The sequence below is a fragment of the Parambassis ranga genome, chromosome 24 (genome assembly GCF_900634625.1).
Source record: "Parambassis ranga chromosome 24, fParRan2.1, whole genome shotgun sequence".
Classification (NCBI taxonomy): Eukaryota; Metazoa; Chordata; class Actinopteri; family Ambassidae; genus Parambassis; species Parambassis ranga.
This window is the reverse complement of record NC_041043.1, coordinates 13,606,710-13,708,333: the sequence shown is the minus strand read 5'-3', so window position 1 is coordinate 13,708,333 and position 101,624 is coordinate 13,606,710. Positions and strand designations below refer to the sequence as shown.

Here is a 101,624-nt window from a genome sequence, read left to right as displayed (position 1 = left end):
CTACAGCTCTGATCATTCTGCCTTCTTCTTTTCCTTTGTTCCTCATACATAAAGTGGCCTGTCCTTACATCCCTATGGGGGGGCATTCTGCACCCCCGTCCTCTATGCATTCTCTCCGAGGTCAAAAGGGCATGGACTTTGTGTGTTGCCCCCCCCCCCCCCCCCCTTCCCCTCCCACTGTTGTTTAAAAAAAGCCTAAAGGAAAAAAAAATGCTATTCATACTGTGTACCTTTCTCAACTCTAAAAAACAACGTATGGATGATGTTAGCGTGAATTAAAATTCACAACACGCCGTCAGTGCATCATCATCATCAGGTGATGTTCAAAAGTTCTGTGCGTAAAATCAAAGCAACTGTCTTCATCTCTTTTTACTCCAATGTCTCTTGTCTTGCAAAGCATCCTCCTATTGTTCTCCTCAATGCTGTGCTCATTGCTGCCTGATGGGCAGAGGTTGGAAAGTTGCTTTAAAGTCCATTCTATTTTTACTGTGGCCAAAGGGGAGAAAAACAAAAACAAGTCATAAAACCCTTATAGCCTGCAATTAGCACATCAGAAATCACATTAAGGGCAGGAACACCAGGGTGACACGAGAAGGACCAGAGCTGGATGACATCAGAGGGAGACAGCGACGAACAAAAACAGAGTGAGGATCTCTTCATCACTGACACACCGTCATCACACACAGTAATCCCCCTTTTTTTTTTTGCAATGAGGAATTTGAGTTTTGAGCCACCAAATCCAGATTACAGTGTAAAAAAACCTCTTCTTAAAATATTCTTCCACAATACTGCCAATCTTAAGGATGAATAATTTATCATATTTTTATTTAAATGGCACAAAAATGGCCTCATAACTCAGCAGCATGTGTAACTTTGATTCACAGGGAATCTCAGACTGAAGCACTTCAGACTGACAGATTTTAAACTCCTTTATATCACATGATGTGGATGACTGAGAGTCTTCACAGACAACAACACTCACAGTTTGTTTTTTCCTTTTTGACTTTTCTACCATGCTGATTCCTGCTCTGAAGATCACAAACACAGATTCTAACTATCTCAGAAACTCCACTGCACAGTACAGAAATGTGGTGTTTTCAGGTCCCTGTACCTGCATTGGATTCACTCATTAAACCATTCAGTGACCCCAGTGGTGCTTCCGAATGTGATGACTAGCGTACCCCAAAAAAAACCTGCTGACAAAATGTCAATGACAGCCCAAGAAAGGGCCACCGGATCCCACCAGTTTAGAGGTAAAGTATAGGAAGTGACCCATCAGCAATCAAGCCTCTCTCAATGCTATTTATCTTTCATCTTCTTGATAGGAAACATATAATGGATGCGTCATTGGAAGGACTGTGGCCTGTCTTTAAAGGATCCCCCACGTCTCCGAGCAGCAGGGCTCGTGCCTCCGAAAAAGGTCACGGAGAAGTTAAAGCTTTGATATGGAAGAGGATGAAGGAGGGCGCTCTTACCGAGTTCACTGGTGTTGTCTCCGCTCTGAGATACGTGTCCCCCGCTGGATGGTCCCGGGGTGCCCACGGAGGGTGTGGAATGGGCGTCATCCATGTCTCTCCAGGAGGCTGGGTTCTGAGAGGTCAGGGAGAGGTCCGCACACCAGGGGACAGGAGATAAGGAAACAGGGCAGAAGAGGAGAGAAGAGGGGGAAAAAGATCCAGTCAGGTCCATTATTCTGTTTCCTAAAAAGACAGCTGCGTGGCAAGAGAAGCACCAACACTCTGTCTGAGGCTGAAAAAGTACCTGCAGAATGACTGAGAGTTTAGAGAGTGAGGCTGCAGGATGTGGACCCTTCTGTGTCCTGGATGTTTCTGTGACCAGTGCTGGGGAGGAACCCTGTATTTATGGAGCCGCCTGCCCCGGCCACTCAGACAGACATAAGCCCAAACCAAAACAGCAGATCTGCCTCTTCAGCCTCTCTGCGTCAGCTGTTTGCCGGATGGCGATCAGATGAAGAGCTCAGCAGATGACAACAAGAAGCGCGGGGACAATGGCGCAGTGTGAATGAGGCCTTTCAACGATGGATCCTTCTTTTCACAATCATTACAACTCCTCAGTACGCACAGCTACTCAAAGAGGCGCCATGTGTTTTCCTGTTTATCAAGCTAATGAAGGACTTATTTCCAACAGCCCATCTGTTAAAACCCAATTAACAAGAACAGGGCCGAGCGTACAGGCAGGGCCAGCTTCACATACAATGTATGAAGAGGCTGAACCAAACACATGTATCTCATACAGAAGCGCTCTGCTTTATAACATTACCCATGACATTACATTCCTACACAAAAGAAAAGCAGCTCGACCGTCTGATGCAAACTTTGATTAAAACCCTCTGAGAGCTGGGGGCTGATTCTGAAATATATAAAGCTCTAACCCACACTGAAACATCACGACTATGGTGACAAGCAGGGAGAACTCAATCAAGTCTCTGTGACTAAGATAATAATGAGGAAAAATTTAGTTTTTTTACTACATTCCCATAAAAACATGCTATAGAAATGTAGATATTGGCATTTCCAGTGTTTCACTTTTATATGCACTTCAACAGCTTGCAGGTCTTCAGAAAAAAAAAACTCACAGATTTGTTGTCATGTGACTGCTGGTCCCAACTCAATAAGAGATGGCTTTCTAAATGCAATGAGGAGTGCAGAATTTTTTGTTTTTTACAGAATCTTGTCTGTGTACATGGTTTATTTTTGACAAGTTTTTAAAATAAAATCTATCATTCTTAACTTAAAAAAAATGCTGTTTTTTCAGGTACCACTGGCTGCAAACACCAATCTGTTTTAATTACCTTAAAAAAAAGATCTATGAACTTTTTTTTTCTGGCTGTCACAACCTCTGAGGCCCACAGAGATCAGTGCCGACACAGCAACACACAGACACCATGTGCAGATTGCACTACAGTCAGTGATTAATATGCAGATTATCAGCCAAAGGACAGCAGCACATTATGCATCAACTGGTGGCCTCACACACACACACACACACACTGATGCACAAGGTATTAATACTTGAAAGGTCCACAGTGTGATCATTAAAGGAAGGAAAAACTCCAGCATCCATGCAGCACAGAGACATGTGAATCAATGACTGACTGGAGAATTGTTTTATAATATTTCAATCAGCTGTTTTCTGCAACATGTCAATAAACCCCTCTAACCCTGCACTGCTGTGTCCACACTGCATCACTTCAACATGTGAATTTGCTTCTCTGTAAATGAACGCAGGTGCCAAAAATAGGAAGAGGCTGTGTAAAGCGCACAGCAGGGGGGCGCGCACTGACAAAGACTCCCGCCAGTCCAGCTATAATAATCCCATTGCCTGAGTAGCACCGGGCTGAAAGGCTCTGAAGCCCAACGGCAAACACAACACAGACGACTGCAACATCATTGTATCTGACTGCTCTCCCTGTTTAAATACATACACAAATAACGGAAATAGCAAATACCTCATGTCCTCTTTGGAGCAGCAGCTGCGTGCCTTTCTCCAAAAATGCACCAGATTTTTAAAACACTAAAGGAATTCAACTGAATCAAGCCTGTTTATAGAGGAACGGGAGGCACCGAGGATAACATGTCTGCATTATATTTTATATTTTCAACAAACTGCTGTTTCCCCTCTGTTCTTCCTTCTGAGGGAACCCTAACCAGGTAAAAGCGCGAATCAACAAGAAAATCAACTAATATTATTTCTATTAGCAGCTTTTTATGTCACGGTTCTAATAAATGAATTAATACAGGGAGTTCCCTCGCGTCACATAAAGAAGAAGAAGAAGAAGAAGAAGAAGAGAAATCTGGGACTCTTTGACTCACATGATCTGCGAGGTTGGTGGAAGATCCTGAGAGGTCGTCAAAGTCCGACTTGCAGACGTCTCGCTCCTCTATCACCAGGTCGATGGGCATTTTGCCTTTCAGGCAGCTGATGTACCGGTGACAGAAGTTATCACAGAGCTCATGCACCTGCGGAGACGAAATCACTGTTAGATTTTCTGAGTGAAATATATATATAAAAAAACATCCTTTTATTGCGCGAGTGTTTGTACCTTCTCTAATTCCAGGAGATGGAAGCGTAGGACCTGGATGGCTTGAATCATCTAAAAAAACAGGAAAAAAAATACACCTAAATCAGAATGACAGAGGCATAATAATAATAATAATAATAATAATAATAATAATAATGGAATTCCCTGTAACGCATGAGGCTTTTACGCACGTTTACGCACAGAAAAGCAGCTGAGGATCAAAGAGTGAGTGCTCACCAGGTTATCCAGCTCCGGGTTGGAAGAAAATAAAGGTTTTTCTGCTCGAATCTGAGGGGAGAAAAGAAATAATATGCACGTATTTTTATAATTTTATAAAGAAAAAAACGTATAGATCATCATTGTGTCCAGCCTGGTGCTCTATAGATGAAGTTCATTTTCCTCTCTCGCCATCTAAAATGGCTCCGCGCTTACCTGTTTTGCAAACACTGCAATATCCTCATTGAAGGAGTCGGAGGAGCAGACGTCACCTCCCGCCACCCCGGGCTCTCTGGGCGTGCAGGTCGCCAGCTCGCACTTCTCGAACACCAGAGCCAGCAGAGGGAATAAAGGGTGGCTGCAACACAGGCGAGAACAGACCCGGTTCATTCTGCATTCACTGTCAGGCCCTGGACATGAACTGCTGCCATCAAAGCATTTCACACCGAGCGTGGTGTGTTTCACTGAGGAGTGGGCCTTTGTAATCTCTGACAAGTGCTTAATAATCCGTCCTTAATTTATCTAAACAAACGCTCTGCGTGGGATTATTTATGGCGAATCTAAAACAACCTGTTCGCAGATTTGAGTCAATTTTTGCAGCTGAGGTTTAATGTGCTTCTTTATTTTTGTTTGAAGCACAGAAAAAATCAGATTAGATATTAAAAATGGACATAAATTCAAATAATGTGGTTAACCAGATTATAGTGTCATAAGAAGTTAGTTGAAAGGGTGGAAATTTAACTGAAATTGTATTAATTATGGGGGAAAAAAACAAATTTTTATTTATTACTTTTTTATATATAGGCCCAATTTGGACACGATTATTATTGTTATTATCATCATTATTATTATCATGTTGGATCCGCACCCGTAGATCTGGTCCTTGTCTCTCTTCAGGGCGTCGTTGACGGCGCTGCCCATGCTGCTGGGCATGATGTTGTGCGGGGCGTGGGCTCCGTAGTGCTGCGCCGGGTGAGGCGGAGGCCCGTGGTTCAGGTGGTGGACCTGAGGAAGTGGCCGGGGGGCGTGCGGGTCTCCGTACATGGAGGTGGGGACTCCGACTCCGTCCATCGCGCCTCCGTAATGAGCCAGCTCATCGTACTGAAGGTGAGAGTGACAGTGGAGCATGAAGACAACAACTTGGAGCAAGATTAGTTTAGCTGGTGAAGAATGACACGAAAGTCAGAATCACAGTAAAATTATTCAGACTGAAGCGACTCATTTCTAAATTAAAGGTATTTAACTGTTGTAAAATAATCTTCATCCCATCAATTTTGCTTTATTTTAATTTTTCGGATTAACTTTCTTAATAATCTAGATTATAACGTACCCTTTGCGCCATCTCCGTGCGCAGTTTCCAGGCGTGTATGAGGAAAAGTCTTCTGATAAAATTGTCAAATTAAAAAAAAAAAAGTTTAAATCCAAGTGGGAATTATAATCCGGTCCCGTTCAGTGGCATGGGGCCAGTCAATAATAATCGAAAGAGTTTTGATCAGATCAAAAGCAGCTTCTATCCGCTCGTTACCAAGAGCTGCAAAAATGCGCACTGACGACAGGTCCCCCCTCCCTGTGATTCTTCAGGGATTATTGGCTAATCTGTCAGATCTGAGTGTTTGATGTAGGTCCGAACAAGTGTGGTGGTCCCTTTTCGCGTGGATGTGCCTGCGGTCCGTGGATCCCTCTTTTCCATTTAGTGTGTCCTCATGTCCACGTCTGTGCGCGCCGACACGCTCACTGTCCGCATGTTGGCTGAGGAGCCGCTTATAGGTCCGCGGTGTGATCTGCGTGACACGCTGATGACGGAGCGCGGCTGCAATAGCCGCGGCTTTCTAACAAGTGTACGTGCCGACTTCCGGTCAGTGCTTTCAAAATAAAAGTCTAAACTGGCAGCAGGGGGCGTAAAGTGGACAGAAACAACCTTACAGCGCTCAGTGCAGCGGAAACACATGAAAACAAACAAAACACGAGTGAATGAGAAAGGCTACATCAGTCTGCTACGGTGGCCCTGAAGGTAAAATACACAACATCTCACAAAACACAACCGCATTTCAGATTACAGAAACAACTCCTGTCAGATGTTTTAACTGCATGTGTCTTCTTCTTCTTCTTGTAATGTGTGGTGCTCTCTCCTCTCTGACCTATAATATATTGATCCATATTGATTAACATGCATCTTGTAACCTCTCAAACACGCACAGCAATGTTTGCCATGAACTAAAAAACTTTACAGTGTTCTATTCTTTTATTTTTCAGAACAGCGCCTCCCTGCTTCCGGTGCTTCAGTGAGTGTGCGGAGCTTGATTGTGCTGGATCCACCTTGTGAATAATAAGGAGGGAAGCAGCCTGTGACGCGCCACCGGCTCTCAGCTGCCTGCGCATTGGATGGAGATGCTGGTGACTTGTGAAAAAATATATAAAGGTAAAAAAGTGACAAATATCACCATAAACAGAACTATAAGCAACACTTGTGTCTATACAGCTATGATACTTCATCAGTCATCATTTGAACTGATAAGATTATGAAGCAGCATTAATGTCAGAGGCCGGAGGTGAAGAGTCACAGGGTCACTTTAGTGAGAAGAGAAACACAACTTAGTCCAAAGAATTAAATGATTCAAATCTCTGTTTATGTAAATTAAAGACAGATTACTTCACATAATTCATATTATAGCGTTGAACCGTTTAAATTCAATATTCTGAACTGGAATTTCTTCAACATTTTATCTTATTAGGTGACCATTATTACACTGCAATTTAAAATATTTAAGTTATGTTATAAAGATCTGTTTAAAAAAAGTTGTCTTATTTTGCAATCTGCACTAATTTCCCTCCTTAGTTAAAGTAACAAATGCTGTGAGATTATTTAATCCAGAATCCAATGCTACTGATAAATCCTGAAAGAAAGAAAGAAAGAAAGAAAGAAAGAAAGAAAGAAAGAAGAAAGAAAGAAAGAAAGAAAGAAAGAAAGAAAGAAAGAAAGAAAAATGTAATTACTGGGATTACATAATCCCATGAGCAGAATAATAATCTACATTTTTAGCTTTCACCATCTGATAAATGAAACAAAAACTGCAGTTCCTCTTGTGGCCACTTGAGGCTGACTCCAAAAGTGAGTCTGTTGTCCATCTTTGTTTAGCTACAGTCCATTCAAACATGAGCCAGACTTAAAGTTTAGTTCAGCTTAAAGTGGGATTAATGAAGAATTTGTCCCTTTAGGACAACAACAACAGACAAAGAGCAGAAGACTGTTATGATAGTGTCATTAAAACTGGACCTGCCTCAGGTTGAGTGTTCTCTAAAAGTTTATTTTTGTCACACTTGTTGGACTAAAGTACAGAAAAATACCAAAGTTTATTAAATATGACTTTAAATTCATTCAAATGTTTTTTAATTGAATTTTTTGTCGTTATTCATAGAATTTGTTTAAAAGTGGAACATTTCAACACGTTAGCCTATTTTTTTTAAATCAGAAATATCTCACACACTTTCCTTTGATATGCTCTATCTGTGAATTATTAAAGGCATATATTTGAATTATAAATACACTAACTATAAGGAAACATGCAAAACATGCACCATGCCCCGGGCTACATCTCTCCTCATCGCATATCATTTCCATGTAGTGTCTCTCACTTTTCTCCTCTCTCTCTCTGCTTTCTCCTCCTTTGTGTTTACCTCACCCCTCCCTCTCTCTCCCCTCCTCTCGCTCCACACACCCTCCCTCCCTCCCTCCCACCACCCCGGCCAGCCAATGTGATCTGAATGGAGGCTGATTCAGGGTGTCAGGCCCTGTCTTAAATGTAATAAATTACCATGGAGCCGGGGAGCGGTGCATCCCTCCCGACACATCACCAGAGAAGGAGCTTGTGCACCACCATCCTTGACCTCCTCTTCTAGCCCCCACCACCACCACCACCACCACATCCACCACCACCACCACCACATCCCTAACACACACACACACACTCCTTGCCCTCCAATTCCCCATCCACACCGCCTTCCTCTCCATCCTCAGCCAGCCCTGGTCTGGCTGGCTCTGTCACCCGTCATCCAGTGCCCCAGTGAGAATCATTAGCATTGTCAGAACTGGCTGGGAAAGGAGGCCAACAGAGACCTTGGCAGAGGTGGGGGTGTGTGTGTGTCCAGGAAAGAAAAAGAGTGTGTGGCAGCATGAAAGTATGCAGAGATGTGTATTTGCATGCAGGTACTGCTCTGAGTCTTTGTGAGTGTGTGTGTGTTAGGTTATGTATGCAGGTGGAGGAAGGCTCTGTGAGGGTGGCTGATCAATGGTAAAGAGTCTGCATGTGGCAGGATTCAGTGTTCGGCTGAGCAGAGCTGCTGTGTGAGCTGGGCTGTGCTGATGAAATGTGCAGAAATGATGAATGGGTAAAATCTCCAAAGCACATGTACGGTCAGTGAAGTCAACATTACACAGACAGCCATCACACCGCTGTAAGCTGCAGCTGACCGTGAGTGTGTGTGTGTGTTTTATAATAATTCTATCAATTACACAGTCATTGTATTCACCAAATAATGTGGAAACACGGAAAACAACATTACTGTACGACATTAGAGTGGATGTCACACAAATTATATTCAGTCTACAGCTCAGCAGTTCCCATGTTGCTACTTGGAGTCTGTGTATATGTGATTTATGGCCAGTGTCAGTGTTCAAATAGTGTGTGTGTGAGGATGGCAGCGAGTCGCACATCCAGACTCGGTGCTCTCTAACATGTTGTGTACTAAATGTGGAAGAAACTACTGTGTGTGTAGTTCATATAAGGCCAAGCAGTTTTTAAGGTTTCATAGGCCTCTATGAAGTTGAATGAATGTTAATTAGTATTGTCTAAGTGTTGTATGGACGGTGATGTGATTTAAACGATGAGACATTGTGCCTCAGTGATGTCAGCTTTCCTTTAGGGAGCCAAACGGCTCCTTAGGCCCCGTTCACACTGGGGAAAAAAATGTGGCTTAAGCAGGATTTGGCCGCATCCAGATCAATCCAGATGTGTTTTTTTCCGAGTGTGAACACCTCCAATCCGGCTGAATCCAGTTTGATTTCAAGCCGGCTAGATCCACCCTCGAGAGGTGGATCTAGCAGGATTGGCTCAAATGTGGCTCAGGTGTGAATGCAATAATAATAACGCTAATAATGTGGCTAGCGAATCCGGCTAGCCACATTATTAGCCATATTACGAGGCGCCACCTAGTGGTTTGGAGAACAGCAAACACGCTGGATGAAGCCGGATTGAGTGCGGACACAACTGTGTGCTAGCCAGATTTGAAAATAGGTCTGAACGCATCCAGCTTAAAGGCTGTCTGGGCTCAATCCTACTCTAGCTGGAATGACTTTCTCCAGTGTGAACGGGGCCTTATTTACTGTAGGAGCATCCAAACTCACAGTTTGTTACAGTGCAACAAACAACAGTCAGGCTAAGCTGGCTCATTCATCACTAGCAACACCTTACCAGCTGATGTTGGACCTATGATGCACTCTTCTGTAGTACGTCCAACCATATGGATGTTAGCCAGCAGTCAACGATGCATACATAAATACCACCAGCAGAGGTTATCCAGCTTACAAAGCTCATTTTATGTCCTTAGCTGCAAAATGACACTTAAGAAACTTTAGCAGCTCAGCACTGGCTGAACCTTCGGTAGTCTTCATCATTTACACAAAGCATAAGTCAACGCTTGCTGATTATAAATCCCACAGCTAATGCAGGCCGTCCACCATCATTAATCTGTCTGGTAATCATCTGCATGTTGTTAGTCATTAGTCCACATACTCTGCATGTATGCATGCTACTGCTAAATCATGTGAACGTCATAATACATCAAATGTCACGGTCACCTGGCTGTGAGGCTGTAAAGGTGTGTGTGTGTGACAGAACAGAGCCTCATGTCAGAACTGCAGCCAAGTTCAATGACATGAGACAACAACAGAAACTAGCAGCATCTAATGGGAGGTGCTAACAAATGAATGTTGCAGGTCAGAGGTGGATGGATGCTTCAAAGGCCCAAAGAAAGACACAAAAATACACACACATAAAGTTATTTGTGCCATTGTTCGCCCTGCATTAAGAGTTTCATTACTGTTTTTCACAAAAACGATAAAAAACTAAAACATTTGTTGATGCATGAACCCTTTTTTTGTAACTTATTTTGTATAATTGTCGGCTTGTGCCCACTTAAAGCTTGTGTTACTATCATATCCGTCATGAATCTCTGCTAAATGTCAAAACAAGTTAAAACCGTGAAGCCCGACATGTGAACGTGCTTGTAATAAAGTGTGATTCTTAACAGCCATCGTCCCGCACACTAACATTAAACACAGAGACAGGGAACAGAAAGAACAAACTGCCTGCACATTATAAGCCATAAATCCATCAGTGAGGATCTGTGATCATTTAGCCCGTGAAGGAAGTCAGAGGAGGTGCAGAGGTTGTTATTATTATTTGGAGCTGTGATTATTTGCTCTTGCACCTATGGGTCAGCGCTCACTGTGTGGCTGCTGAGACAACAGACAGGACTCACAATGAGCCTGCGTCTGTGTCCTCCTCTAATGATTAGCCTGTCATAGCTGAGCAGTGCACCAAACTGGCAGACCGGACCAGAGCGCCCCCCCCCCCTCCTCAAGTCCTCATTCAGTGTGTATCTGTACGTGTGTATTCAAGCCTGAGAATGTGTGTCCAGACTTGTGTGTGTGTGTGTGTGTGTGTTCTTCCCCCGGTCTGGGCGTCAGTATTAATGAGCCCAGATTTCATTTCCGATGAGCGATTATTTGACTGTTCATTTGGCTAAGATTTATTATGAGGCCCTATATCTGTAGCCTGCAGCACTGCTCTAGTCTTTAATAATGGGAAATGAACACATTAATCACCCTGTAGCAGTCAGCCACAGAAAGCAGCGAGGCACCATCCAATCTGCATCACTGGACGAGAGAGAATATCACCTCATATTCATTCAAAAGCCATATCTGCTACATGGTGGTAGGAAAAATTACCTGTCTAATTGAATATGATTTAACATCCTAAAAATTGAGAGCCCCCCTCTCTCTCACACACACCTCATTTGACTCTGATCTGCAGTGTATCAGCAAACACCGTCACCAACACAGACCCGCAGGGTTTATAACTCACAGTGCGCCACCAAACAGCGGCTATAACCTCACATGACTCTGGGCCACGGCTCAGAGATGCTGGAGCTGCACGTCCTCTGTGAGTAAACTGATGGATAACAGGACAAGTGCGGCAGGACGGTCTCACCCCGGCTGCGTCGCACACAGACGAGTGGTCAACGTCACATAGGGCCACACACACACACACACACAAACACACACATGGCGTCAGATTTTAATTTGAATACAAGCCCACTACAGTCCCTGCAGGATTATATCGTAGGAAGAAAAAGAGCTGTTGCCATGGTAACCGAGACCCAAACAAATGGGTTTTTCCTAAAACCCTAACCAGGTATTTTTATGCTGATGCCAAACCAAATGGATTTAAAGTGATTTAAAACTGCAGGAAAAAGTTAAGCACATGTGAGTAGCTGTGTGCTAGGAAATAATGCACAGTGGCGTCCTTTAATAATTCCTGTTACCTCAGGTCTCTTAATAAATACAGACTGGAGTCCTATTGATGTAAATCATAATTACACACTATGTATCCAACAGTGAGCGCAGGTTTTACTGGCTGTATGTGACGTATAGATGATTTATTTTTCATCTTTATCCATAAATCATGTTCAGATTATGCAGCTGTGCAAGTGTAATTTAATATGTAAAATATTATAATACCTTAATATGAGTGACACTAGTTTACAGTATCACAGAGTTAATGGGAGCCGCCTTTAAGCAGTGTGTGTGTAATTATCATTAAGTAACACTGAGATATGTTTGTATGAGGCACCCTGCAGGATAAAGCACCACAGTATGTTTTTAAAAATGCTTCCATTGCATCTGTTCCCCTGAACGTAGAAATCTCATGAAGTAAAGACTTTATGTATAATTCAGGCTCGTTCCTTCACTGAACGGTTTCACGTTTGTGTTTAAAACATCGGAAAAAAAAACCCAATGAAGAAAAATCAGCTGTTATTGCTGCATGCCTGCGAGAGCTGCGATCCACATGGAGAGGCATTCATCTTCTCTGTGCCCTCATATTAGTCCCTGATATTACTCAGATTTTTCTTCCGGTCCAGTTCTTATGATATAAATTACAAATAAATAAATAAAAAAAACAACAGGGAAACACTGAATCCATGTCTTTCTCTGTAGTTTTTGGGCCTCTGTACTGTCACTAAAGATCTGGCTGGCCATTAACCATTCAAAGCACTGGAGGGAGTGAGTGAGTGTGTGTGTGTGTTTTCATTCCCTTGGGCATTGTGGATACAAGCCAGCTAGCTCATTATGTCTCCTTCAGAGGATTTTAATTGTTAATTCTGAACAAAGGCTCAGTAACCACAGTGTGTGTGTGTGTGTGTGTACACATATATACACTGTATACATACTGAATATATATGCACAGTGGTCACTGAGGCAAAGTGAAGTTAAAAAAAATATAAAATAAAAGGAAAAACACTGCTGAGAGATTAAATTATGACAAAAACTCCAAACAACAAAACTACAAAATAACTGAAACCAACAAAGATTTCCCAATTAATTATAAAAAAAAGAGTCCCGGCACACAGACAAATATTGTCTGTGTGTATTATCTGATCATTAATATTCATAAAAGGGGGAAGATTCTGTGGAATCTGTGATCAGTGCTGAATTACACAGAAAAAAAATATTTTTTTAAAAAAAAGGAAAAAATAGGATTATTGGGGTTAAGTTATATGATTATTTTTTTACACTTTATATATTATAAACAGTATATAAATACTGAGAGATTATTGATTATTGTTATACTAAAAAGGAGAAATGATTTAACAGCCATGTATTTTGCAAACTTAATGGAAGTAATGTAAAAAGTATGTAAAGAATTCTTCTCTACATTATGTTCTGTAAAAAAAAATATAAAAACCAATACTGATTTATTTCCCAGAATGCCACACCATCAACCATATATGTGCCCTTCACACACACAGTGATGTGTTTTAAGATGTTTTAACTGAAGCTCTCCAACACCTTGTCCACACAGTGTTATTACACGTAGTTACAGAATTCTTACCGACACAGCACTTCATTTACACACACTCTGATGACATCACAGTGAAACGTATAAATGCCACAGACAGATCAGTCACTGTGGGAGAATAATTGATTTGAAACTGGTCAATCAAGCCGTTAAAGAAGAAGCAGTAAATGTCACCGGCTCAAAGAAACATACTTAAAAGCTCATAATCGTTTTGCAGCCTCTGGCCAGGAGCCGGGCATAAATTCAGTGCTATCACACTCTGATATGCATCTTTAATGGGGTTATATCAGACACCTCCTGCTGGTTCGGCTGGTCACCAACACTTCCTGATAACACAGCTAAACATCGCCATCTAGTGGCTGTGTAACAGTAATGCTGATTATCAATGGGAGTGTGGGTTTGTCCCGTCTGTTCCACCACTTGGCTTTCTATTGCAAAGCTAGATTGAGCTGTCAATAAACTGATAACATTGTAATTCTTAAACAAAACAATTAAAGCCTTCTTGTGTAAAAAAAATTGTTGTAAAATTAACATTCAGCAGTGTTATTATGAAAAAACATTGTTGTTTACATGAGCTCAGTGTCTCCAGTCAATGCTGATCCCAGTGGGAACAGTCCTGATGTGTGTGTGTGTGCAGCAGACCCACAAGCTCCTGCTCCTGCCTCACTGCTTGTGGTAGTGACACATGGCCTAATTAGGTAAATAGGAAGCGCAGTGTCACTGTCCTGTCGCATTTCACTGTCTGACCAAGCATTAATGATCTGCATGTCCACACACAGTTAAAGGGCACGCCCTCAGCTGTGTGTTTTATACAGTGTACATACTGTCGATGCTGCACACACTCTGTTGGACGAGCGCCAGGTTCTTGGATGTTGACGTGGCAGCATCAGTTCACTGGAACACTGGCTGACAGCCTGCATGGATTCACACCTGCAACACACAGGATCATGAACTTCATTAATGATATATAATAAAATCATGTAATAAGTACTTGTTAGTTCAGAATTTGTTTAACATCAATATGTGCCAGTTTCTCCTGATGGATGGCGTCATTACATGTTTGCTGTGTGGATGATCAGAAGAGTGAATGAGGACGGCCTACATGCAAATTTTAGGTGCACATCTACACTAGGTGTTACAGTATGGGTGCTCAGAGGAGCCAAAAAGTGCCAAGATATCAGTACTTATTGCTCAGCTTTGACATATTGTAAATTTGACTTACTATATTTATCATATATTACTATATTATGTGATATTTTTAATATTACAAATCTCATTTTTTCATAATTGATATTTCATCATAGCAAGTTCACTTTTTGGACCTCAGTATTTCTAAAATCCTGCCTACAGACATGCATGCAGGACCTCAACTCTATGACCACATCGACCAACATTACACATCAAACCAAGGAGACCACAGTGCAGACCGCAAGCTAGTGCTCAGAGGTGAAGAATCTTATAACTGTAATCAGTGTAAAAAGCAACACAGCACATAAGACTAGAGATCATGTGATTTTTACCATTCAAAGCACCATGCAGGCAAATTTTAACCTTAATTTATAAAATTATCTTTTTTAAATAACTGATTGAACTTGCAGTTTATTTCAATATATGTTTGTGCAGGTATTTTATTTTTTAACAAAGGTGCATGACCACACATGCAGATAAGACACACCGTGTGTTTTCAGGACACTCCACATAAAAGTTATATTATAAGTGATAACTTTCTGTAGGTCCTGACGATGCTATATTCATTACAAACAAAAAGTAAACTCACCAACATCTTCATTGATGACGGAGAATCGAGCCTACAGATGTTCACAGAGAGCAGGAAAAGGAAATACTGTAAATCTTTATTTATCATGCTGCAACATTTGTACAGATAAGCTTTCTCCAGCTGCTGTCAGCCTCCATCTGCTGGACCTGTTAACGTCCTCATTCACTGTTGTCATATTCATAAGTACATCCAACTTACTGCTTTCCATTAAGAGGCTGCAAAACCAAACAAAGAAGGTTAACCACCATAATGTTAAAGGACAACGGTGCCATCACCACAAAGTGTCTCGGGGTATCCAACATGATGGTGCCATGCCAAGTATCAACTTTTCCCCCCCCCCCCAGGTAGAGTTTAGCTGGGATCTAAATTTGCTGTCATACATGTTTAAGCATTGTCCAGAAACATGGCGGCTCTAGGTGTAAACATAACTACAGTGGTCAAAATTAGGTCATTAACTTAAGAAATAAAAAGCAACATTAAATAGCTACTGAGAAACATTACTAATATATCTACTTTTACTCAAAGTAACAGGATAAAAAAATATTTACATATTCTTCAGTCAGCACAGCATGAAAAAAAAAGCTACCTAGTTTACGTATTGTATTGCTACGTGTGTGTGTGTGTGATGATCTATAGCTGCACAAGCGTAAAAAATACTTTTTGGAGTTGCACAGGTTACGAATGCTAACACGGTCGGCTAACAGCTCTGCAGTTTGTCACAGTATAAACTTCATTCAAATATTCACCTGACCTTGCAAATTAAAGCTTAGAAGGAAAAAAAAAGTGGGAAAAACCAGATTTGTAATAGTAAATAACATATGCTTCCCATGAGAACGACTCATATGTGGGTGGTTGTCTCTAGTTATTCATGGATACTAACATTACTGTTGAAAAGTCATGTAGAGCAGTGACATTGCACTCATAAATTACACTCCTCCCACAGGGCACCAAGGAGGGAGAGCCGGACAGTGAGTGAACCTGAGGTAGCAAAGCCAAATTAAATTAAATACACTTTGGAATTAATATCGCATGAGTGCATTTTTCTTAAAAACCTCTAAAAAAAATCAATTTACACTCTCAATTCAAAACTAGATATCTATATAAAATTATACACAACAGAATTATTAAGACAAAGCTTTTCTAATTCATCTTCCTAAAGAAAAGTTCCGGGTCCTGAGAAATAACGTGTGTCCTTGTTCCACTGTACAGCTCATCAAAAAAAAAAAAAAAAAAAAAAAAAAGTAGCATTATTTCATCCCATCCTTCACAATATACACAAGCAGTAGCATTAGCATAGGAAGGCATACTTACAAAAGTATTCATAATGATCAAGCTGATATTGTAACATTTTGAATATGGGCGCAAAGAGTAAAATGTACCGTGTGTGTGTTTGTGTGGTGCTTGTGTGTATGGTTTCTTCTTTACGTATAAAAACAAATGTGTATGTACAAAAATATACATCCTAACAAGACATTCCTAGCAGAGGCATCGTTTAGCCCCCCCTCTTCTTTTTTTTTTGTAAACCTTCAAAATATTTTCTTTTCAAAAAGGCAATTCTCCAAACTGTCCATAACATCAATGTCTTTTTTTTTTTTCATTAGAAAATTTATGTCCTGCTGCTCATTCAGTCCAGATTTTCTTTTCTTTTTTTTTTTTTTAAATCTTGTGTTAAAAGTCAGATCAGTCAATCCATTCATATTTTGTTGGAGGCCTTCAAACAAAAAAACCACAAAGGCCTCAGCTCCGGAGTGTCCAGTGGCCGGTTTCCTCAGTAGACGCGTGGAATGATCCGGTAGGGGACAGTTCGGCAATACTTGTCCCACGCCGAGCCGTACTTCCTCCTGCAGTCGCTCATGTCGCGCGAGTCTCGGTGCACGAGCAGGATGATGAAGTAGATCATGTAGTACCATGGCAGGAGGTGGTTGAAGCCTGAAGAGAAGAAGGGTAAAGGGTAGAAGAGCAACATTTAAAGCTTCATTTGGTCAAAGCACCGTCATGTTGTTCTCTGTTCAAACAACATGTCACCTCTGCTTGCGTGTCATTTCCACCACTTATATAATTTGACCACCATGCACACAAACACTTGTCAGGAAGACGGAGTACATTAATCTGACGTGTGCTGAGGTTGTTAGGTCATTAACGGTCACCTGAAGGCAGCAGCTTAGTTGTGCCGTCTCTGTCTTTTGAGTTGTACGATAAACATGCTCACATCACATCCATCAAATGTGCGAACACTCATCTCTGCATGACTCCACAGGAAGTATTTTAGGAAAGCAACACGATTCCTGCACATCATTAGCTAATAGTGGGAGCATGCACCCAGAGCGATCATGTTATAGTATTGGTGACATTTAGATTTGAAAGCATTTATTGTATTGTCTTTAACGCATGCAGGATGTCACACTTGATTGCGCTCTTCTTCTGTCTCTACTTATAGAACTCCAACTCACCGCATGGTAGGGACCAGGCCAGAGCCATGATGAGGTCTCCCAGGTAGTTAGGGTGGCGGACCACACCCCACCAGCCAGAGACCAGCAGACTTTTTCCTGTAGCTGTGGGGATAGTTTTCAAATCTAGAGAGGACAGGAGAACAGAGTAGCAGAGCTGAGAAGGAGATGACAATTGCTCTGATACACAAACCTCTTAAAGTCTGTTATTTAATAACAAAGCAAAACGTACAGATTATAAATTCAGTAACTGTAATGGTACATCTCTATGACAACAATAATGGTGAAACTGATATAATCAACCCTAAGTTTGGAAGAGAACTTACGGGACAGTTTAGGGTCTGATGGGTTTCTCCTGAACGCATTCTTCTCAGAGTTGGATTTCCTGAAGATGTAGAAGCCAGCGACTGAAATACACACAGACCAAAAAGGAGACGGTCAGCACACCAGCTTTAGAAATGACAGGAAATACAGTGTCCACCTCGCTCCACCAAGCACCCAGTCTGAATTCAGACTGACGCTGTTCTCCTACTCACGTTTGAGTATGACGATGGCTGCGACTGCTGGGAGACTCAGGGGGTTGGGGTGACCGACTAGGTAGTACGCCTGCAGGGTGTACGTAAATGGAACCCACACCAGATCCCCAAAGGCCAACATGAAGCCAAAACCATCATGCATCAAATCCATGGTCGTCAGGATAGCCTCCTTGGAGAAACACAGTCAGACATCAGTGATTTTGGTCTGAACAACACACAAACACAACATCCATCTTGTAAGTCAATGTTATCTAGCTCTGCTGAAGGTACCTCGTTCCAGAGGCCGTCCACCACATAGAGTAGCTGGAATAAATTGACAAGGATCATGGCATATGATGGAGCATCCAGACCCTGGTTCTTCATCTCAGCCAGGGCCATGGCAAAGTTGATCAAACACTGGAAAGACACATAAGATCCATCTGTCATTATCAGTTTTGAATAAAAATAAATACCCAACCAAACTAGCATGTTGCTATGAAATTAACCATTAAAGGTCTGCACTAACATAAGCCACAATCAAAGGGCATTGATTCAATTCATAAGACATCACTGAGACAACCTCCAAATGTGACCACCAGAGGGTGCAATGTGAGCAGAGAAGTTACAGGCCCTCAAAATACATAATCCACATCTCAATGTAAACCTGGTTTTCTTGTAACAACAAGAATAATGATAACAATAATGACAAATATGTCAAAATATTTTTCCCATGACTACTCACCCAGCCGATCAGTCCAGGTCTCATCTCACAGAAGAATTTCAGATCAAAGCTTTTGATGCGGGGATTAAGCTCACGTCCTTTAAAAAAGTCATAGACCAGATTTCCTGGAGAATCAGACACAGAGTGAAGAAGTCAGGGGCTGCTGTGCCAATAAACAACTGTGAACAAAGTGCTACTACATTCTTCACACCATTAACTCCCGATTGATCCCCTTACCAGAGTTTCCTCCCAGTGCTAGCTGATCCGAGGGAGCATAGCGAGAGCGGGTGTAAAGGTAGATGCTGAGCAGGACGGAAATGAGGAGGGTGGCTGTGGCCAGCTGCAGGAAGCGGCTGTGGATGTAGGTGAGGTCAACACCCTGGTAAACCGCTGCTGCCACCGCTGCAGCACTCGCCACGATGGCAAAGAGACCTGGAGGGACATAAAAAGGAGTCGGATGAAATAGAATTGGCACCGTACGTCTGATTACGAGTGATTGCTTCATGCCTCACCATTGGTTCTGTACTTCAGCCTCTCCCCAGACCTCAGTGGCATGCCTTCACTAAGCTAGAGAGAAAAACAGAAGAAGGGATGAAGAGCAGACCACAAAAAGCCTTTTTGGACTGACAAACATTTTGCAAGAACGGTATTATTTTTGCATGATTTCTCTTTTCAGTGAGCAGACGGTGATCTCAGTGTAACACACCAAGAGGCACAGAAGGCCCAGGAGGGAAAGAACAAGAGCCTCCTTCTTCCTGTGAAGCACCTCATTAAATGTTACTCCTGACCATTAATCCAATTTCTCTTTTGCAAGAGGCAAATACAGAGAAAGAGTCATGTGCCAGCTCACGTGGACTTTTATCAGCCAGTGCATACAAGGAGCTAAATCCAGTATTTGTCTACTATGTTGACCAATACTGGTGGTAAACATCATCAAAATAAGAGCACTGACTTCTTCTGTTATACATTTTCCTCTGTGTGTCTCCTCGCTCACCTTTCCAACAGGTAAGACGTGTAGCAAAGCCTGGAATAAGATCCAAAGAATGACAAAGCCAAGAGCCTGAGCATCCCAGAAGGCTTCAAGAGGGGGCAGTTGAGGAGGGAAGTTGGCCAGGCTGGGGTCCTCCAGGTTGACTTGCAGTATCACAAAGAGAACCCAGGCTGGCAGGAAGAGCAGCCAGAAGTATGCTCCTGTGGGCAGGAAAAGATTGCAGTCAGTTTGATCAGGTTTAGTTTACTGCAGCCTTTCTGCACATCTATCTCAACACAAATATGGACAAAGTGACACAGAATTACAGGATTTATGGCCCTAAGCATTCAAGAGTATCATAGCTGAGCCACAGAAGAAACAGTGCATTTGATGTGAGGCTGAGTAATTATGAACATGTTAATTTTTGTTTCATTGTCAACGAGGAAAAACATAAAGCACAGCCTCAAATCAAAGAAAAGGAAAATACAATTCCGTGCAATTTAATTTTAGTTTAGTTTTTTTGTTCAAAACTGGATTCCCATGGACTCGACTTAAATGACAACTTATGACTATGCAACAAGCTACACAAAGACCTACCGATCTTGCCTCCAAAGTCCAGAGAGGTGGAAGCAGGAGCTGCAGCCACCGTTGCCTCCTTGTCTTCCGGCTGTTCGGGTTGGCTCTCAGCAGGTTTGGCATCTCCATCATCCTTCCTGCGGCGTAGATTGTAACGGTTCTTCACTGGCTCTGCTTCTACCTTAGCCTCGGACTTCTGAAAAACATTCAGGTTCATGTATAATTACAAATTATAACAACATATAACAATATTTGGAGCGCGGCACTTTCTAAATGTACAGAGCTTGGCGACTTGTCTTCATGTCTTCAACCTGGCTTTATTTCCTGTGTTCACTCAAAACACATTCCACAAAGCTATTACTGAGCTCTTTGTTTTCCTTTATAAAGCTTCTTGCGGAGGGTATCACAACCATATAGGCTAACAATATTTACAAGTTGCTTAACTCAGCTCCTTTAAGCAGCACAGATGTGTACCAATCCACACAGATTTGCTGGGTCTTGTGCTGTCAGAAACATTTTAACTCAGGGAGTGCAGACAGGCAGCACATGCTGGTACACCATGTGACTGGCTAACGTAAGTACAATCTTGTGAGGGGAGCCTCTCTCAGTTGGAAAACACACATGGCCCCCCAACGTGCATACATCATGACATTCCATAAGCTTTGACTTACCTCAAAGCACATTCACCTTAGAAAGTAAATCACCTAGAATAGAGGCTTTGTTCCCATTTTTTTTTAACTTTAAAATAAGGATTTGCTGACACATTTTGGTTTAAATGTTTTTACACAATGTTTCTTGTGTGTATAAATTTGATTTATGTTCAAATGTCCTCCAACAGAAGCTGGAAAATGAGCTGTCAACTATCCATTTGTCATTGGCCATTTCTAAACTGGGAAAATTAAGCTCACTCAGGGATGAACATTTTTTTTTTTTTTTTTTTAAATTACAAGACAAAACTCACCTCATTTACTTTGCTAGCTGTGTTATTCTCCTCTTTCTTTTCATGCTTATTGTTGCTATTGTTCTCGGCTGCCTTTGTGTCCTGCAGCCCATCAAACAATGGAGGGAGATTGATGGAGATGAGAAAGAGACAAAAAGGGGGAAAAAAGCAACGTGAGGAATACACAGAGGGAACGTGACGATGTTATGGTTGAAAATCCAGAATGACAGAGGAACAAAAACTCACATGTCCTCACAATCACAAGGTATGATGCACGAAATTAACTAACTGGATCTTGTAATGTAAAATGTAAAAAACAACATTTTTAGGAACCTGAATAATGAATCTAAATACAAGATTCTACAAGATTGAATATTTATATAATAAAAATCACCATCAGTAGCCTGCATGGACACTCTTTAACGATACCCTTTCTCTCTCTGGGGAGGGAAATTAAAATCCAGCTGTAGCACCTACCTCTTGGGTAAGCCGGACTTCCAGTGTATCCTTCAGTTTTATGTCCCGGCGAGTGGATGGTGCGCTTTCTGTGATTGCCGCAGCTGCTACCGCTGCTGCTGTACGAGAGGATGAGCGACGTGTGGTCCTTGCAGGGGAGCGTGACCGGCTTCGGCGGCGGCCTGGTGAGCGGGAACGAGAGCGGGACCGGGAGCGTGTCTGGAAACCAGAAGCAGTCTACAGAGAAATAGTGATCCGACATTAGAAGAGATCTGAAATATTCATAACTTTACAAAGTGAATTTATATCAGTGTATAAAACAGTCAGATGAGCTTGAGCTCTAGAGAGATCTCTGCACGTCTCTTTCAGAGCTGCACAATCAGAAGGTAAAATGATAACACAACCCACTCAAAGTATGCCAAAAGCTAGGCAAGAACGATTTCATTTGAATTTTGTATCCGACTACTGTGTACATGAAGGTATATCTCTGATCTTTTGGGGTTTTGTGAGTTACAGCCACACAGTAAACCAGAATTAATGACAAGATGAACAACAGAAAACAATGGAGGACAATCTGTTCATCAGCCTAAACTATGTGCATAACATATTCACAACACAAGTCACCATTTAATAGTTACAGCATAAAGGAGAAAGGGTCTGGACGGAGAATCATTCTCCTAACATTAGAAGTAACGTGCACTTCATACACGCACTTGATTAAAACAATTTATAGACCTAAAAGAATGAGCAACCCCAAGGGCCTCATATTCAACTCCACAACAGACTGCAGTGAAATTTAGCAAGCCAATCATCTACAGTCTTCATTAAACACCACTTTTCTTTTAGAAAAATACATTGGTGACTTTATATTAATGACTTATTCTACATATTTACCCTAACACTAAAAAATGATGTTTGATACTGTCCATGAAACAGTTAATAGAAACAGTGGGTGACAGATGTAAGAATTTGTGTCTACCTTGATGTCTTGCTCCCTGAGCTCCAGCTCTGTACCATCCTTGTAGATGACGGTGTAGAGGTGGCTTCTGGTATCAAAACGCAGCACCTTAACCTCATAGTACAGGCTGCTGCCAGGCCACCGGCCCATCACCGTATCCCCTGTCTGGTACTTCGTCGCAGGCATCGTCACTGACCTAAAAGTGGAACATAAGAGATTAAGACTGAGAGCATAAGAATGTAGAGGAGCAAGAAAAAAGGTTGAAAGAGAAAATGAAAGATTAAAGAGAACATACAGAGGACAAAGACATATGTGTAGAAGCTGAAAGGAAACATAATACAGAGGAAACACTATATGCTGAGACTACAAAGTTTAGATTTTGTGATAATAAAAGAGTAAAATGTAATTTTAATAAATTATGAAGTAACACTGACAACCAACAATTGTTTACAATAAAACTGCCAAATGAGTGCAGCCACAAATTGTCATTTCAGTAAAGACTTGTAATCTGAAACAATGACAGGCATTGTCATTCTGCCCTTTCTATCTCCAAACAGTTCTCTAATGCACAGCATGAGCTCAAACTTTTACCAGCCAGTCTGCCTGAATGACAACTACAGTGGCATCTTAAAATGTCAATGGTTTTGTTGTGACTCAGACTGCTTTGGCAGTTACATGGTCACATGTTTTGTCACTACATACACTGTTGCTAAGATCATTAAGTAAAGTGAGACCACTTTAAATATTGAACTTACTTACTGTTATCTTAACAAAAGCCTTTTCAAATAAAACTGCATCACACTGTGCAAACAAGCCATTTGCAAAACACACAATAATAACAATACAACTGATCACGTGATTATGTTTAGTAGAAGTGATTTAAAAAGGCAACGAGTTGAAGATTAGAGCAACCGTGTACAGAAGATCTCCCATTAAACTGTAAGATGCTGAAGCTGAAAAAGGTATGATAGAAAACCTCAAATACTACCACAACACGCCTGTAGATAAATAGGTTTTTTCTGGTCACTCCCCCAGGCATGTACTCTTCAAAATAATGAACCCAAGGATAACATAACACACTAAATCCACAGTCCAGTCCAAAATCCCCCAGGGGAATCCCTAAGCTACACAGGGGAAAAAATAACAGTCAACTAAAGCTGAAGTTAAGATTTATTTATTTTATGCTGATGTGTGAAACTCCCCCTAACGAGCTGTGGTCACCTATTAAAAAGTGAAATGTTACATTCTTTAGCTGTACCTGGACCAAATCTCAGATAACGCAACATTGTCCTATGAAGACATAACCAGAAAGCAATGGATTACTTGCACATATAAATTGCGAAAATCGATAACATTTATGTGTACAATGAATATACATACAACATGTTACAATTTGTATTGTGAAATGTTTAGAGAGGACAGACCACCACACGTTAGAACGGCAAAACCCTACAGTAGCGTGCACTGCTGCACACAATGAGGTGGGCCAGGCCAGGTCAGCATTATGGAACATTAGTAACCAGTGAGGCTCAGTGTCTAGAAAACCACCACACTACTGCAGAACTGCTGACAGGTCTGTCCCTGCTAGGTTTACCCAAAGCTGTCTGCCTGAAAGAGTTGCTCCATTCAAGTCACAGCCGACCAGGCAAGGCATTTTACACCAACCACTGTACACTGATAGGAAACCAAAACGCTGTGTTTGTTTGTGTGCTTGTTTCTAGGAAGTTCGTCAACTATAGCAACCACTGTGATGATTTAATGTTTAGGTGTGTTTTAAACAGAGGTGACCGGTTTTTACTACCGGACAACCACTAAGTTTAATTAAATAAACAAAACCAGAACTTGAAATGTTTTAAGTATTTAGGACCTGCCATGCACACACAGATCATCCAAAAACATAATACACACACTAACCCACATTTTCTACATCTTTGATCAGCTCTTTTAAACATTAGGCTACTACTAAGAAGTAGTAAAGTAGACACATTCAAGACGACAAACTTTGCTTTCATCCAAATAAGTTTCAGTCTGTGCTGATGACAGTTTTAGCTACATACCATAATGACAGCTTCCTGTCAGCAGACGTGCTAATTAAAATTCCAGTGGTTAACACGGAGCCATGCTTCAGGTTGTTCAGGTTGTATCCGCATCGTATAATATAATCAAAGTACCACTTATTATTTAACTTGACTGTAACAGCAGATTAATGATTGCACTCAGGCTCCATCAATCTCCTGTAAGTACTAATAATCACAAAACCCACTCCTCTGATTACCAACAAAGGCCTCACCCACCAGAAGAACAATACAGACAGAGAGCTGGCAGAGAGTAATCAACTGGTAACTGATCAAACATAAAAAAAAAAAAATCCACGACAGTTCAATGAAAAACCTTTCAATAGGACACACTCAGTGTACCTCTCCTGGCTTGCTTGCTGAGTTCCATATGGAATGTGGATGTCAGTGCTAAATCGTGACTGATGCGAGTTTCCCATCAGATCTCAGGCTGAGCTAATGAAAGGATACAGCTGTAACGTGGGTGGAGTTTTCAAATAAAAAAGTCAGGCAGAGAGAGAAGCCCCCCAACTCCACCAACTCCACCCCCTTTGTACTAAAACCTGCTGCTGAGCCCCACCTGGTATGCAGCAGCCCCCCTTTGAAGTGTAACATGTGAAACAACTTTCAAACTCCCACCAAGGAGTTACTGACTTAACATAGCAATGCTGTATTACTTTCTTACAATTCTCAGAAATCTGTCCGATCTCATTTGGCCTACCCACAGAAACAACTACCCTCACAACTCACTGTATATCCCGCCACCAAATGTCACTAACTTACTACAGCGTAGAGTCTTATTTACACGTTTATATCGTTTTTTAACTCATACATATAAAGCAAATACACACTACGTCACAATTTAGCAATTTAGTAAACACAGCTCCCAATCTCTTGTTTCAATGTGTTAATATATAGGATTTAACACAACTACTAGCTAACAATTGCAAAGATTACAACTTTTAAGATTTCTTAAAACGTTAAATTACCTTATCGGGTTAATAAGTTATATTTTTTTTGTGAAACTATGTTTTTTTTCTACCGGACATGTGATTTATAAATAAGCTGTAAATAAATAATGTAACGTGCAGGAACTGTGTCTTTAACAAAATTACGGCTTATGCTAACTTTGTTAGCTTCAACACAGACTCAACGCATCTACAAGCGACAAAAAAGGGAAAGGAGGGAAAACGTCATGCATTCAAATGCTTGTTGACGAAGAAACACAGAAGCACATCCGCCAAAAAAAAACACACAATTCACACACACACAACACTTACGAATACGTTCACAAAACGTAAACAAAGTGCCTCTACAGACGCACAATGCTTCAAACAATCTGGTACGTACGTAACCGGGAATTGCCTTATGTTAATATAAGTCTCTGAAGGACTTGTCTGTCGCTAAGCAGACACCGTCTAATTTCTGTACACACTACGGTTGCGTATCGTTAATCTGGATGTCGGCGAACAGCCCGTCCCGCACGAGTTTACAAATCGTTAAAATACTTCCGACTAAAACTATTGAAACATTCAAATGGAATGTTGTGATAATAACAGAGGGCGCTGCAAGCACGTAAACAACTTTTAACTTGTGATTGTATTTTCACTTCGACCAGTAAAAGCAAGTTACCCTTCCAGGAATTAGTCGGAGCCTGCGTCACACGTTATACAGCCAGCTTGAGTTAGCTTCGGCTAAAGCCCAGTTTCCCCAACAAAGAGAACCGCACTGCCGTTTGATATTTTTACCGCAAACTACACACCTGCAGACTTTAGAGGCACTTACCTCAATGTTGCGAAAATAATCCTAGTGGTCGATAAAGATAAAATACATCCACAACTACGCGGAATTATTAAATGAAGCTTTTATATTTTTAAAAAACGAACTTCGCTAACGTTTGACGTAGAGCTCGTTCTCCCTCCCTCTCCGGGCAAAACCCACCAGTGACTAGGAAGGCGCGAAGGCTTCTGATTGGTTAGAGCAGCGTTCATTTCAAACGGTTCTCTCATCTAATTGGCTGTCGGTGGATTTTAACTGAGCTGGGATTGGCTCTGAGGGGGTGGTCACGACTACTTTGTTTACTGGTGTCAAATTACCGTCAGACAAAATGGTAGAAAAATGTATCCTGCATTAATTTTACAATAACAACAACAACAATAAAACTAATAATAATAATAATCACAATGATTATAATAATAATAATAATGATGATAATAACAATAATAATAATAATAACAATAATAATAATAATACATTTAAAATCCAGCCAAGTTATTGAAAGATTAACTTTCTTTACAACATAATAAATCATATGGTTTGGATGTTTATGATGCATATTTTTTTTCTGTGCTTTAACAACAACAACCGTATATTAAAAAAGAAAGTCTGTATCAGTAGCACATGGGAGATCTGACACATGCTTCACACCTGCAACTCACACTCATGAACACAATATGAGGAAGAGGACTGATTTGAAAATTCAAACTTCCCAATCAAATGACAGCATTGGTGTTTCCTCCGCTTCTTTGTCTGCTTCTCTTTGCAGCTCAGGGTGTTTTCCTGTCTCAGTGCAGCTTTTCTGTGGCTGCAAGTCAAAAAAATAACCCTCACATGAACTGCAGATGCACTGCCAGAGCTGTCAACGCTCCGCCCACAGCAGGCCTCACTCCGTGTGCTGTAAGGTGATGCTGCATAGAAACATTTTACAGCCAATAACACGAAGCAAGCTTCTTCCTTTCCTGTAAACCAGAAGTCAGGGTCCCCACAGGCTTTTACAGACTTTTTAAGGACATGCACCAATACACGGACTGAACAAGTAAAAAAAAATTCCCATTTGCACAATAAAATGTGGCAGAACTGCCAAAATATGCAGTTAGCATGGCTTTAATTGAACTGTTTAGAAACAAGGTGGCAATGCATGCACAAATCCAAAAATGGTGGCATCACATGCAGTCATAAAATAATGTCTAATTCATTTTAGTCCATTATTTTTGTACTTTTGTTTGAGGATTTGTTAAATATGGTGATTTTTTTTTATGCATACAAAAACCCAAAAATCACAACTTGGTTACTGTAGAAAACTATCTCACAATCTCATTGTGATAAACACAATGAGGAACTATATTTTTTGCCAACTGACACCCAGCCACCATAGTTGCTCAACAATCCAAGTGCATAATTAGCACCGCAGGCTAAAGAAAAATCATGATTTTTTTTTTAATTTAAAATACACATTATTTAATTACATACTAATCCTGTGATAAGACTGGAGACCAGTCCAGGCTCCAGCCCACCCGTGACCCTGTAGTACAAGCCAAAGCAGGTCAAAAAAAAAAAGGATGGATAAATACACACTCGCTGCTTGTCTTTACAAGTAAAACACACAAAGTGATTTTCCACCTTTCCTTCCTCCTTTCTCCACAGCCCGCCCTTTTATTCTCTTATCAGATATCACCAGCAACAGCACATTTTCTTGGCATACACAAATTAAAAGCATCCATATGGTGGACAGCTGTGCTGGAAACTTCTGCAAAGAAAACAAAAAAGATGTGCGGCTTCCAAATACAAAGAGGAGGGATCAGACAATATTCCTGAAACAACTAGCTGTCATTAGTTCTTGATCTTGCTCCCCGACTGGAGCAGCACAACATGATGTGTTGTAAAAGGAGAACAAAAAGTTTAATAGTCTTCCTCTTCCTGTTCTTGTCTGCTCAGCGTGAACGAAAGGCGCCACACGGAGTTTTCACTGTGGCTGACGACAGACGTGGGGAGGGACAAACACTCCTGACGAGGAAACCAAACACTGATAATTCAAGAAAACATTTGAATTTCCAAACATGCTACCAGTAAATCTCTAATGATGGCTCAAAAAAAAGCTTCATCATGAAATATAAAGAAACAACTTCTAGTCTTGTATTGCAACTTTTATTTAATTTGCTCAAACAAAACAATATGTTAGCATGTAAGAAAAGACTAATTAACATGAGAACAGTATGGTACAATGCAGATGATAAAAGAAGTCTGGAAACCCCATCCATGAAACTTACTTCAGCCAAACTCATCTCATTTCCAATGACTTCCTGCCAATTCACAACTTCCCGTTCCCTCAGCAGAAAAGCCGGATTTTACAGACATAGAGATACATGTAGCAGAACAGATTTCCATCCAAGCATGTAAGAGAAAGCTAAAGCTGCTGAACAACAAACAGTCTCTGTGATGTTTTTAAAATGGCGTGAGGGAACACAGAACACTGCAGCCAGACCTCCAAAACAAAGGCGTCATCTCACACTGAAGATCATCTTTTAAACCCTTTTTTTCTAGGCCTCACGTGTCAAAAGTTTGATTGTACGTCCGAACCGTAAGAGAAGCATAAATCACATTAATAATAATAAAAAAAAAAAACATAGATGTTGGTGCAAAGGTCTTGTCTTTTATGGGGAAACAGTACCAGGGTCAATAAACTCTCCCTTTCATAAATCAACGTGATGGGGAAAAAGAAAAAGAAGACAAATGAACACCTGCGTGTGATCATATATCGACAGTCTCTAGATATTATTACTAGTCAACTTGAAATCTTTTGACATATTAAAATGCAACTTCGGAAACAAGGCACAAACCACATAGCTTTCCCTAAAGATATAAACTTTTCTCCATCGTAACATTTCTGCCATCACATCTGCTCGTAGGTCTTTTTGACAACATGATACAAAAATAAGAAAAGGCGACTTTGTTGAGAGTGATGATGTTTTTTTAGCAGGAGACTGCCGGGTTGAATCCTTTGGTGAGAGAGCAACTGCTGACAGAATATGCTGGATAGCTCTGTGAGTTTTTTCTTCTTTTGTTTTTGTTTAAAGTGCAATCGATGCGGTGTAAACACGGCTGGGTGTTTTTCTGTTTGAGTGAAGGTGAATGTGGGTGAGATGATGGATGGACAGAGTGTTAAGAGTGTAGGGGTGACCCCATCTGAAGTGAATGAAAGCAGGATGAATTTATTATCTCGTCTTCGGCTGCAAAGCTAATAGCATCAGAAGCCCTTGAACACAGTTGTGCCGAATGAGATCCGACAGAGGCGTCAACAGCCCCACGCACAGCCACCGATTATTACAGAGAGTTCTCTTGTTGGCTGATGTTAGTGACGCACGGCATTCTCTGAAGCCCGATGACGTCATAGTGAGGTCACTTAAGCCGTAGGAGTGAGGATGACATCAGTGATGAACAGCTTTTAATTTGAAAGGTGATGATAAGACACACAGATGTTCTTATTGTAATAATTTAACATGACTTTCCAACATGTCCCTCGCTAGAAAAAAATGACAGCCGTGGTTGATGTGTGTGTGTGTGTGTAAGTGCTTGTAAAAAATCTCTCATTTGGGGCAGAATGAGGGACAGTGTTGGGTCTTTGCTGCCGGTGAACTCCGCTGTGGGCGGCTGTTAAACAGTCACGAGTTTAGATTGCATTAGTTTTAACTGTTCGGCTCTTCAGGATCTCATTCAGACAACAGGAGTGCAGAACCGTCACGTGGACTTTTGATCGGGTTAAACTGACCTGTAGGAACCACAGCTATAGTATTTGGACATCAGTCTCTCAGCTCCACAACATATCCCCATCCCCACCCCCACCCCCTCTCAAGTTGATTGTACTTTGAGCTTGAAACAAAGTGAACAGAATGACAACAATGCTTTTTTTTTTTTTAGAAAAAAGTTCCCTTTTCTGTGGAAACAGCACAGGGAAAATACAGTTTAAGGATTTAACAGCGGCAAGAGAAAAAAGGCAAAGAAAAAACAGATGAAACAAACAAACAGTAAGCACTGGTGAAAGAGTAAATGGCACATTCATGTCCTGGTACGGACACAATCTTTTGCACATTTGGGGTGTCCAGTGCACCTTTTTCTTTTTTTTGAAAGTTTCACTTTATAAATGCTGTAAAATAAAATAAAATACAAATAAACCCAGCTCCAATGTGGCTAAAGATACAGTATCCTTGGATTTTATAGAAAACAAATAAAAAAACAGGGTGGTTTAGAAATCAATTCCATGAAATCAGGGTCTTACAGTGTTGCTCTGTTCATTCTTTCACATCAGAAAATCCGCCACACAGAAAAAAAGGGACGAGATAAGATACACGACGCTGTGGTACAGGAGGGCCGGAGAGGTGTGGGTGGGGTATAAAGGACCAGGGGGGGAAGGTGGGCTTTTTTAAAATAGATGCTACACTTATTGCTTGTAATAAAAAGTCGTGATGATTTCGTGGCAGACTTGTGACCCTCGCTGTGTAAAAAGACAAAAAAAAAAGAAGAAAAGAAAAAACATGCACCAAAAAAATAAAGGAGAGGGAGAAAGAGGGACGAGAGAGAGAGAGAGAGAGTACTCAAATCAGAACAGACAGGAAGTTCTATCTACACATCTGGCCGTGGTCAACTAGCATGACAGGTATTAGTGAACAGTTGACAGATAAAAGTTTGGTAGAGAGCTACGGCCTCCTCCACCTGCCACTCCAACTGTATGAAGACAGAAACCAGTCACCTCTGGAGGGGGAAATGACACTTGTGATTATGAATCCACAGACAAAGAGACAGACAGACGTCCTCTTTATAAAGACTGGATTATTGAGCTACTTGATATGGCCATAGATCTACACTGAAACAGACAGGAGTGATAAGATATTTTTTTGTTTTTCTAAATAACTTTTTCTCTCTTTTGTACATATTCAGGTTAAAATAGTATTTGAGGAAGACGAGCTTTACAGTGTCCTGCAGTGGTGGACTTCACCAGAGACTGTCAGTCCCTCATACACACTCACACGCACTCACTCACACACACACACACACGCTACCCCTATGGCATTATGGGAAAAAAAAGTTGTTGTCTTTTGTTTTTGTTTTTTAAATTTTCCATCTCCTTTGTCTTCCTGTCTCCGCACTCTCCTCATAAAACGTGCCTTTTGTTTTACAAGAGTTCGGGTTCTTAGCGCCGCTCTGTTCTCTGGTGGTTAATACAGTATCACTGAAGAGTTCAGTGTTGTTCTGTGTGTGTTATTGTAGGACGCAGAGAGAGAAATCTTTGCAAAAAGACATTCGCTTCTCTGTTAGACTGTCCTCCAGGACGCAATGCCCTCGGCAGGAGGGAGTGGGGGTGGCAGGGAGGAGGAAGAGGAAGAGGAGGAGGAGGAGGAGGAGGAAGAGGAAGGATGCACGATGGATTCTGTGAGTCCGAGCATTAAAGAGTTACAAGCCACCCACCACCACCACCACCACCACCACTGTATCCACTGTTGTTCTTGTTGCCGACACTGCTCCGCCCCTAATGTAGTCCTCTCTGCGTATTATTATATGATTGTTGTCACCGTCGCCATCATTGCCGTTAAATTGTCATGTCTTAAATGGACCGTGGTTGTCTGTCGGGTCACATGGGTGTAAGATGTGTTGGAGCAGGGAGTCTGGATCCTCTACGCTGTGCTGGATTTGCCCAGCTCCTCCCTGATTGCTGAAGACATGGACACACAAGTTACCACCACATGAGTCTCATTCTTCCATTAAGGCCCCGTTCACACTGGAGAAAGTCATTCCAGCTAGAGTAGGATTGAGCCCAGACAGCCTTTAAGCTGGATGCGTTCACACCTATTTTCAAATCTGGCTAGCACACACTTGTGTCCACACTCAATCCGGCTTCATCCAGCGTGTTTGCTGTCCTCCAAACCACTAGGTGGCGCCTCGTAATATACGGTAGGACCGCGTGTGCGCATGCGTCATGCGGGTTTTTTGTCCCATGTCGCGCCCCGTAAACCGGTAGTAGCACATCGCTAACAGGAAGTAGCATGTCGCTAACCGGAAGTAGCATGTCGCTAGCCGGATTCGCTCGCCACATTTGCGTTCACACCTGAGTCACATTTGAGCCAATCCGGCTAGATCCACTTCTCGTGGGTGGATCTAGCCAGATTGAAATCAAACTGGATACAGCTGGATTTGAGGTGTTCACACTCAGAAAAAAACACATCTGGATTGATCTGGATGCGGCCGAAGCCTGCTTAAGCCACATTTTTTCCCCCAGTGTGAACGGGGCCTAAGATGTATGAGTCACAGTAATACTTGATGTTTGAGGTCAGAAAATGATGATAGTTACCATCAATGAGTTCTTCTTTTAGTTTTGAAAGCTCCTTCCTCATCTCATCCAGAATGTCCTAAAAGATAAATAAAAACATATTTCATGAATATAAACATAAATGACGTCATCAGACCTCTCAGAAGAGACACCCCAGCCGTCGTCCCACCTACCAGCTTCCATTTCTTTCTACCCTCTGGACTGTCACATGACGCCCAGGTGAGATGTTAATTGACTGTTTCCTCTGCTTATTGGATTTAGTTAGAGGCACAGCCAACTGGTAAAAGGAGACTCTCTGTCTACTTTACAAAGTGTCTAATCCCTGCAGAGGGAATCCCTGTGGGATTATGCCAAAAGACGCTTAATGACACCAAGGAGTAAACAAACTGGCAGAGAGAGTATGAAGACAAATCCCCATCCTGAGCTCCCTTTTGTCTCCAGAACACACTGAATGAGAGAAGTGAGTGTGGTGAAAGAGTGTGAGGAGGTGTCATCTGCATCTCAGTTGTAGACACAGATAGGCAGCGGTCTGAGAGGCTGTCGACTTATCTAACAGGCTCATTCACAGAGGTCAGAGGGAGGAGCTGCCTTCCAACAGGACGGGTCACTGCACACGCCCACACCACACTGTTCAGCTACCAACATGCCTGCAAATTATTACCACTGACTGAACACACACACACACAGACCAATGAAAAAGCAGCTATAACTTAATTTACCTGTTTCAATCTGTCATAGTCAACAGCTTCTGATGGCACACCATTGGCACTTAAGGATCCAGTAGGTGTAGGAGTGGATTTAGGTCTATGAAAAGAGGATAGGAGCATAAAAAAACAGAGTCAAACGCGATCATCAGAATTCAGCTGGACCTTTAACATGATGGGAAAAAAAGTATAGCGTAGAGTCAAACTGCCATATTGACTAGCATCAGGCGGTTGAATATTGATATACATGTTCTACTATCAACCTAAAACACTTTTCTAAATGTATTACAAAGTTGTTGTAGCATCTGATTGCATAAACTTGTCATGTTTTTTTATTCTGTTAATCCCTCATAAGATGCTGCCAAAATTGTAGCTCAGAGCCAAATCCTAGTTGATGCATGCACACACTTTAGAGGGAGTGCACTCAGCTGGACGTGCACCAAAAAACACACACACACAAAAGCAAAGACACGCAGTCCTCAGCAGCTTCTTTGGTTACTCCACACACCCACTCCCATAGGAAGGAACCGTTACTGCAAAATGAGATTTTAAATAAGTGAAAAAAACTTCCTAGAAGAGGAAATCTACACCTAAAAAGCAAAGTTTTGTTGAGGGTGAACCAAAACATTCATTAAAATCCATCTTTTGGGGGATTTTAAGCTACTACAAAAAAGAAAATAAGGATGCTGCTGAATCATTTAGAGGGTCTTTAAACAACTTTAAGGTCGATCTAAACTCCACTTAAATCACACACAGGTCTCATCAGCTTGATGCAGTTTTTTTTATAAAATTAAACTTCCAGCACAGCTTCCAGGAACCGTTCTTTTTTTGTTTTGTTTTGCAGAGCAGCCAATCACTTTAGAGAGAGGAAGTGCAGCAGGAAGGAGAAGTGAAAGAAAAGGAAGTGAGCTCAGCAGCTGGTCATTAAGAAGCTATGAGCTGGAAACATGCAGAATTGATGGGCAGGTTTATTTTTCATGCAGCTTCTGGTAGACAGATAACGTAGTGTGTCGGTTTAAGACATTTTTTAATGTTGTTTGAAATGTACTTAAACTGTGCTTGCTCAGATGCAGCGTAATATTCTCGGCTCAGCTCTCTGTGGGTCATATATTAAGGTCACTTTTAATAAGCTGAAATCAAAAACACCCATCTGCTCCCCTCTCTGGTATGAGACACACACACACACACACACACAGTCTTATCAGTGAGAGCCTGTTCTGGCTTTACAATGATAATACTGTGCCAAGTCTACTCTGAACTGGGCGGACACTCGTTTTTCTGCTTGTGTGTATGATAGGGTGTATGTGACGCACACGTATGGATTTCCCTGCTTTGAGAGAAAAGTGCGGCAGGCTCAGAGGGCATGCAGACACACTGTAAGACAGACGGACACACGACAATCTGGATCAAAATGGCACAAAGCAACACAACAGATGAACAGAGCTGACCCACCCGCAGGCTGGACTGATTTAGAGAAAAAAAAACAGGACATACTCCAAATGTTTCATCCAAGCAATTCAAAATCCTCTCCAACAGAAACCACCACAGCAAACTCGATTCAAAAAAGGGAGTTTGGTTTAAAGAGTTCTCAAACTCTCCCCAGCCTTTTCTCTCTACCTGTTGGAGGAATCTGCTCCCATGGGATTTCTCCACGGAGACTCTCGTCTGTGTGAGCAGCAGAGACACTGACTTTACACATTACAGCTTAGTGTACTCTATGTACACAGCCTGTGGCTCATGGCTGCTTCTGTTTGTGGAACCCACTCAACAGAGAATGGAAGTGTGAGTCATAATCTAACTGATCCAAAGGATGCCAGAAAATGCTAAAATAAATGAATAAATGTGTTATCCAGAAGTTAATCCGGGTTATTGTAGTACTGTCTGAGGGGTAACACATTTATCTAAATAATCCCACCACGCTAACATAGTGATAGTGTGCCTACTGATAACCTATCATAATACTGGAAAAGGAACCAAGAACATTTGTGTGCTTGTGAAGCAGTCATTCAACCAGAGTGGTGGACAACAGCTGAATCTGATATTCCCCTGTCCTCACACACTGCTTTCCCCAATGTGTCATGGCGTCTGACAAACCAATCCGATGTGCACATGAAGGCGATGTAAGCTTTAGTGATGTTAGCCAGCACTCAACGGCCCCAGCAGTGCATCATGCTAAAGCTAGCTGATGCTAAAGCTTGTCTCTCTGTCTCTCTGACAGGGAATGATGTCTTGTTGCCATTAAGCTAATGCTAATACATTATCTATATATATGATATATAACTGCACTTGTTTTAATTCAACAATACAAGTTTAGGGAAACCACTTTTTTTTTTTTTTTTTTTTAAACGTACCTTCCAATAACTGGAGATTTGCTACCGTTCATGGTGTTTGTTCTTTCCCATGGCTTCCTGGGCATGTCTGGAAAACATAAGACAGACGGAATATAGAAACCAAGCTTGCCATATGACACACAAAACAAGCAACTTTAAAAATATATTCATGAAAGAAGACAGAAATAAGTAGATGAGTGCTAACATATACCCTCATCCCCTGATACAGACAGATGCATTTTCTCTGCTAATGTACTTCTTTCTGATGTTTTGTCCCCTTGTCTTGAGGCTAAGCTCACTCTGACACTCACCTGGTGTGCTACAAGCCGACACTTTAGGGGTTGTGTTTATCTCACCCTCCTCCTGTTGGGCAGACAGAGACAGTGTTCCAAGGGTCAAAGATGAGCCACATACAGGGTCACAAATGTGACCTGCGGTGATAATCAACACGGAATCGGGTGAAAGATTTTAAAACAGAAGAGGCTTCTCAATGTATTGATGTGTTTTTTTTTAATCATTAAGCTATGATTACTGAAATCTTCTGCAGATGTTTCAAAATAAAAGCCTGCCAGGAATTGCCTCTGCTCTTTAAACTGCTGCAAGACATTTACTATAAAAAAAAAACCTAAAAAAGGAAGTGATCTTAAAAATAAATAAATAAATAAATCTGTTTTCAGACAGAGACGGAGCATCCCAAAGGGAAAATCGCTACAGAGATGCACAGCAGCGCTCTCCTCGGCTCATATAGGCTGCATGAAGATGGTGCTGTAGGGCTGGGTTGTAGTACATCTCTCCCAGAATCACCCAGATAAAGTGACTAAGAAGTCTTTTCAGACAGGAATGTAATGAATGCACCTCATGGAGGAAACCATAAAAAACACAGAGGAGCTACTGCACAAGGACGTTTTTGGACCGTAACCAAACAAGATGCAGAAAGACGGCAGTTCATATGTTACTCACTGATCTCTGGTCAGGTTCAGGTGACGAGCCCTTCTCTGCAATTCTTCTCCTGCAAAATATGAAAAAAATATAAATTGTTTTGTTCAGTATACGACACAAGATTTATAATCAATTCCAGTGATCTGACTACCTCCTGGCCAACAGGGCGCTCATCTCCTCCATAAGTCCTCCACCTCCAGGCAGGGGCCCATTTCCTCTGGCTTCAGTTTTGGCCCCCGCAGCCGCTGCTGCCCCCGACATGGCTGCCGCCAGAGCTGCCCCAGCATCATCACTCTGAAGAGAGAAAAAAAAAACACAAATAAATGTTCCAAGTGCTGTATTTTGGGCTTTCAACTTTGTGGCTGGTTTATTTGTATTTTGTTGTGTTATACACACCGATGGGCATGTAGTTGTGTTTGGCAGACACTGTGAGCATTACATGAAAACCTCCTCTGAGGCTGAGATGAGATGTGACAGATGGTAACCGTGTGTGTTTGTGTGTGAAAGCGATCATGCGTGAACATGGCGTGCACGCATGACTGTTTCAGTGACAGTGACTCTGGAAGATTATGTATGATGACTGTGTGTGTGTGTGTGTAGAGCAACAGTTTGTCACGAGGTGCTTCACCAAACAAATTAAAATAAATAATAGTAGAAAAAAATGGACATATTGGACTTTTATATCTCATTTGGTCAAATCAGGCACTCACCCTTGGCACTTTGCGCAGCTTGGCTCCAGCGAGTGCGGCGGCCAGGCCTGAAAGGGGACGGTCCTCGGCGGGAGAGAACAGTCCAGCGGGAAGGGGAGGTGCTGGGGGTGGTGGTGGAGCTCCTGGAGGAGGAGGTGGACCTGGTGGAGGAGGAGGAGGCGGGGTCCCGCCTGGAGTCAGCGTAGGAGGGAGCGGAGGGGGCGGGGGTGGAGGAGGGTGCCCGGCCGGGGTGGTGGGGGTGGCGGCCGGGGTGGCGGCCGCAGAGGTCACAGTGGAGCCGGGTGGCAGGGGTGGAGGTGGAGGAGGGGTGGGGGCGGTCAATCCCGGGGTCTGCACCACATCTGTTGTTGGACAATAGGGTGGGGGATGGGTGAAGACACGGAGGGGGAAAGAAAATGAAGTTCAAACTGTCATTTTTCACACAAAAAAAAAACACCGGGTTAGTCTGGACTCCAACAAGTTGAGTGTGTTTTTCAGGGCTGCAGATTTTCCCCCGCTAACCCCGACAATTAAGTATGTGTGCAGAAAATAGTTTCAGAATACATCTTTGTTTGGTAACATCAACAGGTCACATAGTCCCACTGAATCTGTTGTGCAATAATGGTGGATGTCATTTTCACATGAAACATGGAACAGCGAGTATGATGGCATGCCACATCATACCGCGGCAAAGTGTCATTTATTAGCGTGCGGTGTTAGTGAGTGGTAGTGATCACAATTGTTTTTCATTGTTTGCTGTAAACAATAAAAAATCAATTCACATGTCGCCCGTTTACATACAAAATACACAGAGCAAAGACGAGCATCACGCTAAAAGAGGCACAATGACACACAGACACAAAATAATGCACAATGAATAAAACACTAAAACTTCAGGGCAGCATCTTCCGCTGGTGTCTGACCTCATTTATAGTCAAAACAAGCTACAAACAAACAAAGGAATGTTGGTTATCAATTTAGTTCCAGATATATGACCAATAATCTATGATGGAATGTGAACATGAGGAACTGTGATCAATAGAAACCCAGCAGTTCAATCTCCAGCCAATCAGTAATGAGTTCTGAGGCCACAGGTCATCAGAACATCTCCTGTGGCTTTTAAAAGAATTGCCACAGGATATAGGTCAGTAGAGCACGGGTGTGTTTGCATACGCAAAGCTTGTGTTTATAGTAAACATGATTTTATCAAGAGTTTGTATCAAGAAAAATATTTAGAAATTGAGCAAAATGTATTCAATTAAATACCAATTTAAGTGGAAAACGTCTTTAAAAAATAATTAAAACCAATATCGGAGAAATCTTTTATGTGAGTTTGATAAATAAGGACAGCCAGTGATCCCGCTGTGACTGGATAAAACGGAGGATACGCCTAACTGACTGCACGCTGCCTAGAGGACACACAGTGAACAGATGAGGGTCAGTGAAGAGACATAAGCATAATAGAACCATATGACGATGGAAATAAAAACACTGAATTCTGGCAATGAAATGGACAAGATTGAAGAAAAGTAAATAAAGAGATGAGAGAAGCGTTCTTTCCATACAGTGAGTGATCTGTAGTAACACATTCCTGTCAAAGAAGACATTGAAAAGCCATGCCGAACAACCACAGACTTTATATCCAACAAGCCAGCCAGACCATTTAAGCAGCAAGCACACGGACTTTCAGAGTTTATGAGGTTGACGACAATGTTAGACTGTGACTCCCCTCAATGCTTACCGTCACCTGAAAGGTTTTAATCTGACACATTTCTATAGAGACAGGTGAAACTGGTCTGAGATCAACCTGTATTCAAGGACTCACGTTGTGCTGTGGCCAGTTCAGTAGGAAGGTAACAGATCCAACAGTAGCCCCCCTGTTAGTGTGTGAGTTGGAAGCAGTGATAGACAGAGGGGAGAGAGGCACTAAGAGAGAGAGAGAGAGAGACAGAGAGCAGAATCCGAACTGGAGGCCTTACCCTGGGGCTGACAGGAGGAGCCCCCCTGAGCCGGGTGGGGCTCTGGGCCTGCGGCTGTGTCCGGCTCCCCCGGCCCCGACAGGCCCAGGCCCACGGGGAGGGAGAGGTGCTCAGCAGAGGCAGAGGTGGCAGCGGCTGCAGCAGCAGGGGGTGCTGTGGAGGGAGAGGGCACACCAGGAGCCTGGGATGAGGAGGGGGGAGACGAGACGGAAGGGTAGGACGGAGGGGGAGCTATGGGGGAAGGAAGGGGGGGGAGGGGTAGGTGGGGGAGGTGGTGTTGGGCAGGTGATGCCGAGAGGGGTGTGGCTATGAGGGATGGTCACAGGAGAAGGTGCGGGAAACATGGGCGGCCCGTTGGGGGACGGCGAGGGGGGCTTTTGGGTGAGAGGGGAAGGCGCGGCGATGGGAATGAGCGGCCGCGGACCCGTGGCCTTCCCTGGGGGGCTGCTAATCATGACAGGGGGTGAAGGGGGCAAGGGGGTGAAATTGCACGCTGACCACACCACAGACTTGGGTGGAGGAGCGGGGACGGGGGCGGGAGCAGGAGCAGGAGCAGAGGGCGGGGTTTGGGGAAAGGCCGGCTGTCGCCTTGGAACCGTGGCGTAGTGAGGCAGAACGGGGTGGAAGGCGGAGCCGAGCGAGGTGGCAAATCGGGAAGCTGAGTGCCTGAGTGGTGGCGTTGGGGGGGTGGTGGTGGAAGGTGATGCAGTCCCAGGAGCAGGGTAATTGGGCGTGGATGGAGACACGGGTGTGGAGGATGTCCTGCCGTACTCCTGAGGCGTGGGAGTGTACAATGTGCTTTCGAAGGCTGAACGCGTGGCCACGGCCGATTGGACAAAACCAAGGAGAAGGACAAGACAGGACAGAAGGGACAGAAGGAAAGGAAAGAAGGCAGGAAGGAAGCAGCCGTCGTGCACACAGGAGGGAAAGACAGCAAGGACAGGAGAGAAAGAAGGAAGGAAGGAGGGAGGGAGGAAAAAAGAGAAGGGGGCAGATGAAGCAGGAGAACCAGCACAGAGCTAAACCAAAGTTCTATTCCATGTTGTGTGTTCTTTAGGGTGGTGCTACCAGGTTAGTGGACAGGTGTTAGCACAGAGACACAAAGCTGTCAGAGTCCTGCTGCTGAAAGAAGAGGGGAAAGAATGAAGGGACTGAGGAGGACAGCAGGAGTTTACCACGTATCACACACACACCTACACAACAGAATCCAAGTCTTCATCCAAGGCCTACCAAGACCTGCACCTGAGTACTTGGCAACCAATAATACAGTTTAGGAAACACTTCTGTTTCCTGTTTCCAGGCCACACTGAGACACAGAGGACCAGATATGCAGGATTCTTTTTTGGGGTTCTGTCACTGTTACACTTAAAACGACAAAAAAAAGCCTTTAGAGAAAATGTCTAAGAGAGAAAAACGACAAAATAATATATTAAATCCTGTTTGTTTTGTTTTGTTTCATATTAAAATCAATGGAAAAAGAGTTGGTTTCCAAATCAGGTATTAAACCAGAAACTCTGTTGCCCACTAAGTGTAGTTATTGATTTCTAACTCAGCAGCCAATGTGCAAAGATGCTTAAACAAGTGCTGCATGTATTCCATCATGTCAGGTGATCTCATGAGCCAAAGAACACAAACATTATTCTTCCTTAGAGCCTTACTGACCTCAGGAATGTGACTGATTCTTAAAAAATTGAACACATGCTTCACTCTTGTTGAAGTCGTCTGGTTTCTAAGGGTTAAAAGGGTAAATGTTGTGTGTTAGTGTTCAGTTCCAGGTTCTCACCTTTCTTACAGATAAATTATTAAAGCTCTATTTTGCTAGTAGGTTGTTAGCCTTGCTGCTAGTTTTGATACTTCTGAACCTTGCTGTACTACACTTAACTACCAGTCAGATATATTGTGTATGTGGTGAATGTGTCTGGGTCATTATGAGCCCTGGCATGGTTTAGCTCTCTCAGACTAATTACCTTGATTACGTTTATGTGCTCCTCTAATGCTTACTACAGCCTGGACGGTGTAATAAGGGGCTGCCATATGTTTTCTGTGTGTGGGGATGGTGTGAAGTTGTTAATCCTCGCTTCACCTTCTGCTCCACTTCCCCTTACTTCTGCTGTAATTCCAAACTAAAGGTCTCGTGACTGGATTTCAGGGTTCAGGCTGATGTGATGTACCGTTTGCTGCTTAGAAAGTAACACATTATGTTGACACACATTTAACTGGTCTTTACTACAGCTAATTATGCAGCTACATATCCTGTCTAATGATGTCTCCATCCAGTGGCAGCACTTTACATCCTGGTAATTGGAAGATACGCACCCAGAATTAGACCACAGATGGATGCATAAACAGACATTACACATCCAACCTTCACTCTCATCTGCACTCCACAATCTTGACCTGACTCTTCTGGGTCAATCTCACACACAGACTGAAACTCACGTGAACTTCTAACCAACCATCACAAGAAACCGATGGATTTGTGAGAGCGCCTGGCTCGATTCCAGCTTCTCCTCATCTCCGTGACTTCTCTGAACATTCTGGCTGCTCATGCTGCATTTACCATTCATCCTCTAGCCGGAGCTAATGCACCCTTCTAGTCCACTGACCGCATACATTTCTCCTTCTGCCAACTTTCATCAATCCTCTTTCACAAAAAAAAATCTCTGCTGCACATCGGTCTGTACAATCATCTTTCTTCTCTCACACAACTTCAATCTTTTTTTTCCACATTTCTTCCTCATCATTCCACCTCCCCCTCCTCTTCTTCTTCTTCTACTTCTACTTCTTCGCCTTCTCCCTCTCTGTCGCTCTGGGCAGGTCATGTGATGAGAGAGGCCTCAGCTTTTGCTTTGCCATCCCGCAATAATCAACACGCAACTAGAACACACTGATTATACAGAGAGCTGGATACATGCACACAAGAATATTTAAGCGCTCATGCACACAAACGACAAAGCCATACTGAAGCCGCGCTCGTCTGTGCCAAATCTACTGGACTTTCAAAGACATAAATACGCCAAAAAAAGGAAAATCTTCGAAACCTACCTTAATATTAAATTATATTACATATATTTCAAATACATACACCTGCGTGTGGCTGATTAATATCCATTTAATCTAATTATATACTAATAAACATAAGAATCATGAGCGTTAAATGACTTTAATCTGACATTTATCCAGGTAAAAATGCCAGGAGAAGCTGCATGCTTATAATAATATGCTGATTCTGGGTTAAATCTGATTGCAAAGTATCATTTGATGGGCTCAATCAAATCCAATGCAGACATACAGTCATATCCTTCATGTATGTTATATTATTCCTCACAAGTGCCAGCATTTATAATGAGAACGTTTTTTTTTTTTTGAATAATCAAATCAGGGGAAGCATGAATTTGAGAATGCAGAATAAACAGTTAGTATGTTTAGCTAGTATCTAGGTAGCTGTAAGTGTACATTCACATTAGTTTTCCAAGTGCTAACATTGCTAATTAAAAGCAACAAAAACAATCCTTACGAATTCACTCATCAAGAAAATCATCTGTGATACAACTAGAGCAGACAGCATACAGGAATCTCTCTCTCTCTCTCTCTCTCTCTCTCTCACACACACACTGAATCAGTTCTGATTAAGAAAACAGAGACAGCACAGCTTTCATCGCTCCTGAAACTGTGTTAGTTGCAAACACATTAAATGTTCAGTTTATTCTCTGGCTGCAGTTTTACTTCAGAACTTGTGAATACTGTAACTGCGTTAAAAGACACACACACACACACAGCATTACATGTCAGTTCACATTAACCTAGCAGATTCATATGTTCCAGCAGAACATGTGTGTGTGTGTGTGCACAGCATGTGTGCTCCTGCATTCCTGTGGGATCCAGTGTGTTGTTATGTTATTGTGTATGACATGTGAGGTAACTCCTCCCTCTCATCCTGAGGCCTTGACGTGCATGTACACACACATCAACACAAGCATCCACCCCTGGGGGGGTCTCACCAGCATTTCTGCCTGATGGTGTATTTTTAGGCTCTGAGTAATGTCACTGAACTGTGTCTGCCTGCCCGTGTGTGTGTGTGTGTGTGTGCATATTCTAATAGGCTGAGTGTGGCACTGAAGCGTACCATAAGATGCAGTCTTCCCCACTGACCCAGTCAGGAAACAACTCTTAAAATGACACTCCTCTAGAATGTGTACATTATACCTCACCTCATGTGACTGCACATTGTCCCCACTGCTGGATTTAAATGGTAATTACACTGGAGTAAACGTATTTTGACAGATTTACATGAGCTATGCATTTAGAAGACATTATATATTAAAATTAGCTTTTATGCTATAAGCTTTAGCTCAAGTTTTAAAGTACAAATATTAAAGAAGTTTTCACAGCCTTCCAGAGGATCGTGTTCTGTATATGTGTGCACATTGATTGATTCGTGCTGTTGATAGTGTGGATGTGGCCATGATGGGTAAAAATGCACTGATCCTTAAACTCACATGCAAGAGCTAACACTCCAGCATGCTAACAAAAAAAAAAGCTCCACCTCTCATTTCAAGACCTGCAACCAGTGGAAGCTCCTTAACCTCAACGTCACACTACACTGAAGTATTTTGTCCTTTCTGCAGAATATTATTAGCATAAGGCTAAAAAAACACAGTTTTCAGTTCGCACTGAGGTTAGGGCAACTGAACAGGTGTCTCCCAAACACAGGCTGCTTTGAGCATGATGTTCACACACTACACACACTACAAAGATCCTGCAAGCATTGCATCGAGGAGCTGCTCACTTTTGGATTGTTGATTAGCAATTCCAATTTATGGTTTGATAATATGACTGCGACAGTGCGACAATTTGTGCATAATGTAAAAAACCGAACATAGTAGCTGTTCATAGAGCATCATGCTAATTTAACACAAGTAAAAATGTTGATATATATAATGTGAAAATATTCAGAACATCATCATTGGACTTCTAAAATCAAACTCTTGTGTATAGAAGTGTGTGTAAAAACAGAAAACCCAGTGTATCACTTACCGGCGTTAGAGATGCGTCTCCCTCTCTCCCAGTCCTGCTGCTCTCTGTCCAACTGCTCCTGCTGTTCCCTCTCCAGCCGCTCTCTCTCCACCTTCTCCCTCTCCATCAGCTCGCGCTCGGCGCGCTCCTGCTGCTCCTGGCGCTCCCGCTCCAGTCGCTCCCTTTCCGCCTGCGACTCCCTCTCCTGACGCTCCCGTTCCTGACGTTCGCGCTCCTGACGCTCCAGCATCTCTCGCTCCAGGCGCTCCCGTTCCTGACGCTCCCTCTCCAGCTCCTTCTGTTTCTGCAGCTCCTGGAGTTGCCTGGAGGAGGAGAGGGATATGTATTAGCTGGTAATATTCTTAACAGAAAGGACACGCTTAAATAGTTTCTTTTAAAATAAACAACCAGCCTAACAGGAGGAACCACTGGAGAGGAAATCTAAGAAATATGATGAAGACATTCAGAGTACACTGCATGAAAAAAAGAGTAAATTAGTGAGGTGCCTTTACTGACCTCAATGACCCACAGGCAATTACTGCTGTCATTATATAAGACACATCATTATATAATCATTCCTCTTTCAGGCATAATAGCCATGCTGTTATGCAATTACACACAACTCTGCTAAAATTTGGGTACATTTGAAATACAATCTTGGCTGCACACTGCTGCAAAGTGCCAGCTGTGGGTGTCTTCTGCAGATAATGCACGATGCATGAGTAATTCTTCTCTTTTCCCCCCACAGTTTTAAGCAAAAAAAACCCTATAACATGTGATGTTAACAATGTTGAAGGATGCTGTGTTTTCCTGTAGGGTTTAAACATAAATTGCACCTGCAGATTCCCAGTTTGGTCACTAGGTGTCAGCAGAGGGCAGCAGTAGATGGACTGCAGTGGAGGCAAACTAAAGAAGTGAAGCATGTAAAGTAGTGTGTGTGTGAATGTGTGTGAATGTGAATGTGTTTGCATTCATATGTGTGCACATGGAAAATGATTTCAAGTATATCACAGAAAAAATAGACATAACGTTTCCTGTGGGGGAAACTTTGCTGTTATTGAAGCAGTTTGCACAAAAATATAGATAATATATAGATGATAGAAGCAGCACATACATATGAATAATATCCTTGCAATGGACTATGCCATGCATTCCACGTAAGAGAGTGAAATGGACTGCAAGAAAAGAGAATTTTAAGATGAAATATGTACATTTATTGCACAATAGAGACTAGGGTTGTTTAATATATAGAGATTAATTGTGAGGCAGAGGGCAGGTGCAAACCCTGGGAGGTTTTAATATGTCAGGTTCACACACACCAATACACACACGATTCCGAAGAAGTCTTTCATTTAAATTGGAAAGCCTCGGCTGTGTTGGCAGATTCTATGATTTACTCTGTCATAAATTACATCGGTTGTAAATGAATGAGCGTTACATTCATAAATTATCACAAGCAAGGAGAGAGATGGTGGGAAATGGAGCTAAATGCCAACACACACACACACACACACACACACACACACTCAGAAGATGTCAGGTTGTCTGCCCTCACTCATCCTGTTCCTCTGAAAGCTGACTCACAGCTAAACGTCAATCATCAGCATAAATGTTGCTTAATGCAAACACTCACTCCACATCTCCCTGCATGGACAAGGACACACACACGCACACACCCTTGTTGCAAGTCTTGTTTGGACCTGTAGGTTTACACACAGTAGTGATGTCATGTCACTGTGTCACTGTATTCCCAACAAAGCTGTGAGAAACATGCTATTACCTAATGCTACACTATTTAAAAAGCAGCACGCACAGGAAGTTGTGCTGCGTTGCCTTGGCAACTGCTGTTTTAGCACAATAAAGAGCAATAGATTTCTGGTAATGTAGCATTAATAAGCCCACAATTTAGCAAAATGTGTTGGTGCAGAGACGTGCACTGGCAGTTAAGCAGCATTAGAGGCATTTTTGTGACGCTGATATGAACAATGAGTAAAAATAAACATGAATAACTTAAAAGTCACAATTGTTTTATTTTGTAGGTACTGAACTATGAAATCTGCAGGGTTAGTTACTGCATTGATATTTCTCATTAGCTCCACCTACTTCTCAAATTGAGATTTTCTGCCAGGAGATTATTGCTAATTGATGACAACAAATGATGACAACATAAAAATGCAATAAAATGTGGATTTAAAAAGAAAAAGAGCAAGCTTCTTTTCACAATTTAGCATCATCAAATTATATTTTTTTTTCTACCAGCAAACAATGAATGACAAAGAGGAAAAAAAAAACACAGGGATCGTGACACCACTCTCTGACCCAATATATAAGGAGTCCCACTGGATGGCTGCTCTCTCCTTAACTCTCACACTGTCCCAGTTCTCACGGTGCCTCAGTAGTTCATTGAAGTAATTACAGAAACACGGGGCTAACCTGGATTCATACCCGGAGAGTGGCAGTGCCTCGTCTCTGAGGATTTTTATAGTTTCCTCTGGGGGCCTCTCTCATCTGCTATAATATATGCCTTCTGATAGAAAATGAGTCCTTGTGGGATTCTCCGCACCGTAGCAGCAGCAGAACATCTTCCTGATTAAGAACAGCTGATGTAATGGTTGTAAAAATCAGTCTAATCAAGCATGATCAGAAGGGCTTCCTACATTTTTTTTTTTTCCATTTCAGCAATTTTCTGTGTGGAGGACGGATAAACTGCCAGCAGCCACATGCTGGCAGGGGTGTAGCTGATACAGCTGGTGCAATTTGTCTACCAGCAATGTTGGCGTGTCTGTTCTGTTCAAATCCATATGAGCTTTGTTAGAGAGTGACACTGGTTTGTTAAAGAGAAGATGATTGTGTTGATTAACAGCTCTAAAGCTGCAGGTCTAAAACCCATTGATCAAATAAAACCTTAATTAAATCCCTTATATTCAGAGAAAAAGCACTTAGGCAGGCGAGAACACATACACACACTAACTAGTACATGGCTTAAAGGTCACAGGGGGATCGGGTAACGCAATCCACCGCAACACACAGTCATCACTTAAAGGTAGGGTATGAGATTTTGAAAACTCAGTGAGAGTCAGCCAGATTTGGAAAGTAAACACACGCCCCTTTCTCTCAGAGCTCACCAAGAAGCCACGCCTCCCAATCACATGGACGCGCATTACCTGAAGACGAGCTGCGGTCTGTGACTTCGGCCATCATGCACGTACCTCTCTGGTGCGCAGAGCAGGAAGAGAGTGACAACCAGCCAATACTCTGTGCAGGGTCCACCCGGAGGATTGGCTGATGTTTTTAGTGTTTTATAGCTTCCACAGATGATTCATATTCTTCGTTTTAATGTGAAACTGACAAACTAATTGGTTGCTATCGGATTGTAAAGAGAAGTTACACTAATATAGAATAGAATATCTATACTAGAATATAGAATAGAATAGCATATACTTTATTAATCCCTTTGGGAAGGTCCCTCGAGGGAAATTTGGGACATTTTTTACTGTTAATTCTTCTAATATTACACCTTTTTCAACCCAATTTCACCCAAAACATACAAAACGAATACAAAAAATCCTTGAAAAATGAACCAAACAAGAAAAATCTTGTTAAGCTATTCGATTCCCAAACATCCAGGAGATCACGATTCATCACCTGTGAGAAAATACTCAGTTATGAGTGGGTGACATCACTGGTTAAGAGGGGATGTGTTAAAAAAAAAGATATTACCAGGTTTTATTCTGAAAGTGTGTAACAACTCATTAGGTCTGTTTTAAGTTAGAAGTTAAAACTTTTAACCCAAACATGGCGATAAAGGAACTTCAGCGGCCAAGCTCATCCCTTCTGGGATATTGTTACATGACTCACAGACAGCTTATTAGCTTTCAGCCTTAACATCAAAGCCTCTGTTTTCTGAGACACTTCTGCTGTTGGGGGGCAAATTCCGACATAAAAAAAAAAGTGAACATGCAATTTGTCTTGTGAGTCGTTTTCCTCATTACATCCAGTGGTAAAGATGTGTGTTCTTGCTGAATCAGTCCTAATGAGAGTAGAAAGGCAGCCTCAGCGGCACTGATGTCTGGGTGCTGTTGTTTCCTTTGTTGTAGTTAAATGATTCTGTTGGTGATGATGAATGTCTCGACTGTTTTGCCCTGAAAGGACAATAGAGTTGTGAAGTAGCTGCTTCAGGGTTTTTTTCTGCCGGAACGAGCAGTGTTCAGCACGGGCTGAGGTGCGATACAAAGTAGGGCACCGGCAGCTGCACGCACCCGTGGTAATTTATGAACAGAGCATTCCCCTAAGCAGGAGATCATGACATTCCTTAACAATGTGCACACACACACCTAAAATAACCTGTCTGGAGAGATGATGTTGCTGTGTGTGTGTGTGTGTGTGTGTGTAAACTGTATGCTTGTTTGTGTGTGTGGATTGGAAGTGTGTGTGCAAAGTTAAAGGGGACAGAGGGTCTGCAGTTTGTCAGAGGGACACTTATGAGTTTGCTACACCGGCCAGCTTACAGCTGATGTCATGCTTTAATAATGCTCACCTTCTCTACATTCCTGAGCAGTGAGAGCAGCTTCCCTCGCTGCTAGAACTTTACAAGAACACTCACACTTTCATCAAAAATGAAAATAACTTCACGCCATCTTTATCTAAACGTCTCCCTGCTGTCCTACAGAGCTATTTTATTTAACAATATCTTACCGAGAATGGGGGTAAACATGGAGGAAGAAGCAGAGGATGCTTTAGCACCGGAATCTCCAGAAGACCTGGAACTAATCTCTGAGGGAAACTATGCTGATAAACAAAAATTAATCTTGAGTATCACTGGAAACACAAAGCTGAATTGGTAATAACACCTTGGAACTTGAAGTTTTTTACTCCACTGCACGCCATTTTGGATGTCTTTTGTTGGTTTTCACGCTACAGCCATGTGCTTTGTTTCCCTGATTGGTTTGTATGTCTATCTAAGTTCATCCAGAGGCACTTTCTACTGCATTCATTAGTAGCTTTACATGGAAACCCAACTCAAATCCAGACACACCAAAACGAAACGTAACAAATTTTACAGTAAAAGCGTCTCACAAGATGTTAGGCCCTCTATTTCTGTGCAGGAAACAAAAGGGGCACATTCCTACAAAAGGTTCCTGCCCTCTAAAGAACAGCTTTCATGGTTTGAGAAAACTTTTTAAAACTACTTTCTGCAGCGGAGTATATCGTCACTACCAAGAAGCTGATGCTCTGACTCCCACATGAAACCCCCCACCCCTCCCCTCCAGCCTGCAGTGTCTTCATACTTCCTGCCTCTAATGGGTAAACCCAAAACAGGTTCCTCTTCCCTCCGAGTCCCTCTCTGCCTTGCAGGGAAACGTCACAGGATTCAAAGCTGTGAAAAGCTTCCTGCACCGTTTAACTGGCGTCTCACTCGCCTCCTGACAAGAGTTGCCGGGGAAACCGTTGCTAAGGGAGCGTGGGCGGTGGCACAGCCTGAATCCCTGCATGCACATACACACATACATGCTTTTCTGCTCATATTCCTCTTCTCTTTACAACAACTTACTATGACTGACTTCAAGACACTCTGAGAGGATTTGGGGTGATATTGAAAACATCAAATGGCTTATTGTCAAACTTAAGAGCCATGAAACATGGAGGAGGAAAGCTGCATAGGCAGAATGCAAATAGCAAAGCAAAAGGATCTGCAGTCGCTGGGTGTAAAGATCAAAGGGTTGCAAAGGTGCTCAATGACAATTAATTCCTTTTAGTTGAACAAAAAGAGACTAAAACTGCAGAGAAACCTGAGGGAGTTATCGTGCCAACCATCTGACCCAAAACTGTTATAAGAAACTACATGAAGGACGTTTTGAGTGTCAGCATCTGCTAGCAACTGCTCGGAAAATATACATATATAAATTAATATTAGCAATGAGTTAAAAGGAGCTGAACAATACCTGCTTATTAATCATATATAATGTACTCCTAATTAAGTGTAAAAACTCATATAACACAAATAAAAGTGTTGCAAAGTATGAGCGTTTACACTGAAATATTGCCATGGTTGTAAGATATCTCATTTCCCCTTAGCTAAAAATGATGTCACATGCTGCTTTTGCCATTTTGCCACAAGTGACAACTGTGCCGAATCCCCAGAGACACTGTTTTCTGGCAAAATCTGCTAGCCAGCTGGACTTAGCGACTTGCCCGACTTGCTCACAGAACCAGGAAATGTCGTCTGAATGGCTACGAGCCCAGATGCACCATATGGACCTACTCTAGTAAGAATGGAGTCCAAGTGTGTGATATATTGTATATACACACACATTCCACACATGTCCAACAAAAGGCCCCAACCTCGTTATCTAAGCCTGAAAAACATTGATTTTAGTGCTGTGTGTGTGTGTGATGTGCAGTTATATATGCAGATGTCAACACGTGTTTGTGACCATGTTCACAACTAGAGCACATTTCCATCAGCAGCTGCTGGTGGCTTCATCCTCTGGGTGTTAAATGCCAGCTAACAAACACACACACATTTTTTTTCCCACTGCTATTTCTCCATCTTTGCTTTCATTCAAGGCGATGCAACACATTCTCTCTCTCTCTCTCTGCCGACACACACTCCCTCGCTCCCACGCACCACACAGCTATTTATACCGCAGCCTATTATTTCCAGCTCATGTCGTTTTAATCTGAGGGTAGCACCCTGCATTTCTAAACAGGTGATTTTTCTGCACTTTTCCTATCTTAGCCCTTCATGGATCTACTCATACGTGCAATGAATATTTCCATCAGTGTCCTCCTTGACCTGCCTGCTCCGCTTCCTCTTCCTTACCCATGTATGTCTCTGTGAAACGGAGGATTAAAGGAGAAATGGAGGGGGGGACGGGGACGGATGAATATGGAGGTGTATGAGAGAGTGAGACAGAAGCGGAGATATGCACCATATTCCCTTTCTGTCATGTTGGCCTGTGGAAAATCCCATTACGGAGACGTTTGGATTTTCCGGCCTTTCCAAAGTAGAATGATCTCAGTGTTTACTTCTGTGTGAGGAGGAGACCCGCAATTGAACAAGAGGAGGCCACTGTGACGAGTGTGGAATGTGTTTGACTGAAGCAGTGTGGTCGCTGGGGAATGAGATGGTTCATTCATTGGTTAGCTGATCTTACTAATGAGCCATAGAAGAAGGAGAAGAGACACACTTCTTTCCCAGTATTAACACTCATCCATCCATATCTCCAAACCTTCCTTTGGTCTTTCTTTCCCTCAATTCATGGCTCATCACTTTCCTGATATATACAAGACTGCAAGTACAAAAGTATGTGGACACCCAGCTAGCTACCATATGTGTTTGCTGGCCGCCGTTTTTCAGGTTTTCTGTTTTTGTAAAGTCTGATAAAAGGTGATGAAGTCAGGCGTTTCTTTCAGCTGACAAACAAAGTTAGGAGCTGAAGTTGAGAGGGGCCAGTTGAGGTGGTTTCAGGCACCTGGTTTGGCCCTTCCGGCATCTCCCTGATGATTTGTCTGTGCATGGCAGACCGGGACACGCTCAAGGGATTATATCTCTCAGTTGGTCTGGGAACACCTCGGTATCCTCCTGGATGAGCAGGTGGAGGTAGCTGAGGAGAGAGAGGTCTGGATTTCCCTGTTAAGGCTTCTGCCCCTGCCCCGGCTTCTGCAGGATGCCAAAGGTGTCACTTGGTGTCCACTTACTTTTGGTCACACAGTTTAAGTCAGGCATAACCCAAAGGTTTTCGAAGAGTTATTAACCACATTACAACCGATCAGGTGCTTAATAGAATAACTTTCACTGTAGCCAAAGCTACAAAGTCGTTCATGTTTCAAATTAAAATCCTTTGAATGATTTAAAGAAGGTTTATGACTAAAAGCTTGGATTAAATGATCATTTTTCACAGATGTTGTTCCAATAAACAATCAACAGAACTGGCTGGATTACTGACAGCCATGTACTGATTGGATGTGTAACAGCCATCTGTTGTTCCAGAATAATATTTGCAGACCCAACAGTCCTTCATCATTGTCCAATGCTTACAGTATGTTAGCTTTCCTTTTAAAACAGAATGCTTCATACTGAAGTGTGCTGCCAATTCAGTTCTACACTACTCTCCTTACTCCTCCTCCTCCTCCTCTCCTTCTAGCACCATCTTTCATGCTATTCTCACTCTGATCCACACATGCTTCCTCATTCTCCCCCCTGGGTTGTATCAGCAGATGACCTCAGTCACTGAATCCACTCTGCTGACTGTCTGTCAGCCGCTAAATATGGAGCATGGCCGGAGCCCGAAAAAAAGAAAAACAAATGAAGCTGGAAGGAAACAAAAGGCTGTGAGTGAGAAAGAAAAAAAATGACGACATGGAGGAGATCCTCAGACCTCCAGATTCTGTGGAATCCAAGTTTGACTCACACCTCAAAAATGCTTTACTGCTTGTGTATGTGGGGAAAGATAGAAATGTTGAAAGAGAAGAAATATATGTCATCCAAAATATTTGAATAAGCCATATTCTAGCACAGATGAGATACTCAGACCTCTAACCCTGGTAGTCAAGACTCCCTAGGGCCACAAGTGGAAGGGTACTGATAGTGTTCACACATTCAGGACACAGCATACCAACAAATGCTCATGTGAGACACCTGAAGCCTGGACTCTGAAAGACCTTACTGCACCAATATACACAGAAAACTCCAATTACCACACAGAGACCTAGATTAGATAGACTTAGATTTTTTTTGTTTTGGTTAGTCAGCTGTGAACTGGAGGACTGTTTGGTTTTGAACCTCAGAGTGATGGCTCCAGTTGTTGGCATCCTGACTGCAAGTTTAAGGTGGACTCAGGACCTTAATTGTAATCTTTTGATATACAGGCAAAGTGGGTCAAGAGGGAAGCTGAGATTGCGTATGTATTGTACCCATCTGTCACTCTTAATTATGCAAAACTGACCAAGTGCAGATGAAATGTGAAAGTAAACAGTCTTCTCCACTGGTGCAGAGCGGCCATCAGAAGCATATGGTCAAGGACACACGTGGAGGTGGTAGGAATCAAACATGATGATTAGTAAAAACAAACATCAGGTCTACTACCTGAGCTTAAAAAAACAGAAAACATGTGACCCAATCCTGTAGAGCTGATGGACCACAGAAGATTATAAACATTCCCAAAGTGATCACCTCATTTGGTGTTTTGATGGCGGTGTTAGCGTCTGATTCCAAAGTAGGTGTTCAGCAGGTTTATATCTGGACACCATTACAATTACTTTCTTACTCAGAACATCTGGATTCATCATGTTTCGAGCCATTTGTTTCCCTTTTTTCCTGTGACGGCTTGTGTTTGCTGAGGTTTTTGTCTTATTAACTTGTCTGTCAGTTGCCTCTCATGATAATCACGCCAGCTGCTGTTTATGTGAACTGTTGCAAATCAGTTGTCAGAGTTTGGCTCATGTGCTAAAGTTAGATGTTTGTTTCTCTGTGTGTGGTCATGTGTTTAGATAAGGGGAGGTGTAATTATAATATTAACCAATTCAAGGCTGTGTATTTGTATGTACATACAAGTGTTTGCCCATATTCCTGTGTTTGCATGTGAGTGTGTTGAACTGGTTTTTAAATCCTGTTCGACAGCTGGCCTCCATTAACACAGTCCTGGGTGTATAACTTTGTGTGTAGCTGTTCCAGAGCCTTGTTATTACCTGAAGGTAAAAAGTGGCCTTGTATGGAGAAGAAAAACAAGAGGTTTGGTGGATGCATGCATGTGTCTGTATGTTCTCAGCTTGTTCCGGCTGAGTTCTGGCTCACTCGCAGCTTTGTACAGCTGCAATTGTTTCAATCGTACCACACTTTGGAGATGTTTTGTGGTTTGCAGCGCGGTGTGTACACCACGCCGCTTGTTTGTGATGCTCTGTCATCAGTCATTTTAAAGGTCAACTCAATGCAACAGCACAGCTGACAGGGATGGAAACATCTACAAATGTATGGTTTGGTTCAAACCTCAGCTATTGTGTTTTTATCTGTATGTGTGCAGTACAGGTGATCACACAGAGACGGTATTTCCATTAAAAATTAAGGACTTGGTCAAACTGTTACACCACATTGGCAGTGAATGCAACACGATCACTTATAAAATCATCCAAAGTCTGGAAACGTTTCACACATTATGAGGGAAAGAAAAGGATTTTGTGCAACATGTGTAAGGTGGACTTTGCCTGGCATGCGAGGACGGACATTTGTTGCTTGAAGTAGACGCAGAAACTCTAACTATCTATAGAAAGATCTCTGAACTAAGAGATTTATTTATGTATCTATTTAAATCTCTTGTTATTAGCACATGGCTAAAACAAGCTAAAGTACCACTGAATAACTGCTCAGTTTATAATCTGATCAGTCAGTTATATTGATCATTTCAATAATCAACAGCTTTGCCTTTGCTCCTTACCTTCTCTGCAGGTCCATCTCTTCTTGTGTGGGCCCATTCTGAACCTGGGGACCCTGCCTGGGCAATGTGGGGCCTGTAGAGGGCGACACACACAGAAAGTTCCCGTTAGACTTTCAACTGACGGCCTCATCATTCAGACTGACACACACCTGTTTTGACTAGTGTCAATATGTTGTGAAAAAAAACACACAAAAAAAACACAGCTGCAGTCGAAGCATCTGTGAAATGTGACACAGTGTGTTATCAGCAATCTTAAAAAAACCTGTGTGCAGAGCTGTGGAGAAACCTTTGAGCAAAAGGCAGGGAGATACTGCTGGTTGTCATGGCAACACAGTATTTGGGCAAAAAAAGATCTGCAGCTTATCGAGCTTCTGTTGATCTCAGGTGTGTCTTCGTGTCCCCTGAAGTCACCGGGTCGTTCATGTGTTCCGTTTGTTGTAATGTGAAGGAGCACGTATTTTTAAGAGACACACAGTCTCAGTATGAGTAAGCTTCATCTGAATGTGGAACATTTTTTAGGCAGATTTTGCACACAGACCGAGTTACATAAACAAAAAGGAAGCACACTGAAGTGAGGGATCAGCACAAATACACTTTTCCTACTGTGCAGGTGAAACATCCCACACCGGAGTTTATATAAACCTAAAGAAGAAATGACAAAGATTTGTCACTAAACACATTTGTATAGAAAAATACATATTCATTAAAGTCTGAAACAGTGGCAACACACACACACACACCTTCAATAGCCTCTGGCATGAAAACAAGAGACGCCCAGACATCACTGTCTACTTTACACTTGCTAATGAGCTAACTTTTCTGCAAAACCTGAGCAGGGCCAGCTGGACCTACAAGGTGGTGTGTGTATTAAACACACACACACTTACAAACACATAGAAAATCTGACCACAATTAGTATGCAGCTGAGTGTTGACCGGCTGTAATGACAGAGAGACAGACAGGTAGATAAAACAGGCAGAATCTGGGCTGCAGCCAGGCCGACAACTGCTTCTGAATACCAATGCGCTCACACACATTGCCCCCACTTAACACTGTCATTGGTATTGGCACTAGCTACTTTTCCACAAGAGGAGGAAACAAGGGTTGCCACGTCTGAGTCAAAGCAATTAGAGCAGTGTGTGTTTTCATTATTTTACAGGAATTATCTCAGCTTCTGTGTTCATGTAAACACTTTTAGATCATCTGTAGGTAAACAAACAGCTGTTTACACAAGGATATGATTCAAAGCCTTCTAACAAAGAGTGCGACTGTGAAACCACAATCCACGAAGTGCTGGATACGTGGACAGATATGCAAAAAGATACAAAACTGAAGTCAAAATGTATCTTTGATGGAGACACTAAACAGGCCTGCCTGCTCCTCAAGTGTGACCTTGGCAAATAATGACTAAGCCCTGGCTGTGAGACTTACTGGAAGTGTACTGGCCACCAGTAGAGTCAGCAGAGAAAATCCTGCCTGATGAGTCAGCACAGAGCCCACCACTTCCATGAGGCGTTTGATGAATCAGTCTGCTCGGTGCTACCAAAAAGCATGTGGATGATGCCAACAATGCCACACTCTATAAACATCAATGGGCCCTGAACAAGACAGCGTGGGTTCAGAAAATGGATGGACTGGATCTTCATAAAGAATTCCACAGAACAAACAGGTATTGGGAGTCTATACAGTGTGTGTTGTTTGACACAGTAGAAGGTTAGCAAAGAGTGTGTGTGTCAGGGGTTGTGCTAAACTAAACGGGTTTGTAGCTTTTAAAAACAAAACATCCCTAACAGGAAGCTGGGGATCAATGGAGCATTCCAAAGGTGCAGTGTATGTGCTTTGACTGGAAACCCTGATGGAATAAGAGGATGACTCACTTAAAACATTTCTCGAGCACTACACATGCACACAGCCGAGCAAAAATCAACAAATACCTGGACGCTTCTCATTAACGCATCATTTGTAAGAACAGGTTTTCTCTGTTCTGTCTCGAGTTCTTCCACACTATGCAGGGGGTTAAGTGCATGGACCACACTTGAACTCGGCTGCATCTTTCCTCAGCTCAAGCCTCTCTATCAGTTGAGTGGCCACTGTTCCAGCTGGAAGATTTCACATGCACTTATTCAGCATCAAGAGGGCGCACTGATGGTCAAACACTAGTCACTGACTCATTTATTGTCCTGAGTACAGGACAAGCTGCATTCTAACATCACATGGCTGATGTCTGATATGAGATGATATGACAATTTAATTCAATTCAGTTTTATTTATATAGCGCATTTTACAATCAAAAATGGTCTCAAAGCACTTCACAGAAACCCAGAGCGTGAGACCCAGAGCCTGAACCCCCCTTAAGAGCACTGTGGCAAGGAAAAAAAAACTCCCTTTAAGAGTAAGAAACGAGTAAGAAAAGAGCAGAACCCGTCTCTTAAGGAAGAGAGGATGAAGAAAAAGAGGGAGACAGGACAGAGAGGATGAAGAAGAAGAGAGAGACAGGACAGAGAGGATGAAGAAGAAGAGGGAGACAGGAAAGAGAGAGAAAGGATGAAGGAGAGAGAGAGAGAGAGAGGAACAAACATGCAGCAAACATGATACATTACAGAGCACAAACTTCATCTTGTCCAGTTTAGACTGCGGTTCAACTGTCACAGTTCTCTGTCATCAATCCTCTTAGTCAAACAATATCTAATATACATGCTAAAAACATTTTCAGTTCAAGTCTTATTGTGTAGCCGCCACACTCATCCACATTGACTACAAGATTACATTACAGACAGCTGATATTAATGTGAACATCCTGTCCAGATTACTACCAATTAATCAGATTGAAGGATGGTAGGACAACACTTAGGGCCTCTCCTTAAAGGGCCTCTCAATAAGAAGAATTTTTGGCAGATAAATCCAAAGCAGATGAGAAATTCTGACCTCTATAAGACCACTTTCTGGAAATTTAGACACAACAGATTATCATGATAATCTCCCTTTATAACCATCTTGATGGTTTCCTTCTTGCACAGGCTGAATGGTAATGCTATCAAATTAGTCTGCAGGCAGTCAATATCTCGGACTGTAATCGCTGACATGGTCTCTTGTCTCCCATCTTCCGCTGCCTGTGGGTGTAATTGTGTTACTGTCTGCTCTAATAGAGCTTATGTGCTAATGACAGGAGTCAGACAGCAGCCTTGGAGGGCAACGGCCCCCCTTAAAGCTGCTCAGGAGGGAGGACTTTGAATGAAATCACCAGGATACACATTGAACCACATGAACCACATTTGCTGTCATTGTTGTTTTCATCAACTGTAATTAATGCTACACTAATCATACATGATAGCATATGGCTATAAACTGTGGCGTCAATCCACTGGCTTTTAAAAATGGGAGATGGAAGATCTTCAGAGATCTAAAGTAATTCAATAACCTGAGACAGGAGCACTTAGGTTTGACCCGCTTCCAAAAACACCATCCGACAGAAAACTGAAGGAAAGCAAGAGGAAACAGAGCCAAGAGAAGTCTAAAGAGAGGTATCCAAGTTTTAAGACACCCCATAAGAAGGGGTCCTTAAAAGAAGGAGGTTGAAAACAAACATCTTATAAAACAACTATATTCCCAAGTAACTTTAACCTTTAACTGTGACGTCCCACAGCACAGCCACAGCCGGCATCCATCACTCCCATATACTTACATGAAGGCAGCGTCAGCGTGGGCCTCCTCTGGCAGCAAACGTAGTGCCACAGTCTGTGCGTCGCCCCCTCCGACCCGTTACCGGGCCTGAGAGCGACCGCCACCCTGTCGCCCGCTCCTCCCGTACAATCCTGGGAGGTCACATATAAAACCATTGCTCTGTCCGGAGGTTCTTTTTTTCCCAATTTCCTGTGCTTTAGTTCTGCATTGTCCACACCGCTGGAGGTTTGTAATGCTCAGTGTGATGGTTATGAGCTAAAGCTCCATCCCAAATAAATAAATAAATAAAAAAAGATTAAAAAACTATTCTTAATAAAACAAAATTCTCCCTCTGTTGCAGCAGCCGCTGAAGTTCTTTATCCTGTGTAATCTGATGCCTTCATATCCTGACGGTACACCTTTAAAGATGACGCCGGAAAAAGCCGGGTGTGGTTTCTCTTTGTGCCACTTCTCCAATAGATTATAATTGATGGAAACAAAGGAAAGAGCAGGAGGGGAGAGGCAGAAAGTGGGAGGGATGGATGAACATAAGAGGAGGCAGTCAGTGAGTGAGTAAGAGAGAGAGAAAGAGAGAGAGAGAGCTGAGGAGGCAGACAAAGAATGAGGAGAAAACAAACTGATGGAACATAAAAGGAGGAGACTAAAATAGTGAAGGAGCGAGAGAGAGAGAGAGAGAGAGAGTGAGAGCTGTGCGCAGGATGTGGTAGCATTCTCTACCTGATGGGTTGGCCGGCCAGTTTGTACTTCCTGGATCCAATCTATTATTCATACGTTGGATACAGAGAAGGACGCAACGCTGCTGCCTTCAATATCATTACCAGTGTGGAAAACAGCAGCATGCATGGTGTGATGTTTTTTTTATATAAAATTTATGATACGATAAGCAGATAGCAGAGCCCAAGTTTGAGTAATCAATGTCTGAGTTTTCAACTCATATACAGGGCCTGTTGACAAATATTAACTACACATACTATCTTAGTAGGGCTAGGGATGTTGAATCAACACCCCGTGTGTTAATAAAGTGTCAGCTTTAGTGAGAAAAACCACATTCCTGCTTCCACCCATACACAAAGAAACCTTCTATTTAACTAAGGAAAATACAGGAAGTAGTTCACAGCAAGATCTGTGGGTCACAATAACCCTTGTTTGGAAAGACTCAATCTGCAATTTCTGTGTGTAAAAAAAAGGCACCTTCAAATTAAACAATCAGCAAAGGGCTAACAGTGAACATCCCATCTTCTTCTCTTTAGGATCTCATATAAGGCTCATAAGAGACTGCTAAAAAGAACAAACAAAAAAACGATGCAGAAAAACAACACAACCTCTTCTCAGGTCTGCAAGTCCAGATGTTCCCATCTGTACTATCACTGCTGGACTTTTGGTCCAATCAAGCTGCAGTAATAGCAAATAAAAGTGTCATGTCTTTGCAATTAGGGTTAAAGGTAGGGTAGGAGATTTTGAAAACTCAGTGAGAGTCAGCCAGATTTTGAAAGTAAACACACGCCCCTTTCTCTCGGAGCTCACCCCGAAGCCACGCCTCCCAATCACATGGACGCGCATTACCTGAAGACGAGCTGCGGTCTGTGACTTCGGCCATCATGCACGTACCTCTCTGGTGCATGCAGAGCAGGAAGAGAGTGACAACCAGTCAGTACTCCGTGCAGGGTCCACCCGGAGGATTGGCTGATGTTTTATAGCTTCCACAGATGATTCATATTCTTCGTTTTAATGCGAAGCTGCCGAACTAATTGGATTGTAAAGAGAAGTTACACTAACTTAACAAAAAGTGCATCAGAATGAAATCTCCTACCCTACCTTTAATAACTGTATGCTGCCCTGTCCAAATACTGAATGCTGCCATTAAACAGTAATGATATATGATTGACTTTTAGATTGATAAAAATGTGTTTCTAGTCAATGGCAGCAAGTTGGTGATGGATGTTGATGATTTGCACAAAGTAGCTGAGATCTTGCACAGCCGCTTTTAATAGAAAACAAATGGGGATGTGGATGATTCAAATATTGAAAAACATTGAAACAGACTGTACAAATCTATAAGTTTGGAGTGATTGTTTTGTTCCACAGAAAGGGTGAGGATGAAAAGACAAACGGCTGTGTGGAAATGATCGGACAGGGTCATCCCCCTTTTGTTTCACCCACCAGGCCATTTATTTTACCAGCAGAGATACAACCTGTCATCAAACCTGCCATTCGTCAATGTTTCCATAAGTAAGTAGCTGACACTGCTAAGAGGTCAAGGTGTTCCTGTTTATGTGTTTCTGCAGTGGATGAGCTTTTATTCACGCTGCTCACATCCATCAATCTGTCTGACACGCTCAGGCTAAAACAGGTTATAAATAATTTATGAAGCTCACACTCTTGTTTTGGTGCACACTTTGATCCATAGGGGCCTTGCAGTATCATGACTGCGTACATTTTTAGCATGCGTGGCTCCAGCGGGAAACTGAAGCCAGTAACTCAACACACTGAGACCTAAAAGATGCGATCACAGACAGACTCCACTGGAAAAATGTAAAGGAGAAATTCCAACTGTCTTCACTCAACTGTCAACCTGACTGCGAAGACAAACGTCCAAAACAGGTTTATTTAGAGCGCCTCACGCAGCAGGATTTGAAGGACACGCTTTTTAAAGACACTGTCATGTACAACATGATGTCATCCTCCAAGATCTGCTGTCAAAGGGGATGACAGCATCTAAAGCAAGAACTCGTGATGCAACTCTCCATGCAGGAAAAAGAAAGTTACGTGATCATGATATGTATAGAAGCATGAAGGATGCCACGGGACGGATTCAACGTTCTGAATACAATCCAAAGTACAGGTTTAGATTATAGGCAAAAAACAATATGGTTTAATTAGACTGGGATTAAAATAAAGGAAATATAGATTCATGTTGTAATAACAACACTTTTATGGTTATAGGGCTGTCATAGTTAGGTCCATCCATACTAGGGATGTCCCGATCCGATCACATGATCGGAAATTGGGCCCGATTACGTGATTTCAGACTCGATCGGAATCGGACGTTACCTCCCGATCAGGACTCGGATATATATTTATTAGGGCTGTCAAAGTCAACACCTTCTGTGCAGGGTGGCTCTATGTCTTGTAGTGTCGGGGTATGACAGTTGCCTTTGGTGCGAGAGGTCCTAGGTTCGAGACCTTGATGAGCCGCTGCATGTGTTAAATGTTCTAGCTTGGGAAGGCTGACGCATTTAAAGTTGGTGGCAATGTGTTGTGGGCAGTTTGGCAACGCACATGTGGAAATCCACAGTTAATGAGACAGCAATGAACAGTCAGGGCGAAGCGCTCTAGACACACACACACACAAGTTTTGCTGCAACGAGCGACTTGCTATTTGCCTTTATAGAGAACCCTAAAAGTATCGGATCGGGACTCGGTATCGGCAGATACTCAAAATCAAATGATTTGGACTCGGACTCAAGGGCAAAAATACCTGATCGGGACATCCCTAATCCATCCTGGCTTTGTCCCTATGAAGACTTTGAGGCTCCATACAGTTTTCCTCTGGCAATAAAGGACATTGTGTGGGTTGCAGTAAATTGCTCACAGAAATGACCTTTGGGTTTGTTTCTTACATGTAGACAAAATGATAAAAAGGCTAATATGTAGGTCGCACATATGGCCTCACATTAAGCCAACATATCCACTGTTGTTTTTTGTTGAATCAAGTCTCGCCCTTTTTGTACTAATCTGTCATGATTATGTCATGTATCTTGTCAATGGTTGCACACAGTCAGTCATAAAATGATTCACTTCTTATCAAAATGGTATCTTTTCATAAGGCCACCGACCGTTCCTAAAGACTCTTTGGTGTAGGTTCCTCTCTGCCTGCCTTGGTATGCCTGCCTAAAGGTCGCCTCCCAGCCTTCTCCCTATGTGCTTCCTGCTAAACGGCTCTTTGACAGCCTGACCAGAACATGCCATCAATAACCTTTATATTAGATGGCTGGGGAAAATGGGCTACCTGGCACACACAGACTTATTTTAAATCCTGCACCAGGCTTCCAGCGCTTCTCATCAATTGATCTCTCTGTCCTCTTGTGTCCACACCCCTCAAAACTATGAACCTCATCTTTGACTTCATTACATTAAAGCGGCCTTGTTCTGCCAACCTTACTGATGTTTCAGTTATGCAGGAACTTGAAAGCTCCTTCACTTCCCCATTAGATTCAAGAAGTTTCAAGGACTTGATGAAGTGAATAAAAGTTTTACTCCTTCATTTATTATTGGATTGGATTGAAGACTTTTTTTTAGTTTAAGTACTTTTAAAGGACATTGATTCATTTTTTCAGTTTTATAAAAGACTTCATTATACTTTTCCTTAAATCCACAACTTCTAAAGAATCAGGGCCTGTGGACACCTGTTAAATAATTCATGAGATGAGAAACAAACTGATGTATTCCTTGTAACAAGTGAGGATGAAATTCTCCTGGTTCATTCTTTTACCTATTAACCGTTTAAGGTCAAGGTTTTAAAAAGATCATAAAAAAACAGCCACACAGGATTAGTATCATCTCAGGACTTCTGACTTGATCATTAATGTTTAGAATTTATTAGGTTTTTATCTTATATTTTTTATTTTTTACGCTCACTACTTTACCTTATTTGTATTTCTGTCTTTTTTGAGTATATATGGAGCACCTGGAACGAAAACAATTTCCCCCCGGGGATCAATAAAGTATTTCTGATTCTGATTCTGAAAGCACATTAATTAATATGTTAATTAACTCTGAATCCTATTACCGACAGATCAGCAAGAGATTAAAGTCGCTGCAGGTCCAGTGAGAACTGCCTCCATCTGTGCCTGTCTCTGACTCCTTCAGTGCGTCCTACATGTTGGGAGATTATTTTGGGGGATCATGGGAGTCAGCATGTCTAGAACGACATCTACACCTCTGCCCAGCCACGCATCTCCATCACCACCCTATGGATGACTGCTGGTCATCTGACTCCAACCCACTGACCTGTCAGAATATCTGAGTGACACGGCAGGGATGATCCCGGAACCAGCGGGAGGAGGCTCGTATGTCAGGAGTGACACAACCGGCAGACATGCACTTATTATAGTTTCAGATTTGCCCGGCAACAAGTGGAGCAGCATGGTGCATGGCATTAAAGGGTTCAGGCAAACATGCAGGTATTTTATTAGAGGGTTAGAGTCAACAACAAGAGAAACCCTCTTATTAATAGTGACACCTGTGGTTGTTAAGTAAACTGCAGTTTGCGAGTTCGGTTGTTTACTCTTACTCTGCACTGTTGTGTTGTTACTAATTGTGATGATCAAAATAACAATAAAATGAAGACATGACATGAATTTAAGCTATAGCTGGTCGTTGCTAGCAAACGTTCTGACCATATCAGCACTAGACCTTTGGCTGAATCTAGCCTACAGCGATCCATTGTCCTGTTTGCTGGCAGGTCAGCTGCGCTTAGTGAGCTAACAATACAAAGGCCAAACAGCTTTGCTCCTGAGTTTGTTGACCCTATAACACAAGTAATTTGTAAAGTATCTGATTGGGGCAGAGAGGCTCAGTTTAAATGAATTAGATGTTGGTATTCTTTTCCGATAGCCGGGATAGGCTCCAGCCCCCTGTGACCCTGTACTAGCGGGTTCAAAAGATGGACGGATGGTAATGAGAGGTTTCTTTTTCTGTTAGCAGGACAGATGAAATAAAGTCAGAAGTCTGAAAAAGGTCTTGTTTAAAATATTGCCAAAGTTAGACGCACACATTGACAATAACAATCATTTAATACCATTATTCAAATTCTATTTCTGGAAACTTTAAGGCATGTGGACACACAGAAAATGGCTCCCTGAAATGTTTCTGTTTAGCCGCAGCCTCCTCCACGAGCATCTTCTCGACACACAAAACCAATACTGCCATGAATTATATATTACTGCATGACTCATCGTCAACTCACTGGGCTAATGGCAACAACAACAACAACAACAAATACACCAAAAACTTTGAACCACAGTGTGTGAGATACACAACCAGACAGCAACAAACGATGAGGAGCTGTGCATCAGGTGTAGCTTTCCATAAACTCTGCCCTGTGAAAGCCAGAATAAATGAAAAAAAGAGAGAGAGAGAAAAGAACATGATGAACTGGGGAGAAGACAAAACGAGGAAATGAGGAAAGCAGCACAGGAGGAGGTGACGAAATGAGTCCCGGATCATTCAAAACTGGAAGTGAAAGCTCAATTGTGAAAAAAAGCTTATTTTGTCAGCTCTAAATTCCCAGAGACAGCCACAGATTATTTCAGATGGAGAGGAGTGAGTGTGCCACCGGTAAATAATTCATCATCACAGCTAGAAGTATATTTTATTGAGATATTTTATCCGTCTGAGCTTTACTGGTGCCTGTCTGCAGCTTCTAGAGATCTCCACAAAGACGCAATTATGGTCAGCGGCATGTCACGCATGGAGGAATGTTGGGTTTGGTGTGACTGCAGAAAAGAGCTATTGAAAGGGAGGGAGACTAAACTAAAGATATGAAATAAGGCATCATTTAAGAGAGTAAAACAACAAACTTATTGATTTCTAAACATACGCGCAGGCTCCTACAGATCCTCACCAACACTCATCAGTGGGATCTGCTCGTACATTCAACCGATTCAGTCGAAAGCATGATGGAAGCACAGCTGATTTGTTTTATGGGAAAGCCATTATAATTTGTATATATCTGGCTTTGTTACTGGTCATTGGCCAAAGACTGAAGGATGGAAACATTTAGTGTGACTCGAAGTCTTGTGGTGTGTGTGGATGTTTGTAGCAGTGATGACAGTTAAGATGGCTGGTCGGTCATGGCTGTTTAACTGAATGTGTTGTTTACTTCCTCATGAGATTTTGGAAAAGTTGAGGATGTTTGGTGTTTTCTGTAGCAACCACTCCGGCTCAGAAAACACAGTCAGAGAGACACACTCTAGACAAGTAAGGTATGTTCAATTAAAGGTGAACCACTGTCCGTTAGAGGGACAAAGACACACTGTAAATGCATCTTGGTTATTTACAGTATGTAAACAAACGCGCTGTGATATTGTGAACTTGTTTCCATATTATCAGAATATGACCGAGTGTGGCATTTCAATTGGCACTAATGTGTTGACATCTTAAAGTAGAGGTTTTTCTATGGTTCTGACGTCATCACTGTTGCTTTTTGTGTAGGCGTGGGGCTCGACAACAGCATTAGTGCTGACCCTTAGAGGCCAATTGCCTCTTTGGTGAGAAGCGACATGTGTCACACCAAATATATTAAAGGTAGGGTAGGAGATTTCATCTGATGCACTTTTTGTTATTTTAGTGTAACTTCTTTTTACAATCCGATAGCAACCAATTAGTTCTGCAGTTTTGCATTAAAACGAAGAATATGAATCATCTGTGGAAGCTATAAAACACTAAAAACATCAGCCAATCCTCCGGGTGGACCCTGCGCAGAGTATTGGCTGGTTGTCACTCTCTTCCTGCTCTGCGTGCACCAGAGAGGTACGTGCATGATGGCCGAAGTCACAGACCGCAGCTCGTCTTCAGGTAATGCGCGTCCATGTGATTGGGAGGCGTGGCTTCGGGGTGAGCTCCGAGAGAAATGGGCGTGTGTTTACTTTCCAAATCTGGCTGACTCTGAGTTTTCAGAATTTCCTACCCTACCTTTAAGCATTTTATGATTAAGAATTTTAGTTATTCTGTGTTATCTACAACACTCTGTGTGTAGTGCCCAGCTGTAAAAAAGTGCAGCCCCACACATATTTGCATCCCTGAACTAGAGTTGCAGGGAGCTATTCTGAGGTCTGGAATTAGGCTAGACATGACATGCACTACACTTCATTATATATTCCATTAGTGACATATGTTTGTCAGTATTTGTACACCCTACACAGACACGTTGGCAAACGTACAATTAAACTTGTTTCTATTTCAAAGATGAGGACACCATGGCAACTGTGGTCAGTCCTCCCTCCAGCCTTTCTACACTGTTGCTACATGACAACCACCGTGCAGCTCCACCAATGGAATTACAAGGCGACTTTGTGGCCAATCAGGGGAAGGCTCGTCGGAGCTTCCAGCTGAGGCTCTTGGGAGAGGATGGTTAAAATGTTAAAAATGCACATCAACACTTTGTTTACAGACATAAAGAACTCTAAAACTTTGGCACTCTAATCCATTTCTTTGTCATGGAATAAATAGCAGCTTCCAATAGCCCAAGGTGACATCTTTAAGCGTCTTTTATATCGTCTACTATTTTTTTTTCACATATTCCACAAACAATGTGGACAAAAAAAAGCTGATCAAACTAAACAAAATGAAAGATGCACACAAAGCAGTGCTGCACACACACACACACACACATAGATCCCAAATCACCCCTCCTGTCAGGTTGACTACTCACTCCTTAGAATGATTTGAGCACGGCTGATCTTCTGTCGATCCTGGGGGAATCGCTGAACTCTTGCTGCAGCTGGCATATCTGTGGATACCTCTGTGATGTGGCCTAAAGGAAGTCCTTGTTCTATCCAAATAAACAAGCAACCTTCTGGCTGTCTAGCTCCTTAAAGTTATTCTGTCTTTCTTCCCTTTTAAACCTTTCTCTGACACAACTTTCTCTTTCCCTTTTGCACACGACCTGTCCTTTTCCTTCTCACCTCTTCTCTTAACTACTTACTGCTCTTCCTCTTCTAGTGAGGAAGTCTCTCTCTCTGCTGTTGTCCAGCTGTGCACTCTGCCACTTAGCCAAACAGCATTTTGATGCCAGACACCATGAGCTCATCAAGAAATAGAAAAGTGGGGCAGATGGACAGAGTTAGGGAGGGAGGGTCACGCGCTGTCACGGTACAACAAACAAAACCACATGCCAGACTGGTGTGGTGCGCGGCTGGTGTGTGTGTGTGTGGGGGGGAGTTGAACCCCTAAATGTTTACACCACACTTTCACCCCCATGACCTTCAAAAACAAACTCCCTCCGGCTGGCTGTCTCTATGGGACTCCGTGTGCTTGTGCCTTTTTTCTACCTCTGTGCACCTCCTGCTCTCTCAGGTTTCAGCCCCTCCTCCTCCTCCTCCCCCCCCACAAAGCTTTCAAAAGATCCGAGAGCCACATGGTGCGGCGTTGGCAGAGACGGTAAAAGACTGAAAATAAATGATGATCCCCAGTTAGCAACTTTTCACATGTCTCTGTGGAGACAAGCTTCTGCCAAGTCTCAGTGCTGCCGTCCAGACAAACAGACGAGAGAATTAGGCCGGCAGGCTGCCAGAAGACGCTCATTGTGTGATTAATTGTCAGTGCTATTCACCTCAGTAATGAAGTGAAGTCAGAGGTATTACACTGACTACAATCTTATGTGAAAGTTTTTAATACTTCCAACAGACTGTGGCAGATGAAGTGGTGATGAGGAGGTCATATCATACACAGCTGGGTCCCTTTTACTAGTTCCCCATCCAGTCAATTAAGCAGCTGTAAAGTCTGATGAAGAGTGACAAGCTCAGAACAGGCAGACAAACACACAGCATAACCATCAAAGTACACATTATATAATCTAAAGCTGCAACAATTAGCTAATGAATGGATGTTTGGAACATTTATAGGACATGTTCCACTGCCAATGAAGATTTCCCGCCTTCACAGGTAAAAGCAGACCAGCAGTATAATAAATTTACACACAGTGTCCATTTACTTTTGGTCACATGAACACCCAGATAAAAATAAATTATCTGCTGCACTGCATAGATTCCCAACGACAGATGAGGCAATCACGCTGTTGGTCACATTCCTCCACACAAAAGTGCTTTTATAAGCAGTGAGGCTGCTGGCTCTCACACAAGTCTAATACAGCACAGGTCAGGCCAGGACAGCGTTGTTTTTCTGACCCTTTATTCATCAAGGCTATGTTTAAAAAAAAATAAAATAAAATAAATAAAAGTCAGAGGGGGTTGAGCCGGCAGGATGAAGGATGAAATGCTTGAGGATGCCAGTGTCATTATCCTGTCTGCATCATGAAAATGGATGCATCGTTCCAAGCTTAGTGTTTTAATACACAAAATGTATCCATCCACCCCGTCTGCATTCTACAGGTCACTTCACCTTTCTATTAGTAACTTCTTCTCCCTGCTCTGCCCCTCTCTATCCTCTGTCTCCCTGCACTGACAGCAGCGGATTACTGGCCAGACAACAACAGAGACAGATGCCCGGCGGCCTGTGACCCGTTCTCCCCCCCCCCCCCCCCTCCTGATCCTGACCATCCCTCTCAACTGTGGCCTTTTTAGGAGAAAGAGAGGAAAACAGACAAATAAAAGTGTGGTTTTTTTTATTCTATGTGTCCATAGAATAACTCCCCTTGTCCCCTTGTCCATGCACAGGCTCAAAACTATGTTATATCACCATGACTGAGTCGAGCCAGTGATGAGATGCAGCAGCTTTCAGTGACAGATGATGACAGAGCTATGTGTTTACACAGGAAGTGCGCCGACATGCTGTATACAACCCATCAACAAAGTGATGAGACATTATTTTAAGCTGTAATAGATGTACACACACTTTCCATGTGTCAGCAGTGGGCTATAATCCACTGGCTTCTCTCAGATGGAAACTATTCTGTGCTTTGTTCAATGGCTTACTCACACATTCCTCCACGCTTCAGACGAACACACACACACACACATGCTCAGATCCAAAATTCATTCACCTGCCACTGTGGGAAGCTCACAAAACGATTCAAAAGGTGTTGTGATGCTCAGCTGGTTTTCTGTGTCAGCCAAACACCAGCAACACTGGAAACGGTATGGTTCCTCAGCTCCATCTGAATCCTTTTTACCGTTGACATAATCAAGAAATGCCTCTGTGAATATCCAGGTCAGACGGAACTTCAAAGAGAGACATCAAAGCAGCTGCAATTCCTGATCCCACCTGATCGCCACGTGCTCCCTTTTTTGTGAAGCATCTCCCTCTAAAATTATGGAGAGCGCACAAAAGGGAAGCAAATAGGTCCTTAAAAGCTGAAGACACACTGACATGGCTCCTGCAAGTTGCTACAGTGTAACCCAGTGTCTGGTATATTTAAGTTTTAATGATTAAAGCTCAGCTGTGACCCCTGCAACATGTTTACTGCATGCAAACAACATAATGGTTTCCTTTACACACACCAATACAGCAGCTAACAGCAAATTAGGGGTAGGTGTCCTGCCCAACGATACATCAGCATACAACCAGGTTGGGGGATTCAACTGCCAACCTTATGGTTACTGCACATTCACCTCTATTTACATCTCAATCCATGATTCCTGACTTTCACTGCAGTGTTTCTCATTCTGATTTTGACAAACCTAAAGAACCAGTGAAGCAAAGCCACAGACAGCAGCCCACTGTGGCACTGAGAAGAGTGCAAGATGGAGATTCTCCTCTCAAGAATGATGATGTACTTGGACCACAAACTGGACTGGAGTAAGAACGTGGACACTGTTTACAGGAAGGGCCAGAGTCGCCTCTACTTTCTGAGGCAGCTGAGGTCCTTCAACATCTGCAGGACGATGATGTGGATGTTTTATGAGTCTGTGGTGGCCAGTGCCATCATGTATGCTGTTGTCTGCTGGGGCAGCAGTCTGAGGGTGAGGGACATAAACAGACTCAACAGAATCATCAGGAAGGCGGCCATGTTGTGGGAGAGGAACTGGACTCTCTGACAGAGGTGTGTCAGAGGAGGACGTGGTCCAAAATAAAGACTATACTGGACTGTCCCTCTCACCCGCTCCACACTGTGCTGACCAGCTACAGGAGCTCGTTCAGCAACAGACTCCGACTCCCATGATGCACCACTGAGAGACACAGGAAGTCATTCCTGCCTGTCTCAATCAAACTACTGAACTCTGAACTGTGACAGTCACTCAGACACTGTACATTCATACTGGTACATTCATGTCATGTAAAGGTTTTACTATGTAAAGGTTTTTATACAGTAGTATGTTCTTTAGATACAACTCAGGGATTTAAATTCTGTCTAGGTATTTAGATATTTATTATACTGTATATTTCTATTTCATATTTCAATTATCTTTTCTTCTATGTGTCTGTAACAAACAAGAATTTCCCCTCGGGAGTTGTAAGTTGCATACATATGATCAATATTAACACCAAAATCCTCCCGACGCCATCCTTGGATGTTTTCTATCAAGGACCTGGATTTTACAAAGATCAAATTCCATACTTTATTTATACCCATTTACATTGTACCAAGACTTAATAATATGCATAATTATGGTGTATTAACCTTCACCAGCAGCCTCTCACCTATAGGTGAACATCTTTATTTGCATGTATAATGTCTTTGATTAAGGTTTTTAATTAATCTATAATATGATCAACGTAAATATTCCTTCACATTTGTCTTGTCTCTCATAGGGGCAGTGCATTTCCCTTTAATTACCTTTAATTTATGGAAGGCAACACCATATAAATCAGGCCTAAAAAGTGAAAGCTACTTCCATGAATGGCTGCCATTACTGTGCTCATCCTGCAGTTTGTCTTATTCTAATTAACTGTCCTCACCAGTCTGCACTGCAATTTATGTGTCCATCGATTACTGAACAGGACTTTTAAAGGGAAAATGCTGCACAGATTAGGATGCTGAATTTTATTTTACGGTGAAGCACTTTAGATAAAAGGCTAGATAGCCAGTTTAAAGTACTATCGCACTGTTAATCACGACAAAAATCACAGAGTCCACTTTCCTCATTTCATCCCTCATATTCTTTATGTGAACATTCAGTATAGTGATCATGGCGAGCAGCCACATGCGCCACATCACGGCCAAGATGATCATTAAAACCTTGCGCCGAATCACTCTTGCACAAACACGTCAAATGTCAGTGATGTCACCGTGGCCGAGTGAGTGACGGAGGGTGAACCCCGCGTGTCACGAGGGATTTCACATCCAGGGACGACCGCGGCTGGAATAGGCGCCACCGAGAGCAGCTGTCAGGACAGAAATACAGCAGCAAAACAGTGGGGTGAAAGGGGAAACCCTGTCGCCTTCCCCTGGCTTCTGTATGCAGCTCACTGCACCGCTGAGGCAGGGAGCGGGGAGCGTGGAGGAAGAGGAGGAGGAGGAGGAGGAAGGCAGCGTGAGAGGAATGATAAAGTGACACAGAGAGGAAGCTGAGGGGAAATCAAGTCATTCAAGTGAGGTAAAAAAAAATGGAGAGGAGAAAGCGAGAAGAAGCAAGGAAGGAGAAAATTAAGAGAAGTGAAGCGCCTGAGGCTGAAGCGTTCGGCTGTGGCTCTTTGTTAGCGAGACTCTTCTACTAGGATAACAAAAGACAGCGTCAAGATAAAGTGAAGTTAAAACTAATATGCTAGCCTCAGTTAGCTGACCTTACGAGTTGTGTGGTGACAATAGTACAAAATATGAGAAACGTTCACTGAGTGGATCTGAGCTCTTTTATTAGAGGTTTTAGATTACAGCTTATACCAGGAGGAGTTGAGGAATGAAGTCATATTCTAATGGGATCCTGTTTTGGAAAGAATGTGGAGGTCAAACATTTTATTAATCTATTGGAAGTGAAATTAAACACTGTGTTCTCTGTTGTTTTTGCCTCTCTTTTTTTCATATGGCACATATATAACGATTAATGGTGATAGTTAAGATGTGCTATAGGAATAATCTGCTGCCAGTCAGTCTTTATAGATTATTTAACAAAGTTAAAGATAAGTTCTTACTTAAGATATCAATAATTCAAAACCTACTTTACAGGAATATGTTAGCAAATTGGGTATAAACACAAATTTTAGAGGTGTGTGTGTGTGTCATCACTACAATGAAACACACAAACACCTGTGTGTGACTGTCCCTCTGTGTGTCTCTTAAGCCCTGCAGCCTTTCAGCAATGTTTTTCAGGCAGCACATTGATGTGTGACTAGGGGACATAGCTGATGCTGAGGAGCATGAAAGACACACACACTCACACACACACACACACACACACACAGGGAGCGAGGGAAGGGACCAGACAAAAACAAAAGTACAAAAAGTATGGAATAGTTTGGTAAGTTTGTGGATTCTGTGGATATGTCTGAATCCTGTATTAGTTCCTCAACAACAAAATGTTCAATGTAATGTAATGTAATGTAATCTAAATGTGAAAAAAAACAAACACAGTTGCATATTAGACTATTGGTTTGTGATGTTGGTTCACTCTCTTGACATTAACAGTGATCTGGGGGAAGTAGACCAGGGGAATATTTGATCAAATAATTAAATGCATTTTTATTTTAGTCTGACAATAAAACTATCCATCTTTACCTCGGAGACAATCCACTCAGGATTTATTCTAGCTGGTAAAATTAGTTCATACTGTACAGAAGCCTCAGTAGAGCTCAGTGTGTCTTAATATGTCTGACATTTTCCAAATAAAACCAGATTTTACTCTTTAATATTAACACGAATTCGGCATTCTGCAACCCAGCTGTATAATTATTATTATTATGATGTAGCTTTTAACAAGCTTGATAATAAGATGGTGAGTTTGTTCCCCGGGTAAGTGCACAACTATTAATGTCAAGCCCTGATGTTTCTGCAATTGACTAATTGCATTGTTTCACATTGCAATTTGAATAAAAAAAAAAAAAAAAAAATCAGCTCTACTGGGTATTGATTCATTTATTGACTGAACAGACGTTTTTAGCATCAGAAAAGTGTGTTTTTATAAACGGATTACTTGGATTACTTTTGCCTTTATGTGCTCATGTCTTGTCATGTCATGTGTCTCCTTCAGCTCTGTTTGAATACCACTCCTCTCTGTTTCCCTGTTTCTCTTCCTCGCATTCAAGCCCCATTAGCATAATGAAGCGCATCACTATCAGGTTAATTAGAGGATGGGATTAGAGCGCGATGAGAGGCATGGCTTAGGGAGAGAGGCGGGGACGAACACAAACAATGGCGAGGATGTGGGGTTATGGCGGATCATGTGCAGCATCATGTGGATGCTGGGATGGCAAACACAGGCAGGGTGAAATTAAAACCTCTGCTTGGTCTTTGGTGCATTAAAAAACAGGAGCTGACGGGAGGATTCCACGTGACCTTTGCCTTGCTTGCTGAAGATTAGTCTCTTCTTTGCGAGCGTAAATTTGAACACACACACACACTCGAGCTCTGTACTCATCTGGGCAACAAATGCTCCACCCCCTCACCTCCCTCTCTTAACCCCCCTTCCAGCGGGCGGGCAAATGCAGATATACGCAGGCAGAGGATGGTGTAATTTGTGTGTTTGCGAAACCCTACAGAGTCCTGAGAACCAGCAGCTTCTGGCCCTAAGGTTGTCCATGTGTATGCTTAGCTCTGTGGTCAACTACAGCTTTTATAGACGATCTCTCATTGTCAGATAGCAACTATACACAGGGATGCTAAAAATACACCATCTCATTATCATTAACTGCTGGCTGTGCTGTTAGGGCTAAATGAAAGTGAATGCAGCCTCTTCTGTTTGTGGTGATAGTTTCAGTCTAATCATTGCTTCTGGAAAACCCAATTTACTTCATTTAAAAACATGTTTACAGTTGACATGTGTTTTTATTTGTTTTCTTCCCCTTATGTCATAAACATCCCGTGTGTTACGGCTTCCTGTCTCCTCAGTGTTTTAATACTCACAAGTCATTCTGTGACTCCAGCATCCAGGGTTAACCACAGCTAGCAACAGCAGCATTTTCATTTCTACATTATTAGACACAGGTAAAACCTGCAGACCTCTGCAAAAAAACAAAGAGTCTAACCTTGTGTTGGTCTCTGCTTTCACTTATCGTCATGAAATCTGGGTAATGACTGAAAGCAAACTCCTTCTTCTCCATGAGGAACCTGCTTAAAGGGTTCTAGCACCTGATAAGGACGCTCCCTGTACACCTCCTTGTAGAGGTTAACCAGCAAGGCACGGGCCCTGAGGCCAACCCTGGAAGGGGTTGATGTCTTAAGTGGTGTAGACAGCGGCTAGATAGGCAGAATACTGGGAATGTTGCACAAACAAAACCACTGAAATGCAGCATTATAGTGATGTAGCAGTGGTGCAACATGTTACTAGCTTGCCCTATTCTTAGAGGTTTTTCACCTCTAAGAGTGGCAGCTTAGCCAGGCTGCATGAAAATGGCCTTTACATGATACTGTATATGCACTGAAGTGTTGCTGAACAGCACATACAGGCTGGGGCAGTCTTACCTACGTCCTGGGAGTTAAGCACCTCCAGTGCGTGCATCATGGCACTGGCGAATACGTTGGCATCCTCCTTGCTGCCAAAGTTTAGGCCGTAGACCTGCCGGGCATCACGCCACTGGTGGAAGGTCTGCGTGGCCTGGTTGTACTTCAGCCCCTTGGGAATGGCACAGTTTATCACCACCTTCAGAAACACAACAACAACAACAACAAGTGATTAGTGACATACAGCTCATGCATTTTTGAGAGTAGCTCAGTCTGGAAGTGAGATCCATTTTTCTATGGAGGTTGTCTGATCCTGTATATTTTAATGGTTTGTGGCATGTGAGATTTTTGGTTCAGCAGCACAAACACAGACAGAAAAGCGAAGTATTGTGGTCTCAATCTGTCAGTCCGTTTCTCTCCAAGTCATGACACCAGCTCTGTCCACCTGCTGCCAAGCTCAGGAGGTGATACGCTCTTGAAGAGGATTCGGACCTTTCAGCTTCATCCCACATCAGTGAACACTGAGTAACAACACCAGGACACTGCAGCCCATTATGTGTTAAAGAGGTCATTTTACCTGCTTGTAAAGAGGCTTCATGATCCACTCACTCTGCGTTTTAGGTGCTTTCAATGCTAACATCAGGGATTTCAGTGTCCTGGGCACGCAGCCAAGCAGAAATGCCTGAAGCTACTTCTTCTCTGAGTTATTGAGACAAATAAGCTGGGTCTCAACACAGGCAGAACCACACTGTGGTCCGCTCTACATTCTGTGAATAACACTTTTAACTGAGGCAACATAAACAGCCAACACATGGGGTTGACTAACACATCACTCCGTTCGTCTGATAGAGCTGAAACACGGCGAAAAGATGTGTAATACAGATTAATCTCATAATCACTGTCATCTCCAAACTAATAGGAGAATGAATTCAAAGCATTCCCCAAACAGGGACCCTCTGGTTCAGAGCTTATCTCACCAGGCCCTGCGGTTAAGACTGAAAGAGAGGGATTAAAGTGCACTGAGACAAAAAGGTACAATATCTTCACAAAGCACAATATTAGCTGGGCAAGCACTAATACCGCGGAGCACCAGTGTGGACGAAATTTATTTTAACGCTGGAAATAAATAATCTGCTGTCAGTTTTTATGGTTATTAAGTGTAACTCTTACTGTTGATGGAGCTGGTGTTACAACAAGCAGCAAGAAATTGTAAGAAGGAGCTGAGGCTGAGAAACTCTAGATGCTTATTGTAGATGGCAGCGTATGAAATAAATACAGGAAATGTGCATCTTATGATAACAGTGCCACACAGTGACAACCAGCCTGGGGCCTGAGTGTGAAGCTCAGAAACATAAACGCAGCCACTGATCTGTCCTTTCTGTTGCTCTAAAGCTTATAGGTTTCACACTTGGGCAAGTGTTTGTAACGTTTATTAGTTCTGTCTTATGAATTCTTGACCAAATGTGCCAGGATAATAATCAAATTCCAGAGTCGGAACGGTCCAATTTGCAGAATCATTCCTCTTCATTAGACGCGGTAAGATTTGAATCATGACCTGTATAAAGATGAGCAACAGCAACCTCAGTTTCTACTACAAAAATGCAGGATTATGAACTTTCTGTTGCTTCACACACATCTGGGAGGTCACCCTAAGAAACTGATGGGTGCTTTTAAGTCAATAGTGACAGGTGATTGAATGAAGCACCTGTCAATCACTCTGTCTCGGTCTGTAACAAGGTAAGAAGACAGCGAATAGCATGGCAGTGAATGATTTGAGGCCACTTTGACTCACAAAAAAAAAGTGTTTATGAATGAGTTGCTTCCTTTTATATTATTAATAGGATACTAGTGGTACGAGCCGGTGTTACAGCTGGGCTCTGACTTAGTGATAAGGACATTATTATACATTGCTTTGTAGGCTTTAAAGTTAAGCTGAACTCAATTCTAATTAATTTCATGGAACATTTTGAAGCATCCCTTTCTCAATGTGTCAGGCCTGGTAAAGAGGCTTTTGCTCAGCTAGCTTCAGAAGTGAAGATCCTTGTGAGTGAATCTCACAAGGATCCTGTAGGGTCTGTAGTAAGACAGTAGCAGCAGAGGATGAAGGTATCAAGAGCTATACTCCTCCTTTATGTGGCCTCACTGAAAATAATATTATGCCAAAGAATACCGAGGCGTTGCTGTGGCAGTGTGTGTGTGCAGCCCTCATGGAAGAGAATCACTCACATGCTGTCACACAATCGCCTCAGGTGGTCCTCTTTGACTTATTAATGTCCTTTCTCTTAGCAGCCTGATGGTGTATTTTGTCTCATTCTTTTATGGATTGGTCATAATACTGTAGGCAAAAATCTGGGAGGTCTCATCCTGATGGTGGCATCAGACCATCTTGGTATGCTTCCATACAACTTGAAGCTGTGAGCCATATGAGCTTCTTTCCTGCTCCATCTTCCAGGATTCGTGGATAATTCAGCATCTTCATACATGAGCTTTGGTGCGTGTTGCTTGTGTGCGTCTTGCGAACATGAGCTTAGCGGGCGGTGGGATGTGCTGACATCCACAGGATTTAGAAGAGCTGGAGAAAACAGTTCTAGACTAGGGAATAAGGTTCAGTGGTGGGTCAGCAGCTTTATGTGTGAACACGCGTGTTTGGCTGTCTATCCAAGCTGCCAACGTGTCTCACTTTCTTTTCCAAAATGTCTTTTTTTTCACACAAATAAAGTGTGAGGAGACACTGCCTGTGTGCTTTAATGAGCAGATGGAAACAAAACAAGTTTGGTGCAAGTGCTGGATAAGCACAGAACCTACACTATTAAATGCAATGCATGTATTAGTGGAGGGTTGAACATGAATACCACATGCATTCTCTCATTTGGTAATGGCAAGCTCTGCCATCCTTCTTCTCAGAGGTAATGCCGGGTTAAAGTAAACGTGTTCCGTGTGAGTCCAGCTCCTTCTAATTCACTGACCTGATGATCCTGGATCTTGCGTCCCACTACGCGGAAGGCGTTGTTGCCCGTGTGGTGGTAAATGTGGACTCTGCTAAAGCCCGTGGAGCCGCCAGCTGGGACCCACTTCTTGTTGGCATCGTCGTACACCATGACAGCGGCTCGCGCCTGGCAGATACTCTGTTCACTGTGAGGAGACGAGAAGGGAAGGAAGGAAAAATTCATTGTTTGTGACACACACAAAAACAAGTAAATGATCTCTACAGATATCAACTGAACAGTTGTTTATTTTTCCTGTTTTTGTCTTTGAAGTAAACATTTCAGATTAAACACACACCTTGTCTAAAAGTTATAACAGCCTCAAGGATGTTCTGAACCGCAACTGGAATGATGATGCAGCAACAGGTATGCAGACAAGCCGAAAGCAGAGACTCGGCTGTAATTAAAAAAAGACGCAGCAGCATCTTTCCTCTGCTCTGTATGACCCTGCTACACACTCAAAATACAAACTGTAAAATAGTTTTTATTAATTTATAATAGTGCAGCATATTTCAGTGCCACCTAAGACACCACAGGAACAACAGATTTTTTCACCTTCAGTGTGAAAAATGTCATCCGGTTTTTGGGCTTGCTGATTCTGCTTCAAGCCTTTATCAAACAAAAACTAACTAGCAATCAGTTCAGTTTGTACAAATTCCCATTAACAAAATCCCTGCGGGTTCCTGTAGTGATATTTTACCGCTCTGTTTAAACAGCACTGACATGAGAGTGCAAAGCGAGAGGCACAGATGGGAGAGGAGCAGGTGGTGTAACAACTTTACGGATGACACCCTGACAGAAGATTGGCGTGGTTGCACCACATGAACACTACCTCTAGCACCTTCTGTACCTTGTGATGGCTGCACCTGCTACCCCACAAATTATTTAAAGGTCAGGAACCACCTGGTCCTGGTTTTCTTTACATGTAAGAGTTCATCCTTGTTCCCTTTATCCAAATATTTTCTCCCTTTTCTTCAAGTCAGTGTTGACTTAGTTGTGTTTAACAATATTTAAAGGGCATACACTTTGTGATCAAAAGTAAATGGACACCATGTACAACTGCTCTGTTTTCAGCTGATGATTGTTTGCATTATTGTTTGTTGTCATTCAGTATATTCTGAATGAGTTATTGTATATATTAAAGGCAACACAGTGGTAAAATGTTCCTGTTTCCAGGCAGTTGCAGTCGTCTTGTCTTCCTAGTTTGGTGTGGAAGAACTGTCCTGCCCTGACTTTTAAGGCCACCAAACGCCTGACCTAATCAGCCTTCATCAGACTTTACAAATGCTTCATGAGCTGGCAGAGAATCAGAAAAATGGCTGAGGATTTTATGAGCCAAAAAAATCCCCAAAGCTTTTCCACCATTTTACTATAGTAACAGGTCCCTCTCTGACCAGCAAATTCACTATATTCACATAGACAGAGGTAGGAGGAAATCACCATCCTCTAGTCTCTGCAGCCAATGTTGTGACACTGTGGTATAATATACCCAACTTCCTTAGTGTGCAGGTGTAATGGCATCATCACCATTTTCTGGTGGTGTTACATGAAAAAAGGATGATATTCAGCACAACTAAACCAGCCAGAAGAACACATAGGGGGCACAACAACACATTTGTGTATGTCACTGCCATGTTCACAACAGAATGAGAGATTAAGACACAGAAAGTGTAGAAATGCTACCAATGACAGACACTAATTGCTTGGGGAAATGAAGAGAAAGGAGTGTAAAGAGCCATGTGGGGGAGATGAGAGCAGGACTGATCCACTTCCTCTGAGACGTACACCCTGCGTTTTTTGAAAAGTGCATGGAAAATGGAGGCTCTCTGCTGAGAAGTAAAACACTTTACTGAACGTCAAGTGAGACGTGCGCGCGGCAGCTACTTAACATGCAGCTCACTGTGGATTTTAAATAACTTTCAGAAAGAAGCAGAAGCTTCTTAATAAAGCTCCGAAACATTTATCTCCTGTGTGTATTGTTCTCGACGGTCCCCACTCAAGGACACGCAAACACACACTGTTCAGATTCATATGTAAACCCCCCCCACACACACACACACATCCAGCTTTCACAAACACTTTCACACCTCTGCTAATGTGCTTCATTATGACAACAGAAGCTGAACTGTGTTAATGCTCTATAGCAGCTGACGAACTTAGAAAGAAATCACAAATCTCTCCAAAGCTGCATTAAGAGTTAACACTTTTTGCCTCAATCTTACATCCAGCTGTAAGAAACAGAAGAGAAGCAGAAAGACACGACGGTAGAGTAATTAATTCATGACTCTGCCTGAGCTGAGGATTTTTACATATTCTTGAGGCATATTATTCGATCTCTCTTAGAAGAGGCAAATGGAATAAAATCCAGACTACAGCTCAGAGGAGCAGCTACAGTTAATAATATAGATGATGACATTTGTAGACGATGAGAAGGTTCTACAGAGTTCTAAAAACATGCTGGTTCGCCTAGCTTAGCTGAGTCAGAAGATGAGAAAATGGCTAGTAGTCAGTATGAATTTAACCCCCAGTGGTTCTCTGATTGCAGGCAGCCACTCGAAGGAGGCACTTTAAACAATCACATGTGAGTGGTAAAAAATAATGAGTGCATTGCTGCATGTTTTGTTAATTGTGGTCACTTGGTTTGGTCAGATCAGCGTGTTCTCATGAACTGATGTTTAGGACCACTGGAGAGACCACAGCCTCTGCCTGCAGCGTTCTAAGTCACAAACTCTAACCACACTGAATGTGTGTGTGTGTGTGTGTCTGGGTAATATGTGTATAATACATGCAAAGCGTACGTCCAAGACTGTACATTTTTATGTGCCGTGGCTTGCATGTATATGGAGACTCATTGTAAGTGTGTGTGTGTGAGTCAGCTTAAGGGCCCCAATGCTCCACTTCTAACCACTGGGAGCTAAAAAGCCAGAGGAATCCAACCCAGAGTGTGGTAAGAGGAAGAAAAGTAAGAGAACAAAAAAAAACAACATGAGACATCAAGACAAACCCACACAAAACATATCTGTGGAGGAGAGAGGGAAGCAGACATGACACAGCTGTTTTTGATAGGTCCAATCACTGCTGGAGAATGACTTTGACATTCATCTTTTTTTCCTAAACAGACAAGAAATATATTACTGGGGAAGGAAACAATGTGCAATTATCCGTCTTTTACATTAATGGCCGCACCATTAACATTCCTCTCTGAGGTTAGTGTATACATGATGCGTTGCCCTTTGTCTTAGGCTGCAACTTTGGGGATCTGATGTCGCAGGCAATCACAGGAAAATGTGCATTTCCACTTGATAAGTGCTTGACTGTTGCAATCGAGTCATGTTGACCCTCCTCATCTCCTTGTTAACCCTTAAACTGAGCACAACATCAGCAAGCTCTTTTCTCCACTGACTCGTCACTGACTCAGTCAGTATGACTGCAGAGAGTAGCAGTTTCCTTCTGTTGCTTATACTTTTGGGGTTTTCCATGTTTACAAAAGCTCCAGTTCTCATAAACAGCTACATTTCATGTTACTTAACAATAAATATATTGTGTTACAGAGCCATATGCATGATGTCAAACATAACATAGTAGGGTACAAAACTGACAAACATCATAACTCATAGAATAGAATAGAATAGAATAGAATAGAATAGAATAGAATAGAATAGAATAGAATATACTTTATTAATCCCTTTGGGAAGGTCCCTCAGGGAAATTTAGTGTTATTTTCAGATTATTAGAGGTGTATTCTAAGAGTTTTCCCTAAATTCCCTCACTGCAATTTCTCAAGTCACTCCAAAAATGATTCACTTCCCATAGAAATCCATGTTAAAGTGTCCAACTTAAAGGTAGGGTAGGAGATTTCCTTCTGATGCACTTTTTGTTAAATTAGTGTAACTTCTCTTTACAATCCGATAGCGACCAATTAGTTCGGCAGTTTCGCATTAAAACGAAGAATATGAATCATCTGTGGAAGCTATAAAACGCTAAAAACATCAGCCAATCCTCCAAGTGGACCCTGCACGGAGTATCGGCTGGTTGTCACTCTCTTCCTGCTCTGCGCGCACCAAAGAGGTACGTGCATGATGGCCGAAGTCACAGTCCGCAGCTCGTCTTTAGATAATGCACGTCCATGTGATTGGGAGGCGTGGCTTCGGGGTCAGCTCCGAGAGAAAGGGGCGTGTGTTTACTTTCCAAATCTGGCTGACTCTCACTGAGTTTTCAAAATCTCCTACCCTACCTTTAAGTGCAGGAAAAAAACATGTTTACACGCTTTTCTGAAATTAATACAGACAACACTCTTTCCCACATTTGTAAACTAAAAAACAAAACTGACAACTGACAAATATTTTCTAAAAGCTATGCAGTGTTACCATCTTTGCTAGTCACACCAACCTTAGCTAAAACTAGCAGGTACAGCTTGTGCTGGAAAAACTCGAGCCTTCCACTGACAACAAAACTTTAACACTCAGACTATGTTTGAAATTCCTGACCTGGTTTTAAGTGTTAAAATCATATGTAGGATTTTTAGCATATTTGAAACCAACCGTATATGAATTACATATTAGACCGCAGTCAGCAGCAGCAGACATTGAGATCACAGCGTCAATAATTGTAGGTGATATTCGGCTAATTCAACCCTTGTAATCAAACAGCCTCAAAGCTCCACACACACAAACACACACACACAGTAGGTGGAAGCGACTTATCTGTTACCTAATAGAGTGGAGGGGCATGCACAGAGGACAAATGTGCAGATCTGACAAGAATAGGAATGGAGAATAGGATATGAGACGAGAATATTTTCATCTCCTTCATTAATGTTAATGAAGCTCCGCGTTAGGAATGGTTCTGACTTCAAAGAGGTACAGAACAGCTCCTGGGGCTTCGCCGCCATGATGTCACATCCTGCCAGGATCCGGGTGGGTGGGTGTAGCGTTGCAGTGTGGGTGTACGGAGAACAACACAGCAATGAATTGAAGGGAGAAAAGAGAGGAGGGGAGATGATGGCAAACTACTGTAATAGATCGATCAGTTGGGATTATGCTTTGCCTGCTCATTGTTTTTTAAGACGATACAGAAGCAAAAATGGGGAAAAATGGACATCCCTGATCCATTCTCTGAATATATACAGACTCACTACATCATACTACAGCTGGAAATTGTGACTAATTTCACTGCTGATAGGCCAAAGTTACATAAGCAGCCAACTGACTAGTCTAAAAATAGAAACAAACCAAAAAGGGCTAAGTGAAATCTCATTCATTGTGGCTGCCAAACACAAACTCCCAAAACCAGGAGATGAATGATGAATTCATTTTTATCATGCCAGCCACTCCCTCAGAGTGTACATATGTGGAGAATGACTGTAGTATTAGTGTGTTACGTCTTATCATAGGAAATGCAGCACAGGTTCAACACAATTGACTACACGATCGTCAGCATCCAGGGTGGAATCGAACCGCCAACCTTGTGGTTAGTGGACAACCACTCTCAGCAGCTTGTTTTCCATATGTTTTCCAGTCTTTGCAAATATTTAATGCTATACATGCAGCATACTACCGAGTGTGATCTGAAGGTCAGACTGACTCATCCACAACCTTCACCTGCTGGGGCTACAGCTTCATGTTGCCAAGCTGTGTTACATCAGCAAGAAGAGTCTACACTCACACCGGCAGCTTTGTGGTGAGGTGAGGTGTGCCTTAAGATATTCTCACCATGCTAGTATGCTGATGTTTGGGCAGGTATATAGCCTGACCTAACAATCTGAATGTAATTTCTGAGGTTTAAGTTCAAAGAACTGATCCCAAATCTGACTGTAATCTGTCCTTCAAGACAGAGGACTACGTCTATCAGTCCAGAGGGTGCTCCTACTGAATCGTAGGTGGGAATACACCCAAAACAGCACCTGACCTGATGCAACCAACCATCCGGCGTTGGTGACTTCAGGCTCCTCTTGATGTTACACCCTGAAGATCAATAAACTAAAGCCTTAAAAGCCCCCCTCTACACAGGGATTGTGTTAAGACGACCCCCTTTCTTGTGTGACAACCTTTGTACCTTGAGCAGTGAGGCAGAATCAAGGTGCTTGACATGGCAATATGACATGAGCTAAATCCAGTTACTTCTGTTTACATCAGAGCAGACCCTGCAGAGAGTTTTTCCCTTTTTCCCAATGTGTGAGAAGAAAAAGACATCGACAGCTTTTCAATGTCTGACAAGCATCTTATAGCGGAAGAACAAATAAAGAAATGTGGCATAAAATGGTGAGCAGTGTTAATTTTGTTGACGAATCATTTTCGTCATAGTTTTCGTTAACAACCTTTTTTTGCTGATAAAAATGAGACGATAACTAAATAAAAACTAACGCACGGTGCCAAAAACGAAGACGAAATGTATTGACACTTTCGTCAACGAATAAAAACGAGATGAAATTATTGATTGAGACGAGATCCAATCAGAGCAAATTTTGTTTGTGGAAGGGAGGGACAAATCAGGAGATGGCGGCAGAGAGCCAATCAGAAGTGGTCTCTCTGCGTAAGGACGTTACCCCGCGATGCTGGAAGAAGGCGTACTCATGCACGGTAACACAACACAGGAGAAGAACAGACACACGGACACGTTTGATGTCAAGACAAACAAGACGGTCCAAACCGTGCGGAGCGACTATCAGCGGTAAAAACACAACAAACGTGAAGCGACATTTGCAGACGAGTCATCTTAACTTCCGCTCAAAGATACACGTGACAAAATCTATAAATGAAGACACCGCTGCTGATGGTTTTACAGCATGTGCACTGTTTCTAAGTTGTCACTGAAGTATTTTGCTGTAGTTATGGAGGATTCATGAAGAAGGTCATGACTGAACAGTGTATTCAGGGAGAGCAGCTCACTGTTCACTGGTTCTTTTGTGAAAAGATCATAGCAATTAAATAAAGAGGTGTTTGTTTCAAATAACGTTAAAGCTGTGCCTGTTTTTATTGCACTTCAAACCTTAATTATTTCATGAAAAAATATATATCATAGAATTTTAGTCGACTAAATCTGCTGTGGATTTAGTCGACTAAAATTCTTTTATATTTAGTCGACTAAAACTAGACTAAAAGTTAAAAAATGTTGATGACTAAAATGTGACTAAAATCAAATGACATTTTAGTCACAAGACTAAAATAAAAACTAAATCAGAAATTGCTGCCAAAATTAACACTGATGGTGAGAATGCAATTATATTTACTTGACAGCTGAAAGGGTTAACACCGTTTCTTGCTCAGTCTCACTCCACCACTGGCTTGTTTGCTATAGTTTGCCCCTTTTTTGTTTTTTGCTTTAGACCATCTGACAATAAACTACATGAGGCTCTGCTGTGAAAGGCCAGAGTCAGCTGTTTTCAAGCTAGAGGAGGATGATAAATCCTCTGAAGCTTAAACAAAACTTACAAGTGGAACTATTTAAATGTTTAAAAAAAAAAAAAAAAAAAAGCTTTTCCAAGCTTGGGTGTGGAATCTAGAGGGAGTTCCCGCTAAAGGAAATGTGCAAGAGGGGAAGGATAAAAGAAGGAAAGACAGACAGAGAGGTACAGTGGGGTTGAGGAAGACATGAAGGTCTGCTCTGGGAGGAGTGCAGCTGGCTTTACACGGACGGAAGGAGTTCAGGATGGAGGAGCTCTGGGGAGCATCCAGGCCACATCTGCACATCTCTCCTTCTCCTCACTCCATGTCTTCAATTTTCAGCTCGCACCTTCTTTTGTTCCACCCAGAGCCTGACTTTCTGTACCGCTAACTCGCCTTCCTCTAACTATTTTCCTCATCCGTGTCTTTCTCCCTCTCATTCCCTTTCACTCTCTCCCATTAATCAGCCTTTACTTATGGTGTGGTGCGGAGCATGCAGAGGGCTTCCAGCCCATATGGAAGCAATCAGGAACAAACAGGGAGGAACAGCAGAGGCCCCACGGACAAGAGAAAGTCCCCATTTAACCACTGTCTGCAGGTATTGTACCGCAGTGTGTGGCATTACAGTAAATTAAAACATTTCAAAGTGGGCTCAGGAGGCTCAAACAGTTATTTAAATGGTATTAATACACATTACATGAAACACGCAATGCAAAAAATTTAAAATTAGCAATTTGAAAAGGGGATTTCTGACTACAGCATAGAGCTGTAACAGAGCATGCACACAACACGGACGTGCACATGTTTACAACTGATTTACACTACTGCACACCTCACATGCATATATATACACATATATATACATGTATATATATACATATACATATACATATACATATATATACATATACATATACATATATATATATACATATATATATATATATATATATATATATATATACACACATGTATATATATGTGTATATATATATATATATGTATATGTATATATATATATATATATATATATATATATGTATATGTATATATATGTGTATATGTATATATATGTATATATATATATACACTCAACAAAAATATAAACGCAACACTTTTGTTTTTGCTCCCATGTTTCATGAGATGGACTTGAAGATCTAAACTTCATTCCAGATACACAATATTACCATTCCTCTCAAACATTGTTCACAAATCTGTCTAAATGTGTGATAGTGAGCACTTCTGCTTTGCTGAGATAATCCATCCCACCTCACAGGTGTGCCACATCAAGATGCTGATCTGACATCATGATTAGTGCACAGGTGTACCTCAAACTGCCCACAATAAAAGGCCACCCTGAAATGTGCAGTTTTGTCTCACAGCAAAATGCCACAGATGCCACAAGCATTGAGGGAGCGTGCAATTGGCATGCTGACAGCAGGAATGTCAACCAGATCTGTTGCTCGTGCATTGAATGTTCATTTCTCCACCATAAGCCGTCTCCAAAGGCGTTTCAGAGAATATGGCAGTACATCCAACCGGCCTCACAACCGCAGACCACGAGTAACCACACCAGCCCAGGACCTCCACATCCAGCAGGTTCACCTCCGAGATCGTCTGAGACCAGCCACTCAGACAGCTGCTGAAACAATTGGTTTGCATAACCAAACAATTTCTGCACAAACTGTCAGAAACCGTCTCAGGGAAGCTCAACTGCATGCTCGTCGTCCTCATCGGGGTCTTAACCTGACTCCAGATCGTCGCCGTAACAGACTTGAGTGGGCAAATGCTCACATTCGATGGCGTCTAGCACGTTGGAGAGGTGTTCTCTTCACGGATGAATCTCGGTTTACATTGTTCAGGGCAGATGGCAGACAGCGTGTGTGGCGTCGTGTGGGTGAGCGCTTTGCTGATGTCAATGTTGTGGATCGAGTGGCCCATGGTGGTGGTGGGGTCATGGTATGGGCAGGCATCTGTTATGGACGAAGAACACAGGTGCATTTTATTGATGGCATTTTGAATGCACAGAGATACCGTGATGAGATCCTGAGGCCCATTGTTGTGCCATACATCCATGAACATCACCTCATGTTTCAGCAAGATAATGCACGGCCCCATGTTGCAAGGATCTGTACACAATTCTTGGAAGCTGAAAATGTCCCAGTTCTTGCATGGCCAGCATACTCACCGGACATGTCACCCATTGAACATGTTTGGGATGTGCTTGACCGGCGTATACGACAGCGTGCACCAGTTCCCACTAATATCCAGCAACTTCGCACAGCCATTGAAGAGGAGTGGACCAACATTCCACAGGCCACAATAGACAATCTGATAAACTCTATGCGAAGAAGAGGTGTTGCACTGCATGAGGCAAATGGTGGTCACACCAGATACTGACTGGTTCTGAGTCCCCAGAACGCCAATAAAGCAGAAACAAAATGCACATTTCAGGGTGGCCTTTTATTGTGGGCAGTTTAAGGTACACCTGTGCACTAATCATGATGTCAGATCAGCATCTTGATGTGGCACACCTGTGAGGTGGGATGGATTATCTCAGCAAAGCAGAAGTGCTCACTATCACACATTTAGACAGATTTGTGAACAATGTTTGAGAGGAATGGTAATATTGTGTATCTGGAATGAAGTTTAGATCTTCAAGTCCATCTCATGAAACATGGGAGCAAAAACAAAAGTGTTGCGTTTATATTTTTGTTGAGTGTATATGTGTATATATATATATACGTATATACATATATATATATACATATATACATATATATATACATATGTACGTATATATGTATATATGTATATATATATATATATGTGTATATATATATATATATATATATATACACACATATATATATATACATATATACATATATATATACACATATACATATATATATATATATATATATATATATATATATATATATATATGTATATATATATATATGTATATATATATATATATATATATATATATATATATATATATATATACACATACACACACACACACAGAACATGGTGGAGCCATGAGAAAATACCCTCTACTCACAAGTGTGAGTCATCGTCTCTAGCAGATGGTGGGAGAGAATGAGATGCAGCAGGAGAGGACCAGTGTGTGGCATGATAGCAGTAAAAACACCTGAGGTGTGACAAAGAAGCCATCACCACTAGTGGCTATATATAACCCGGCAGATCCCACAGTGACAGAGTGAGAGAGAAAGTGTGTGTGTGTGTGTGTGTGGCAGGTAGAGACACACACACACACACACACACACACACACACACAGGCCCTTCAGCCAGAAATGGAGCCATGATTGCCGGTTCTATTTCTGCGAGCAAAGGTCACCGTCTGGCCTATAACTTCAGCGGGATTCAATAAAGAGTTATACTTGTCATTTATATTTGGTACAGTGCTTTACCAGTCAGTGTCTCAAAGGGCTTCACAACACCCACACCGGAAAACTGAAATGACAGCATATTACATTATATTACCAATGAGGACCTGGAGAAAAAGCTTATTTAAGGACAACAGGGCATTTATGTCAGGTTTGTACTAAAGAAAGTCATTGATGTATTAAAATTTTACATTGATAATGAGCAAACTAATTAATTTAATGAGTAGAAAATGTGTTAATAGTGTCTTTAAAATGTATTTAGTTATCAGACTGAACCATGCCCCACGTGATGTGTTCATGGGCCTTTGGAAAGTTCTGTTTTTACTATTTTTGGCCATGATGCATGGTGTAATTTTGGCTTTACAGTGACGGTAACAAACGTTAATGTTTTGTCTTTCACCTTTAGAGCCTAACATTAAAGCAGTTGCTCCCTAATTATTTCCTAGTCACCTAATTCAGGTCATTACGATGTAAAGAATTATTGCCAACTAATTACCTGGACCATAGACTGGTCTATTCAGACCTGTTTAATGAGTACTCGGGCCCGAAACACAGAATCCTCTTGGATTCAATTAGGCTTAAGCAAGTCACTCACAGAAACCATTAGCTGACTGAAGAAAGATCCCCAGAGGGAAGGATCCACAGGTGCACACCCCCCCCCTTCTCATCTTACATTAATGACTCTGTCCTTTTCAGCTCCATGGTTACTGGCATCATTGTGATCACCCCCTGGAGAGCGGGGTGGGGAAAACCCTCAACAAGTCCGTCTGACCTTTCATTAAATAAAACGGCGCAGTTTGTCAAATGGGTTCACAAACAATGTGAAGAATAGGTGTGGGACATATCTGGCTGACATTTACTGCTGATTTATTGGTTAGAACCATTGACAGTAAAAACTATGGACAGAGCTTCCGTGACGTCACCCGTTTGTTTCTGAAGAGACGTCCTGAGGCTCAGTGGGAGGTTCCAGGACGTTGATGACCGCCGCCATGTTGGCAGCGTCACGTCCGCCAAAACTCCAAATATGGACCAAAAGGGGGAGCACGAGCGGGGTTTAGGGGGGTGGGTGATCATGGAAGCAGGAAACTCACGTTGTGATACGTCAACCGTCTGTCACTCAAGCGGCAACGCCCATAATTATGCCTAATTTTAAGTCCGAATACAATTGAAACTAGTGGGTTGTAAAAAAATTCACCCCCCTACAATTGACACTAGAAGGGAACCTATCATCTGAGACCAGAGTGGTTTTTTGTACCAGGCTGTAAACATGTTCTTTTCTGCTGTGAAGTCGGCCATTTTAACATGGGAGTCTATGGGAAATTACTCGCTTTTGGAGCCAGCCCCCAGCAGTTGCGGCGTGAATTACACGTTTTGACACTTCCGCATGGGCTTCAAGTCTGAGCCCCGAAGGTTGCCGCTTGGTTAGAACGCAGCAAGAAAAGAGCAGGGATACGGAGTTGCCTTGATAAAGCAACTCTTTGGCTACTGTGCTCAAAATAAGGGAAGAGTGGAAAGCAAATGAATAAGACTAAGATGAAAAAGAGGGGGAAAAAAAATCGCACAAAAATGACGAAAGAAATATGAATTAATGGGATTCATAAATGTGTGCAAGCATTTCTTTCACATATTGCCACAGCCGACAACCCTGTGAGCTCAGCAGGCACCAGCTTTTTTTTTTGTGTTTGTTGACATATGTGTTGGGTCACTGTGCATGATAATGACACATTCTCGCACACACACACACACACACACACACACAATTCCAATGGTGTCGTTTGCAGGGTGTTCCCATGGTTCAGAGTGCAGCCTATGTGTTAACTGGGGGCCTGGCACATTTTTACAAGAGTCCAATCACATTCCCATTCACACTAGAGACAGGAAACACATTGACAGCAGAGCAAGGTCTGGACTGGACTGAGCAGCAAGCAGCTTTCACTCCTCGCCTATAACCATGGAAACCAACAATTGAAGCCTTCAGATGCATGACTGTATCGGTCTGTTTAAGCCACAGTTGGACCGGGGTTATGGTTGAATGCTTTGGAAGTGTGTAAAAATACCTGTTAGGGTGTTTTTTACATTACTCAACATTCACAAAAGAAAGGGCCGATTGTCCCTTGTAGGTAACTCCACGTCACAAGTGGACATGTTTTCTTATTTTTGCTGGGTTTAAAAGGTCAAATTAGAAACACGGATAACACTGTACACACTAGGGTTTAACTATGGACAACTCCTAATATATTTTATGCCAATGAAATATCATTTCCCTTGCTAAGAAAACACAACTGCTGAATTGTATTCCTTTAAAGAGAACGCCATGTAAACACAAGAGCCCACAAAAATGTTCTCTGACATTTGAGCAACCTGCATCAATTATTAATCAACATCTCCTTGTTTAATATTAGCTTACAGCTGCTGAATGTAGAAGTTAGCGATGTAGCTAGCTGTATCCTTACCGAGCCCTCAGGGGAGACATGCTGGGCATACATGCATGAGAAGGTAAAATCCAACAGAGAGCCGACTCAGACAAGAAACAACATTCTCTCACTGCCAGAAAGTCTGATCCGAAAGCTGAAACTGTCAAAAGACAGAACTTGATTTTCTGCATGATAACACAGCATGGGAATTTGGAATGTGGGTTTTAAAAAATAAAGATCCAAGACTAACATTTGTTAGTGTTCTGCCATTCAGTTGGATGTGACTAAGATCTATGAAACTGGAACCTTTCTGACTACTGCAGTCACAATCAACCACGCTCATGAGACAGTAAGTGAGCAGCACCAGAAACACACATGGTTTGTACAGACTGAGCACAACACGAGCAGGACTTTGTGATGGGGGGTTGATGAGGAAACACGTTAGAAGAACCTGCTTTAATGACTCTCTTACAGCTGGTACATACCGGTGGATTTCCATTTTGGAAGCCAGTACACATCGCTGACTGAGGATGAAGCTGGATGCTTTGGACTGTGGACCAGATGACTGGATCTGCATGGCTCCACACAGCCTGCTAGCAGCTGCCTCCCCTACTTTCCTGCTGAAGTAACCCAGCCAGCCCTGCTCGTCACTTCTCCCCACCAGCCCCCTCTCCCTATAGCTTCCTCTCTTTCACTCGTTAGCAGTTAAGTAATCTCTCTGCTTTCTCTCCCTCCCTACCAAACAGCTTTCTTCATTACCCAAAAGGTGAATGCCAGCCACCACTTCCCACGCCGAGCCTCCCTCCCCCTCTCCTCCTCAGAGCCCCCGTGTTAGGGTGATTCCTTCCTTATTCATACGCGCGATGTCTACGAGTCGGCCAGCAAGGGAGCCATCAGCCAGCTGTGTTTTTCCCATGGCAGCGGCACCAGCGACCGAAAACACACGGAGCAGTCCTGGCTGTTCGCCGCCGTAGCGACATCAGGGGTATCCAGGCAACAGGCTCCTGCTCCTGCACAGCCCGCTCTCGCGCTCTCTGGGCTCTGTGACGGAGGCTGCTGTGAGGAAATCACCACGCTAGTATCAAGCAGCCCAGAACAGCTCAACTCAAGAGGGTGCAAGTAGGAGGAGGAGGGGGATATCCCTTTTCTTCTCTTGCTCTCTGTCCCTTCTCTTTCTCTTACCTTGCTACATCTATTTCATTCCTATTGTCTCTCTCTTCTATCTAGCCCTCTTTCATATGCCTCCTCCCTTTTTCCTCCCGCCCAGCTCCGCTCCGCTTTTATCTTGTGCGACTCTCCACGCGCTCGCACTCTCCAGTCCTTCCCATACACCCACCCAACTCCTCTCTCTCTCTCTGTCACTCTCTCCAAAATAAATATGCCGAAGAGAGTTGGGAAAGAATAAGCAGCCAGAATTAGGGGTATTCCTGTGGCACTGGAGCAGGGATTAGTCGAGCGTTTCCCAATATCTGACTGATGGGATTCTCCTTTTTCCACATTCACCATCTTAATATGGTGGACCTGTGAAGCACAGCGGTGGACTGGCTCAGTGTGATTACACTGCATTTCATCCTTATTCTTTCCATTTCAGCTGTAATCAGTTAGACATTGTGCAGAATAATGTCATGCATCAGAGCACTGAAAATGCACAATGAACAGCGTCAATAATGAACTCAAGTCTCACAAGGCTGCGTTCACGAGTGCTCCATGTGAAATCCAAAGCATTTCTAGGTGATATCTTTTTATAGAGCCTGAAACAGGGATTATACATGGAGGGAGGGTATTTTTAGCCCATATTTTGGGCTTTTCCGCTGTGCTGCAACTGCTTTTATTGGTATGTGCCAACTTTTATGGTTACCAGGGAGCGAGTTCATCATTTCCTCTGCTGTACACATGTTAAAAAAAAAAGTCTGCACACCAGATCAGAGGATCTGGGGTCATGTTTGTGTTTGTCATCACAGCAAACAGGGTAGGTACAGCAGAACTGTAATAAAGACACTGACATCTTGACAGGTGCATTTCACCCAACCTATTGATAGACACAAATATAAAAACTGATAAATGTTATGAGGCTAACAAAGTGTGCATAACCTAATAAGTATGTGCAGGTACTCATCAATAACATAGTTATAATCCTTTACAAGGCAGCCATAATAAATAAGACAGCTTTCTTATACAGTTTCCTCCTCTCCCGTCTTGTCCAATAATGAAACAATGCTGTTCATTTCAGTTTCAATTTGCATGTCGCTTCCTCTGCAGCTGTCACTGACAAAGGACCAACTTGTTGAACACATGTTTTTTTTTTTCCCAGGGCTTGAATTAAACTTGTGATTCACCCTAAAGGCGACAAACTAATTCAAGTGTGGAAGTAATTACTACAAGTGTTGAAAAATAAAGTTGTTTTTTTTCTCCCCCTCCATTGGACAGCTGACATGAAAGCGCTGTGAAATCAACCACTATAAAGCAAAGCATTTCTATCAGCACGTGCAAGGGCTGACATGTGCTGTGCTGTGCTGTGCTGTGCTTTCGGGGTAGGGCAGAGAATACAGAAAACATACTGACACACAGAGACAGGGCTGCGAGCGGAGGTTGTACCAATCTCTCTGAGGTCAGAACAACAAAGGCTGCTGGAAAGATATATATTCATGCCTTTGTGCAGCACATTACGTTGATGCTGAAACAACAGCGTGAAAAGGAGAAGTTTAAAACACAATACTGAGTGACACCTAACACATGCAGGCATGCTCTGTTATTGCTTAAATGATCAGTAATGGGTGCACAAAGGTAAAAAAAACTGTTCTGCAGCAGTGGAAGGTCGCCTCGTTTGAATAGGTTTGAACCCTTCTGATGTATTCTTCTTTACCTAAAAATAAATGATACAATTACTGTGGCACGGAGCTGCCACACTAATGGATACCTCTATTAAATGGTCTTTTAAAATTCGGGGAGAGGCAGCATATACTCCGAGAACACGGGCCGTGACAGATGAAAGGTCTACAACGAGAGCAGTTTGTCACACTGAAGTTAAGCACACAGTCGAAAGCTGTCTAAACACTGAGCACATCAGGAGCTATTACAATCAATTAGAGAGAGAGAGAAAGATCGGGAGGGACGAGGAGGAAAATGAGAGAGCAGTGTGAGGCACCTGTAATAAGAGGCTGCTTCTTTTAGCAGCACAGATGATGCGAGGGAGGAGAGGAGGGAGAAGAGGGGAGAAAAGGAGAGACAGAAGGAGGGAGAAAGACACACTCAGTCATCAGTTATTTCCATCCTAATGTCCATGATAAATGCATAAGTGCGTTTTTGGTCAAAGCTTAAAAACGGGAACACTTCATTTATTCATAGTCACAGATTGAGTTTTGTAACCTTGAACACACAAGCAGCACGCTAAGGTGAGCTGATATCCCCTCCTTATAGGTTGATTATCAGTCACTCAGAATATTAAGCCAGGCTTCAGTGCTACAAGGATTTTACAAGGTGAGAGGAATAGGTGGAGACAGGATGGATGGAAAAAGGTTCCGGTTAAGAGAAACAAAGGCAGCAGGGAGATGAAAGAGAGCTGCACGTATTTTCTCCCCCTGAGGCCTGGTGCCATTTCAGTGTGTGTCACTGCAGGAGGCTGCAGGCCACAGGTGGCTCAAATGCCACGTTTACACACACACAGAGTTCATAAACCACAAGCTGTCACTTTTTTGTAGATTTAAAGCATTTGTAAATACTTTACAAAACAGTGTGACAAACTGGAGAAAAATTAAGCGGACAGTAAACAACTGCAATTCCCCGTTTGGCCACTTGAGCCTGGCTTAGCAAGGCAATGTTTAAAATCAAGCTGCAGCCTTTGGGGCTCAAACTTGAAGCCCATGCGGAAGTGTCAAATCTTGTAGTTCATGCTGCAACCACTGGGGGCTGGCTCCAGAAACGAGTCATTTCCTATAGACTCCCATGTTAAAATGGCCGACTTCACAGCAGAAATGAACATTTTACCGCCTGGTACAAAAAACATTCTGGTCTCAAATGATAGGTTCCCTTCTAGTGTCGTTTTTAATTATATTCTGACTTAAAATTAGGCATAATTATGGGCGTTGCCGCTTGAGCGACAGACGGTTGACGTATCACAGCGCGAGTTTCCACAAGCTTCCACGATCGCCCGCCCCCCTAAACTCCGCTCGTGCTCCCCCTCTTTGTCCATATTTGGAGTTTTGGCAGACAGGACGCTGCCAACATGGCGGCGGTCAGCACATCCCGGAGCCTCCCACAGAGCCTCAAAACGGCTTTTCAGAAACAAACGGGTGACGTCACGGAAGCTCTGTCCATAGGTTTTACTGTCAATGGTTTAAATGTGCTTCTCCCTTGTTTAATTCCCTATATTAGAGCTTAATGTTGCGCTAATTAAGGAAGTGACAGGTGAAGATGGTTACATCCTCCGCTGTTGTTTTGCTTGCAGTCTAACAATAACTAGCAGTGATAGGACACAAAAAGAGTGAAATAAGCATATTACATTGAAATACTTTCTGTCTCTCTCTCTGTCATCACCCTGTTACATCAATGAAGCAGGCCTCCAGCCGAGTCCCAATGTGGGGACAATAATTCACCGTCAGCCCTCCTCTTTAATTAAACTCTACAAACAGCCTACACTTCTTACTGTGTGTGTGTGTGTGTGGTGCTGAGAGAAGCAAATGACATCACCAGGCTGGTCAGCAGTACTTTTTGCTAAAGCAGGCAAGAAAAAAAAAAAAAAACATCGCTGACTACAAAGAAGGAAAGAGAGAACACTTATCTTAAATTTGAACATCCACACTGGCCAAACTGTGTGTATTATTATCATGATTTACAGTTTTGACAGACTGTACAACAACAATCTGTGACATTGTACTTTGTTGGACACTTCTGCCCTCACACACTGAGCTGAGATCTGAGCTGGATGTTTCATACCGACCTCCACCACAGAGATGATCAGCTGACAGCAAGGTCACAAACCGTCAGCTGCTGTCCTTGGAACAGACAGTGAAGCACTGTTTACTTTGCATCATTTACAAAAAGAGCGTGAACCCACAACACACCACTTCTGCTGCGACACAGACATGTACATTTCTCAGGGGACATGATCATATCAAGTGGCAGACAGGTGTTCCAAGATGGCTAGGGAGGCGTGTCCATCAGACAGCACCGGTTCTATTATAACAATGGCACATTTCATCATCAACAAAGACATCCTGACAATATGTGATAGAGTTACTGCTCTCCAACAACATGCTGGGTGTAAGAACAGACAGACGGCTTCTTATTACTGCATACATGGCAAAAAATAAAATACAAAATACAGCAGAAAAAAAAGCAGCCTTTGTCCTTTCATAACTCCCATGGGATGTTTTCAGGTACACTGAAATGCTCATGGATCATTTCACATGAGAGCTAAACAAGACGGGAAAACCTGAAACAGATATTGTTCAGCAGAAGCTGGCATGCTGCATTGGCAATTTATCAGAACCTGTATTCATCTGCAGCCTGATCCCAGGTGCAAGGTGTGCAGCAAAACCAGACTTACAGAAAGTAATCTGATAAAAATCCTCAAAACGTATATGATGTCCTTCAGGCACTTATGCAAAGCAATGTTTTACATCAGTAGCAGTGACTTCATGTCAGCCAGCAGGCGTGTCCGTGCTGCATGAGGTGTGAGAAAGGACCAACAGTAAGGTGCCATTTCTGATTGTCTCCCGTTTCAGTTCTCAAGAATCTCGTTCTTTCACAATGCTTTTATAAGTAGAGGGATTTTCAGATTGTAAAAATGTCATTGTGTTTTCTCTGCCAACAAAAAGCACAAATCTTAAGGTGGACTGGTTGAGACATCCACACAGTCTGTTGTGGATTGTCAAAGAGTGAGCATTTTAACAACTTCTCCTCACAATAACATGCCCAGGCTAAAAAGACTCTGCTTATTCACAGCCTTTAAACGGCATGTTGAAAGCATAAAAACTCTTGAGTGTCTCTTTAAGTGTCTCTGTACAGCCTGTGCTTTCCAGGAGAATGTAGAAGGATGTCTATATTTTCAGGCCCTTAACAGTGTAAAATGGCACAGATGAGAATTTTGCCTTATAAATATATTTGATGCTTTAAAAAGGATCTTTTCCTAAAAGAACTAGTTTAAACACTGAAGTGACACTCATCATTCACGAAGCAAAGTTAAAGCCACAATGGTTGCACCTGTCAGCTTCTTACAGTGGACTTTTGTGTACATCAGTGCAGTGGCGTAGGAAGCATTAAAAATGTGGGGGGGGACACCTTCTGTGGGTGGGTGGTGAAAAAAAGTACATCAGTATATTATGAAATATAATATAATAATATAAAGTAGTTGCGATTTCCTGTGGATTTTAACAGGTTGTTAAACTATTTTACCTACAGAAGTAAACACTTAATGACTATTTCAGAGACAGATTCAACAAAAACTCGGTGACAAACAGAAACTAATTCCAAGTGAAACAACAGTTTTGTCAAACATACTGGTGCTACTACACTAACAGCCTCCATATCTGAGGCCTTCTCTCATATACAGAGACAAAAAACTGGGAAATCCCATAGAAAAATGAACCAAACTGCTTAATGCAGATAATACTGAAACACTAAAAATGCTAACTTACAAAAAGATGCATGTCTTTATTTTTATTTGCTTATAAAACTGCTAGATTCACAACAAACCTTGTGGATGTGTTTATAATCCCTGTTCATATAATGCTCCACTGTGTCCTGACGGTCCATCACATGTGTTTTATTCTTGCTGATAAGAATAGGAGCAGGTGGCTGTGCACTGACAGGCGAGGCTGAAGCTAGCAGGCTAACAGGGGCTAACCTGGCCTCATTACAATATGGGTTAATGCTGAAAACAACTCTAACTCTCCGTGTCTTTGTTAGAATCTCCTCATGTCCATTGTGTGTGGGGAGGGAGCAGAAAAGGCAACAACATGTCATCAGACAAATAAAACCGTCTACTGTAACTGAAAGTAAACAGCAGCTTCCTCCCAACGTTTCTAAGTTGATTTAACATCAATCTAACGTCACCTGGGGCCATGTGACAAACAGTCAGGCTTCAGCATGAGCTGGACTTTGTGGGATGACACTGACGTTACCTCCTCCAGCTTCGACCAGCACCGACGGTTCTCTTTACGGTGTTTTACACTCGCTCGAAGAAAGCCACTGGCTTTGTTAGGTCCATTACTATAGTAACGGTATTGCAGCGCTGTGGTAACCAGGAAAACATGGAGTGGATTCCAGCGGTGAGGTTATTCTCTTATGAACCAAGTGGAACGGAGTTTTTCACGAGCAATCGAAACAGCGTTAGGTGGAGTTTCCTACTCACTAAATGTGGGGGGGTCCAAACGGGCCGTTTTAAAATGTGGGGGGGACACGTCCCCCTCTGATATAATGGTAGCGACGCCTATGCATCAGTGCCATGGCCTGACTGCCACCGAACCATCTTGGAAATCCATGACCATCTGTGGTTTCTAGTGTGAGTGAAAATCGGCCAAATGTGCGGTTCTTGTGTAAAGATGTAGGTTTCTGTATGAGGTGAGTTCAGTCATGGTTGTTCCTGCAGTGGAATCAGAAACAGCAAGCCTAACAATTCATCAATATTGGTTCTTTAAACCTTTAATGAAATCTCCATTAAAGGCCTTGGAGTGCACAGAAACACCACAGATCTCTCTGTGGGACAGGAGAATAACTCGGTGCTGTCATCTGACCTGCGCCGCTTCTGTTGTCCAGTGTGGACAATGATGTCATTGTTGCTGGGTGAACTCACGCTGCTGGGGACAAGCCCGGCGGCAGGTGACACACACACACAGAGAGAGTCAAAACGACTTACTTATGAGGAACAGGATGCAATAATTCAGCCACATTACTTCCACTTTTGATATTCATTGTTAACTCCTGACAAGGAGGTAAAGAATAACACATCACATAAAGTGGGGATAAAATAAGTTGGCAAGCAACTCAGCAGCATGTCCTCCACAGCACTCACACATACCAGACAGCAGATGCTGAATTTGCAAACTACCGTTGCAGAGACATCACAAACACACTCTTTTAAAACAACCCAGAGGAGCGGGGGGGTAGAGCAAGCCTGCAAAGAGCTTTTTCGTATGTTTCTTCTGCTGCACAAACCCTTTAGGAAACGTAACAGCAGTTCCAGAGGCAGCAAAGGAGAAAAGTGCCCCGTCACCTCCTGGAAAGACGAATCCTATCCTGTAACCGAGCTAGAGACTTCCTCTGATTGGACTCTGAGGAGTTTAACAGCCACTGCAGTTCTATAAATATAAAAGCATCTGATCTGGCAAGAGAGGCTTTTTTAGACAGGGGGGGCTCTGTATAATGAATTAAAGGTGGATGGCGCTAAAAGCTAAAGCAAGTTCTTCATCTGAGCATGAAGAGAGGCCACAGAGATGAACCACAGTCCAGATAGACAGGTACAAAGGTAGGCAGGCGGGTAAATCCTCAAACATAAGCCTCCGCTTTGAAGCCCTCAGTATGATAAACCTGCCTTAGAGACGATAATACTAAAGGTCGGAGAAGGTACACATGATTAAGCCTCATTTATTTATGTGACCTGAAGCAATATTTTACCCCTAAATCCTACAACAGCTTCACTGCTCCTCATCCACTTGCTGACACTTACGAGTCACGAGTCATCTTGGCGTCGGTGAATCCGGCACCTCCACCTATGAGAAAATCTGTTGCTGGAAGAGTCTGGTTTTATCAAGTGTCCACTTTCTCCACAAGCTGACTGACGGAGCAGCTGCTTGGCTGGCTGGAAGGAAGACCGACTGACCGAGTGAGTGCGGAGAGGGGGGAACGTAAAACCGGCGTTTAGACGGACAGTGACAGTGGAGAGGCACTTAAACCAACCACAAGGCCTGCAGGAAACACCCCCGCCCTGCTCCTCCCCCTCACCCCCCCCCCCCACACATACTCCCACACCCACACTCGCTCACCTCTTTGGAGCCTGGGCTAAATGTGGAGCAGCTGGGTGGGCTTATGTATAGGGGGGCAATGAGTCTACAGTTGGGGGTCAAGATAATCACTCTCCACAGTCTGAAAATAGATATTGTGGCACCGCACACGTCACATGGGTTTACTCAATCAAATACAGATGTTAACATCTGTTATCAAATCAGAACTGAGTTCGATTAGTTCAACGTTGGCCTGAAAAATGACAGTAATTCGGTGATGTTACACACAGTTCGCAGTAAGCAAGGCTGTCATTTATCAGATAAGTAGTTGCACCAGCAAGCGTTTGAAGATGCATGATGCAAAGAAGCGCAATGATGTTCACTGAGGCAAAGGAGAATAAAAGGACAAAAAGGAGAAAGAAATGTTCGAAACCAAAGAACCAAAGTCAAACAATATATATATCAAAAAGCTCAAGTAAAGGTTTTAAATGGTTTTTTTTGTGTCCCTAAAAAAAGCATAAGTATTGATTCAGCCTTTAGCATTAGACATACAGTCCATCCATTGTACATACAGTACAGCCAGTGTACAGATCATGTAAAATGAGCTGAATCAATGAGTGGTGCATTTGCAACCAATATGCCAACAGATTATTGACATGTCTGAAGTTCATTTCACTAAATGGGGAGATGTCAGAAATTGTCAATATATCTAGGAGGTGCATTTTTTCCACATTATTGTGGTAATTACAACGTTTAGCAATATGACATGAAGGTAACAGTAGAAGATTGGTACTGTTATTAGTAGTATCTGAACTTCAGAAGTCCACTTTCATGACAGGTATGGATCTTCTCAGCTTTGAATTACTGTATCCTGTTCTGTTTGTGGTCTGGCTACACATAAGTATGGGGCTGATCTGAAACCCACAGGATCAATGGAACTGCAGGAATAGAAATGCAACAGTGGGCTGTCCTGCTTCCCACAGGGAGAGGAAAAACACGGTCTGAGAACACAAGTCTAAGGTGTGCCGGGTCAATATAAAGTCCATCCATGATGCTTAATTTGAGTTCAATGCACAGAGCATGAGTGGAATCTGCATCACCTGAGAAAAGGCAAACACAGGCATCAGTGAGATAAGGCTCAGTCACACACGGCCTTGGCCCTGATAAGCTCTGACCATCACTGAGGTGGAAGGTGAAACGTATCTGGTGTCTCTCTTCCGCACAAACCAGGAGCTGGTCATGTTTACTGGCGTGACCCCCGCTGCTACAGTATGTCAGCTCTTAAATAGCTTGGGTAGTCTGCAGATTCCTCAAACTTCTGTCGCCAAAGACTCAAATAGATTCAGCACTGCTAGGACAATGCTCTGCTTTTTCAATTCACTACAGAAAGTTAACCGAGTTCAAAAAGGATAATCCCCCTCTTAATCGCTCCAACGCCTCTCCTGTCAATTCACAACAAAGTCCTTAAATTAAGCCTGTAAAGCACAGACGCTGGCAGTTGGAGCGTATAAACGGACACATGTTCTATGTTGCAAATGTTCTAATTGACAAAGAAAATGTTTCACTTTATGATCAGGCTAATGGAAAAGCAACAGACA

The 101,624-nt window shown here is 42.5% G+C and overlaps 3 protein-coding genes across 9 annotated transcripts in view; all 3 read right to left on the bottom strand.

The window, feature by feature from the left end:
• The window catches only part of meis2b (Meis homeobox 2b), a 16,838-nt gene extending 11,238 nt beyond the window's left edge, over positions 1 to 5,600 (bottom strand). The window contains exons 1-7 of the mRNA XM_028397670.1: positions 5,589 to 5,600; positions 5,127 to 5,359; positions 4,475 to 4,616; positions 4,280 to 4,330; positions 4,064 to 4,114; positions 3,834 to 3,980; positions 1,476 to 1,590 (exon numbers count right to left, since the gene is read on the bottom strand). Coding sequence (XP_028253471.1) covers positions 1,476 to 1,590; positions 3,834 to 3,980; positions 4,064 to 4,114; positions 4,280 to 4,330; positions 4,475 to 4,616; positions 5,127 to 5,359; positions 5,589 to 5,600 — 751 coding nt within the window. The remainder of the gene's footprint in view (positions 1 to 1,475; positions 1,591 to 3,833; positions 3,981 to 4,063; positions 4,115 to 4,279; positions 4,331 to 4,474; positions 4,617 to 5,126; positions 5,360 to 5,588) is intronic.
• An 11,065-nt stretch (positions 5,601 to 16,665) lies between these two features.
• On the bottom strand, positions 16,666 to 26,751 carry lbr (lamin B receptor). Of its 4 annotated transcripts, none has more exons than XM_028397651.1 (14): positions 26,595 to 26,751; positions 22,777 to 22,951; positions 21,819 to 22,034; positions 21,363 to 21,443; positions 20,423 to 20,597; positions 19,850 to 20,046; positions 19,368 to 19,422; positions 19,093 to 19,287; positions 18,877 to 18,980; positions 18,426 to 18,551; positions 18,156 to 18,324; positions 17,946 to 18,026; positions 17,623 to 17,745; positions 16,666 to 17,101 (listed from the first exon to the last, which is right to left on the bottom strand). In XM_028397651.1, the coding sequence occupies exons 2-14, from the start codon at positions 22,939 to 22,941 to the stop codon at positions 16,941 to 16,943; spliced, it is 1,848 nt and encodes a 615-aa protein (XP_028253452.1). In that variant the 5' UTR covers positions 22,942 to 22,951; positions 26,595 to 26,751; the 3' UTR covers positions 16,666 to 16,940. The 4 variants fall into 4 exon arrangements, with proteins under 4 accessions (XP_028253452.1, XP_028253451.1, XP_028253450.1 ...); XM_028397650.1 differs by lacking the exon at positions 26,595 to 26,751 and adding an exon at positions 25,173 to 25,267 and having other exon boundaries at positions 20,423 to 20,594; XM_028397649.1 differs by lacking the exon at positions 26,595 to 26,751 and adding an exon at positions 25,173 to 25,265.
• A 3,013-nt stretch (positions 26,752 to 29,764) lies between these two features.
• Positions 29,765 to 99,943, bottom strand: enah (ENAH actin regulator). 4 transcript variants are annotated; one of them, XM_028397654.1, is made up of 15 exons: positions 99,753 to 99,943; positions 77,858 to 78,023; positions 74,913 to 75,090; positions 54,998 to 55,070; positions 44,586 to 44,887; positions 39,549 to 39,701; positions 37,591 to 37,931; positions 37,032 to 37,174; positions 36,902 to 36,950; positions 36,253 to 36,304; positions 35,963 to 36,029; positions 35,229 to 35,276; positions 33,627 to 33,711; positions 32,929 to 32,986; positions 29,765 to 32,292 (listed from the first exon to the last, which is right to left on the bottom strand). In XM_028397654.1, exons 1-15 carry the CDS (start codon positions 99,764 to 99,766, stop codon positions 32,255 to 32,257), a joined length of 1,767 nt encoding a protein of 588 aa, XP_028253455.1. In that variant the 5' UTR covers positions 99,767 to 99,943; the 3' UTR covers positions 29,765 to 32,254. The 4 variants fall into 4 exon arrangements, 3 of the variants coding, with proteins under 3 accessions (XP_028253455.1, XP_028253456.1, XP_028253457.1); XM_028397655.1 differs by lacking the exon at positions 39,549 to 39,701 and having other exon boundaries at positions 99,753 to 99,941; XM_028397656.1 differs by lacking the exons at positions 35,229 to 35,276; positions 39,549 to 39,701 and having other exon boundaries at positions 99,753 to 99,939.
• Between the last annotated feature and the right edge of the window lie 1,681 nt (positions 99,944 to 101,624).

Excerpts from the sequence above, each read along its gene's own strand:
- lbr (XM_028397649.1), bottom strand. The coding sequence starts at position 25,249 with ATGGGAAACTCGCATCAGTCACGATTTAGCACTGACATCCACATTCCA. Across the intron at positions 20,047-20,422 it reads GGACTTTGGAGGCAAGATCG|GAGCATACTTCTGGCTGCTC; the intron begins GTAGGTCTTTGT and ends TCCTGCCCACAG. Across the intron at positions 18,552-18,876 it reads GACCTGGACTGATCGGCTGG|TGTTTGATCAACTTTGCCAT; the intron begins GTGAGTAGTCAT and ends GTGTCTTTCCAG.
- enah (XM_028397654.1), bottom strand. Across the intron at positions 36,951-37,031 it reads AGCGCCCTGTTGGCCAGGAG|GAGAAGAATTGCAGAGAAGG; the intron begins GTAGTCAGATCA and ends CATATTTTGCAG. Across the intron at positions 36,305-36,901 it reads CTGAACCTGACCAGAGATCA|GAGGAGGGTGAGATAAACAC; the intron begins GTGAGTAACATA and ends TCTGCCCAACAG.